This window comes from Phyllostomus discolor, chromosome 1, assembly GCF_004126475.2.
Source record: "Phyllostomus discolor isolate MPI-MPIP mPhyDis1 chromosome 1, mPhyDis1.pri.v3, whole genome shotgun sequence".
NCBI classification, from domain to species: domain Eukaryota; kingdom Metazoa; phylum Chordata; class Mammalia; order Chiroptera; family Phyllostomidae; genus Phyllostomus; species Phyllostomus discolor.
The window spans coordinates 25,880,414-25,999,195 of record NC_040903.2 but is presented as its reverse complement, the minus strand read 5'-3'; the positions used below and the strand labels follow the sequence as shown (position 1 = coordinate 25,999,195).

General features: G+C 37.1%; 2 protein-coding genes across 3 annotated transcripts in view; both read right to left on the bottom strand.

Moving 5' to 3' along the window:
* Positions 1-20,205: 20,205 nt before the first annotated feature.
* Positions 20,206-95,593, bottom strand: SLC30A9 (solute carrier family 30 member 9). 2 transcript variants are annotated; one of them, XM_028507030.2, is made up of 18 exons: positions 95,339-95,588; positions 85,857-86,024; positions 72,776-72,838; positions 70,114-70,213; positions 67,627-67,719; positions 67,155-67,237; positions 63,705-63,763; positions 59,795-59,862; positions 57,231-57,333; positions 52,224-52,279; positions 49,285-49,420; positions 42,501-42,540; positions 41,633-41,704; positions 40,881-40,988; positions 37,915-38,080; positions 32,469-32,598; positions 30,275-30,388; positions 20,206-22,927 (listed from the first exon to the last, which is right to left on the bottom strand). In XM_028507030.2, the coding sequence occupies exons 1-18, from the start codon at positions 95,448-95,450 to the stop codon at positions 22,883-22,885; spliced, it is 1,716 nt and encodes a 571-aa protein (XP_028362831.1). In that variant the 5' UTR covers positions 95,451-95,588; the 3' UTR covers positions 20,206-22,882. The 2 variants fall into 2 exon arrangements, with proteins under 2 accessions (XP_028362831.1, XP_028362832.1); XM_028507031.2 differs by having other exon boundaries at positions 20,213-22,927; positions 72,776-72,835; positions 95,339-95,593.
* Positions 95,594-106,931: 11,338 nt separating this feature from the next.
* The window catches only part of TMEM33 (transmembrane protein 33), a 21,506-nt gene continuing 9,655 nt past the window's right edge, over positions 106,932-118,782 (bottom strand). Inside the window, exons 7-8 of the mRNA XM_028505779.2 lie at positions 116,234-116,317; positions 106,932-112,382 (exon numbers count right to left, since the gene is read on the bottom strand). Coding sequence (XP_028361580.1) covers positions 112,253-112,382; positions 116,234-116,317 — 214 coding nt within the window. The 3' untranslated portion in view covers positions 106,932-112,252. The remainder of the gene's footprint in view (positions 112,383-116,233; positions 116,318-118,782) is intronic.

The window sequence follows — 118,782 nt, the reverse complement described above, 5'->3', positions numbered from 1 at the left end:
GAGCATGCCAAGGCCGTGAGGGCCTAGCTTGTGTTTCTTTGGAACGGGGCGCGCCAAAACCGAGAGATGGGTCCCGAAACTCTCCAGGTCACTGGCCCGCCTGACCCTGCCCACTTTAAGCATTGCCTTTCTGCCTCTCCTCTGGAACTTCATGTAGCAGCCTGACCCTGGGGCCAACTTGCCTTTACTCTATTTTCTATACTGAACATTCATGGGGGGTGTATTTTTATTTTTTTTTATTCATAGAGAAAATGAATAATTTTCTCTATGAATAATTTCTATTTGATTGTACTGTGTAGAGTTGATACCCACTCGAGATATGTTCATAAGACTATAAATGCATAGTGTAATATAGAATAGCAAGATTTTTTGTGAACAATTTATATAGAAGAGTAAGTTGTTTTTTAAGTGTTAGACACATTTCTTTTAGGAACTTAAAATGTTATAAGAGTTTTTTAAGCATTTACTATTTTTAATTATAAGAAACATTTGTTACTAGAGCTGATTGTTTCAGGTGTTCTGATTGAAGTATTGATTTATTACCTCATATACCTCTAGAATGGTGCGTGTCTATCAGAGATAAAGCTGCACAATAAATGTCAAGTCTTCTGTTTCGTGCTTTCACTGGCTTTGTTGCATCTTCCTCCAATTCTTTGAAGACAGTTTTCTTGGGGGGGGGGGGTTGTTTGTTTGTTTTTTGGAAAAGAAAACATTTTTCTCCTTGTCTCTGAATGCCAAGAAAATGGTATATGCTTAGTACCCAGTTAAAAGCCACTCATGTGTCAGGGACCTGGCCAGAAGTCATCCAAAAAATTCACTTCATCTAGTGGGTGAAAGGGACCACCAGCGATGACCCAGGAGCAGCATGAAATCCAAGATTCCCACCCCGCGTTTGGTGCAGGTCCTGCTGTGAAATGTGTGCTTCCTGCCCACGGTACCATGGATCAGGGAGGGGGACCCTGCAGCGCCACTCCTGCCCTTTAACGCTGAGCGAATGCTGGTTTACGGCTTCTGGACAGTGGACTGTGCGAGAGCCAAGTAGCTATGGCTCAGGTGGCATGATCATGGCTTCTCACTTTTCCTTAGTGTATAGAATATAAATCTGACCTACAAACCCTATAGAACAGCATCAAAGTATCATTTCACAAGTCAGACTTAAGTGAAAACTAAAACGAAATACGTTTCATTTGAGGGAAAATGAAGACATTTTATTTTTGCACTGGAAGATGCAGTGTTTTAACAGGGGGTTTGAATGAGAGCAAGCAGGAATTTAGTCCGAATAATCTGGGTTCAAATTGGGATCTCATGTTTTGTTTAAAACAGTAAAGGGATTAAGTGGCTTGGGTTTTTCAGTGTTTTGCAGCAGGACACTCAAGGTAAAGCTACAGTCCAAAAAGTATCAGGGCCCTGGCTGGTGTGGCTCACTTGGTTGGAGTATTATCCCATAAACTGAAAGGTCGCTGGTGCGATTCCTGGTCAGGGCATATGCCTAGGGCTTAGGTCCCCAATCAGGCCACGTGTGAGAGGCAACCAATAGATGTTTCTCTCCCTCCCTTCTCTAAAATCCTCAGGTGAGGGTTTTAAAGAAAAAGGTGTTAGGAATAAGCTCCACAAGGTTGCAGGGTACAAGAGCAATATACAAAAATCAGTTGTATTTCTGTGCACTAGCAAATCTGAAAATAAAATAATTTCATTTTCAGTAACATCAGAAAAATAATGAGGAATAAGTATTTCACAGTGTTCAGATCTAGCACTTGGACACTGAAAACTGTAACATGTCATTAGAAGAAATTTTACAATACCTAAAAATAATGGCAAGACACCCCATGATAATGGAGTGGAAAAAATAATATTGTTAAGATGGTGATACTCCCCAAATTGATCAACAGGTGTATTGCCGTTCCTATGCAAATCTCAGCTGGCTTCTCTATAGAAATTGGCAGGCTGATCCTAAAATTCACATGAAAATGCAAGGGACCCAGATGGCCAACAAAAATAAACCCTTACATTTGCAGTGAATGGATTTTTGACAAGGGCACCCAGACAACTCAATGGGGAAAGAATAGTCTTTTTTAACAAACGCTGCTGGGACAACAGGAAAGCCACATCCAAAAGAATGAACTTGGTCCCCTACCCCATACCATGCACAAAAATAACTCAAAATAGATTATAGACCTAAACGAAAGAGCTGGAATAATAAAACTAAAAAAAAAAGAGACCATCTTGATGATCTTGGATGAGGCAATGGTTTATTCAGTATGATGCCCAAAAGCACAGATGACAAAACAATAGGTAAGTTAGACATCTAAATGACAAACTTTCATGCTTCAAAGAACACCACAAAAATATAACCTGCAGAAGGAGAGAAAATATTTATAGGTCATGTATCTGATGAGAGACCTGAAGCCAGCATATAGACATCTTTTACAACTAGCCAATTAAAGGTCGGCAAGTAATCTGAATATACATTTTTCAAGGAAGATAATACAAATGGCCAATGAGCACATGAAAAGGTGCTCGACATCATTAGCCATCAGGGGAATGCAAATCAAACTGCAGTGAAGGACCACTTCACCAGGATGGCTGAGACAAAAAAGACCAGAGCAAATGCTGACTGCGACGTGGAGAGATCGGAACGTGCATACATTGCTGGTGGGAATGCAGACTAGTACCGTCAGTTTGAAAAACAGTTCGGCAGTTCCCTAAAATATGAAATACAGTGTTACCATGTGACCCAGCAATTCCAGTCAAGTATAGAACCAAGAGAACTGAAAACATGTACAGAAAAGCGTACACAAATGTGGCCCTGGCCGGGTTGCTCCAATGGTTAAAGAGCTGTCCTGTATCTGTCAAGGTTGAGGGTCCCATCCCCCATCAGGGCACACATGAGAATCGATCAATGAATGCATAAAAAACGTGGAACAACAAACCTCTCTCCTGCCCCTCTAAAAATCAATACATTTTTAAAAGTGTCCATTAGTTGATGAATGAATAAACAAAGTGTATATCCACACAAGAACATTTTATCTAGTTATAAAAAAGGATTGAAATACTGATACACACTACATGGATGAGCCATGAAAACATTATGCTAACTGAAAGCAACCAGACAAAAAAGGCCACCACATATTTCATGGTCCCATTTATATAAAGTATCGAGAATGGTCAAAAATAGGCCAGTTTTAGAGAATGCTGCTCAGTACACAGTTTACATAATTAAGGAACCAAATGTATTACAGTGTAATCCCCTTACAGTTGATTTCCCATTTCTGCAATATATTTACTGAGAGCCTGATATGCCTGGCACTGTATAAAGTACCATGTCCCAAGAACCAAAGTAATATAGACAATAGCTTGGTACCTATTTGAAGAAAAATAACAAAGACCTATTATAAGAAAATCCCAGCTTCCACTGAGGAACTTAGTCACCCCAAATAAAGTTGTGAAATTCAAAAAGCTGTATCAGGCGTAAAATGAGAGAAGGAAAGCACCACTGAGCCTGTCTCTGTCTCACCAAGGCACTTGAACTTGACCATCTCAGCCAACTCGCATGCCAGTTCAGGGAACGCATTATTCATGCATGATTTTGTGTACTCACAAATACTGGTTCAGTCTCCCCTCCCCACCCTGCCTTTTCCTTTTCTCCCCCTCCACTTAGCAGAGGCTCAGACCTCACAGACATTGTCAGTGGTACACAGCTGGTGTTTCAGCCATTCTGTCAGGAGCACAGTTGACACAAAGATGTGGGCCGGGTGGACTGAAACTACAAGCGGCAGGGTGCTGTCAGCCTGAAGGGGTGAGGTGACTGGCTGGTGGCACTGCAATTAGAGAGGAAATGTGATCTCTGTGCGAAGACAACAGACTCTGCGGGAGTCTGCAGGGAGGGAGCCAGGGGAATCAACACCCTGACCCCGCCCTCCTCCTCCCTGCTGTCTCCTCTGGTGCCCCACTCTAGCTGAGAGCCACCGGAAACCAGAGGGCAGGGGAACCCATTGATGCCCCTGCAGGTCAGCCTCCTAGGGCATGAGCAAGGTGCAGAAGGGATAAAGGGAAGCTATTAGACACAATTGGTAATGGAGATGAGTCAGGTAGTTCAAAGGTCTCTTTGGTTCCACCTCATTGAAATCTAGAGAGTTGACTTCTTTATATAAATGACTTCTTAATTCTTAATTTGAATAGCTAACACATTAAGTCTGTAGGTAAGTGCTTTATTATCATTACTGTATAGAATCTTACTATGTAAATTGTAATATTATCCCCTCTCTAAGGGTGAGTAAACTGATGCTTAGAGGCATGTTCCCAAAGTCACAGAGCTGGTGGTGGTGCAGCCAAGATGCCAATCCGGGTGGGCCAACAACTCCAAGTGAGAAGCCCGTGTTTTAACTCCAGTACAATGGATCTTCTAAGGTAGTATCTTGAAGACTTTCAAGATTGAGAAAAACATGCAACAATAAGACTGATAAAACAGTAACTACCGCCCTGGCTGGTGTAGCTCAGTGGATTGAGCGCTGGCCTGCGAATGAAAGGTTCGATGGTTCGATTCTCAGTCAGGGCACATCCTGGGTTGCAGGCCAGGTTCCCAGTAGGGGATGCGTGAGAGGCAACCACACATTGTTTCTCTCCCTCTCTCCCTCCCCCAAATAATAAAACAGTAACTACTTAACAAGACTAGCCAATGTATATATAATTCATCTCCCAATTTGGCCTAATTGCTGCTCAAAATTCTGGAAAAAATTCCTAGATCTGAACACTGGTGCAACCCTGGGTCTGGGTCCCCAGTGAGTCTTGGTTCTGACTCTGTCCCAACGCCCTCTGCCAACAGTCCTCACGGGTCCTGATTTGAAGAAATGTGCTTGCTTCTGAATGAATGTGGGCCCAGGCCAGGCATCATCATCCTGATATACCAAGGCTGCAGATTCTATCCTTGGCCAAGGCGCATACAAGAAGCAATCAATGGATGCATAAATAAGTGGAACAACAAATTCATGTTTTCTCTCTCTTTCTGAAATATCAATAGTTTTTTAAAAAATTAAAAATAACCCCTGGCTGGTGTAGCTCAGTGGATTGAGTGTGGGCTGTGAACCAAAGTGTAGCAGGTTCGATTCTCAGTCAGGGCACATGCCTCAGTTGCAGGCCATGTCCCCCAGCAACCGCACATTGATGTTTCTCTCTCTCTCTCTCTCTCTCTCTCTCTCTCTCTCTCTCTCTCTCTCCCTCCCTTCCCTCTCTAAAAATAAATAAATTTTAAAAAATTAAAAATAATAAAGTAGGATAAAATAGAATACATTGGTCATTGTACTTATCAATTGTCAAATTTTAATAAATTTGGTCAATTATTTTTTAAAGATTTTATTTATTTTTAGAGAGAGGGAAAGGGAGGGAGAAAGAAAGAGAGAGAAACATCAACGTGTGGTTGCCTTTCACGTAGCCCCTATTGGGGACCTGGCCTGCAACCCAGGCATGTGCCCTGATTGAGAATTGAACTGGCAACCCTCTGGTTCACAGGCTGGTGCTCAATCCACTGAGCCACATCAGCCAGGGCTATAAACATTTCTTTAATGAAGTATGTAATCCTGGTGAGAAGCATAAAGGAAGCCATTCCTTTGAAGTGTCACTAATAATTGGGAAGTTATGTATAGAAAGAATGTGCAAATCTTCTAATTCAGCAGGCAGTTGCCATCACTTATGGAAAAGTAAGGCCCAAAACATTCTAGTAACTTGCTCAACTTTACACAGCTATTTATTATTGGTGCCCTAATGAATATCAAAATAATTCAGTCCCCTAGAGCCATGAGGTTTGCACAACCACTTGTCCACATTTCTTATTGTTGTCTCCCTTTTTTCCTTGGTTGTCAGGAAACTCAACGTTAAGTTCTATCTCAATTAATGCTTCTATGTGCCATCACTTTCTGTTCTTGTCCTTGCATTTATCTTGGAAAGTTTCTTATAACAGTGCTTTATTATTATAAGCTGTCTTATTTCTACCCTGTAGCAGGTGACATATATTAAAATGCTTTCTGGAACATAAATGGTGTCCAAAAGGTAGCCTGATAAAGGCGGGATCATATGGTATTTGTCTTTCACTGCATGGCTTATTTCACTTAGCAAAATGCTTTCCAGTTGCATCCATGCTATTGCAAAGGGTAGGAGCTCCTTCTTTCTTTCTGCTGCATAGAATTCCATTGTGTAAATGTACCATAGTTTTTTGATCGACTCATTTACTGATGGGCATCTAGGTTGTTTCCAACACTTGGCTATTGTAAATTGTGCTGCTATGAACATTGGGGTGCATAGGTTCTTTTGGATTGATGTTTCAGGGTTCTTAGGATAGAATCCTAGCAGTGGAATTGCTAGGTCAAAAGGCGGATTCATGCCCTGGCTGGTGTAGCTCAGTGGATTAAGCATGGGCTGCGAACCAAAGTGTTGCAGGTTCGATTCCCAGCCAGGATACATGCCTGGGTTGCAGGCCATAACCCCCAGCAACCACACATCTCTCTTTCTATCTCCCTCCCTTCCCTCTCTAAGAATAAATAAATAAAATCTTAAAAAAAGAGGCAGATCCATTTTTAGTTTTCTGAGGAACCTAAACAAAACAAGCAAGCAAAATATAACCAAAGACACTGAAATAGGGAACAGAGTTCAGAGGGGAGAGGAGAGGGAATTTCAGGGGAATTTCAGGGGAAAAGGGGAAGGGTTTACAGGAACAAGTATAAAGGACACATGGATAGAAACTAGGGGCAGGTGGAAATGGGAGGGAGGAGGGGAAGGCTGGGTGGGTGGGTTGGGAGGGGAGTAAAAGATAGAAAATTGTACTGCAACAACAATTAAAATAAATTAGTTAATAATTTAATTAATTTAATTAATTAATAATTAATTAAAAAGGTAGCCTGAGAAAGAAGACACCTCCTCCACCCCTCTCTGCCACCTGCTCCCCGCTTCCCCACACCAACAAAAACATTTCAGGCTCTGTGTCCCAACTGACACATCTGGAGTCTGTCTTCACAACCCTGCTGTTGCTTCCCCTCCAGGGTTCTGTCCCTTCTTCGTCTACAAAGAGGATAAACATCTGATGGGTAAGGAAAAGTGTGGCTCTTGCCCAGAGGCAAGTACGTGAGATGACAGGGCACCTGGTCCCTTCCTGTCTGGGTGGGAGCCGTTGGGCAGAGCAACTCTGAACATGCATCCTTGTCTGACTGAGTTCAAAGGGGATGTAATTTGAGAGAAGTAATTATGGTTTTAAGTTACAGAGGTCTCTGTAACTTGTTACTGCAGCATAACTTAGTCTACATTGGTCATTCACTACAAGAGTGAGTCTTAACTCTTTTGGGTCAAGACCACTTATGGGCCAAGAATCTCATAAAAACTAGGGACTCTCTCCCTAGATGAACATGCACTTAGGATTTCCCAGGAAATGCCAAGGGCTTCTTGAATTTAGGGGTAAAGTCTATCCATGATCCCATATTAAGAACTCCTAACCTGGAAACTTATTCTGTGCTCTGACTCAGTTTTTCCCTGATGGTTTATTTCACACTTTGTTCCTTCTTATAGCATTGTTAGCTACACAGAAAGGCTTTGGAATAAAATACACTGCTTTAAAATGTTAAAATGAATTGCTTCAATTATTAATCTAGAAAGAGGGTATCAGAAAGACAAACAGATAAGCCTGTTCCGAAAATGAAAATTTCACTATTAAAAAGGCACTGTGCTACAGTCATTGAAAGGAAGCAGCTTTGCTCCCCCAAATACCCTCAACATTAATGCATATACTGCTCAAAATTAGGCCAAGACTTAATCCGGTGGGCCCTTCAATATTAACAACTTTATGGTGTACTAAAATAGTATGTATAAGGAAACGTGTAAGGACAACTATTCCATGCTAGAACAACCCTCCCCACTCTGTTAGCCCGACAAGCCTGCCCACGTATTTCACCAGCAGCACACCCTGCGGACCCAGCACCCACATGGCTCCCTGTGTGTGTCTACTCCCCCTCCCCGCCCCTCTGCTCTCATCAAAAAGGCACATGGAACTGAGTGCCTTTCTTCTGTGCAATGAGATCTGTTCTGTGAGCAGATGTTTCAATTGCCCAGGTACTACGTGCCTTGCTATGAAAATACTTGGGGAGAATATTGAAAATCTGGCCACTTTAATTTTACCTAGCACAGAGCCAGGCCCGTTGTACAAAGTGCCAAAATATTTTTAACGCGTTAGTGTGCTGTGCTCATGTGGACGTGTATACATACTGACTGACACAGCAACACCTTAAATGCCTGATGAGGTTTGTGGGAAAGGACGTAGGCTGTCCCCATGGGGATCAGAGAGACAAAGCCACAGGGCAGTGCCTCTGGTTGCTCCCACCGTCTCCTCCCACTCCCTGTGAGGAAAAGGGGAGCCAGGTGGGAAAACACTCCAGAATAACTGGTAGCTTCATTGTAGTTTGAAAAGTGAGAACTAATTTTAGTTATATAGGCATGCAGAAATTTAAACATTGATCATATGCACAACTAATGCAGACATAGGTTTAGTTCTTCGAATCATCCTCCACTTGCAAGTAGCCGGAATGGGTGCACACACGGTACTACAATACCCTGGCATATGTGGAATGTGCAGAACTGAGTGGGAATCCCAGCCCATCGTACTGGGTGGGTCATGTTGGCCCAGTTATTTAAAGCTTTCTGAGTCTCAGTTTTCTCATTTGTAAAATGATATTTACCTCTTCAAATTATTATAAGCATTGAAGCTGACACCTTGCTAATTTTTTTTATTTTTCTCATGTTTTCTATGTTCCTTCTTTACTGACTACTTTGGGTCAGCTGAGTATTTACTGATTCCATTGAATCTCCACTGTTGGCTCGTCAGCCCTTGGCATGCGTGCGTGCGTGTGTTTCAGAAGGTGCTCTGCCTTACAATGCAACAACACCCTGTGGCATGCCCCGGTCTGCCTGGAGATGACGCCCAGCTGCTCCGTGACCGGTGTGAGGGCCTACAAGGCACCTCCATCTCTCCCTTCCTATCCTTTGTGCTCTTGCTGTCATATATTTTAGTTCTACATTTTATGGGTTTTTAATTCAATTCCACTTTGGTCAAAGAACGTATTTGGTATGATTTAAATCTCTTAAACTCTAATGGCCCATGTTTTATGGCCAACCATATGGCCTTTATTGGTAAATATTCTGAGTGCCCTTCAAAAGAACGTGCCTTTCTGTTTGGGGGTGGGATGTACAGTCTGTGCGAATAGGTTGCTCTGTTGTTCACACCTTCTGTGTTCTTACTGATTTTTCAGCCGATGTCTATTGATTACTGTTCCATAGATTTATGTGTTTCTCCTTCCAGTTCTGTCAGTTTTTGCTTCATGTATTTTGAAGCTCTGTTTTTAGATACGTAAATACTTAGTATTGTTTTCACCTCTTGAAGAATTTGCTCCTTTACCATTAAGCAGTGGCCTTCTTCATCCCTGGTAATACTTTTTATTCTAAAATTTACTTCGATATTAATATATCGATTCCAGCTTTCCTTTGAGTTGGTATGGTGTAGCTCCCTCCATCCTATGATGCTTGACCTATGCAAATCTTGATAATCACAGGGGATTTCTTATAGGCATCCTGTAAGTTGGTTCTTGCTTTTTTATCTATTCTGACAGTCTCTTCCATGTAATTGCAGAATTTAGACCATTTTACACTCACTTTGATTAATAGAGTTTATTTTAAATCTACCATATTGCTATGGGTTTTCTAGTTGTCCCATCTCTTATTTCCTTTTTACTCTTTTTTGGGCACGTTTGGGGTTTTATATTTTTATGATTCCATTTGATGTCTTTTGTAGGCTTATTAGTTGTAGTAGTTCTTTTCTTTCTTTTTTCTTTTTCTTGTGGTTGCTTTATGGCTTAGAGTATATATCTCTCTAATTCATCACAATCTGCCTCAAGAAATATCATACCCCTGCAGATACAAGAACCTCATTACAGTTCACCATGTCTTGTCTGCTGGTACTTGGACTATTGTAGTCACACGTTTCGGTTCCACATTTAATATATACCCCATATACAATATATGATTATTTCCTTTAAACAGACAACCACCCATTAATATTAAAAACAAGAAAAACTTTTTCTATTTAATCACTTCCCTCAGCACTTTCCCTTCTCTGTGCCGGTCCCCATCCCATCTGTTTCATTGCCCTCCTGCCTGAGCGACTTGCTTTGACACCTCGCGCAGTAGTGGCCTCCTGGTGACCGATTCTTCCAGCTCAGTACGTCTGAAAAATTCTTTATTTCGCCTTCATTTTTGTAAGACATTTTCACTGAACATGAAGTTCTAGGTTGAGCATTTTCCTCCTTCAGCACATTAAAAATGCTGGTCCGCTTTCTTCTGGCTCACAGTGCTGATGTTCAGTTTCCTGTATTTCTTATCTAAGTATCTCTGTAACTGTGTGTTTCCCCCTGCTCTGGCTGCTTCAAGATTCTTTATCACTACTTTTTTCAAATCTGACTGCGATAGGCCTTGGTGTGGTGTTCCTTATACTTATTCTGCTCAGGTTTGTTGAACTTCTTGGATCTGTGGGTTTATCTTTTCATTCATATTTAGAAAAAATTTCAGTCCTTCCTTCAAATATATTTTCTATCCTCACTTCTTTTTTTAAAAAGATTTTATTTCTTTATTTTTAGAGAGGGGAAGGGAAGAAGAAAGGGAGAGAAGCATCGATTGGTTGCCTCTTGTACACTCCCTGACCAGGGATCTCACCTGCAACCCAGGCATGTGCCCTGACCAGGAACCAGTGACCTTTCACTTTGCTGGCGGACGCCCAACCAACTGAGCACACTGGTTGGGGCTCTGTCCTACTTCTTCCTCTTCCCCCACCGGCACTCCAATTATGTGTTTCGGGAAAGAGAAAAATGACTCCTCAAAGATCTCCACATCCTAACCCCTGGAATCTACAATAGATTACATGGCAAAGGGGACCTTAACACAGGGAGATTCTCCTGGATCATCTGGATGGGCCAGTGTAATCACAAGGGGACTTAAACATGAAAGAAGCACGAGAGAAAGTCAGAGTGATGCAGTGTGAGGACCTGACTCTCGGTGCTGGCTTTGAGGGTGGGTGGAGGTGGCCACGAGCCAAGAATGCAGGTGCCCTCTGGAAGCTGGAGGAGGATCCTTCCCTGGAGCCTCAGGAAGGAAACACAACCCTGACACAACTGTGTCACAACTCACAATCTTCAAAACTGTAAGGTAATACATGGGTTGTTTCGAGCCATAAATCTGTCATAATTTGTTGTCGCAGCCACAGCAAATGGACACTCACATGCGTTAGACTGCCTGATGTCGTCTCACAGGTCACACGGGCTCTCTGTTTCCACCTATGCATCACTTTGATAGTGTATGTTGCTTCAAATTCACTAATCTCGTCTTTTCCAGTGCCTAATCTGTCACTCCCATTGAATGCACTTTTCTTTTCAAATACGGTATTATTTCTTAAAGTTTCATCTTTTACAAATATATATGCAAATGCATATATACTCATATATATTCACTCACATCTGTCCTCAAAGTGGCTAAGAGAATAGACCTTAAAACTTCGCATCACAAGAAAAAAAAAGTGTAACTGTGCATGGTGACAGATGTTATTCAGACTTACTGTGGCGATCACTTTGCAGTACATGCAAATATTGATTCACTAAGCTGTCCACCTGAAACTATTATAATGTTGTTATGTCCATTATACCTCAACAAAGTAAGTTAATAACTTGTAAGAAAATGGAATCGCTTTAACCTGAAAACCCGGCCGAGCTTTGAGGGGTGGTCCTTGGCAGCAACTAGGCCCGCCTTCAGGATGCAGCCAGGCCCTGGGCCTCCGAGAAGTGATGGCGGTGACTAAGTGGCCACAGGAGGAACGTCTCAGGGCTGGGCAGAAAAGAAGTCCCGCGGATCGAACGAGGTGGGAACAGCTGTGACACGTATTTCTTTCCTTTTTGGAGCTCCAAACTTTTTCACATTTAGAATACACTGAGAAATTCTATATCAAATATACACTGCCCATAAAAACTGTAAATTGCTTCGATCTGAGTTTAACAGCCACCTCTCCTTTCATCTCTTACTAAATCATCTTAAGGCTACATCTGGAATTCAATAAGAAAAATTACAATAAAAATGGGTTTTAGAGTTTTCTCAGATTTATTTAATATTTCTACGGAGAATGGATAAATCACAATTCCAACTCCAGGAAGAAACAATACCTTGAAGCTACACTTATGAGGAAACTAGTTCAATATACCACAGGAGACACTATATATTCCATTTCAAAACAGGCATGAGACTCTGATCCATTGTGATTCTCCAGATCCAGCAGAAATGCAGCAGAATGGAATTCACTCAGTATTGAAGGCTATGGACAATCTCTATGAACACTCGGGGAAAGTGTTCTCAGGAATAAAAATGCTGGCTGAAATTCCTGTTAGAATAAGATTATGTTAGCCTGATTAGACATGGATACCAATCGAAAATCAATAGCCATACCATTGCACCCATTGTCCCTCTTGCCTAGTACACACTCCACCCATCTCTCTGTGCCTGGCCTCAAAGGGCACTCCCGGGAGGGGGTCTTCCTACCCACACTGCCTAGGTAGTTACGTGGTAATAAGAGTCTAGTGACGCAGGGTACTCAAAAGAATATTTATTGAGTGAATGTAATAATGAAAGTCTCAGTGTTTAAAATTTCTTTTTCAGTCTTCTCTGACACACATACTGTTTTTCCAGTGACCCACAGGGAGATCTGAGAGCGTTTCAAATTGAAGAAACAGAGTTGGGCACACCACCACCACCACGGTGAGTTCCAACAGAGCACACCCCTATTACTAGGGGTGGGAATTCCTGCGGCAGACTTTTGAAGTCTAATGATGACAACCTAAGCTGAAAAATATAACTTTAATTCAAGGAGTTTTACGCCTTAGTTTTATGACACTGTAATGTTTTCAGTGAATTCAAGAAGATGAAAAAAATGGTTCCTTTTTCATTACCTTTTTATTACAAAAGACAAGCTCATTGTAGGAAATATGTAAATAACAAGGGGGAAAATAAAAATTACCCACTTTTGAGCATTGTATATTTAGTGTATTTCCTTTCAGTCCTTTTTCTATGTACACAAAATTGAAATTATTTTGAATATAGTCATGCATCCTGTTCTTATTCTTCCCCAAAAAGTCTTAGCATTTTCTAAAATTAACAAAACTAATGGTTGCTTATAAAAACGTTTGTGGAGCACACAATAAAAACTAAAGGGCATCTCCCACCCAAAACCCAAACGCAGCAGTAACAACCTGAAGTGCCAGGTGTGTGTTCTTATTTTCTATTATAAGCATTTTGCCATATTATTAAATATTCTGCACACACTGCTTCCCAGACTCCATTATATTCAACCTTGTAAGTATGCCATATTTAACTATTTTCCTAAATTTTTTCATACTGAAGCAACTGTATTTCCTTAGATTGTATTCCTAGAAGGGGAATGACTAAGTCAAAAGGTAGGAACATTTTCCAGGTGTTGACACCCACGACAAAAGCGCCCACCACAAAGGTGGCACATCAGCACGCCTGCCTCACAAACTTGCTCTAGTCTTTCTGATCTCTGTACCCCCAGAGACCGGCATCATGCACGCCACACCCACTCATTCAACAGATAACCACTGCGTACCCATGTGTCAGATGCCATTCTAGTGGCTGCAAATCCAGCTCTAATGGATGTCCCACTCTAGCAGAGACAGGCAGAGAATAGACAAGAGTGAAATGACAGTATGCCAGGGAACAAATGCGATGGTCAAAAACAAAGCAGGGAAAAAGTAGGGAGAGGAGGGAGAGACAGGGAGGGTGTGCCATTTCACAAGGGGCAGTGAGGACAGGCCTCACTGGTAAGGTGGCATTTGAGTGGGTATTTCGAGAAGCATGCCGGGCAGGTATGTGGGGGGATGACTATTTCAGGCAGCGCAAAGGCCCCCTGATTTGAGCACATGCTTAGGGTGTAGGAAAAGCCGAAGTCCAGTCTGGCTGGAACAGTGAGGGAGAGAACAGCAGAAAACAGGGTCAGAGAGAGAGTGGGGAAACTGGGGAGGACTTGCAAGCCTTGTCGGGACTTTGTTCTTCTGTGTGAGAGGGAAGCCACGGGAGGGCTCTGAGAAAAGAAATGTCACAATCTGACATGTTTTCAAAACATGACAAGCTGCTGCGTTGAAATAGAATGTGTGGGCTAGGACTATGGAGGGAACCAGTTAAGAGGCTCTTTTGAAAATTCAAGTGAGATGTGATCATGGCCCACATTAAGATAATAATTGAGATGATAAAAAATGGATTCAAAATCTCTCTCAGTGGATCTTGGTCAGATGTTGAGTGTCTGCTATATAAGAAATGCAATAGAGTTAGGCATGAATCCAAGGTTTTGGGAAACTGAAATGATGAAAATACCATTTACTGAGAAGGAAAAAACTGCAAAAGATTTTTTGAAGGTGAAGAAATTCGGTGTTTTGCTTTCGGATGTGAGTTTGAGATATTAGTGTTCTACCAAATCTCAGTGGTGCTTACAGTACATTGGTTGTGGATTGGTTGCCTTTCTGGTGTGGGTCTTTCATTCAAGAATCTGGGCTGAAAAGCAGCCCCTACCTGGACCATACCATTCTCATGGAAGGGGGAAGACAGCTATGGCAAAATAGTGCAACAGCTCTTAAATATCTGTTCGGACATGGCGTGTGGCACTTAGGCTCACGTTGTATTGGCCAAAGCCTGTTGCATGACCAAGCCCAATGTCAATGGGAGGTACTGCAAATCATATAGCAATGGGATGAGTATTCAACAGGGATGTACAATATTCTTACACAAGGGCAGTGAATAACTGGGAACGACCATGTAATCCACCACATCAGCCAAGTGGAGAGGTCAAGTAAGCACCTGGATTTGAGTCTAGGGTTCCAGGCTCAGGTTTAAATAATGTGTTTTTAATTAATGGGATTGAACTGGTCAGTGAATGAGTGTAGACAGAGAAGAGACTAGCCCAGGTACCCTCCAATGCTTGCAGGTAAGAGAACTGAGCAGGAACTCACAAAAGACACTGAAAAGAAGTTGCTGGAGAGGTAGGTGGAGAACTCAGAGAGCGGAGTTCTGGAAGCCAAAGAATTCAGTGTCAAATGCTGCTAACAGGTCAAGTTAGATGAGAATTTAAGATTGACTGCTGTATTCGGTATGGAGGTCAAGGACAGGGTGAGTGGAGCGGGACTGACAAAAGCCTGATTGGAGTGGGCTTCTGAGAAAAATGGAAGGAGAGCTGCAAGGACAGACAACTCCTTTGAGTTTTGCTGTAAAGGGAAACATAAATGGGAAAGTACTTGAAGAGTTTTTTGTTTTTAGGGTTTCTGTGTATATGGATGTTTTAGCTTGTTTTTCTAAGGTGGGAGGAGTAACAGCATATTTATAAAAATCCAGGAATTTTGTGAAGACCTTACACATTGTCAAACTTAGTTAGGAAGCTCAAGTAAACCAGGAAAAGCAAACACAAATTAATTCTTTATGGGCATTGCTCAGAATACCTTCCATTAAATGAATTCATATTAGGATCCCAACATCTTCTGTACTTGAAATAGCCTGGCCATCACTGGCCCATAATTACCAACTGCTTTCTCTGATCCAGGCAGGCCTCAGTGATCCTAAGGAAGCCAGAGGTCACAGCCATGAGTAATTTCCTGTTTTGGTTCTTAGAGGAAGGGGTTATCTGGAGGAGATATATACCCCTGACCAACAGGAGTGATTCAGTTTATCTGGATGACAGTATTGCATTATCTTCCTTCTTCTTGATGGGTCGCACTGGCATCTAGTATTATACACACACATAATATATATACACATACTGTATATAATAGTCTGTCAAGAAAAAGTCCAGCCATTTTAAATGAGAATGGTTTGCACGACGTTGACGTAACCTGGCAGCCAAGCAGAGTGGGCTGGAATGTGCATGTGTGAACAATGATAACTTCATTGTACTAGTCAGTGGGGGCAGTAGATGCTGAGTGGGCATGTGTACTATGTAGCTGTTAACATTCAAAATGAGCAAGTAGAGCCACGAATCTGCATCAAATATTGCCTTAAGCTTGACCGTTCCTCTGTAGAAACTATTCAATTGATTAAGGCTTCCAGGGATGATGCAATGAATATAGCATAAATGAAAGTGTGGCACAAATGCTTCAAAGATGGTTGAGAATGTGTTGAAAGTGACCCGTGTTCTGGAAGGCCTGCAACAAGCGGCACACCTCAGAATGTTGAATGTGTACGGGTTGCAATCAACAAAGATTGGTGACTGACAGTGCCAGACTACAAGCAGAAGCTAATCTGGGGATCCCAAAACTACTGTATCTGAGATTTTGATGCAGGATCTCGGCATGAAGCGTGTTGTGGCAAAATCCGTCTGTGGCTCCTGCTGCCAGAGCAGAAGGAACATCATACTGCAGTTGCTAATGACTTGATTCAAACTGCTACCAGGGAACCAGATTTCCTCAAGAAGGTTGTAACCAGAGCTGTACTGTGAGTCTACAGCTATGATCTGGAAACAAGGGCCTAGTTGTACCAATGGAAGTCGTCTAGTTCTCCATGCCCAAAGAAGGTGTGGCAAAGTCACAGCAAGACCAAGACCATGGTAACTTTTTTTATTGGGAAGGTGTTGTCCATCATGAGTATGCCCCTTCATGCCAAACAATTAATAAGGAGTACTACTTCAATGTTCTTCAATGGTTGAGAGATGCAATACAATAAACAGCCACAGCTATGGGTAACTGGTGGTTGGCAGCTTCATCATGACAGTGTGCCCGCTCATGCATCATGTGTTGTACAGAGATTTTTGGCAAAATATCAAATCACCCAGGTGACTCAGCCTCCCTATAGCCCAGTTTGGCACTCTGTAACTTCTGGCTTTTCCCAAAACTAAAATCACCTTTGAAAGAGAAGAGATTTTATACCACTGATAAGATTCGGGGAAATACAATGGGGCAGCTGATGGCGATTCCAACAAAGGATTTGGCAGAGTGTTTTGAACAGCAGAAGAAACGCTGGGAGAACTGTGTGAGGTCCCAAGGTGCCTACTTTGAAGGGGACTGAGGCATCGTTGTTTCATACACAATGTTTCTTGTATCTTCTTCGATTAATGTCTCTATTTTTCACAGTACATGGCTGGATACTTTCTGGACAATAGTATATAGTAAGTGCTCAATAAATGTTGATAAGGGCTGTGTATCCATACAATAAGTATCACAGGAAAATGAAACTAATCCAAGTAATTCCTTAGAAATTCCAATAGTACTAATCACCCAACCCCTTAAAATCCTTCTAACCTCACCCTGATCTGCCACTGTTCCAGGAGCAAGCTAGTCCATCTCCTTTAAATGGGACTTAACAACAGAGGTAATAGCCTTCATGTTATAAAAGGATTTTTAAAAATTGTGATTTCCTCAAGTGCTTTTAAAAGTACCTACTTTAAAATATTTAATTTACACAACTTCCAGGACCTCACTTCTTACATGAAATGTGGTAAACCTGTGGCTCCTCCCTTTCTCACCACTGGGCCCACCAGTCCTCCAAGTTTCGTCATCATTAGATGACGTGGTGTCACACTGATTTAGCACATTTACATGGTGATTCACCACTTTGATGAAACACCATGTAAATTAGCATTAACCCTCATAATCTTATAATTAACCAGGGTAAGGATTTCTAATGGCTCAAGGACACTTTTAGGGTTGACTTGTTTCTTAACATTCAGAATGTTGACTGTGCACCTGAATGAGAGTTGAAGTTCATTTTTTTTTAATCCTCACCTGAGGATACATGCATTGATTTGAGAGAAACACTGATCGGTGGCCTCGCACACATGCCCCCACCAGGGATGGAACCTTTTGGTCCAGGATGACGCTCTAACCAACTAAGCCACCCAGCCAGGCAAGTTCAAACTATTTTGAAGATGAAAAACTTACTTGCTCTAAGTAACATTAGTTGGTAGCTTCAAGTTTTAGCTCAAGAGCTAATTATATATCCATACATTTCTAAGTACTGAGCTAGAATTTTAACCCTTGACTCCCAACAGCAAAAACTAGGCACTATTTTATTGTACACTATAAAGCTGTTCTCAAACACTAAAGAGAGATCAGGATACTTTATTCTACCGTATTAGTGCTATCCAAAAGAACTTCCTGTGATAGCTGAAATGTCCCATCTGCACTGTCCAACAGGGTAGCCACTAGCCAGCAACATGCAGCGACTGAGCACAGGAAAATGTGGCCAAAGCAACTGGGGAACAGAATTTAATGGTCTTTAATTAACTTAAATGTAAACTGCCCCACTGTCATATCCTCTTGATGTAAAAATCTTCAGTGAATACAAAACTCTGAAAATTGGCTGTGTACTTTTCAAATGGTAAGAAGATCCATTAAGGTCTATGTATTTCATTATCTGGCAGAACAAAAGAAGTATGTATTATAAACCTACATGTATGTATGTATGTATTTGTGTGCATCTATACATCAAATATCTATAAGAATACACCACAAGCTTGTAAATTAGTTGCCTCTGGGAAAAATAAATGGATGATACCTAGGGATCAAATGCAATTTTAAAATATTTTTTGAAATTTTGACTAATGCTAATTTCCACACCTTGTCCTAAACTTCTTTCCTGTATGGTTCAAGTCAATGACTGGCAGTTGAACTAAATATTGTCTTCTAGATACGTCTATAAGGTGGCCTGTAAGTAATGCTTGAAAATCAATCTCCAAATACCAGACAATTCCTTGCCTCCCATAAACGTCAACGTCCCGCTCCAGTCCCATCCTGACGTCTCCATTCCAAGCAGTCAAGCAGTCCAAGTGAGACCCGGCTAGCTGTTCTGACGACTGAAAATTAATTCATTTGCTTATTTTATAACAAAATGAATATTTTGTTTCCACTTTCTATACAGTGTTACCGCGCTTGGGCTCTTCTGCTCAGGAGAGTGACCTGCAGAACTAGACTGATCTCAAATCCTGACTCAGTTCCTTAACAGCTGAGTCTCCTCGGACAGGCTGCGTATCCAGTGTATCTCTGTTTCCTCATCTGCGAAACTGCGAATAATAACCCATATTTCACTGGCTCATACAAGGATTAGGTAGGTTTATATATGCAAAATGGTGGCTGGTACAACTAGCTCAAATTATCCTGCTGATAGCTATTATAATATAAACAGGTATGTTTTTACTTTAAAATCTATTTTAAACCTCTACAAGGTCTATGTATTCTGCTGTAGTTTATCAAAATGTAATAGTACCTACCATTAACGGACATAGCTTTTCAGATTTGTGCTGCAGCAAACACATGACATCCTAACAGCATGTAAGTAACAGTTCTCTTTATACTGAAAGCTGATTATAATGTGATTGAGTTGTTGTATATTGGTTTTGCAAAACCAGAAACTTACAAACTAGCAAGCATACTCAATGAGTAATAAATTCTGTTCAAAAACACAGGCATGATTTTTAAGGTAAAACGTATCAATCAGAGTTTAGTTCTTAACACATGAGGTAAAGAAGGATTTATATGTAAAAAGCATTTATTTATTAGGGGAAAAAAATCCCACACTAATAGTGAACTGCTCTTATTTGCATAAGACATTTATTAAGGAAAAAAGCATCCCGAGGGACCAGGACCATCTTATCTGCCAGCGAAATTGGACAACTGAAATACAATGTAACAGAAACAAAATTTTTCTTTTTCCATAAAACCAAATCTAGGAATGCTAGTAAACTTAAATGCAAATGTAAAGGCTGCAAGACCAATTTTCTATATAAATACCTTCCAAAGTTCCATTTTAGAGACAGGAACAAGGGATTTAGGAGAGACAATCTTTGAATCAACATTTTACCCTCAATTCTTTGCTTCACTGACTTCTGACAGTTTGGCAAATTAGGGGTCATCACATTTTTTTAAAAATGCCAAAGCTTGAGAAATATAATTTGAGATAGTACAAATTCCAAATGCCTGTGCAATTTTCTGTAGTTCCCAGCATTCTACTGCAAAAAGTTATCAGATTTAAGACTTAAGCCATTTCCTTTAGATGCTACAATTTTAGCAAAAAGCATTATCCAAATTATAGGATAATTAAGGTTGCACTGAAATAATATACCTCAAATTCAAGTCTTACACCATTTTGTTATTCTGGGTTATTTGGTGTATGTGTGGGATGATATATGAAGACATTAACTTTTAGGGGAAAAATTTCCAATCTGATCCTAGTTCAGTTTCCTTTATATATTCAGGAATCCTCCTCTTTGGAATTGGATACTGTTGGCCACCAACATGGTCCATTTAAAAACAGGTCTCCATCACTCACCTCCCTCCCTCCTTCCGCCACGGTCTAAACAATGTGCCACCTTGCCCTAGCGTCGGGCCTGATTAGAGACCCAGTCTCAGACGAAGCTGAACACAAGTGTCTCCACCCCTGGAAGTTCCTAGATTTCAGCTCGGTACAAAGAGGGGTCATGGGTGTTTGACAGCCCTCTTCTCTGCCTAACATTATTTTTGCAAATATTCTACTACAGAAGCTATTCTCCTTGAAAATACTGAGACTTATATGTTTAAATATTCAAATTATATGGATTTGGGCAAGTAAGAACTAATAATTTGAAAAAAATAAGAACCTCACACAAGATTTGAATCTCCTTTTTAAGGAGAGAAGTCCAAATTCCTTGGTTTTCAAATTCAAATTTGACTATTTTAAAAGGAAAAAAGGTCCAGAGATGTTATACACTTCCTGATTCCATAAAAGTATTCAAATTGCTTGATATGCTGTACTTCTTCATATCAAATTTTGATTAAACACATCGTAAAATATCAGTGGTGTTCTGCACTGAAAATAAGACAGAAACAGAAGCCTTCAATTATTATTTAAGAATAGGTATGACCTCAATCAAATCAGATTAGAAAAGTCATAAATATCAAGAATTGGCTTCATTTAGAGAGTCCTAAAAAATCTACCATTTGGAATAACTTCTGCACATGAACTTTAGATTTTTTTATATGAGTTAAATTACTCTTGTCTAGCAATGTGAAAATTTTCAGAGTAATTTTACCAAGAGGGGACTGGATATAATTTGGTACCTTCCTGTAAGGCAGCGGCATGGAATAACAAATGGCAGGTGGGGAAGGGGAGGGGAGGAAGAACATGAAGTGTAGAGGGAATTACAATGGGTAAAAAACAGTTTCAGAAAATAGTAGGAGTGAAGAATTTGAAACCATAGGAACAGAGAACCCAATTGTGTAGGTAGGTACATGTATACATATAAAATGATTTTGTATCTTAAAAAATAAAACTGGAATGTTATTTCACTTAAAATGTACAGCATGCAAAATGCTTTGCAATGGTAAAAAAATGTACCACAATGTAAATTTTCACAATTTTCCAGTAAATGACATTTCTGGATCAAAAAACCTCTTAATCAAAAACTTTAAAATTGCTTCCGCCACTACAATCTACTGTAATTCATACACTGTACTCTAAGTGAGCTTCAGAAACTGACCTTATATAAGGAGTCAGGTCCTTATGCCAAGCACTCCCTGATCCAGCAAAGAGATCACTCAGCCACCACTCTGGCACGGACAGTGCTCAGTGCTACCTGAACAATTTAAAGTGCGTATGAGTTGTTTTGATGAATGGAGACAGAGCTGTAGTTTTGCACTAAAATTTCAATTTCTGAATTTTGGTTTCTCACCTTGATACTTTATGTTTGCTAGAAAGCTATTTAAATAATACTATAGGCCTGTATTATGCTAAATGCCCATTTGTAACTGCAAAAAAACTCATGTTACAAACACACTACTGATTGTGATATCATACAAAATCATGGCCACAAGTTTCTGCGTAAGAGATTTACTTTACTCTTTCTCTTAAAGCAAGAAATATCCCACAGTTCAGGTTTACATAAGTAGTGCCTCTTTTTAAATAAATTAAAAATAAAATGCTGTCCTGTCTATAAAATTATAAATATTTCTAGTCCATTTTACAGAATGTCAAAATACTTATAAACACATTATGTCCTAGTAAATACATATGTCGACACTGAAGCCAGTTAAAAAAACAAAACAGAACAAAAAGCAGTCATTACACTAGCCCATAGAAAACCCAGGGTTATTTTACATCTTTTACCATTAGAAAAATTAAACCAAATAAGAAAAAAAAGAAAATGAAACATAAGAAAATTTACAAGTGGCACCTACGATGACCTTAACGAGTGTATTGAAAGGCCTTACTTTGATTCGGTAACTAAGCCAATTCTGGAATGAACATTTATGGATAACCAGGTTAGGAGATTGTTCCTCTTAGTGCTCAGGGCAAAATTACAAGGTATGTAGAAATAATTTCCACATTCCATGAAGACAGACAGACTGAAACGGAGTGACTAAAAACCACAAACCAAGATTTAGCCAGCATGTTCAAGATTGGCAGGTTTTGATGGGAGTGAAACCTTCCATGGAAACAAAATTAAAAAATTGAAATCCTATGGCTGCTGCTGATTTTTACCAGTGTGAAGAAAGGAAACATGATTGCAAGGTACAGTATACTCTGACAGGCCAAAATGAGAAATTATCATCTATTTAACGAAAATGTTTCCCTACTAAACCATAAAAACATGATTTCCAAACTGATTCAGTGTGTGCTGTGTCTCTCAGAAGAAGCAGTTTTAGTCCTGTGGACTGTTGAGTTGCCCTTTACACAAACTATTTCCTTCATCTTTAAAACAAATGGCTTCCGAATGGCGCCAACTCCTTCGGTGGGGGAGAGAAGGCTCGACAAACTGTTTCCAAGGCTTGTTCCGAAGTGATTCGCTCCATCACATCTATAGTATCTCCAAATCAACATGCCGAACTTCAGGATTTCGTTTCTGGAAGGAAAAATCACCACCACATTATCTGGAGCAAAATAGAATCTTCTGTTGTTTTTTATTATTATTATTATTATTCCTTTTGATTACTAAAGCTGTTGAAAACATTTGGGCAAACTATTTCACTGTTGTGTAATAGCAAGAGAAATTACGTAACAAAGAAAAAAAATAAAATCAATAGATGAATAAATCAAATACACTATAAATAATACAGCAAGTATCACCAACCTGGGTTTGTTCGTATGTTCATTAATGCAGTAATGGATTAAGAAACTATTATGTGCCAAGCACTGCAAAGCACTAAAAATATGCTCATTTGCAGTGAAAACAAAATCACTAAAACAATAACTAAAAAAATACATTGATATTCATTTATTTTTGTAACAATCCATATAGTCTTGGGCCAGGCATGTGCCAGAAAGTAGGGCTATGATTATTAAGTAAGACCCTGTTCCTGACCCTGAGGAACTGTTTAGCCAGGAATACAAATGTAGCAATAACCATATATGAGCTTAAGCACTATAGTTAATAATAGTAACTGTTAACATTTAATGAGCACTTACTCTTGTGTCAATTATTGTGCTAAAGGCCTCATGTACATATACTTTAAAATCTTTCCTAACAATTCAATTATTTCCATTTTACACACAGGAAAACTTAAGTTTGAAGAAATCATCTAACTGGTCCAAAGTCACACAGCTAGTAAGTGATGGAACCAGGGTAGATTCCAGATCTCAAGCTCCTATTACAATATACTAAATCCTAACTCTAGGAACAAAAGTGTGACACCTATTAACTTGTGCTCATGAGTTCCAGAAAGACTTCACTGAGGATATACTAAGTGAGGAATGAATGTGGTATTTTTACAAAATGATGAGGAGGGTCTAGACTCAGGGGTGTCCAACCTTTTGGCATCTCAGGGCCACTATGGAAAAAGAGTTGTCTTGGGCCACACATTAAATACATTGCAACACATATCACAAAAAATCTCATAAAGTTTTAAGTAAATTTATGATTTTGTGTTGGGCCACATTCATAGCCATACAGCCCGTGAGCCACAGGTTGGACACCCCTGGTAGATGGAAGAAACAGCATGAGCTAAGTCAGAGAACCTGGAAAGGCAGGCAGAAGCCAGGTCCACCAATTAGGATGCTAGCTTACGAACATCAATTCAGTAACAACAAAAATATCTTTGTTATATGCCTACCTTGTGCCAGGCACTTAAGCATACAACAATTAACGGGAAATAAGTAGTGCTTGTCTTTGATGAACTTATGTCTAGTGAGGAAATACAGGTTCAGCAAGCGGGCAATCACAGTAGTCTGCTGCTACAGAGCAAAGCACAGGCTTTGGCTTTCCCCCCATGGGTACATAAAGGAAGGAAACCTAACTCAATTTTGTGGGAATCAGAAGTGTGATAAAATGTAATATGATATTGTGAGAATGGAGGACAGAAGAAAGTGCATAAAATAACTAAATCTACATCTGTCAAAGACAAAATAATGTTTAACCCTGCAGAGGTCACGGTCAGAGAATTACAGCATAGGCTGAGTGTATCCTTGTGATACATTCATTACTAGCATGTAATGAAGTGCAAAAAAAATTTCTAAAAACACTGCAAATTTGCATTTATTATATTTATATAAGAAAACACACAATTTTATTTTCAGTTACAATCTAGAAAGTATTAAAGAAATATAAAAACAGAATAAAAACTTTTCAAATAACATAAACATGGACATTGCTAAAAAATACAACCAAAAATGCCTTTACTATTAATTAATTAGAATCTTCAATAGTTAGCTTTGTAAAATGTTTGTAACAGTCACTGAAAACAATACTGCTGTGCTTGAGGCATAAATACTTTTCACAACACTTGCAAAAATATTTTGATAGCCACTCGAGCAGCAGCCACTAAAGTTCTTCAAAATCTCTTTATCCAATTGATATATTTTTCCAGACATTTTCAATGGTAAATGAAAAAAAAAAATACAACACTGGCTTCAAAGTTTGCAAAAAAAAAAAAACAACAAAAAACCCCACTACACCAACACTTACTTTGGAGTTTGCTGTATCTCTCGGATACAATTTACTCTCGAATATCACACAACATTATAGAACATGTTATGACCAAACTAATGGCTTAAACGTTATGGCTTAACATTAGTCATGTACAAATGTGCAGCTTGTCATAACCTTGAACCTATACACCTGATATATGTAACAATATTTAGGAAAAGAGTTTGTTTGTGTGCCTCATCAGCTGTGACCTCCACAGGGTTAAATAAACAGTAGTAGTGTAAGACTTTCAGTAAAAATATTGCAGTAAATATTTTTAAAATGTGAAATGTATTAAAAATGATTATCTCTGAGAAATAGAATTAAGAACTGAGGAGGGTGAGGCAAGTGACACTCAAGCTTTTTGGTCCTGTTTGATTTTATAAACTTTGTGTATTATTTGATAAAAATAGACAAACAAATCATCAAGAAAAAAAAGAGATCCTCTCTAAGTGATTCTGATAACCAATCAGGATCAACAATTCCTAGCTTAAAAAGTATGCCAGGCACATCTGCATATTAGTCACCTTGAAGGAATTCAGCAGTGAACACAAAACCTCCAGCTGAGCCCCAGCCAGAGCACTGCACTGAGTGTGCCTGGGACTTTTCTTATACCGTGTGTTAGGTGCACCCAGGTGTGCTTTCTCCTGGACGCCAACGAAAGAGTGGCCAGGGACTGCCAAACATCGGGCACACTTTTCTTCTCACCGTTTTCTTTATCTTAAACCATTTCCTGCATCTAGAACTTCTAACTCAATATGGAATAAAAAAAGACTTCCTCAAGCAGAAATGAAATGAATCTTCTTTTCCTAGTTCATTCAACCCTTACCCATCCCACTATAACTTGAAAAAGTTTAGCTGTTCATGGAAAGTCTGAAATTATCCCATCTAAGAGCACTATGTGACAGATGTGTACTAATAAAAATCTCATCTCAAGATAAAGAAATCAAGTTAATTTACTTTGTTCTTTTAAAAATTGTTTTCAGAGAGAAAACTAATCAAATTTCTAAAATATAATGTGTCCAATACAAAGCAGACACACAAATAAAGGTTTGCTGAATGAATAAATGAATAAAAGAATAGAATTAATGTCCTAAAATTTTAATGTTTAGTGCCTAACAAGCTATCATGTACATAATAGGAATGGAATAAATATTTGTTAAACAGAGTTAAAAACCATTACCTGGTGTCCAACTTGTAATTTTCATTCACACATTCAACAAAAACGTACTGATCTATTATACCCCAAGCACTGTTCAATGCAAACTGGAACATTTTATTTTTAAATTTATTTGTTCATTCATCCATTCATTCATTTATTTGAGAGAGGGGAAGGGAGGGGAAAAGGGAGGAAGAGAAACACTGATGTGAGAGAGACATGCACCCTGACTGGGGACCGAACCCATGGCCCAGGCCACGAGCCCTGATCAGAAATCAAACCAGTGACCCCTTGCTTTGAGGGACAATGCCCAACCTATTGAGGGAACCACACTGGTCAGAGCTAATTAGAACATTTTATCCACCACAGATTTCGTTGCAACACTTCTATTATGGGGAGAGAAAAATCAAATTATATAATTTATGTTGCAATGCTGGAGTCTCAAGGTAAGAAAATGGTATAGGAGAATGCACTTAGAGAAGCAAAAGACAAAGTAAAGGGTAGAGTATTTAACTGGAACCTTACTTATTATGAATTTGCAAATGCTATGGCATTTTCCACTTCCAACAGAATTATTTCCTCCCAAACACAAAAAACTTCATGGAAGTATAGAAAATGGTGGATCAACAGATTGAAATATAGAGGTAGAACAAAAAAAATCTTTCAAGTTAAAAGCTCAAAGAGCTTCAAAATAAGAACAAGATATATTTCACAGTTATAATACGGGAGTTTATAAATTAGCTTCTATTATTTTTAACAACTTTACATGAAGTAAGCAAGTTACAGAGTTTAAGCTAAAAATACCACCTACTCTAATACTTGGATCAATGGCACTACTCAGTGGAGATTGCTATTCTGTTCAATTTTTGCACTGAGGGTGACCTTCCAAAGTCAATCAGTAATTGCTAAAATTTAAACTGAGAAGTCAACCATGTTTAGTTACTAAAAGGGAGGGAATATACCATTGTACAAAGTTTCTGTTTTCAAAGAAAATCGTCTTATTTTCATGAGAAGAAAGAAGAATTATATTCATGCATTCTCGGTTTATGTCTTAACTATGAAGAACTTTCTGTGAATTAATATAACTTATACTTTATTACCTTAGTCAGAGGTGTTTCTACCTGAAAATGTGGGTTCAACTTGGCTTCCTGGCTTGAAAGGCTTATATAATTCAAAAACACTTATGAGATAGTTCAAACAATTAATGATTAAAGAGCTCCTAATTAAAACACCAAGTTAGCAAGAAACAAGCTTATCTGGTTATCATAAGAGTGTATTTTAGAATGATCAACGTTGTATTTATTGTTAAATCTGGCTTCTGACTTACTGTTTCTATTAAAGAGTAAAGAAAAAATATTGAGTTTAAAGGTCATTATTTTCCTTAACAGGTAAATAAGAACAGATAGAACTGAAAAAGCAAAGTTCATTCATTCTCATGTCATCCTGCACAAAAATAATCACCTCACATTTCACTCAGAACAGTGGTTCTCAAAGTGTGCTCCAGGGATCACTGGAGTTTTGAGACCTTTTCTGGGAAGCTGCAATATCAAAACTATTTTCATAGTTTTGCCTAAGATGATATTTGCCCTTTTTTTTATTGTGCTGACATTCTCTCTGAAGGCATAACAGCAATGGTGGCTAAAACTGCCAGCACCTTCGCAAAATTCAAGGCAATGGTAACAAACTATGCCCGCGGTCATTTTGTTTCTTGACTGCCAGGCACTCACAGTATTTTTTTAAAAAGGTAATTTCCCTTTAAAATGTCCTTCATGAAGTAGTAAAAAGTACTGATTTACTAAACCTGAACTTGTGAGTGCACTTCTAACAATATTACATGACAAAATGGGATTTATGAAGCCCTCCTGCTTCATACTGAAGTCTGATGTCACAAGAAAAGCACCTCTGTGGCTGCTTGAGTTATGACCTGAATCAGATGGTTTTTTAAATCTAAACACCATTTTTACATAAAAGAATGACTAACAAATTATGGTTATTCAAATCTGGATATTTGGCAGGGAGATTCTAAAAAAAAGAAAATGAGCCTGTTATTTCAAAGTAAACCACTAAAAGTATTTGTTGCTAATGATAAAATGCAAGCTTTCGAGTCAAAATCAGAATGTTGGAAAACGCTTATCCACTGTAAGCCTGACAGCTTCTACTTTAAAATTTAACATTTGAAAGGTGTGCCTAGATTCAGTCAACCAATTATTTTTCCAAGTGATCAATGTATAATACTCCAGAGTCATGCATGGATAAAATATCCATTCAGAGACAAAGACAGGCCAACAGATTTTAATGTAATAGTATATAGCAGAGGATCATACCCAAAGGCAGGTCTGGCCTTTGCCCTTGGCTACTGGGAAGTGATCTCTAAGCCCTCGGGATGTCCCGCCTGAAAATTATGTCCTCATTGACTTCGGCCGCAGAGTATCTGCTCTGCCTCCAGAAGGCACTGAAGATGTCCAGGACAGCTGCTTAGACAGTCAACTATGAAACCCAATACAATCTCCTGACACCAGGCTTAGCAGAGCTTTCCTGATGGCAATATTCCCTGCAAACTGTCAAACACGGTTGCTGGGAAAGAAATTCTGTCCATGGCTCTCTGGGGACAGGGCAATGGAAGGTCAGTGCTGGAACTCAGACCTATATACCTCTTCCCTTGGCTAGTTTCAATCTCTCTATCTTTTCATTGTAATAAACCGCAACTGTGAATTTAATAGCATTTCTGAAGTGAGTTCTGAAATTCCTAGCGAATCATCTAACCTGAGAGTGCTCTTAGGAACCCCTTGAACTCTGAAGCTGTGTTAGAAACGAGGGTGCTCCTGTGGACTGTGCCCCCTAACTTCACAAACATATAAAAAGTTCACTGATCCGGTTTCAGATTCCACACTGCAACTAAGCTTCGGTGTCATATCGACAGAGGAGGCAGGTGTTAAGAGTACTCACAAAGGCTGCTCCCTTTCTGCACATCCTTCAACCAAAACAATATATGGGAACAGCCTGAATGCAGAATAAGATAGGGAATCTGGCTGTCTCACATTTTTGCCAAAATATAAAATAATACCACTGTTCTCATTATTTTTTCATTTTGGAAGGGTTTTTTTTGGTTGTTAAAACGTTATTTATATTAACACGTAATAGATACATTATATTTTTAAATATTTTTTACTTTTCAGTTTTAATTTATGATTTGATAAATAACTATAAATCGAATAAAAGCTCTTTGGGTCCTCAGTAATTTTTAAGAATCTAAAGGGTCCTAACACCAAAATATCTGAGAACTATTGATAAGAACTATTGAGAAGATTGAACTATGTACAATCTTCAAAAATAATGCCTGACATACCTTGTGAACTATAACATTAACAAAATCATCTTATTTGAAGTACTTCTATTAATCTGATCAGCTATCTAGATTCTAAAAGAGTAAGCAGAAATAAAAACGTTTCACCCTCAATTTTTGTTTTTGTTTTCTTCAGTTTTTTAAAGAACTAAAGAACATCAGCTGAAGAAAATGCATTGCCTTCAACGAGCTACATATGTTAAAGGTTATTTACGAGTTTTATTCACTGCAAACAGAACACCAATGTCAATAAATGATCGTTTGAGAGCACTGAGAGCTTTTTAAAACAGTCTGATCAAGTAATATTTCAGTAAAATAGCCAATAGGTTGTAATGACCTCCAACTGAAGAAAAACAAACAGAAAATATAAAATAACATCAGACAGACTAAAAAGCAGGGTGTATGTGTATGTTTACAGTCACATGCTACTTTTCCCCCAACTTTTTCAAAAGTTTAAAATTTCCCTTTTACCTCTCTCTAGAAACTATCTAATTCTTATTTAAAAACAAACAAAAATGTTTTGACTATTTTAGATACTAAGCAAGTTGATTAGAATAGTGATTGAAAGGACAGAAGTTGGAACTGAGCTACATAGGTTCAAATACCAATTCCCCTACTTTCTTGAAAATAGTCATCTAACTTCTCTAACCCACCATTTTCTCACCCAGAGCAACCAACACATCATGGGTTACTGAGAGAATATACACGTGATGCAATTAGCACAGGGTCTAACAGAGTAAGTGCTCAAAAAAATAGATATTATTACATCATAATGAATGTATCTTACTTTTAGTTCTCTCTCAAGTCTGTCTACTTCAGCTCCTAAAGTATCAATAATATTTTCTCCATGTTTAAGCATAAAGGTCTCTAGTTCTTCAGGAGTTTTCACTTCTTGAATTTCCTATAAAGAAAATGATAGTAGGAAAACAAAATAAAATTATTTTTAAATCACAGTAGTGCATTGATGATTTCCTTTAAAAATTATAACACCATTAAGTTTAATAAAAAATAAAACATTTTCAAGTCATAGGTAATAAACCACCTGCTTCTGAAAAACTTAAATTCAAGCCCTGGGAGTGTGGCTCAGTGAATGGAATGCCAGCTTGTGAACCAAAGAATACACATGCCTGGGCACATGCCTGGGTTCTGAACCAGGTCCCCAGTAGGAGTGCACAAGAGGCAACCACACATTGATGTTTCTCCCTCCCTTCCTGTCTCTGAGAATAAATAAATAAAATCTTTTAAAAAGCCCACAAAAATTTAAATCCAAGAAAAAAATTGAGTAAAATGCTACATTAAGGTAGCACTAGAAGTTAGTGGTAAAAGAACAGACTATTCAATAAATAGTGTCAGGGCAATTATTTTTCTATAAAGAAATAATGTTAAACCCCTACCTCAGATCATTAAACAAAAACAAACAATTCTAAGTGGATTAATAACCTAAGGGTAAAAAACACACCATAAAACTTAAAAGAAATATTTTTGTAATAATGGGATAAGGAAGGATTACTGAGGCAAGATTATAAAACGTAGAAAAAGAACACAAATTTGACATTAAAATTAAAAACCACATTAAATCTTCTGTACAACAAAGTAAAATGATAAATTACAAAATAGGAAATGACATTTGCATATACACAACTGAGGAAGGATGAGTATCATCATGCATGTTAAATATAGAATGTTTACAAATCTGTCAGATAATAGAAATGAACTAAACAAAGAAACAAGTAGAGGAAATCCCAAAGGTCAATAATTTCAATTATTAACCTTACTACTGACAGGGAAATATAAATTTAAAACAGGATAACATCTCACACCTATCATGATGAACATTTCAAAACTCTATCAATACAATCTAATAACAATGTGAAGCAATAGAAATTTGATACACTAATGGTAGGCATTAAAGGGACCCACTTTGGAGAAAAGCTTTGCGGTATCTAGAGAAGCTGGATCCAAAGGCCCAACTATTTTAAATCCAGCTATACCTTACCCTAAAGAAATTCTTGCACATGTAAGCAAGGAAACATTTATGCAAATGCCACTGTGGCACTGTTTCTAATACCTTAACATCAGAAACAATATAAATATCCACTAACTAGAGACTGGATAAATTGCAGATATTCATAAGACAAAATATTATATAGCAATTAAAATAAATTAACTAAAGGCCTATATATTAACATGGAAGAATCTTAGAAGCATGCCATTAAGGAAATTATAGAGGCAATCATATTGTATGTTACCATTTATATCAATTTTTAAACATCCAAAATGCTATTATATGTTATGCTAATAAAATATATTGAGAAATATAAAAACCTAAAAAGAAATATAAGTACTAAATTCATGACAATTCTTAGTTCTAGGGATGAAAGAGGGAGGATGGGACCTACAAGGAGAAAACAAGGACTTCAGCTGTTTTTGCAACTGTTTTTCTTTCTTCCTTTTTTTTTTTTTTTTTTTTAGATCATAAGCAAATACAGTATGGTAAAATGTTAAGATTTGACAAAGGCAAGTGGCAACCCCTGTACTGTTCATTATATTATCCTCTGTAAATTCTCTTTTAAACTATTAATAAAAAAAGCATGGATTCGGGAGGCACAGAGATCTAAATTCATATGTGACTCCATATTATGGCTCTGAAATTTTAGGCAAGTTACTTAATCTCACTCTGTCTCTACTCACTTATATATAAACATGAAAATATTATTTCTTTAGCTCACAGGGTTGTTGAAAGGAAATCAGATAACATATACAAAATGCCTGGCAAGCACTTTAATAATAAGTTTGCACTTCTATCTCCTCTAACCCACTCTACAGTAAGTAAAAGGGTCTCTGTCAAATTTTGAAGCTGTAAGAAGTTGAAAGCTAAAGTGATTTTATAAGCTATAAAAGACAAGTTTTATTTTACGTACTTAAAAAGTAATTTTTCTAACCATTGGCTTTATAAGAAAACAATAAATACATAAACTTACCTGTAGCATCTGGTCAAAATCTTGTTTTTCCAAATATGATCTTGTAACAACTCGTCCATCAAAATCTACTTCTGCCTTAAATCTTACTTTACCTAGTCCCAAATCTGTGGCTTTAACATCATGAATTGCCCTGCAATCAGTAACAATGGTTACAGATTTTTATGCATACACATATACATTTTAGTGGCACAAAGTCTAGAATTATTTTTTCCATCAGTGATGAAAGTGGGCTAGGATGACTTTCAGAGTGTTCACCATTAAGTGCTATACCTAGCATTTGCCAAACAAATGTCCACTTAGCTATTTTTATTTTTGTATAATGCCAAAGGTGTAAACTTAACACATACTGTCTTATGATATCTGTATACATATAAATTACAAAGTTAGTAGATTTTTAAAAATCAACTCTAGCCCTTACCATTGTGGCTCAGTTGGTTGGAGCGTCGTCCCATACACCAGAAGGTTGGGGGTTCAATTCCTGGTCAGGGCACATACCTAGGTTGTGGGTTTGATCCCCGGTCGGGGCACATATGGGAAGCAACCAATTGATGTTTCTCTCTCACACATCAATGTGTTTTTCCCTCTCTAAAATCAATAAACATTTAAAAAATAAATTCTAAATTACTTTTCTACAATCTGGTCATTTTATCTCATAATCCCTTTTATCTTTTTTTAATAGCTTATTTAAAAGTTTTCAAACAACGCTGTAAAGTACTCTATTAGAATAACAGCAATAACTACCTAATGAGATTGATGTGGGAAATAATGAGCCAACACATAAATAAAATGCCTAATACGTTACCAATTACACGACAGGCATTTACTGAATGGCTTTTACAAAGTATTGTAGGTAAGATGGCATCTTTACAGATGATGAGAGTCCCACAAGGGCATAAGTGACTTGCCCAAAGTAATTCAACTGGTCAACAGCAGAGTGAGGACTCACTTCCACATCTTCAGATAGTCCAACCCAATGGTTTTTCCTTTATACCATTTTGCCACCCAGAAAGGGAAGCTCAGGCATAATGCTTTTCATCCTTTCTGTCCTAACCCTCTAGAATCAATCTTCCCTAAAAAAACATTGATAAATTACTTTTTTTCTAGGATAACCACTCTAACATCTTTTCTTTACAAAATATAAAAGAGAATAAGAAAACACTGTAAATCCTAGGAACATAGCCTCTGGGAAAACAAGGCTATATGAGACTCAAGTACTCTTAAAACATCTGACTCTAATTTCTGAGTGATCTTTTTTTTTGAGAAAAGATTTTATTGCCCTGGCTAGAGTGGCTCAGTGGACTGAGTGCTGGCCTGAGAACTGAAGGGTCACCGGTTCAATTCCCAGTCAGGGCACATGTCTGGGTTGCAGGCCAGGTCCCCAGTAGGGGTCATGCAAGAGGCAACCACACATTGATGTTTCTGTCTCTCTCTTTTTCTCTCCCTTCCCCTCTCCAAAAATAAATAAAGTCTTTTAAAAAATATTTATTTGTTTGTTTGTTTGTTTGTTTGTTTCTAGACAGGGGAAGGGAGAGAGGACAGGGAGAGAAACATCAATATGTGGTTGTCTCCTGCATGCCCCCTACTGGGGACATGGTCCCACAACCCAGGCATGTGGGAATTGAACTGGCAAACCTTTGATTCGCAGGTGGGCACTCAATCCACTGAGCCACACCAGCCAGAGCTAATTTCTGAGACATCTCGAACAAGTTACTAAATACTGAGTCTGAAATTCTTTATCCAAATAAACAAACATATTTATTAACTATCTAGGGTGAAAATAAGAATAATTTAATACTTATAATGAGTCCAAGTTGAAATAAAACTTGTCCAGATTGGCAAGAGGCTATATAATTTATTCTTTTAAAAAAAGCATATCTACCTCAGTCCTCCCAAAATATTAATAAATTTGGTTATTTGGCTAATACTTGAATAGCAGCTAATGAGAATATCCTATATATAACTAGCTACAGATAGAAAACTGTGATAGGCAGCTTCTGTCATAGCTCCACGTGATCCCCACCTCCTGTTATTTAAAGCCCTTGTACACTCCTCTCTCCCTGAATGTGAGCTAGACATAGTGACTTGCTCCTAACCAACAGAACATGGTAAAGTGATGACATGTTGTGTCACAATAAAATGACTAATCTGTGACATTTATCTGGTTTACTCTCAATCTCTATTGCCTTCTCAGCTTGCTTATTTTGATTAAGTAAACTGCCATTGTTGGAGAGGACCATGTGGCAAAAAACAAAGCAACAAAATAAAACAACTGCCCTGACTGGTGTGGCCCAGTGGGTTGGGTGTAGTCCTACAAGCTGAAAGGCTGCTGGTTTGATTCCCAGTCAGGGCACATGCCTGGATTGCAGGCCAGATCCCTGGTTGGGGGCATGCAAGAGGCAACCAATCAATGTTTCTCTTGCACAATGATGTTTTTCTCCTTCTTTCTCCCCTTCCTCCTCTCCAGAAGTAAATAATTTTTTTTAATAAACATTGTTTTAAATCATGGCAACAACTGAGTAAGCTTAGAAGCAGATCCATCTCCAGAAGATGTCTCTAGTCCTAGCTAACACCTTGATGACATTCTGAGAAATCTGGACGTAGAGGACCCAGGTAAACCATGGCTGGATTCCTGGCCCACAGAAACTGTGAGATAATAAATGTTGTTTTAAGTCAGTGAGTTTTGGGGTAATTTGGCACAGAGCAAACATAACTAGTAAGCTCTAGAAAACAGTATAAACTTTCGGGATTACTAACATTTATTTTTTCCAACAATTTAATTTACAGGTCTTCACTCTTATAGAAAAATTCCAATTTGCCACAGTCAACTTTTCAATTTATAGCTCTTTTTTAAGACTTTAATTATAAACAATATATGCAAAATTATAAACACACAAGAACCTACCAACATAGTACCAAAATACATGAAGTGAAAACTGACAGAAATAAAAGGAGAAATAGGCAATTCAACAATAATAGCTGGAGACTTCAGAAGTCCTACTTTCAATAATGGACAGAACAATTAGGCAAGACTATCAACAGGAAAACAGAAGACTTAAACACCATAAACCAACCAACCTAACAGACATCTATGTAACAACAGCAAAATATACATTCTTCTCAAGTACACAAGGAGCACTATCCAAGATAGATCATATGCTAGGGCATAAAACAAACCAGTACATTTTAAAGGACAGAAATAATATGGAGTATGTTCTCTGACCACAATGGAATGAAGTAAGAAATCAGTAACAAAAAAACATCAGGGAAACTCACAAAAACATGGAAATTAACACAGTCCTAAAGAAGAAATCAAAAGTGAGATTACAAAATTATTTGAAATGAATGAAAATGACACATATACCAAAATTTATAGGATGCAGCAAAAGTAGAGCTTAGAGGGAAATTTTAATGTGAAAGCCTACATTAAAAAGAAAGATATCAAATCAAAAACTTAACCTACTATCTTAAGACACTGCAAAAAGAGCAAACTAAACCTAATCAGAAAAAATAATATAGATGACAATAAAAATTCATGAAATAAAGACTAGAAAAACAATGGAAAATGAATTCAACCAAAAAATTGTTCCTTGAAAACATCAACAAAATTCACAGACTCTCAGTTAGACCAACCAAGAATAATGAGAGAAGATTCAAATTACTAGAGTCAGAATTGAAAGAAGAGATATTACCCTCAGACCTAAAGAAGTACAAAGAACTACAAATACTATGTATAATGTATGCCAACCAATCAGATAACTTAGAAGTAATGGACACCAATCCAAAATAACCTATGCACCCCAATGTTCATAGCAGCACAATTTACAATAGCCAAGTGTTGGAAGCAACCTAGGTGCCCATCAGTAAATGAATGGATCAAAAAACTGTGGTACATTTACACAATGGAATTCTATGCAGCTGAAAGAAAGAAGGAGCTCCTATCCTTTGTGACAGCATGGATGGAACTGGAAAGCATTATGCTAAGCAAAATAAGCCAGGTGGTGAAAGACAAAAACCATATGATCTCACCTTTAATAGGAATCTAATCAACAAAACAAACAAACAAGCAAAATATAACTGAAGACAGTGAAATCGAGAACAGGCTGACAGTGACCAGAAGGGAGAGGGGAGGGAATTTCAGGGGTAAGGGGAGGAACAAGTATAAAGGACACATGGACAATAACAAGGGGCAGGGGAGTGGAAACTGGAGGAAGATGGGGAGGGCTGGGGGTGGGCTGGGATGGGGGTAAAAGGCAGAAAACTGTACTTGAACAGCAATTAAAATAAAAATTAAAGAAAAAAAAAAAGAAATGGACAAATTCCTAGAGTCTCAAAGTACCAAACTGACTCAAGAAGAAAAAGACAACCTGAACAGATATATAACACATAGAGACAGAATTAATAATAAAAAACTAATCACACAGAAAAGTCCATGCCCAGATGGCATTACTGCTGAATTCTACCAAACATTAAAAGGAGAAATACTTTGCTTTCTTTTCAAACTTTTCAAAAATATATGGAGCAGGGAACATTCCCCAACTTATTTTATAAGGTATTACTGTGATACCAAAATCAGACAAAGATATCACAAGGAAAAGATATTAACGTGGATAATTTTACCTTAAGTTATTAAGCCTAATACTTATTTTAAGAATGCTTAACTTATAATCTTGATTCAGCTAAGTAACTACTTTTCAAGATTAAACATATAGCGCTTAATCACTTAGTTGTTTCACTCATTCATATAGGCCATTCATTACTGATTTAACAAACATTTTAATTATAACAGAAAAAAATTCTTATTTTAAAGTTTAAAATATATTCATATGTAGCTAGTGAGATCAGGATTTTAAACAATTGTTCCTTCCACTTCACTCTGAAGCCACACTACTACTGAATGTCACTGAAAAAATACTATCAGAAGTCTATATGTCTTCTGATTCTTTCCTAAGTCTTCAGTTCTTTATTCTTATGTAATTTAGAAGATTATAAGGAAAAAATTTTTAAATAAGTTAAAATAATTTTATTTTCAAAGTGAATATAAATTAAATTTAATTTGCTAATCACTTTCCCATGAATAAAAATCTCCTTAAGTTTAATATATTCAATTTGTAACTATAATACAAATACAAGGCAAATATAAATATGAAGTTCCATCTAAATGGTTCCACATCAAGGAAGCAACTAGTTTGCTAACTTTTGCTCCCATTATATCATCTAACTGTTCCTAAATTCTAAAATTAAAGATATACAAATTTTAAAAGAAAACTTAAGGAGTTTCCTAAATGCTTTCACTTGCTTTCTTACAAGGCTACAATTCTGAAATGTAACAGATTAAAAGGTTCTGAGGGGTAGGAATCCAAAACCGCTTCTGGATGTATTTACAAACCAGCATATCTATTTCTTAATGATTTTGTAAACCCCAAAAGCATCTCTGGAATAAGCTGACCTTACTGATGGGTCGTTCTCCAGGAGTTCAGTAAGCCGCTGTACTTGTTCTGGCTGGATGGATCGGCCTAACAGTGCTTCTGTGTTAGTGTAGATGAGGAATGCTGAGACCGCACCTAATAAGGTGCCCACGCCTAAAGAACCGAGGCTGTCATACAGTGGATTGCCTGAATAAAGCACATAAGAAGTCAGTAAATTAACATTTTCTATTATTTCAATGAGTTTTAGTGAATAAAGAACCAGAATCAGTAAAAATTCATTCTGATTCCTTTAATCACTTTCTCCTAATTGTTTTAATACATACTACAAAATGGGAATGATACAACTTGCTTCATATTATATAGAAGTATTATGGTGTTTAATTATTTAAGATCTATTCTTGCATCTGTTCATTATGTGGGTGAGGATTCAGGGCATTTTCAGATTAAAGAATTCATGTACATATTAATAAGATAATAAAGAGCCCATCTGTGTTAGTGGTGTCAGTAGCACTTTTCCTACCCTCAGTTGACAAAATAATTGAGATCAAAACCTAAAAGAAATAACCATTTTTGTGTCTTATTTTTACCAAAGTTCTAGGAGAGAATTAATTAAGCAATACAAAAAATTATATGGGTCACTCCTTTATTTTCCAACCAAGGGGGTGATACATATGAGGGCAGACCCCCAAAACACCTGAATTTATGTAAAAAAGTTGTGTATTTATTCCTACAAGCTTAAACTCCAGTCACCTATTGAGAAACATCTATTGAGACATTTTTTCCACTGCTCTACAGTTTTTGAACTCCTCGATTCTGATGCCTTTTACTGCTTTTGACATATTTTGTTTCACTTCTTCCACTTCAGCAAATACTTTCCCTTTGAGGACTTGTTTCATCCAAGGAAACAAACAAACAAAAAAGTCATCTGGGGAGAAAATGGGTGAATAGAGAGGGTGGGGAACAAGGGCCATGCAGTTTTTGGTCAAAAGGTGTGAGCAGGCGAGCTTGTAAATCACCCATCATGAAATGGGCAAGTCTTTGAAGAGTCTTCAACAAAAATTCATGGAAGCCAAACACAACCTCTTACAACAATGCTAGCTGGTGCACTTGATACAAAACATCTGATATGGAGGGTTTCTAAAATACTCACCTAGCGGGGGAAGCCTGTACTACAAGGGGGGGCCTACCCTCCAGAAGGTAATTCTCAGGGTTTTTTGGGTCCCGATCATAGCTAATACTGTTCTCTATACAGAAAAGAAAGTTCTCTCATTGCATGTCATGGGTACTTTAGAGCAGTGGTTCTCCAAGTGTGGTCCCTTGATCAGCAGCATCAACATCACTTGAGAACTTAGTCGAAATGCAAATTCCAGGCCTCACCCCAGGTCTTCTGAATCAAAACCTCTGGAGGTGGGGTTTAGGATTCTGTGTTCCCAATCTTCAGGTGATTCTGATTCTAAAATTGTCTTCAATTGTTAGGGCTTAATTCTCTCCCAGAACCAATGAGAAGAACTGGTTTACTATCTATAAATGTGTAGTTTAATATTTATATAACTGAAATCAATAAATATTAAATTTTAAGTTGTTATAAATTTTATACACAAGGATTTTACAATTAGAGGCCATTTTACTTTAAAGATAAAATCTCAATATAAAATTTAAGTCTCTTTTGATAAAACATTTTATTAAAAATTAACTTCAATTCAGATACTAGTTTTACTAACATTTAGTCAAAAATATAACACTATAAAGTAAACTGATTTATCTGTACTAAAGTCTTAAAAGTGATACACTTATAAGTAAAATATAATCTATTAGGAGGCCTATAATTAGACTTCAAATCAAATACATGGCTCTTTAGAAATCTAAACCTAATTATTTTTATTTAAAAAATGTTTGTATAAATAACCCTACAGAAATCACTGGAAGGTTATTTTATTTATTTCTTGGCATGTTACGTAACGTAAATGAATTAATTTAACTAAATACAATTTAATTTATGTGAAGTACTCTTTAAACAAACATTTTATAACTTTGATTTGACTGGTTAACATTATTGTATAAAAGAAAATAACTTATTAAAAGTTGACTTATCAATCACACTTTTCTTAAGCCTAAAATTTTGCTAATAATTTATGTCCAAAAAAAGTCTAAAATGATAAAGTCAACCAGAAAAACAATCAAAACTTTAGAAATATCCTGGATCACAGTGAACATCAGAGAATGATTGTTTAGTCCTAAAATGTATATTCATACTTCAGAGTATTTTAAGAAACACTGCAGAACCATGAGAGCTCATCACCTTAAATTACTTGAAATATGGAAGAACAAATGGATAAGAATGGAAGAAGTTCCATTCCAAGAGAATTCCAATCTGAGACATTTGAGTCTTTGCATACTAAATGGTTCTCTTTTAGAAAATAAAAATAAAATGATTGTTTGTCTTCTGCTCCATCTCTATCGTACTGGCTTTCAAAACATTAGCTACCAAAATGAGAATGGAACCAACTTGAGTGTCAAGGAAACAGGAAATTTCGCAATAGCACTTACTATTGGTACTAACAGTGGAAAAGACAAATTAACAAGAGCTACAATATATATTTATTTAGAGCTTTAGGGTTTATTGAAGTTTTCTCTTGTATTTATCTTAATAAACCTGTGAAGTCACTAGGACAAATAACAATACTTCTAAAGGTAAAGAATAATTGCATAATTTATTAAGTCACAGTTTGGAAAGGTCTATAGCATTACATAAATGCTCTATTAACAGTTTTCTTTACTTCTTAGAGAAATTTCTAACTTAGAGAAATTTTACATTTCTACTAAACAAATGTTTTATGCAAAGAAGTTATTAGGTTAGGTTAGTATGAAATTAGCATCTAACAACCAACTGGTTTAAAATTACTCAATGATATAAAGAAAATTTCCACATATTAGAGACTTATGTAAGCAGTACAAATAAATCGTTGGTGATGTAAGAAATATTTACCTGTTATAGACGTAAGGCCCATACAAGCGGCTGCTATTGCCACTCCCAAGACTGCTGCAGTATCCTCCAATAATATAACATTTGTACTAGGATCACGACTTTGCATTACTTGATCATTGGTGGAGAGATAAGAAAGAAACGTTTTAAATCTTAATTTGATACTCTCAGGTAACATTTAAATAAGTGTCTATTTAAAATGAGCATACAGGCCCTGGCTGGTATGGCTCAATGAATTGAGTGCCAGCCTGTGAACTAAAGGGTCGCCAGTTCAATTCCCAGTCAGGGCACATGCCTGCGTTGTGGTCCAAATCCCCAGTAAGGGACATGTGAGAGGCAGCCACAAACTGATGTTTCTCTCTCTTTCTCCCTCCCTTCCCTTCTGTCTAAAAATACATAAATAAAATCTTTTAAAAAATTAAATGAACATATAAATTAAGGCAAAAAATACGTAAGATTCCTGATTTTAAGAACATTGCTCAACACAAAAATAATTTCTTGGTTTACATTTTGAAACTGCTTTCTCAAGTTATATAAACATATATAGAAATATTGTAGTTTACTTAAGTTAAATCCAAACATAAAGTATTCACATTCAAATTGCTTTACATTTCTTGTTTTAAAACATAAGTCACACATAGGAAAGACACAGAGATATATTTTGTACATATCTTTAAAGAATAAAGCAATAGTACTAGGCAATTTTAAGCAAATAAAAGAGATGAAATAATACACCTGGTTTCTAAAACACATACCATACTGGTAAAAGGACATTCCTTTGGCCTGAGCACTCCTTCGAAGTTCATTCACAGCAACAAGAAGTGTTGCTGAAAGAAAAGCATTCATATCAGCAAGGAAGAAACTTCATGCCTCTAAACTTTAAAGATGCCATCTCAAAAGATAAATACATATGCACAACACTTTAATGCCAGGGTTGAAAATAAGGTAAAGTTCTCCATTAACTAGTCATCATCAAGACTTCAATTAATCATCACAATATAACGAATCCCATAGTTCTAAACCATAATAATTTAAAAATCATTACCACAACAACAGCCTTAATTTATTGGACAGGTACTATGTAGCAGTCACGATAGCGATCACACTCACTTCTGATCCTCCCAACCTTTCTGAGGCAGGTGGTATTATCACCATTTTATAAACTCTCAAAGATTAGGGAAACTCTATGTACAGGAAGCGACAATGTTTCAGAGTAAACATACTGTGAGTAAAGCAGTGAACAAGGCGGTTTCATACATGACAGTAGCACTTCTCTGTCATGACACTGCTGTAGTTGAGGCTCTCAGAAGCTCCGAGATATTCGTATTGCAAAAAAGACAGCCTTTTCTGAGTAACATACTATACCTAAATGTTTAGAATTCAGTGTGTAGTTATATTTCTACACCCCATTTCAAATGTGCTAAGCTTTATGGTATGATACTCAAGAAAAAAATAGCTTTTCCCTTGCCCTCATCCATTACAGAATCAGCCACAGTACATCATACAAGGAATTTGCTCCCTGAAAGTAGACAAAGCTTAGATTCCTATTCCACATTTTTTTAAATGAACTGCTGGATATATATCACTAAATTAAGAATAAAGAGTGACTACAACAGTACGTACCTCCTTCAGACACCAATGATCCTGCTAAAATACAATATGCCTAGAAAATAAGTATTAAAATAAAGCATAAATTAGTATTTCTCTAAAAATCACAATCCTTCATGCATAAAGTTTGTAATGTTTAAAACAGAAACATGAATTTGAATCCAAGACAGATAAGGATCTTGATAGGAAACAGCTCAAATGAGGAGAGTAAGATAGATCATATCTTCATATGGGGAAACAGCCAAAAGCTTAAAAATTTGATGGTCATCTCATTGTTTAATACTTAGAAGAGTTATATATATTTTATATGTATACAGGGGTGGGCAAAGGTAGGTTTACAGTTGTGAGAACACAAAACAATTTATTCTTACATTATTTATTATTTTCTGTACAAATAAATATGAACTTAGTTTGTCCACTCCTGTATAAAATATAGTAACAGGTTACAAAGTACCTCACATTCCAAAATGAGGCACTATACTATTATATTACAGAATGTTACACCATGACCTAAGCTAAATTCATGATTTAAGAAATAAAAGATTTTACTAGTATAAAAAAATTTTCAAGTTCAAAATTAACACAAATATTTGAAATGTGGGGTTGTGAATACCAGATGTAGTACAATCCACTCCCATAGTCAAGCAACTTCTGAATTTGTCTGGATATCCAGGACAAAAAGAATCCTTTCTGAATCTTGACTCAAAAAAATAACTATAAAGAGTAGTAATTTTTTTTGTAACTCTACTTTCCTTGTAGTACCAAGACACTCTTGAATTAAACAAACATATCAAGAGTAACTTTAATCCAAGGTATATAGAAATAGTTAACCTAGCAACACAAACTTCTAAAGATTTTTAAATGAAATTGAAATCAATCATGTTGAATTTTTTTTAAAGATTTTTATTTATTTATTTTTAGAGAGGGAAGGGAAGGAGAAAGACGGGAGGGGGGGAGAGGGAGAGAGACACACACACACACACACACACACACACACATATCAATGTGCGGTTGCTGGGGGCCATGGCCTGCAACCTAGGCATGTGCCCTGACTGGGAATTGAACCTGCGATGCCTGGTTCGCAGCCTGCGCTCAATCCACCGAGCTACCCCAGTCAGGGCTTCATGTTGAATTTTTAACATTACCTTTCTGGACCCTTAGCCTTCCCTAAAATAGAGGTTTGAACTTTTCAAACCCTGTCTAAAACTTTCTCAATTCTGTTAAGGAGACAGATTTCCAAAGGCGATGTGACTGGCGCACGTACACCCATGACACCACAGTAAGAACTAGAATACAGGCTTTTCAGGTTCAACTCTGGGCTCTTTCCACTCAAACAGGCTGCTAATCTGACAACTAAACTTCCTAGTAATTCTTTTTAATCCTTCTGCCTTCCTTCAGAAAGGACTTAAGACCTGCTCATCACCCAATAAAAGTAGACAGCATATATCCACCAAGACTCCAAGATAATACCTAATAAATATAGTCTATGGTGTGCTGAATCTATTATTTATTAACAAAGAGTCATAGTCTGATGGAACTTCATTTAATTGCTAAGAGACAGAAAAGCTTCTAGAAGTTTTAAAACTTAAACACAATTGAAAATTTAATCAATCAGTCCCTTACTCCAGAGTCATCAACTTCTTTGCTTCTATAAAATAATGTTGTACAGGTTAGACGAACACTAAGATAATAAGATACCTATAATATGGCCAAACCTTTGAAGGATGGAGGAAATACCCTTTTTCATTTTAACTATATGAAATGTATCACGGTAAGAAACTAGTCAATAAAAGACTGTAGAAGCAGCCTAGTTTAATAGGCTTGTTATTATGTAGGTACACAGGTATAACAAGATGTTAAAATGAGATTCACTACAGTTGAGAACGTGGCAGGTTCCAAGTATCCCACATAACCAAAAAGAGGTACTATACCATCTGTTCAGGCCATGCACGGAAGGTGATCCGAGCCTGGTTTTACAGCCTGGTTTTACAACTCCTAGATCCATGCCACTAGCCCACATAAGCTGAACTGAGGTTAAGGAGGCTTCTGGAAACCGCCCTGCCTGGTTTCAGAAGTTGTAACCCCCTAAGGCTAAGGCTGAGTAAAAACACCTTGGGACCATAAGCCACTAAGGAGACAAATCTTATCTTCCCAGGAGGGGAGTAGCTTCTGCCCCCTTTACTTCACTCTGCTTGGCCCTGGCTAAATGACTGGTTAGCCAATGACGGGTAAGCTTCCTCAAGGGAGGGGAGACCTAAGACAGGCCTGGTTGCAAAGGGGCCATCAGGGAAGGACTTGGGGGGACTATAAAAAGGGGGTGATAGACCCTCACCTCTTGGCTTTGACATAGCCTGAGTCCTCATTCTGTCTGTAAGAAGTCACCTAATCTCTTGGCTGCCTTACTTCCCCTGAGTGACTTAAGCCTGAAACAATGCTAGAGGTGGGTGCGGCCCTGTGCTGGAACAGGCGGGTTCCCTGGGGCAATCAGGCCCAAGAAAGACTGCATAAAATCCCGTGAAACCTGCTTTGCTAAGAATACCCTCAAGTTAAATGATAAGGGTCCAAACATAAAATGACTTTGTTCCCCAAAGTTTTATGGCCCTTTGGCAGTCACTCTTATCTCTCTGATCCTAACTCAGAATAAGCCCTTATAGTTCTTAGAATGTTATCTATTCCTTAGAATGTTTTCTCAATCATTACTGCCTAACAATGATTGAGCTTTACATATACACCCTGTATTCCTATGCAAATTAAACCCAATAAAAGCCCATTGAGGAACAGGCTTAAGGCCCTTCTCCTTTGACAGGTCAGCCACCTACCCTCCCCAAGCAGATTATGTCTTGGTAGGACTTATTCTCATCCACAGTGGATTGGGCAAGAGGGGCGGGGCATGGTGGCGTTCTGCAGGCGGAGTCCCCCCCACAGGAGGCCAAAGTGAAGACTGCTTTGGAAAAAACTGCTGAGCTGCTGAGATTGCTAAGAAAGCTGGATGTATGTCCCTAGAGGTTACAGACCACAGTGAACTGTGTCTACAGCACACCTGAAAAATAAATGTATAGGCAAGTCTACTAACTGATAGTAGCTGTATAATAAATGTCTGGGTTTGGGGCAAAAACTGCACTCTCACAAAGAATGTGCTAAAGGTGTATGTTTTAACACAGAGGACCAGACATGGAATTGAGTGGGGGTCCTGACACGAACTGTCCAAAAGCTTCTTGTCAAATGCAAAGCAATCTCAGCAGAAATAGTCCAGAAACACACCCTGAGACATAGAAGCTGACAGGGTGTGCTACATGACCAACCTGTGTTTGTCAAGGGAGCTATGGTATAGTCAGAGTGGCCAAGCAAGGGAATGTCCATGCTGTGCCCATGACAGAAAAAAAAAAAAAAAACAACAACAAAACAAAACACAACAGCTTTAAATCTCTACAAAGGCCAGAGAAAACCAATGCAAAATGACATTGATGCCATTAAAGTAGTAATTTCTCATCTCCTGTCCCTACTTCCAATGCTGCCAGAGGCAACCTAGGAAGTAGGAGACAAGGGTAGAGGCCCTGGGTCGTACATAAGGTGACCACGCTCCTGTCCTCCCATCCCTCCAGTGTAGGCTTCTTACCAGAACTAGGGAAATGAGAAGCTTTAACTTCATACACAATTTAAACATATGACTATTAGACAGGACTGGATATTTTAATTACAGGTAGGATATTATTCTTGGGACAAAGAGTGAATAGAAATCTTCTTGTCCTTCCACAGAAACTAAAAGTATTAATGGAAATGCTCAATATTTTAACCAAGGAAACAGCGCTTAATAATTGTACCTACAGAGATGTTCATACCTGACATCACTGAATCACATGAATTTAGAAATGTTCATGTTTTAAAAAACATTAACTACAGATATACAACCCTATAAAACACAGTCAAAAAGTTACATGAGTCCCATTCCTTAACATCAACATGACAAAAGTATTCTAATATAAGCATGACTTCATAACACTTCAAAACTGAACAGGGAGAATTTCTGGTGAAGATGGGAGGCACAGGTAAACACACTTCACATCCCTGCCCAACCACAAAAAGAATTACAACTAGACCTCAAAACAAGTAACACCCAGAACCACTGAAAACCATACAGAAAATCGAGCTGTGTGGAAGTCTGACAACCAAGAATTTAAAGAAGCCACATTCATCCAGATGGGTAACTTTTCTACAACAGGCCACACAACTAACACAGTGAGTCAAAGGGGCTGTACCTAATACATAGAAACAAACACAGGGAGGCTGCCAAACTGAAGAGAAAAAGAAATATGGCCCAAATAAAAGAAGAGAACAAAACTCTGGAAAAAGAACTAAATGAAATAGAGATAACCAACCTATCAGATGCAGAGTTCAAAATACTAGTGATTAAGATGCTCAGAGAGCTCACCGAGTACAGCAAAAACATAAAAAAGACCAAGGAGAAGTGAAGGTTACACTAAATGAAACAAACAAAAATCTTTAGGGAACCAACAGCGAAGGGGAGGAAGCCAGGATTCAAATGAACAATTTGGAACAAAAGGAAGAAATAAGCATTTAACCAGAACAAGAAGAAAAAATAATTAAAAAAAAAAAAACAACGCAACAGGATAGTGTAAGGAATGTCTGGGAAATCTCCAAAGGTACCAACACCCACATCATAGGGATGTGTGAAGAAGAAGAGGAAGAGGAAGAAATTGAAAACTTATTTGAAAACACAATGCAAGAAAACTTCACTAATTTGGCAAAGGAAATCAACACACCAGTCCAGGAAGCACAGAGTCACCAGTCCAGGAAGCACAGAGTCCCAAACAAGTTGGACCCAAAGAGGTCCACACCAAGACACATCATAATTAAAGTGCCAAAGGTTAAAGATAAAGAATCTTAAAAGTAGCAAGAGAAAAGCAGAGAGTTACCTACAAAGGAGTTCCCATAAGACTATCAGCTGATTTCTCAAAAGAAACTTTGCAGGTTGAGAAGCGACTGGCAAGAAGTATTCAAAGTGATGAAAAGCAAGGACCTACATCCAAGATTACTCTATCCAGCAAAGCTATCATTTAGAATGTAAGGGCAGATAAAGTGCTTTCCAGAGAAGGTAAAGCTAAAGGAGTTCATCATGACCAAGCCCTTATTATATGAAATGTTAAAGGGAACTATTTAAGAAAAATTAGATCAAAACTATGAACATTAAAATGACAACAAATTCATAACTATCAACAACTGAATCTAAAAAAACAAACTGAGCAAACAAGCGGACTAGGAACAGAATTACAGGCACGGAGATCATCTGCAGGGCTATCAGCTGGGAGGGGGAAGGGGGAGAATGGGGATAAAGATGTAGGGATTGGGAAGTACAAAATTGAAAATTTCAGATATTCCATGCAGCAATATTTTCCAGCAATATTTCCTAGAGCAATATTCCTAGAGGAATATTTCTTGCTCTAGGGGACATGCAGCAATATGTCCCCTAGAGCAAGGGACATAAAGGAAAGAATAAACAAATAGGATCTCATCAAAATCAAAAGCTTCTGCATGGCTAAAGAAAACAGCATTAAAATGAAAATAGAACCAACCATATGGGAAAACATATTTGCCAATGATACCTCAGACAAGGGTTTGCTATCCCAAATATATCAAGAACTCACATGACTTCACTCTAAGAAGACAAGCACCCAGTTAAAAAATGGGCAAAGGACCTGAACAAACAATTCTCCAATGAGGACATCCAGAGGGTCCAGAGACATATGAAAAGATCTTCAGCATCACTAGCCAGCAGAAAGATGCAAATTAAAACCACAATGATATACCACTTTACACCAGTCAGAATGGCTATCATAAACAAATCAAGAAACAACAAATGCTGGCGAGGTTGTGGAGAAAAGGGAATCCTACTGCACTGGTGGTAGGAATGCAGACTGGTGCAACCAGTATGGAAAACGGTATGGAATTTCCTTAGAAAACTAAAAATCGAACTGCCTTTTGACCCAGTAATTCCATTGCTGGAATTATACCCTAAGAATCCTGAAACACCAATCCAAAAGAACCTATGCACCCCAATGTTCATAGCAGCACAATTTACAATAGCCAAGTGCTGGAAGCAACCTAAGTGTCCATCAGTAAATGAGTGGATCAAAAAACTATGGTACATTTACATGATGGAATACTACACAGCAGAAAGAACGAAGAAGCTCCTACACTTTGCGAAAACATGGTTGGATCTGGAGAGCACTGCGCTAAGTCAAATGAACCAGGCAGTGAAAGACAAATACCATATGAACTCACCTGTAAGTGGAACCTAATCAACAAGACAAGCAAGCAAAATATAACCAGAAACTGTGAAATTAAGAACAAACTGACAGTAACCAGAGGAAAGGTAAGCAGGGATAATGGGGGAAGAAGGGGGAAGGAATTTCAGGAGCATGTATAAAGGACTAATGAACAAGCCAAAAGGGGGTAGGATCGAGAGTGGGAGGTGGGGATGGCTGGCATTGGGGGGAGTGATGGGGGGAAAATGGAGACAACTGTACTTGAACAACAATAAAAAAATAAAAGAAGTACAAATTGGTAGGTACAAAACAGACAGGGGGATGTTAAGAATAATAGTATAGGAAATAGAGAAGCCAAAGAATATGCACTACTCATGGACATGAACTAAGGGGAGGGACTGCTGGAGGGAATGGGGGTACCTGGTGGAGGGGGACAGAGGGGGGGAAATTGGGACAACTGTAATAGCAAAATCAATAAAATATATTTTTTAAAAAACTGAGCAGAGGGAGATTACCCAGAGAAGGGATTCCATTGGTTGAGGATTAAGCAATCCCATAATTCCATGGTACCAAGATAATCCTGCACCCAGCATGAAAATACCAACTCCACTAATAAGTGAAGCAATATAGCGCATGTTTGAAAATCCATACCTGGAAAATAAAAACGATAATATAATTTGTAAGAAATACAAATGGTTTCCTTTCAAAATATATGTTTACTAGGTCAATAAAAAAGAAAAGAAAAACTTCTTACAATATTAAGATGCTATAGTTTTATATTTAAGTAAAGTTTAAGTACCAAACACAATCTAATCAGAAAATAACATATAAAGTGGAAAAACTCCAAGATCTTTGAAAACATATAAATTGAGTGAATATGACTTAATACAGGTATTTGCTAATTTCTTTACCAATTAGTCTATTTTGATTTAGTAGAACAACTTTACTTTTATGTACTACAAATGCTGGTAAAATTAATCTTTTAAAAAATGCATTCAGATGTTTAATGAACAGAATAATATTTAAATTTCCTTGTAATGCAATTTTTAATTGAGTTATTGTAATGATTTACACTATGTATAATTTGATGCTGGATTCTTGTTGCTGGTTATATATAATAGTTTAGCACACAGCAACTGACTACTATTATTAGGACTAAGAGCTTCAGTTTTCTGGGTGTTTTTATGAGAATTTTTAAAACCTCAATTATTTTTCAAGCATCTTTGTTCTCTATGTACATTCTTTTGTATTTCTGTATGTACCGATTAAATACTGAGCATTAAGTTAAAAATAGGACACCCTCTAAAAGGAAAACAATCATTCACTGATAAAAATATTTCCTAGGAAATTTATTCCCAAACCCATATCTATGGCACCCTTTTGGTGGATGAAAATTTAAACAAGAATCCTTATTAAAAACTGATTTTTAAATTCTTTTTGTAAATATATAATTCTGACATAGGGAACTCTTAGTTTATAGATGTGATAGTGTTTTACAAGCTTGCTTTAGAAAAACTTATTTTCTTCTAAAAGTTTCCCTCACCGAAGTAATATAGGAGATGGAGATACATATACATATACATATACATATACATATGCATATGCATATATGCACATATACAAGGTCTGTCTGGAAAAAGTCCAGTCATTGTTAATATAACAAGAATGGTTTGCACAACACTGATGCAACCTGGCAGCCAAGGAGAGTGGACTGGAATGTGCACGTGGAAACAATGACAACTTCACTGTACTAGTCAGTGGGGGTGGTAGACACCCTTGAATGAGCATGTGTACTGTGTGGCTGTCACATTCAAAATGACTGAGTGAGTAAAGCAACAAATCTGCATCAAATTTTGAGTTAAGCTTAAATAGTGCTCTATGGAAACTATCTGGATGATTCAGAAGCCTGCAGCTATGAGCAACTGAACTGGTGACTGGCAGCTTCATCATGACAATGCACCCACTCATGCATCACATCTTGTGCAGAGTTTTCTGGCAAAACATCAAATCACCTAGATGACTCAGCCCCTCTACAGCCCAGATTTGGCACCCTGGAACTTCAGGCTTTTCCCAAAACTCAAATCACCTTTGAAAGGGGAAAGATTTCAGACTGTTGGTGAGATTCAGGAAAATATGACAGGGCCACTGATGGTGACTGGGTACCTACTCTGAAGGGGACCGAAGCATCACTGTTCTATGTACAATGTTCCTTGTATCTTGTATCTTCTTCAATAAATGTCTCTATTTTTCATATTACATAGCTAGATACCTTCTGGACAGACCTCGTGTGTGTGTGTGTGTGTGTGTGTGTGTGTGTGTCTATGTGTGTGTGTGTTAAAGTAAATGAAGATATAAATTAAACAGCATAACTTTCATTATGTATTTTCAGTAAATTTGTAGGTTCTTATTGAAATTAAAAAAAAAAAAAATTTTAACTCAGTAAATCTGCACTGTCCAAAATAAATCACTAGCCACCTAAGGCTATTAAAACTGAAATTAATTACAATTCAGTTAAAATTTTAAGTGTAGTTCGTCAATTACACTAGCCACATTTCAAGTGCTCAACAGCCACATGTGCCCAGTGACTATTATATTAAACAGATTTTTGTAAAAAATTCTACTGAGCAGCACTAAAGTTATTGAAAATACCTTGAGAAGAAATCTTTACAACCTAAAATTTTAAATTTTTGCCCTGTTTTTAAAATTTTGGTGTATGATTTTTACCAGAGGAAATATAATATTAAAAATGTTATTATTTACAACAGCAGTGTATTGTTTTCAAGTAAATAAAGGCATTTATTATAAAGCATAGAGGCAGACTCCTTTACGGAAATAAAAGTACACTTCTTACTTAAGGTTGATCAAATTCTACTACTGAAGCAAAGTTTTAAAAATGATATATACAGAATTCAAAAGTTTAGCTGGCTATGTTAGAAGTAACAACAATAACAACAAAATCTCTGTATCAAATGACTGGTAGGATTCAAAATAATATATTCTAAGAAGCATACTCATTTTATAATAAATAATTTGAAATATTAACAGAATGCGATTTCCAAATCACAGCAGGAGACTTAAAATAGATTAAGTATGGATTTACTAGAAGTGAATGCTAAGATTTTAGATTGAGTGGCCTATTAATCCAAATATGAAATGTATGTTTCCCTTGACCAAATAAAAAAGATAAAAATATGTGCTGTTTTTAATTATCAAATATGAAAAAAAAACCCAAGATCTAAGCCAGTTACAAAGCATACAAACAATTTAAATTCCTTTTCAAATTATATCTGGTTTACTTAGAGCAGTGAGTCCTACATTTCAGATGCTTTAGTAGAAGAAATAACCAAATCTTTAACACAAACTACAGATAAACAGCAGGTTTCTAAAATTCAGTTGCTTTGATTTTAATGACTTGTTACCAAAACAAACAAAAACATAAAGGCAATTTCCTTACGGATGAGTAGGATCTGGTGTCTGAACAGACTTACTGATGCCCAATGCTAGTAAACCCTACGAAGAAAGAAAAAGGTAAATAAATAATCATTAGCAAGATGGGAAGTATAATGTGGTAAAGCCAATCAGGAGGATGCAATCTGTAAATGACAAAGAAACACTATATACACAATGTCCAAGAGCCCAGTAATTCTGGTTTCCTAATACTTAATGCTCCCCCTTCTGTGATCATCCTTCCCTTTTATGGTTTTCCTCAAACTATCATGCAACTGCTTAAATGCTGTCTCAGAATACTTTTCTGGTTATTTTGTGTGTATGGCCTGCTTACAGAAGACAGAGCAAGGACTGTGTCCTTCTAAACACTCAATACATGTCAAACTCAAGTGTGCAATAAGTTCATATAAAATAATACTTAATACTTTACTTAACTCTATTGCTATTCAATCTGTTATAAAAATTAATTTGTTCTTCTAGTTACAAAATCAACACATGCTCATTGTGAAGAAATTCAAAGAGTAGAGAGGAAACCATTTAAGAGTCTGGAGTATGTTTCAGACTGCCTTTATGTACAACTGTATATAATTTTTAATATGGTTTTGCATATCAAGACAATACCAGATTTCAGAGAGGGGTGTGTGTGCATTTTTTAAAAATATGATCATAATCTATATAACGTCTTTTTTTACTTTATTTTATGGACAATTTCCAATGTACAGATGGATGTCTAAAACAAAAAAAAAAAAAACCCCAAACCAACAGATCAATTCAATAAACCCAGTTCATCCATCACTCAGCTTTAACAATTACAAACACAGGACCATATCTGTTTTATCTACTCTGTACCTACTTCCCTATGAATACTCTGAAGTAAATTCCAAGCATCACACCATTTAATTTTTAAAGAGCTCTGATGAATGCTTAAAAAAACCTAAGTCTTTTAGAAAATATAGTCACAAGACCATTATCATACTTTTAAAACTCAATGCTAAGTTCTCAATATTAACAAAAATCTACATATTATACTAATCACATTTTCACCTATGAAAATTTTAAATTTTGAGCTAAAATTCACATACAACAAATGTACAAATCCTGAATATACAGCTGAGTTTGAAAAATCCACACACCTGAAACATGTATCTCTATAAAGACACAGAACCTTTTCACCACCTCAAAAATGTTCTTTTGTGCCTCTCTTCAGCAAGTCCTCCCCATACCAGACAGAAGATAAAGATACATTCATGTATCTTTATTTGTGAAGTGCCTGTTCAAATACAGAGCCTCTTATAGAAATTGAGTTGTCTTTTTAATACCGAGTTGCAGAAGTTCTTTATTTATCCTGGATACCGAAGATCCTTTCTCAGATTACTACATGCTTTGTAAATATTTCCTCCCAATATGTGGTTTGCCTATTTATTTTCTTAAGAATGTCTTTTAATAAGGAAAAGTTTTCAAATTTATATTGTTTCACTTGTAATATTTTTTCTTTTATGGTTTTGTTTCTGTGTCCTGCTGTAAAAATCTCTGTTTACCCAAAGATCTGGGAAATATTCTAAGTTTTCTTTAGAATTTTAATAGTTTTTGCTGTTATGTTTGAGCCTACGACCTACCTCAAATTTGTATACGGTCTGAGGAGGGGGTCAAGATACTTTTAATTTTTTCCATAAAGCTATCTAACTTTTTCAGCATCATTTGTTGAAGAGAGTTTCCTTTCTTCATTGAATTGCTTTGATGCCTTTGTCAAAAATCAACTGGTCATGGAACTGTGATTCTGTTGCCGCATCCTCTATTTAGTCACACTGGCCTGCAAATCCCTGGGCCAGTATCTCCCTGTTTTAATCACTGTAGTTTTATAGTAAGTTTTGAAGTTTTCCAAATTGCTTTTGTTTTCAAGATTGTTTTGAATATTCTGAACTCTTCGCATTTCCATATCAATTTTAGAATATATTCAGCTTCTCAATTTCCATCACAAAAAGTCTGCTGTGATAATTGGAGTTGTATTAAATCTATAGGTCAATTTAGGGAGCTCTGTCATATTAACATCATGTGATCCAATTCATGAACATGGTATATCTCTCCATTTCTATAGGTTTTCTTTAATTTCTCCCAGACACATGTCAAGTTTTCAGTATAAAAGACTTACACATCTTTCATTAAATTTACTCCTAAGTATTTAATATTATTTAATGTTAGAGGAAATAGAATGTATTTAAAATTTCATTCTCCATTTGTTTGCTGAGTGTAGAAATTCAAGTGATTTTTGCATATCAGCCTTCTATACCTATTGATTTCGAATGTTAAACTAACCTTATATTTCTAGAATACTCACTTTATTATGATTATTATCATTTTTATATGTTGCTAGATTCAATTTGATTATATTTTAAGGATTTTCACATCTATGCCCTTGAGGGATAGTGGTCTATATTCTTCTTTCTTGTAATGTCTCTGGAAGGTTTTGGTATCAGGGTTATGCTGGCCTTATTAGGGGAGTTGAAAAGTATTTCCTTCTTCTCTATATTTGAAAGTCTATATTACTGGTATGATTCTTTGCTTAAATGTTTGAGTTATTTTCTTGATACTATCTCACAGGTCACTGAGGCTCCTTTCATTTTTTTTCAGTCTTTTTTCCTTAGTATGACTGTTTTTACTGCTATGTATTTAAGGGCACCACTCATTTTTTCCACAGTGTCTAATCTGCTATTAACTCTATACAGTGAGTTTTTCAAATCAGATATATTTTCAGCTCTAAAATCTTCATTTAGTGCTTTTTTATATCTTCCATTTCTCTTGTCAATATATTCATGTTTTCCTTTCTTCTTTTTTTAAAAGATTTTATTTATTTATTTTTAGAGAGAGGAGAAGGGAAGTAGAAAGAGAGGGAAAAAAATGAATGTGTGGTTACCTCTCATGCGCCCCCTACTGGGGACCTGGCCCACAACCCAGGCATATGCCCTGACTGGGAATTGAACCAGTGACCCTTTGGTTCGCAGGCCAGCACTCAATCCATTGAGCCACACCAGCCAGGGCCATGTTTTCCTTCCAACACATGAACATAAGAGCCATTTAACATGCTTGGCTACTACTAATTCTATCATATATCAATTGAGCCTGTTTCTACTGACTGATTTTTCTTCTGGTTATAAATCAAATTTTCTGCTTCTTGGTTAATTATTACACTGTGAATGTTATACTGAGTGTATGAATTCTGTTGTCTTCCTTCTAGAGTGTGGGGCTCTGTTCTAGCAGGTAATTTAAGTTACAGCTTAATCCTTTAGAGCTTTTATCCTCTGTGGAACTCTGCCTTGCAATTTCTAGCCTCCTCACACTCTAAATTCTTTCTGCCTTCTCAACTTAATGAGACTTATATCTCCCACTTTGCTCCACTATTACACATGTGCCTCCTAGCAACAAGCCAGAGATCATAAAGTTCAACTCATTTGTTTCTCTTCTCTTAGGGATCACGGTGTTGTTCTGCTATTGTCAAGTTTTAAAACATTGTTTCATATAGTTTATCTAGTTTTTTAGTTGTTTACAGGAAAAGACTAAGTTCAGTCTCCATTAGTTCATTATGGCTAGAAACAGAAGTTCTTTATATAATGCTTTACAATTTGATTTTTTCTTACTCAAATTATCATGTTATTATTTCAGGTCAGTACATAGCTTATATCTATACATTCATTTAAACCCATGAATAGTACTTTAGAGTATGGACACTACAAAACTACCTTCAATGTTTTCATAATAACTAAGAATGAAATTAATAATCTAGACATATCTCTTTATCCATGTGTCCAGATATTTTTGCATTTCAATTTTCTTAAGTTCAAATAAGCTTGCAACAAAACAGATATAGTGCGTTATGTCTCTCTCTCCAACCCTTCTCCCCTCCCCAAGTATTTTATAATTGACTGGGAAAATATATTGATAGTAGTTATTAAGTATTTACTGTACAAAAATTTAATTCAAAGAAGAGATTTGTTAGTATGAACAACAAATGTCTGACTTCTTTCCTTACTTTTGCAAACCATTTGAGAGTCAGTTACATGGGTTCTTGGATTTAATTTTTATCTGAGATTGCTCTCCCTACTCCCTATAATTTTATTATACTTAACTATGTCTTAAATATTCTTATTGAACCTGCCTGTTGTCTTTTATTTTCAGTTCTCCCAAATTCATATTTACATTAACAGAAGTATAAATAAATGAATACTGAGAAGGCATTCTATTAATATACTACATGCTTTACAAGTGTGAAATAAGAACACAAGCAGAAATTTTTATCCTGTTTTTAAAAAAGGCTTAGGTTTTGAGCATGGGCTGTGAACCAAAGTGTCGCAGGTTCAATTCCCAGCCAGGGTACATGCTTGGGTTGCAGGCCATAACCCCCAGCAACCACACATTGATGTTTTTTTCTCTCTCTCTCTCTCCCTCTCCCTTCCCTCTCTAAAAGTGAATAAATTAAAAAAAATCTTAAAATAAAAAAAAGGCTTAGGTTTAGGCTTAGGTTTATAATATTTAAATTTTGAATCAAAGAAGGTATTTTAATTTTATAAAAATCTTTCTTCATTTGCAAATTCAGGAAAGGAATTCAAAATACCAGTCTAATGTGAAATTTTAATTCACCAACCATATGAGACTAATTTACATCATTATTCAAAAAACTGAAATTCACCAGCACATACAGTCATAAGAACTTGTATTTAGAGACCAAATTTCCACTTAATGTAAGAATTTCCTCTACAAAAACTTCTGCCCAAACACTTAGTGACTGATAATCTCATACGTACTTCATATTGTACTGTTGGAAGTTCTGAAAGCCTAATATCCTACTTTAAAATACCATGATCATATTTCTATGAACTTCATCATTCAAAAGCCAAACAATTTTCTTTTTCTTCCACATGCCAACTATAGGAATTAGTCAGTTTTTAAACAGGCTAACTTTTAGATTAAAGCAGTAAAAAATTATTTTAAAATTAGTAAGAAAAAAGCTTTTACCTCTCACCTGATTACATGTATCAGATAAAGAATGTATAGCTTCAGAGAACATACTTGCTGAACCCGTATAAATCCACGCAAGAAATTTAAAGAAGCAATTTAATCCATTGCTAGGAGAGAAAGAGAAAACAATTTAGCATTGGTTTAAATAAAAATTTTCACCCAAAGCTTATTTAATTGACCATATATACCTCTACACTAGATTGTGTTCAAAGTAAACTAAAAAGAATGTACATCCTTCAAGAACTTATCTTTTAGGTAATAAGAGTACAAATTTAAAAGTTGTAGAGTATGGTATCATTAAATACTCAAATGAAGAGGTATGATGTGTGTAAGCAAAATTAAGTGCATTTTGAGAACTGATGAGAAAAGAAGATGTTCTACATTTGAACAAAGTAAAATTAGAAAGAAAATTATGTGTTTTAGGTAGGTAAAAGAAGATGTGCACTCAATATGGTCCAGTAGACCAGTGTCAAAGGCAAAACTTCGGTGAAGGGCTATTAAATAGGTGAAGGCAAATCTAGACCAAGCAGTCTCTGGGTCATACTAGACCACAGATGCTAAAATAAAGTATGATAAGCTCTGAGCCAGCCAGCTGCTCAGATTCCAGCAGCAATGATTAGCATGAGTTATCTGAGGCACTACACTAACCATTTACCATGATCTATTATAACTCTATCATACAAATATCAACATCCTCATTTTCTAAATGAGGAAACTGCACATCCCCTTCCTCCATTTATTCCCTCTCCTCCATTTCAAACAATGTCCTGGAAGAATCATATCTGCTCCTGCTTTTCAGTTTTCCTCACTGTGTCCAGTCTTCAATGCACTAAATAATGGCTTCTGTCTCCAATACCACCAACTACTTCTTGCTATAAAGTTCCTGGAAACATTTTAGTATTTTTCTTAATCTCACAGAAGCATATGCCACTATTTTCTTTTTTAAGATTTTGTTTATTTATTTTTAGAGAGGGGAAGGGTGGGAGAAAGAGAGGGAGAGAAACATCAATGTGTAGTTGCCTCTCACATGCCCCCTTACTGGGGACTTGGCCCGCAACCAAGACATGTGCCCTGACTGGGAATCAAACCAGCGACCCTTTGGTTTGCAGCCCGTGCTTAATCCATTGAGCCACACCAGTCAGCGCTGCCACTATTTTCTTAAATCACTATCTTCCTTAGCTTCCATGAACCTCCTGGTTTTCTTCCTACCTTGCTCCTTATTCTTCTTCAGTAGGCTCTTTTTCTTCCACTCATTTCTTAAATGTTAGCCCTCATCAAGGATTTTTCCTGAGAGTTTTTCTTCCTCACACTATACACATTCTCCCGTGGCTTTAATTATCATCTATACACTAATAACTCTCAACTCTAAATCTCTAATCCAAATCTCCTTCCCGAGCTTCAGATCATTATACATTAACGATAATTATTAAGTGCATATTATGTACCAGGTGCTATGCTGCACAGTTAAAGTATATTACATACATTCCTCTGATGAAGAAAACTTTAACTGCTAACCCCGTTTTACTGACAAAATTAATTCTGTTGACCAACTTCATTTGGGTGTCCTATAAAAACTTAAACTCAGAACCGACCTCCACATTTCTTTTGCTTCCACCCTGACCCTCTTTCTCTCTGTGACGGTGCAGTATCTATCTAATTGTCCAAAACTGTAGGCAACATCCTTTTCCATCCATCCTAAATACTTTCTGAACTTCACCAGGTCTCCCTATCCCTACTACCACTCCCTTAGTTTAGCGCATCACCATCTCTTATCTGTACTATTAAAAACGACTTCTTCTAGTTTAGTGCCCTTCCAATTCTTGAAGATAATGTTGTATTTCCTGAATCCGTCACAATTCCTGACGCATGTAATATATATATTTTCAAAATAAAAGAACCAATTAATTATAGAATTAATGTTTTTCAACATTTTTATATAGATTATTCAACAAAATGGACAAAAGATAAAACAATAGGAATCAAGAGGACAGAAGACAAAAGATGGCAAAAATATCAACTATGTTTTACACCAAGTGGGAGAAAAATAAGAGTGTAGATACTATTCAGTAGTTATAATCCAGGTTGATTGAATTACTCAAAAAATAACCTTGGCTATCTCAACATTTTAAAAAAGACTTCTATCAACGTCAATGAAAATAAGAAAGAATTTTCAGACAGCAAGAGGAAAACTGTTCTCAGATCTTACTTAACCACATCAAAAATACACACAGTACAATGTGGGGTGGTGAACACACAATATAATATGCAAATGATCTATTATAGAATTGTACACCAAAAAAAAAAAGAATTGTACACCTGAAACCTACCTAATTTTATTAACTAATGTTGCCTCAATAAATTCAATAAAAAAGAAAAACATATACACAGCACAAACATGGCTATCTATGTGGACTCTTTCCCATCAATTTACTAACAAAGACATTCAACTTCCTAAAATAATATAAACCTCTAACTCTGTTAGATGCCAACTAATAAATTTATACATTCAAGAATATATACATAAAATAATATATTCCTATTTTAAAGGGCTTATTTTTTAGCACTTACATGCAAATGGCAACCATCACCACTTTTCCTGGACCCTTAAGAAAAACCGATGACAATCTGGAACGTGGCTATAAAAGAAAAACAATTTAAAAATCTCCACAATTTCTAGTTTATAAGTGACTCTGATCTTGAGAGTCACTTATAAATATCACACCAGAAAATATCTCCTCTATCAATACCTATAAACAACTAGGTTTACTTATTTAATTGTTTCTCCAGGATTTCCTCTATAAAAAGTGGGAAGATGGAAATTCAAAGTACATCAGGGTCCTTTTCCAAAACCTTAATTGTTTATTGTTTCCTTGGAATTGAATTCCTGCCTACTTCCAGAAACAATCGGAGTTGGTTATATAAAAATTAAGAATGAAGTCATACGAGTATATTGAATAAAAGCTGACTCTAAATTTTTTCCATTTCTTGAACATTTTAATTTTTAAATAGTGGAACAGCCAATGTTTGCTGCTCTAATTTAACTTCTGACTGCTGAATGAAAACCAAAGACCTCAAGTGATAATGTGTTTAATTCCAACAGATTAAAACGAAAGGAAATAAAGTAAGTAGAAAAACATATTCAGGGAAAATATTTTTGAGTTAAATGTTCTTTTGCTGCTCCTTGGTTAGATACTTTCTGTGTTTTTTCTTCTCTTCGTTCCTTTCCCTGGAACGCTACATCTTCCACTGCGATCTATCCCCGTGTTATCCATCCTTTTCCATGTCTGGCCAAGCGTCACCTTGGTATACAAAGCCTTCCTTGGTCCCCCACTGAGAATAAATACTCCCTCTGCTACACACTTATGTTGCACTTTACATTTCTATTAAGACATTTCACATAGTCTGCCTTGTATCATTTATTCAAGAAATATTTATTGTGCAACTATTATATGCCTGGCACAGTTCCAGATGCTGGGACATGACAGTAAACAAACAGAGTCCCTGCCTTCACAGACCTCAGACTAGTACAGAAAGATAAAGAATAAATCCATAAAGAAATACATAATATCAGACAGTGGTAAGTATAATAAAGAAAATAAAACAGAACTGAGGAATAACGTGGAGAGTGGGAACTGTATGGTGGAAAGGGTTATTTTAGCTAGAGCAGTCAGGGGAAAAAGCTCAATGATAAGGAGACAACCATGAGAAAAATCTGGAAGAATGTTTCAGGCATAATATAGAGCACATTCAAAAACTCTGAAACATAGAAAAGTTTGGTATGTAAAGAGGACAAAAAAATACCTCTAAAAACACAAAAAATAGACTAGTGTGACTAAAGCACAGACAGCAAAGAAAATGGTAGGAATTGAGGCCAGAGAAGGAGGCAGGGGTCATATTTCACAGGATTTGTAGACTATGGTAAGGAGTGTAAATCTTACTCTAATGGCAAAAAGAAAGCACTGGATGATTTTAAGCAGAACCTTGACATAGTCTGATTTACATTTGAAGAAGATACAGTGTATGATGTAGAGAATGAATTATGGGGGCAAAAGCAAAGGCAGAGAGGTCAATCAGGAAGGCAGTCCAGGTAAGAGGTGGTGATGACTAGAGTTTCAATAACGTACACGGTGAGAGGCAGTCATACTCGGTATCTGTTTTGGAGAAAATGCCAATGAAACTTGCTAATGAATTTCTTTTTAATATTATTATTTTTTTATCCTCACCCAAAGACATTTTCCCTGCTTTTAGAGAGAGAAGGAGGGAGAGAGAGAAAAATATCGACATAAGACAGAAGCATTGATTGATTGCCTCCCGCTCATGCCCAGACTAGGTACTGTATGCAACTGGACTGGGGCCGAAACCCACAACCACAGTATATACCCTGATAGAGAACTGAACCCACAACCTTTTGGTTATGGGGCAACACTCCAACCAACTGAGCCATACCGACCAGGGCAGACTTGCTATTGGATTTAAACATAAAAGGGCCTATAATGAATCTTTAACATTTAAAGGGTGAGATTAAAAAAAGCAGGGTCTTTCGCAAATACAACAGGGGAGGAGGGAGAATTAACAGAGGAAAACCAGGAGAAAGACTGTCTTATGCTTCTAGAGATCAAGGTGTTCTGAGAAAGGAATATACTGGTGGCACTCAAACATTCCTTCCTTATTTCTTTGATTTTGCCCCCTCACCCCTGATAATGTTGGCCTTTTGCATGTAACCATCGTCTCCTCACCAGGGGCCTCTGGAGATTGACTAAGTTTAGTAAGGTAGGTAAACTGGTAAGTCTGGGAGAGAACGCTGGGGATGCCTTTAGCTCCTTCCTCTATTTGGAGATTTCGTACACATTTTCTGTCCTTCCATGGCTCTGTATCTGGGCACGAGGGATAGAGCTGGCTACAAATTACCGGGTAAGTCTAAATAAGAAGTCTTGATAATCTAATGCACTGATCTGGAACTCTGAGAAACGGTGGGGAAAACAAATAAGGAGTGAAATTTTAGGTTGTTAGTGGGGTCGGGCCAAACTTTTACTGAGTTTATTCTTAGTAAGGCACCATGGCTTATGGCAGTTTTGTCCCCTGGCAAGCAGGCCACAATGGCTGAGTAAGTAGACACAGCCCTCACTGAAGCTGCTGGCTCACAGAAGTCTCTGCCACTAAAGAGAGTCCATGCCTTCAGTGCAGCACTGGGGTGCCATAAACACAGGGCTCAAAGTGGAAATAAAAATTAAGAAGTTCTGAATATAATGAATGAGGAGGAAAAGCATTTCATCATTGATAAGTTCTAAATGTTACAGTCATGCGTATAACTCAGAAGAAAGAAAACAATTTGCTGTTAGCTTTTCTCCAGGTAGGACATTCACTTCTTGATAGGAGATACTTCCCAGCTAAGTTGAAATGCAAGTTGACTCTGCCATGAATACCTGGCATCTTGGTGGTGTTGGTGACTTTGGTAAGAGCCATTTCAGTGTAGTGGAAGGGATGAAAGTCCAGTTGAAAAGGATCCAGGAGAGAATAAGAGGTAGGATAGTAAAAGTAAATTTCTATACTGGTCCCAGTATTAATTTCCTTCTACTTGGAAGGAAAGTAGCAGAGTATTCTGGCACCCATGTAGATAAGTTAATAAATTTGGTGATATAAAGTGAGGTACTTTTATCATATTACATCTATTTTTTCAATGAAATATGAAGCAAGGTCATCAGCTGAAGTGCAAAGAGGGAAGGCCCAGGCTGGGTAGCTCAGTTGGCTGGAGTGTCATCCCAACATGCCAAGTTTGAGAGTTCAATCCCAAGTCTGGGTACATGCAAGAGTCAAACAATGAATGCATAAATAAGTGGAACAACAAATTAATGTTTCTCTCTCTCTTCCTGTTCCCTTCCCCCCTTTAAAACCAATTTTTAAAAAAGAGTAAAGAATAAGGCTATAGGAAGTTTGAAAAGAGAGGAAAATATTCAATAGCTATCTCAGAGTGGGAAAGTGAATATACTATGGAAATTTAGAAAGACTGTCAAATAATATTGAGTGTCCACTGATTTTGTACACTCATATAATAAAGAAAGAATAATCAAAAGAGCTGTGTCATTTTATCCTGCAGGGTTTGAACTTCTGGAGTATAAGCAGAGAACTGGCACTTTAAATGTTTAACCAGGGTTATGAGTAGGAAATGGGATAAAGAAAATTAAAGGTGGATATGAGAGAGCTAAATCTTGCTAAAAACCTGAGAAAGCGCAGTCTTCTCCCTCACCTATATCTGTATACTCACAGTTTACAACACAGTCCTAAATTTAAAGAGAACTGATCTCCCAATTTTTTTAAATTTCAAAAATCAGACAGAAGCAAATAGACTGTAATTCAGTAAATTACAACATGACCAAGAAAATCTTAAATTAGGATCAGACATGCTGGTATTTCACAATGCACTGACACTAGAATTTCACTATATAACACGTGCATGACATTATCAGAAAGATATCCTTACCTTGGTATTTCCCAGGAAGTCTTTATATTCTTTTAATATTTTTTGGTTTCTAAATAGCCCTACAAGAAAAGAATTACAAAATATATTTAGATCATACATAGTTATCAATCATATTTTAGATTAACACAATTATTCTCTTTAAGACTATGTTACATATGCTTCATTTGCTACCAGCAAAAATTATCAGAAATCTAAATTTGTAATCCAATTAAAAAAGGACTTGAATAGACCTTTTTCCAAAGATAATATACAAATGGCCAACAGGCAAATGAAAAGATGTTCATTATGACTAATCATTAGAGAAATGCAAATCAAAACCACAATGAAATATCACCTCACACCCATCAGAATGGTTACTATTTGGCAGGAGGGAGGAGGGAAGGAGGGAGGGAGAAAGGAAGGAAGGCAGAAAGTAAGGAAGGAAAAAAGAAAGGGAAGAGGAGACAGGAGAGGAGAGAGGGGAGAGGAGAGGAGAGAAAGAGAGAGGAAGGAAGGAAGGAAGGATGGGCAGGAGGGAGGAAGGAGAAAGAAGTGGAGAAGGGAGAGAGGACAGGAGAGAGGAGAGGAGAGAGAAGAGGGGAGAGGAGAGGAGGGGAGGGGAGGGGAGGGAAAAGAGAAAAGAGCAAGTGTTAGTAAGGATGTGGAGAAACTGGAAACCTTATGTATGCTGGTGGGATTATAAAATGGTGCAAATGCAATGGAAAGCAATATAGAGGCTCCTCAAAAAAGTAAAAACAGCCCTGGCTGGTGTAGCTCAGTGATTGAGCACTGGCCTGTGAACCAAAGGGTCACCAGTTCGATTCCCAGTCAGGGCACATGCCTGGGTTGTAGGCCAGGTCGCCCATGGGGGGCACATGAGAGGCAACCGCACATAGATGTTTCTCTCTCTGTTTCTCTCCCTTCCCCTCTGTTAAAAAATAAAATAAATTAAAAATCTAAAAAAAAAACAACCACAAAAATCTAGCAATCCCACTGTGGAGATAATGTGTGTGTGTGTGTGTGTGTGTGTGTGTGTGTGTGTATAAAAATTACAGCAAGGTATTTCCTTACCTATATTCCTAGCAGCACTATTCACAATAGCCGGAAAATAAAAGCAAACAAAATGTCCACGGATGAACAGACATTTTTGTGCTATATACATACAAAGCAATATTACTCAGACTTAAAAAGGAAATCCCTTCACATGGATGAACCTTAAGGACATTATGCTATGTGAAATAACTCAGTCAAAAATACAAATGCTGTATGCTTCCATTTATATGAGGCATCTACAAGAATCAAATTCATAGAAACAGTAGAACACTGGGGCTGTCAGGGGCTAGGTGTAGAGGAATAGGGGAGTTCTTGTTTAACAAGTATAGTTTGTTTTGTAATATGAAAAATTTCTGGGAAAAAACTTTGTGGAGGTCTGTTTTATAATAATGTGAATACACATAACACTTCTGAGCTGTTCTGGGCTTCTGGGACATCTCCAAACACACCAACATCCAAATCATAGGGGTACCACAAGGAGAAGAGGAAGAGCAAGAAACTGAAAAGTTATTTGAAAAAAATAACAAAAGAAAACTTCCCTTTTTGGTGAAAGAAATAGACATACAAGTCCAGAAAGCACAGAGAGTCCCAAACAAGTTGGACCCTCAAATCAAGGACAGAACATATGTTTGGTATGTCTTATTTATGAAAGGGGGGTGGTATGCTACTTTATTATATCGTGTATATAATGTATGTATGTATGTTTGCTATTTTATATTTTTTTAATGAAAAGAATAATCCCCAGACTAACTTTTTAAGTGGTTACATATCTAGACAAAGGAAACATGGTGCAGGGGACAAGGATGGGAATTAAATTTCTCTGAAGTATTTTGTCTTGTAAAACGTGACTTTGGAATCATGTAAATGTTTTATATCTATCAATACTTGATTTATTCACACAGAGAGAAATTTCAACAGTTATCGCTAGGAAGAATGATGAGACAATATTGAACAAAAAGACTTTTAACTTTATATTTTTGCATCTTTTTAAAAATCACAAGTATGTATTACTTTTGTCATTAATACATATATGTGTAAATCAAAAATTATCTGAAACCTATTTTGTATATTTTTTAATTAATTTATTTTTATAGAGAGGGGAAGGAAGAGGGAAACATCGATGTGAGACAGAAACATCGTTCAGTTGCCTCTCACACATGCCCCATCTGAGGACCAAATCAGCAACCCGGGCATATACTCCCCGACTGGGAATTGAACCGGCAACTTTTCACTTCGAGGGATGTGGCCCAACCAACTAAGCTATACTGGTCGAGGCCATATTTCATATTATATTAATCCAAATTCTATAAAGGTGGCTTTGTTACTACAACAATGAATTGTTAAATTCCCTGAAAATCTATATTCATCTAAATCTCAAGCACCAAGCAATTTCTAGTTCACAGATGTTTGATAAATATCTGAGTTAATTAAAGTAGAAATGTAGTAGCTGAATTAATAGGCTTTTCCATAAAAAAGCACTATCCTATCACTTTTAGAATAAGTAAAATCTTCAAATCAGACCATCATTTTATTTTTATTTTTTTAACATTTTTAAAAAGACTTTATTTTTTTTTTTTAGAGAAAGAGGAAGGGAAGGAGAAAAAGAAGGAGAGAAACATCAATGTGTGGCTGCCTTCTATGAGGCCCCCACTTGGGATGTGGCCCACAACCTAGGCATGTGCCCTGACTGGTAGGTATCAAACCTGCAACCCTTTGGTTTGCAGGCCCACACTCAATCCACTGAGCTACACCAGCCAGGGCTTATTTTTATTTTTTTAAAGATTGTATTTATTCATTTTTAGAGGGAGGAGAAGGGAGGGAGAGAGGGAGAGAAACATCATTGTGTGGTTGCCTGTTGCATGCCTCCTGCTGGGGACCTGACCCACAACCCAGGCATGTGACCTGAATGGGAATCGAACTGGTGACCCTTTGGTTCACAGGCAGGCATTCAATCCACTAAGCCACACCAGCCAAGGCCAGACCATTGTTTTAATATTCATGTCTTATAGAAACCACAGACTAACTTCAGTTCCTCTCATCATCTCTAAAGAGCTAAAGAGGATAAAACAAACAGATTATTATTTTTATAAAGTAATTGTATCCCAAAATGGATACTGCTATATGCTACAAACAAAAGAGCCAAAGCCAAATGTATGCAACCACCAGGGAGTGCATAATTACAGGCACTATTCTTACCTATGAGTTATAGGTACACCCCATTTTATTGAACTTCTCTTTACTGCACTTCACAAATGTGTATTTTTAGAAGTTGAAGGCAACCCTCCCCACAGCAAAAAGATTATGGTTTGCTTCACTGTGATACTCGCTTTACTGTGGTGGTCTGGAACTGACCCCGTAGTATCTCTAGAGTACGCCTGTCCTTTCCAATTAACTTAGCTTTAAACTTAATATACTCACTTTCTCTGTATTCTATTTCTGCTTCCTTACGCAGTTTTTTCTCTCTGGCAAGGGCTTCGCGGCTTCCCCAAACTTCCAAAGATCTGTTTATGAAGACATGGCCCACAACAATGAACAATTTTAATGACTCTACTGTATCATATTTAAATCTAGATAAGGCATATAACTATTATAGAATCTTACAACAAAGCATAAGATCCTTTAGAAAAACTTTTCTAAACTAATAAAACTTAAAAAAGTTTTCTAAAATAAATTTATTTTAAACAAAATAGTAAATTCAACAGTAAATTTTCTTACAAATTAGGACATTTTTAGTTAAAGTAGTACATACTGGTAAATCCCAGATAAATTTGCCAATATGAAAATATTCTACTTAAAAAATATGCCATTTAAAAATCTCTGGGTCTGAAATGTGTTTTTATTAATTTCAAATTGAGCTTGTATTTTTATTCTAAAGGAACTGTGTCCTTACTTTGCCTCCACATCGGACCTCAAGTATACAGTAAAGGACTCAGTATCTTCATGAGGACTTCGTCGTCTGATTTTTCGAAGTTGCTCTAGATCACTGAAGAAAGAGACATGTTGAATTTATTCACAGTGTTCATACAGTTTATGTATTAAAGGATTATTACGAACAGAGAAAAGCTACTACACTGATCCTCATCTTAAAAGATCATAGATCTGTAGAGCACTTAAAGATCAGTTTATAAAGATTGTATTTTATACACAAAAACTTGTCTATGGACAGTGAAAAAAATTATTCTTGATGTTCAATACAGATACATACATAATATGTGGAGATTAAGTTCCTTCCTAAGTGCTTGCATTTCTCCTGCTATAGACAAACCACTGCAATGGCTGATGTATTACTGTATTTTTAAAAATGTGAAAACTAGTAAAAAACATGGATTAGAATATCATCCCTCTACTTAAGAGTTTAAATATAAAATGTATAGCCCTTTGTTTATAGCCAGATTAAGTATTAATATCAAAGTTACAAAGATAATATTTCAATTCCATGCTATTTAATCATTTTTCCTTTCTTTTAAATTAGGAAAAGTTTATATATTCATCAAGTCACAACTAAACAGTAATTCTATATTTGATGATTGGTGTTCCTAAGAAAATCTTGTAATGGCAATTCAAAGACCTATAAGTTAAAATGTGGTAACTATGGAATATTATTAAGTTCTAAATTAAACCTGGAATTTAAAAAAATCAACAATCAACTACCACATGTAAGTAAAACAGTTTGGATCAGCTACTAAAAAGATTATTCTAGTTTCCTCTCTGCCACTGGTTCACTAAATGAGCTGAATCATCACCAACATCTTTACTATTTTTCCTAGCCTATAATGTGAAGATAGCAATACGTAACTTGCTTAATTTGCAAAATTTTTGTGAGAACTAAATGAAATACTCTATGTGAAACAGAATATAGTTTCACATCAATGTTATCATTGATTATTGTTTTACTAGTTAGTTAAGTTATAAAACTAATTGTAGTATTCTTTATTTCTTGATAATATACCATAGAGAATGACCATCAGGGAGAGGGAAAAATTGGGTAGATCACATCTGATATCTCTAAAAAACCAAGAAATCTTCCACACAAATATGACTTTTCTAGGTAAACACATAAAGGGAAATTTTTAAAATATATGACAAATATCATCTCAATAAATCTCTCTGATTACAAGAAAATTCATAACAAAAAGATACAAGAGGTAAAAATAATTTACAAGGGGGGACCCAAAAAACCCAGAATTTATTTATAAAAAAATTGTGTATTTATTCTTACACGTCTAAACTACCATCACCTTCAAAGTACTCTCCATTTGATACAATACACCTATTGAGACTTCTCTACCCCTCAAAACAGTTTTTGAACTCCTTGATTTTGATGCCTTTAAGGCTTCTGTCATTATTTGTTTCACCTCTTTCACAGCAGCTAAACATTTCCCTTTGAGGACTTCTTTCCACAGGGTGAGACTGGGTGAATAGGTGAATAGGCAGGGTGGGGCATGGGGATGGGGGTGGAGTCATGCTGTGTGTTTGGTCAAAAACTGCTGAACACTCAGTGTGTGGTGTGGGCAGATGTGCTTGTAAGTCGCCCATCATGAAATGGGCAAACCATTGAGAGTCTTGAAAAAAAATTCACTGAAGCTGAACGAAGCCTCTCACAATGCCAGCTGGTACACTGACACAGATGGGTTCCCAGCACACTCACCTAGTGTGGGAAGCCTGTACTGCAAGGGGCCCAGCCTCCAGAAGACAATTCTGGGGGTTTTGGGGGGTCCCTTCACTCGTATACTCAACAGAAACCACACATGGAATATAAATATAAATGTACTAATTAAGAACCACTCAATTCTGCTAGCCAAAAAAACACAAAACTTTCAAAAGTCAAGCATAAAAATATACAAATAATCTTATTATTGATAATTCTGACACAAGTGAACATACCAATAAAACCTTTAACATCTTGTATGACACACAGGGTTTGAAAACTTGCCTTTCTGAAGGTAAGAAGCCCAGAAAGACAAATTGCTCATGCTGGAGCAGAATTCAATCTAGTAAGCAAATAATTTTAACATTTTTTAAAATAAATAAAAATATTTAATTTAGGAAGAAGCCACAGGGAAGTTTCCACATGAGTGGTAGCAGGTAGCACATTCTAAGAAATAAATAGTTATTTAAGATTAGAGATCAAACTACCACTTTTTAAAAAGTATGCCCTGACCAGTGCGGCTCAACTGGCTGGGTGGTGCCCCACAAAGCCAGGGGTCATGGATGTGGCTCCGGGTCAGGGCACACGCCTGGCTCTGTTTGGTCCCTGGTCAGGGCACGTGCGAGAGACAACCAACTGATGTCTCTCTCTCATATAGATGTTTCTCTCCCTCTTTTTCCCTCTATCTAAAAAAGAAAATCTTAAAAAAACAAAACAAAAAAAACATACCTGGCTTTAAGGCAGAACTCATTTATTGCTCTGACTCCAGTGATGAAATTATTCTGAGTGTACTTTGGTCCATACTCCCTCTTCTTAAGGACTGCTTTGACTAAAACCAAAAAATATAGGAAAACAAAAAACATGCACAAAAGTCATATTTAAAGACAAACAAACATACACTGAGGCTTTGCTAATGAATTCCATAAAATATCAATCTGTTTCCTGATGCACTAAATGGCATCAGAAAAAAAACGGTTCTCCAAGTGCAGAACAGAATGGAATGACACTTGTAGTCATTGAGCTTTTATCTCCACAGCTCATCTGTAACTGATGCCAAAATGCCAACCCTTTGTCTGAAGGACATCTTGTATAGGCAACACTGGTCAGTTTACAACAAATCATTTAGGATCAAAGTGGAAGTCAATTTAAGTTTCAGTTAAAAATTATAGGCTAGTTCAGTGTTTTTGGTAAAAGGCGATGGATTTACACAATCTGAAGAGAAACCAGAGTATTGGGTCAGTGTTTTCAAAACTGGAGTAAAAACATTTTACCGTATTAAATGGAAAAAAATGTAATCAAAGAGTACTGCATGAAGTTAAAAATAAGTACTTTTTGTGAAAGCTTTTGTTTCAGGTACATAATAATAATCTATATAAAAACTAACTTATTAAACAGTGTTTCTTAAGTGAGGTGCAGACAAAAAAGTATGAAAGCCACTGGACTGCTTCACATAATGCAAAAAGCTGAAGTAAACAAAAGAAACATTTTCATCAGTTAAAAAATTATAGGAAGTTTATTACAGACTACAGGTAAAATACTACCTTCTATTAAATTATTTACCTATTATCAAATATCAAACTGTTCAAAAAAAAAGATAAGAGACATCAATAATAAAATGCCAATTTGGCATCAACCACCATCTGTGAATTAAAAATTACACTCAATATTGGTCTATATTCATAAATCATATTATAAAGTGAGACTTTTGGTCATATGATATAGATAAATAACATAAGCAGATTACTGAAGAGCAAGAGCAAAATAACCGAATAAACTCACATTCTGTTACAAAGTGACACCTAGTCACTTCACATTCTATTCTCATATCTATTCATAATTTTCTGTTCCACTTGCAAGTTCAAAGAGCAACTTAAGACTAAAATTATCTGTAATTGCAATAGATAAAAAGACTCTCAACACACGAACTTTTAAAATCAAATGCACAAATAACACCTAAGAAGAACATTTCAAAAATCAAGTTTAGGCCCTGGCTGGCATAGCTCAGTGGATTGAGTGCGGGCTGTGAACCAAAGTGTCGCAGGTTCAATTCCCAGTCAGGGCACATGTCTGGGTTGCAGGCCATGGCCCCCAGCAACCGCACACTGATGTTTCTCTCTCTCCCCCTCCCTTCCCTCTCCAAAAGTAAATAAAATCTAAATAAATAAATAAATAAATAAATAAATAAATAAAAATAGCACAATATTAAAAAAAATCAAGTTCAATATAAAAATCAGAACCTTATTTGAGCCCTGGCTGGGTGGCTCAGGTGGTTGGAGCATCTTTCTGTATACCAAAAAGGTTGAGGGTTCAATTCCCAATCAGGGTACATATCTAGGTTGCAGGTTCGATCCCCAGTTGGGGTGCATATGGGAGTCAACCAATTGATGTTTCTTTCTGTCTCCCTCTCCTTTCCTCTCTAAAAATCAATGAAAACATACCCTCAAGGGTAAGGATTTAAAAAAAAAAAAAACACCTTATTTGAAAAGAACAGTACATAAAAATGTTCAGATTTCTTTTTACATAAGTTCAAGTCTCTGACCTGCCTACTTCAAAATCCAGATTAGCTCCTCTGGAGTAGAGAAGGAAATTACATCTCCCTTTTAAAAGATTAGGGTTTTTTTTAATTACTTTTTAAATATTTCTTCAAAGTAGCTAGAAATCCCTGTTGGCCTGTGCCTGGCCCAGATTATTAATAATAATGTCTGCTATCACATTAATTATTCTTCGTTGTGACAGCACAAGGTATTACCTGCAAAATTACCCTACAAAAGAAGTTCCACTTTTAGCACCATATTATAGAGAAAAAAACTATGGCTCAGAGAAGTCAAGTGAACTGCCCAACACCATACAGTTGGTACATGCGGGGGCCACAAATTAAATCCTGCTTTGCCTGACTCCGAAGCCATAGCGCTCCTAATCACACAGTTACGGCCTCCGTGAAACATGCTGCCTTGGATCAGGGGCCACAGCTCAGTGGGAGCCGTAGCATGTTATAAAGAACAGAGCTGCAGACTCCTTACACACAATTACTCCTAAAAAAGAAAGTCAGACAAGGATGTCCAAACTCTATCTAGATTTGAAAAAGTTGTAGCTGAAAGGTTTTGACCTCTGGTTCTTTAATCACATTACTTTTGTAAAATGATAAAGTAATTAATGTTTTTTCTTTGCCATTACTCCGTTCCTTGGGCTTTTTTTGGGGGGGTGGGGGACAATTACCACAAAATTTGTATCCAAAATGCAAAGTTAACTTCAGAAGAAAATCAGCTTATAAATAGGAGAATAAAGCCTTATGGTCAGTAACCCTAACCCTCATAAAAAGCACTATATAAACTAACTTTATATATTTAATTTTAAAACACAATTATAAAAAAATAGAATAAAATATATTTACCTCTTACTTGGAGAGGTTCTTGCTTAATCAGTGGAGCTTTGAGTTCTGCACCTATATTTTCTGCTGTAAAGTTTATTTAAAAATTTACATTAATCAATGGCTTTCATACAAATCTATAAACTTAATTATTAACTAACAATCTGGCAATGTGTAAAAATGGTAATATACCATAGATGAGTTGGATTTATCCTAGGAATGTTAAAAGCAGTTAAACATTAGAAAAACTACTGATTCCTGTCATTAACAGATTAAAGGAGAAAAACTATAGAAGCATTTCAGGAGCTAAAGAAAAAGCATTTAATAAAATTCAACACCCATGCAAGTTTCAAATCCTTTCAGAAATTAGGACAGAAAGGAATTTCTTTAATGGGTAAAACAAACCTAAACATTGTATTCAATGGTGAAACTTTAGATCATTCCTTTAAAATAAGGACCAAAACAAGGACAGACACACTGTTGATTCCTCTACTTAAAACTGTTCTAGAGGTGCTATTCAATGAAGAATAACCCTTAAGAATTACTGAAAGTAGTGTACAGCTCCCCCCAGTAAGTAAATAAGTAAAAGGAAGTTGAAATCTACATTAAAATTTGGAAGTTGAAATTGGTTGTTTCCATCAACCAATTTCAGGTAGATGATGACTTTAAAGTCACAACATTTACATGCCTAACAGACAACAATATTGCCTATTTTTGTCATAGAGTCAGATTGTTTAATAAGATATACATAATACAAGGAAAAATGGACAAATTCTGTTAAATTAAAATCCATTAACATCTGTTCATCAAAAAATCCCATTAAAAAATAGGAAAAAAGAAAAGCCTCCAACTGGGAGAATATATTTCCAACAACTAGAATCAACTAAGGATAAGTATCAAGAATATTTAAGAATTCCTTCAGATAAAAGACAAACAACCCACTAGAAAAGGGCTGAGGACCATAACTTGCATAGAAAAGGAAATACAAATAGCCAGTGAACATATGAAGAGATGATTGCCTCATTATTAATAGAATCCAAATGAAACCATGAGATACCATTTTACAATCTTCAGATTAGGAAAGTGGAAAAGTATGACAATACACTCATACGCTGCTCATGGAAACATGAACAGACACAATGTAAAAAAAAAAACACCCCAGTAAACAAGTTGGCATTATCTAACATAGTTGAACACAAGCATAATTTATGACCTAGCAATCTACTTCTAGGTCAGTATACTGGGTTGGCCAAAAGGTTCATTTGGTTTTTTCCATTTAGACGCCTCTAGTAGTGCTTAGTTGTCTTTAACTTCATTCAAAACAATTTTGCTAGAGTGTATTGCGACAGCTGTCATATCAGCAGCATGCATTTTAAAAAAACATCAAAACTGGTGAATTTTTGTATAGCCATTTTATTATTGAAGATGGAAGAAAATATACAACATTTTCAGCACATTATGCTTTATTATTTCAAGAAAGGTAAAAATGCAACTGAAACACAAAAAAGATTTGTGTGGTGTATGAGAAGGTGCTGTGACTGATTGAACATGTCAAAAGTGGTTTGCAAAGTTTCATGCTGGAGATTTCTCGCTGGATCATTGGGTACACCAGTTGAGGTTGATAGCAATTGAGTCATTAACTGAGAAAAATCAACATTATACCATACAGGAGATAGCCAACATACTCAAAATATCCAAATCAATAGTTATTGGTGAAAATGAAAAAATGAATCTTCTATTCTATGGAAAAAACCATACCGACTTTTTAGCCAACCCAATACTTAGCTTACAGGACCTTGCCTGAGGGCACAAGAAGAGAGGTATGTGAACGTACAGAACAGCATTATGTTGTTTTAAACTGTAAACAACCTGAATGCCCATAAGCAAGATAATAAACTAACCATGTTCTATTATATAACACTTCACACAGCAGTGAATAATAATAAACGAAATGACTATCTCTCTTTAAGCCCTTACTGTGTACCAAGCACTAGGCTAAGTACTTTCCATGTACCAACTCATTTCATTCACACAGCCCTAAAATATACATGCTATAATTATCCCCATGAAAATTAATGAATTAGACACATATACTATTAGGATAAACCTTAGCAACAAAATTTAATGAAAAAAGTAAATCACAAAAGAATACCTACTATAAGCTATTACAATAAAAGTATAAACAAAAGCTAAATTAACAATTAGGGATATATATATAAATGACTAAATCTGTTCCTTTTTTTTTAATCAAGCGACAAACACAAAATTCAGGATAGTCAGACTGGATACATAGGGTGAGGGAGAATATTATTAAGAATGTAAAGTTCTGGACTTCTGGCCAAGATGGAGGCGTAGGTAGACACACTGTGCCTCCTCGCACAACCAAAATAAGGACAACAAAAATTTAGAAACAAAAAAACAACCAGATCTGACAGAAAACTGAACTGTATGGCAGTCCTACAACCAAGGAGTTCAAGAAGAAACATTCATCCAGACCGGTAGGAGGGGTGGAGTCGGGCAGCTGGGTGGAGAGGGCTCTCGGCAAAGCTGTGGCTGGTGGACCCAGGGCGTGCAAGGTGGAAGCGGGGGGACCCCAGCAAGGCGGCAGGTTGTGAAGGGGCTTGGTGCACAAGGTGGCCGGCAGGCCAGACAGTTCCACATTCACACGCAGATAAACCAGGCAAAACTGGGGAGCGAGACAGACCGCGCAACCCAGGGTTCCAGCTCAGGGAAATAAAGCGATTGAAAACACCTGTGGGGGGCTGAGTTCCAGGTGAGATTCCCAGCCTCACAGGAGAGTTCGTTGGAGAGACCCACAGGGTCCTAGGATGTACACAAACCCACCCACCCGGGAATCAGCACCAGAAGGACCCAGTTTGCTTGTGGGTAGTGGGGGAAGTGACTGAAATCCGGCAGAGAGAGGAGCAAGCTTCACTGTTCCCTCTTGGACCCCTCCCCCACATATAGCGTCACAACCCAGCTACTGGGTTGCCCTGCCCTGGTGAACACCTAAGGCTCCGCCCCTCACTACATAACAGGTGTGTCAAGACAAAAAAAAAATGGCCCAAACGAAAGAATAGATCAAAGCCCCAGAAATAATACAACTAAGTGACAAAGAGATCACCAGCCTATCAGATGCACAGTTCAAAATACTGGTAATCAGGATGCTCACAGAATTGGTTGAATTTGGTCACAAATTAGATGAAAAACATGAAGGCTACGCTAAGTGAAATAAAGGAAAATGTACAGGGAACCAGTAGTAATATAGGAAGGAAACAGGGACTCAAATCAATGGAGTGGACCAGAAGGAAGAAAGAAACAACAAAACAGAAAAGAAGGAACAAACAAGAATTCAACATGATGAGGAGAGGCTTAGGACTCTCCAGGACATCTTTAAACATTCCAACATCCGAATTATAGGGGTACCAGAAGAAGAGGAAAAACAAGTGGAAAAGTTATTTGAACAAATAATAAAGGAGAACTTCCCCAATCTGCAAAGGAAATAGACTTCTAGGAAGTCCAGGAAGCTCAGGGAGTCCCAAAGAAGTTGGAACCAAGGAGAAACACACCAAGGCACACCATAATTACATTACCCAATATTAAAATTAAGGAGAGAATCCTAGGAGCAGCAAGAAATAAGGAGACAGTTACCTACAAAGGAGTTCCCATCAGACTGTCAGGTGATTTCTCAAAGGAGACCTTGCAGGCAAGAAGGGGCTGGAAAGAAGTATTCCAAGTCATGAAAGGCAAGGACCTACATCCAAGATTGCTCTATCCAGCAAAGCTTTCATTTAGAATGGAAGGGCAGATAAAGTGCTTCTCAGATAAAGTCAAGTTAAAGGAGTTCATCATCACCAAGCCCTTATTATATGAAATGTTAAAGGGACTTATCTAAGAAAAAGAAGATAAAAAAACATGTACAGTAAAATGACAGCAAACTCACAATTATTAACAACCACACCTAAAACAAAACCAAAAACAAACTAAGCAAACAACTAGAACAGGAACAGAACCACAGAAATGGAGATCACATGGAGGGTTAGCAACAGGGGAGTGGGAGGAGGAGAGAGGGGGAAAAGGTACAGAGAATAAGTAGCATAGATGGTGGGTAGAAAAAAGACAGCAGGAGGGCAGGAATAGTATGGGAAATGTAGAAGCTAAAGAACTTATATGTATGACACATGGACATGAACTATAGGGGGGAATGTGGGTGGGAGAGGGTGTGCAGGGTGGAGGGGAGTGAAGGAGGGAAAATGGGATAACTGTAATAGCACAATCAATAAAACAATATTTAAAAAAAAAGAATGTAAGGTTTTGAAGAAACCCAAAACATTAATTGGAAGAACAAGAGCACTTCTCTGTTCACTGCAGCATTATTTACAATCACCAAGGTATAAAAGCAGCCCAAGTGACTCTCAGTAGATGAGTGAATAAAACAATTGTGGGACATTTACACAATGGAATACTACTTGGCCATAAAAAAGAAAGTTTTACCCTTTGCAACAGCATGGATAGACCTGGAGAACATTATGCTAAGAGAAAGAAATGAAAAAAAGAAAAGTTCTTAGGTTGAGTGGTAAATGCCCAAGTGTCAATTTTATTATGTTTTCTAACTTGTATAAATACTACATATATTCTTTTATAAGTATCAAATATTTTATAGTAAAAATCTCAGCTTTAAAACATTTTCCCTTAAATTTCTATCCTCATTTGATAACAAAATAGTATTCTCAGTTTATTAATTATAGCTAACATTTACTAAGCATTTGTCACATGCTACATACCACACTATACGCTTCGTGTGTATTTAGTCCTTACAAAACTGCTGAGGTAAGTACTATTATCTTTACCTTACAGCTGAAGAAACTGAGGCACAGAGAAATTTTATAACTTCCCCCAAAGTCACAGAACTGTTTTAAATATGGAGTTACTGAAGAATTGAAACTCAAGTCATTTTGACTAGTCTATGTCTAAACCACTGTTGTTTACTGCCTCAATGTTTAAAATAATATTTAATTTATGAGTAGACGCTTGTGTGATTTCCATGGGGGCAAAGTTTAGAAGTGAATACTAGATTAGCAAAATGGAGACCCCCTCGTAACCTTTTGGTAACAGCAGTTTCAGAAGGAGAGTAAGGATGGAGGCAACAAGTTGAAGTGAGAACGTGAGATGATGAAGTAAAAGTACTGGCACTCTCTGCAGGAGCTGGCATGAAGAATGGAATCCAGGAGAGATTGACAGTACTTTATATAGAAATGGGAATGATGAAGCGAAGGGAGAAATTGCTGGTGTAGGAGATTAAGAGAGTAAAATCACAAGAGCAAAGTCTTTGAACAGATGAAATAGTAGAAGATCCAGAACACAGATTTCAGAAAATATGTAGAAACAGAAATAAACTGTTTCCACCTTTTTAGAGTAGGAATGTATTTAAACATATGCAACAACATGAAATCTGACTGACTTGGTGGTGCTTTTGGACTCTGCCATCTTATTGTCTGTTTTCAGTTTACCAGTCTTTTTTCTTTGCTTTTATTTTTATTTTGCTTTTCCCGCTGCCTGCTAGACTGATCAAGTTTTCTACATCCTCCTCTCACCCCATCCCATATGCTGGTTTGGAATCCGCAATATTCTATTTTTACTGTTTTAATGATTCCACTTAAAAAAATTTAACATGCATGCTTCCCTCTTAATCTCTCTTAACCATCTGTACAGTTATTCAGTGTCCCTACATTCTTCTAGAACAATAACTACATCTTTAACCACTGAAAACTTCTACCTTACTACTCTTGACTAAAACTTCAACATTAAATATAAAAAAAGTTTATTATTTTTATTATCTATAGTTAATTTTACCAATACATTTTATCCATTTCTTACTCTTCATTGTCTCTTATATCCCAACCCTTCTGTCCCTCTGGATTTACTCTGCCTCTTACAGAAATACATACTTTGCCTTGGCCTTTGTGCCTCAGTTGGTTGGGCATCATCCCGCACAGTGAAAGGTCGCCAGTTCGATGGCTGGTCAGGGCACGTGCCTGGGTTGCAGCCCTGGTCCCCAGTTGGGGCGAGTGCCAGAGGCAACTGATCGACGTTTCTCTCTCACATCGATGTTTCTCTCCCTCTTTCTCCCTCCCTTCCCCTCTCTCTAAAAAAATAAATGAACAAAATCTTTGAAAAAAAAAAGGAAAATATATACTTTACATGCTAGTTGGGGAGAGGTTAGGTGGTGGAGGGACTGAGTAAAAAGGAAAAAAGACTCATGGACATGGACAACAGTGTGGTGACTGCTGGGGTAGGGGCGTATAAGGGGACTGAAGGTAATGTTAAAATATACAATAAAGATTAAATTTTTTAAAAAGTAGTTTTTTAAAAAAATGTAGGTGGGTTAGTAATCAATAACATTCTCTTTACATATGTGAAAATGCTTTTACCATACACTCTAGAATGATGATTTAGACCAGTGTAAAATTCTAGGGTAACATTTACTTTTTCCTTTACTCTTTCATGGATATTACTCCAAATCACCCCTCCCTTTGTTTTCTGCATACTGTTTCAGATACAGTGTCTACTTCAAAAGGGCAACAACTGGACTGACAACATTCTGACTTTTCTCCTTGGAAGCTTTTAAGTTGGGTGTTTAAATTTGTGGACTCCTTTGCACTTATACTGCTTAATACTCAAAGTATACTTTTCATCTGAAGATCCCTGTTTTTCTCAAATTCTGAAAAATCTTCATCCATTATCTCTTTAATTACTTCTCTATCATTTCTCTATTCTCTCTGTCTCTGAAATGCCTATTAAATATAAGCTAGAGCTTCATGCCTCTTAAATGCTTTTCATTTTTTTGAGAATCTTTTTGTTTTCCTTCATGCATTCAGGATGAATTTCAATTTATGAATTCTCTACTTGACTATGACTATTAAATTTTTATTTTTGTGACTATATTTTCATTTCTAAGATTTGTAGTTGGCCCTTTTCCAGATTTGTTCTAGTTTCATATCTGCTTACTTATTTAAAAAAAATACGAGTACTTCATTTATTCTTTTGAGGAAATGTAATTCACTTTAAAGCAATTCAGGCTGTTATTTTAATATCATCTGGAGTTAACTCATATTTGATAGTTGATTTTTTAAACTTTCTTAATACATTAGACTTCTTCATGTATTTTTTATTCTTATTTTTTACTGAAGTATAATTGACATACAACTATAAATTTAAGGGGCATAATTATTGACTTGATACATTTATATATTGCAATATGATCCTTCCTGTGTTGATAAGCTTTGGAATTTGCAACGTTATTTTGAATAGGCTATATCCTTTCACTCTCCTCCTCATGCTGCAGTGCTCAGAACACAATCCGATCCTTCTATCCTGAACCAGATCTCGCAGGGGCAGTTTGAAATTCCTATCCCTCAATCCAGTCTCCAAGCCAGCAAAGGGCAGGTTTCAGTTCCAGTTTGTCCTCTGTACTCCCTCCCCTAGAGCCTCCTTCAAGACATAGCCTCAGGTAACGAATGGAAGAGGCTATTTTCAGCCTCCTGTAGCGGGTGGGTGCTTAAGTTCAAACAGTGAGTCTGACTCCTGTACCAGGCTATGAACCTAGCACTTGCAAATCTCTCACCCCAAATAAGTCAAACTGCTGGCTGACAGTGTCTACTTACTGATCCAGAGTCAGGCACTTTTTGTTCCATTTCTTGGACATAGCATGTTTCTGAGTCCTGCTGTTTTTTCAGTTTTCTCTTTTTATACTTTACCTATCACTCCAATGAGTGAGAACTGAAACAGGTACCTTGAAGCATCTATTCATCACAGTGCTACCTTGCTTAGAATTTCTGATTTATCTTCTTTCAAGGCTTTGATGGCTAAATTAAATGTTAATAGACTAGGCACTAACAAAGGCAAAACTCCCTTTGAAAGCAAAAAATCTTTTATGTAACTTTTTGTGTATTTCTTCATTATTTTTCAGTGAAAGCCACTGATTAAATGACTTAACATAGTATATTACGTTTTGAAAACTAAAACATGTACAGAAAATCCCAAAAGGCTTTTTTTAACTATTCACAAAATCCTAAGTAGGTTATAATGGCATATTGACAAAGATAGGTTTAAAAGCACTCACCTATTTAAATTACCATAGCTTGTAACATTTGGCATTGAACAGTTAAATGATTATTACAATTTTAGCACTGTCTACCAACACAGCATGCAAATTCTAAAGCATCTTTATAGAACTTATATATATTTCTTAAAATTCTGCTTTGGAGAACAGAGAGTATGGTAGAGAAAAGGGAAAGGAAAGGGGTGGTAGAATAGTAAGCTTCCAACCCTCACCGAGTGTCTGAACAACTGCCATCTACCATCGAAAACATCTACCATCTACCATCTGAACATCTACCATCGAAAATTTCAGACAGCCCTCCTTCCCACAATGATCAAACTCATTCAACCACACAGAGAAAATGAGCTGCTCTAAGACTGATGTCTCTGGACACTCTTCTCACTACAAACTGTCCAGCTATTACTAATCATATAGCGTTAAGAATCACAAATAAGAAAGGTTAGCAAATGGCTCAAACGTATGGATGAATACCTATTTTGCACACTGCCATCTTAATAAACTTAAATGTATCACTGGAGTAGAATTTTTATGGTTTCAATAAGTAACCAGACAGTTTATCCATGAGTATCTCTAGACATTTTAAGTTCAAGTCCTGGCTGTTTGCCACACATCTGCTGCCATTAGCAAGATTAAAACTAATTTTACTAAAATTTTAAACATCTGAATGCTCCTTAAAAACTTAAGGATTCCTTAGCAAATCTCTGCCTCTTAATGAGCTGTTCCTGACTTTATCATGCAATTTGAATTATTCAAAAGTCAATCTCAAACCCTTAAATATACCAATTATTGTTCAATCAAGCAATTACTTGTTCTTTATCTGATGGCTAACAAGCCTAACCTGGCCTAAACTAATTCTGAAAAACTGAGCCCAAAATAAAATTTTCATAAACAATGTATTTTTTCTTTTATTAGGATTGTTTATTTTTTATTGTTGTTCAAGTACAGTTATCTCCATTTTCAACCCACCACACCCCCTGCCCCACGCATCCCCACCCCCCACCCTCAATCCTACCCTCTTTGGCTTTGTCCATGTGTCCTTTATACATGTTCCCTGATAGCCCCAATGTATTTCTAATATAAGAAAATAAACCAACATTTTTATTCCAGTCAGCATAGAAAAAAGAAACCTAGTCATGGACTTCAACTTCAAGAATTCTGTATAGAGGAACCAACGTTAAGTACTTTTTGCCTGAGTCTATGTTCAACTCAAAAGAGCATTATAACATATTCTGCCCTTGATTCTATTTTTTCATCACTTGTTTCTCCTCCCATTTTGATGATCTAATAAATATGCTTATTTCTAGAGCTTAGGGACTCACTATACGCTCAATTCTTTCATCCTTTAATACCAAAATTCTTAATTAATACCCCAGCAGTTCTCTATCACCAAAAGAAAAAGGAAAGAAATTGGCTAAAATTGCAGAGTAAGTCCAAAGGGAAGATGAGACTTAGGGAAAACAAAGAAAAACAGCCATCATAAACATGAATATAGGTTTCTCAATGAATCTAAAACCTTACCCTGTGAAACCAACTAAAGAAAAAAAGATAGCTTTGAAATGTTTATTATTCTCCAAACACTTTCTCCTCCTGACACTGTGCTGTCCTTGGATTTTCTCCTACCTCTTTAGGCTGTTCCTCCTAAAGTATTCTTTGCAGGCTCCTCTTTTTCCATCTGTCCTTACTGACTGGGGGTTTTGTACTAAAGATTTTATCTGTCTCCAAACTTTAAACACTCCCTGCACTGTCTCAAACATACCCATGCCTTCAGTTACCACCTGGGTATAGCTAACATCTCCTAAACCTACATCTCCAGGTTAGTATTCTACACATTCATTCATTTACAAGTATTTATTAAACTGCTATGTGCAAACCACTGCTCCACTCACTGAGGTTCCTTCTGTCATTGGACTTTCAAACAAGTGGAAGATAAAGTAAATAAATATTGAAAACACCAGCCCTGGTTGGTGTGACTCAGTGGATTGAGCACAGGCCTGCAAACCAAAGGGTCTTTGGTTCGGTTCCCAGTCAGGGCACATGCCTGGGTTTCAGGCCAGGGAAGGTAGGAGAGGCAACTACATATTGATGTTTCTGTCCCTTAAAAAAAAAAAAGAAAATACCAGTCAGTACTAAGTACAATCTACACAGAGAATTAAAGTTAGGATAGTATTTATGACTGACTGGTGGCTACTTTAGATTGATTATGAGAATGACTAAAGAGCTAACATTTCAACTTAATGTAATGACCAGCAGGGGTCGTATGTGCAGAAGTACACCTTGGAAAGAGAAAGCAACCAGGCAGAGCAAAGGCCCTATAAATGAGAACAAACTTGGTATTTTCTAAGAACCAAAAGCAGATTGGTTTGGTTGAAACATAATGAGCAAGTAAGAGAGTGAAAGCAGGGAGCCCAGAGAGAAGGTTACTGCAGGAACCCAGCCGAGAGATGCCGATGCCTCACAGTGGGGCGGTGCAGGCACAGTTTGTAGTGTTGCACCGAGCTTTACTGCCCTTCATGGACAATGTCTTCACCCATACAAGGCAAGACCTTCCATTAACAAAAAGATTACAATTTGCTGAGGGATCAGAGAGTGCTTAATTTTTTTTAGCAATAAAAAAAAAATTTTTAAATTAAGGTGTGCACATGTTTTTAGACATAATACCACTGCCCACTAAATAGACTACATATAGTGTACCCAACCCATATCTTTTATATGTACTGGGAAACCAAAAGATTTGTGAGACTCACTTTATTGCAGTTATTTGCTTTATTGTGGTGGCCTGAATTGAACCCACAATATTCCTGAGGTTTACCTGAAGTATATCCAGCTGCCTACTAGTCATCTGTTAAAATGTCCCAGAGGTACCTACAATTTAGATATCCAAACCAGAATCATGTTCTCCAAGTCCTCTGCCTGGCTTTGGTATTCCTAATTCTAGAAACAAATGAAAGCATTACACATTTGCCCCATCCAGTAAGCGGGCATTAACCTCTACTTGACCAGCTCCTTCATTCCCCCAAATTCAATCACCAAGTTCTACTATTCAGGTCCTAAATCTCTTGAGTTCTTCTATTCCTTTAAAAAAATCATTGTCATTAGCTTGGTCTGGACCCTCATTTGTATTACCGCGTCCTTTGCAATCAGTTTTCCAGTCTGCAACTAGTTATCTCTCTAAAATCTTAAATCTGATCAAGTATTTCCTCAACCTAAAATACTCTAATAGATTTCCATTGCCTACAAAGTCCAAACTCCTGAACAAAACCCTCATCTAATTACTGTTTACCTCTTGAGTTTCATCCCTTGGACTTTTGAATTCAAAACTACCAAACTCACCACCAGGTCCTCCACTCAATCGTTCAATCACACTGTATTACTTGCAAGTTTGCCTTCTTTCTCCACCATTCATCCCTCCGATACCTACTTTTCCTTCAGGTCCCTATTTAACTACCATTTCTTAGTGGAAACCTTTCCTAACAACCCAAGAGTCAAGGGCCCCTCTCAAACGCTCCTGCGGCACACAGCATTTCCCCTACCACAGCCCTTAACTCTACAGTATTTTATATCTGTTTGCTTAATTTTCTGTTTTAGCAATAAAGAGACCATAAACTCCGAGAGTCATTCTCTTGCTGCCATATAAATACTACTCGATAAATACTTCTTGAATAAAACAACAAATACATGAATAAAGGACTTCTTTTTAATGCTGCAGAGCAAACTAGACCCCCTGGATAAAATCTTTTCAAAGGCACTAGCAAAAAATGTTCTGAAGAGGGCAAAATGAAGGAGAAGCTGGACCTCTACAGAGTAAGTGAGCAGACCAAAGCCAGCTTTTTTTGTGGGGGGCAGGGAGGGATGATTTCTGTAGAAGCTTATACTCTGAGCTTCTACACAACTGCAAGGCTGCAAGGGGCATGGGAGACCAGAGAATAAGACTAGTTCTGCTCGAGATGAAGACACTAAAAAAAAAAGTGTCTGCTAACAGAAGACACTCGGGAGAAAAGCCACCTACACGGTGTAACTGTGATTAGGAACAGGACACACAGAGGCAAGCAGCAGGGAAGCATGCCTGCCTTCACTCTCCGCTTACACAGTCGGGGAAACTCCTCTGAGAGTCCTAAGAACACATCAGCCCCCACACCAGTCTGCAGTCTGAATTCATGCTACCAATGCGATCTAAAAAATGTAAAGCAGAGAATTTAATGTGGTCCCAAGCTGTATTTCCAGCAGCTAACAGGCAAAAACAAACTCTCTATGCAGGACCACATCTTCAATCCGGAGAGACATAAAAGTGTTCCAAGATATAAAACTGCATAGAAAATGAACAAATCTTGGTTAAAAAAAAAAACACAAATAAGGCATCATGAATGAGAGCAAGAAACAGAGAAAAAGAGAGGATAATATGGTGCAAACCAAAAGATTTCAGATAGCATAATTTTCAGTCAGTATATAACACAGCCATGTTTAATATGGCTAAGTAATAAAAGAGATGTTTGAAAATATAAGCAAGGAACATGAGACCAACCAAGTAAGGTGAAAAACACCTTCTAGAAAATAAAAATATAATAATTGAAATTAGAAGCCCAACACATGTATCAATCATCAGATTAGAGGTAACTAAAGAGGTAATTAGTGAACTAGGCAGAACTAAAGAAATAATCCAGAATTCAGGCCAAAACAGAAATATAAAAATGACAGAAATAGAAATATAAAATTCAGTAACAGAAAATAGGACAGGTTCACACACAAGGAAAATAAAGCAAGATGTAACATATTTATAATTAAGAGTTCCAAAAGTAGATGAGAGAAAAATGGAAAGAGATTACATTTGAAAGGATAGTGGCATAGAATTATAGAATTCCAAAACTATAGAAAAATAGCAATAAAATAGTTTTACAGGTAAGTTCAATCAAACATTCAAGAAACAAATATTCTTACACAAACTACTCCAATACACAGAGAAATTGATTTTAAAAGATGTATACATACCTGCTTCATCCAATGATGGTACTTTTTCCACTCTGTGAGCTTCTGATCCCTGCCCTTCTTTCTGAACATTTGTCGAGTACAGCTTTACTAGACTCAGTGTACAAAAGTACGGGTGACTACAGGGAACCATGTTTGAGAAGCTTCCAAAAGTCACTAAATTCCGCCATTCTAAAAGAAAAAAATTATTTTAATTACAAAGTCACCAGGATTTTGATACCCAATAAAATATGCCTACTGTGATTAGAAGGAGAATGGTTTTACAGAACAACAGTAAAACTTTCATGGTGCAATGTAGGAGACCATTCTGTGTGGCATGAGCCCAGCTCCCACTTGGAGGTGCACAGGACCTACACACACGGATAGGTTCTCCCGTGGGGAATCAGGCCTGCAATGTGCCTAGGCCACTTTGAGTCTTGCTCTTGCTAAAAAAACTCCTTCACGCTGAATTGAGGACATTTACTGCAAAGTAACTTCCCAAAATCCATGCTAGACCTTCTAAGGATGACTGTAACCGGTTCAGCCACTTTTGCCTTTTCATTTGCAAATATCCCTCTTCTGTGATGTGATTAGCAGCATTGGCTCCTTTGTATTCTGTAAAAGGTAACACCTAAAGGGAACCTGTGCATAGTAAATGAGGACCATCATGTAATATGCCAAGAGACCCAATAAAGGCTGGTCACAGCAAGGGCCAAGGCTTTCGCTCCCCTTGAGAGAAAAGCCATGCTGTCCCTTTTCCTCTACCAGACTCGGTAGTCCATGTGAATGTCTCATTTCATCCATAATGACATGGACACCATGGGCCCACGTCTGCATCAGTGCAAGACACCCAAACATACAATGCCAAACCACCCTCTACGCTGGAGGTGTCTCACTGACCCCTAGGAATACAGGGATTACATTGTGCACAGAAAAAATAAAGGATATATTTTAAAATTTCATATTATTCTGCTGTTCTGAAAGGTGTCTGGCATATAACAGATACTCTATTTTGTATGCTGGTTACATGGCAAAAAAAAAATTGGCATAATGTACTTCTCTTGAGGTGGAATGAGGTCAGGAGGGCTTCCTGCTCAAAATTATGTTGTGCTCTCTTTCTGCTGGCTGGAGATTTATTCCTTGCATTTCACGATTAGTAAGTGGACTATATTAATCAGTCCTTCATACTGTCACTTATTTTTAAAAATCAGATAAATATATCAACATTTGGTGAAATGTTGGCAAAATTCTCAGTACATGGGAATTTTAATTGAGGGAAGAACAGGGTATTAACCATGAAGCACTTTGGCAGCCACCTCTGGGCTGGCTGTGGACTTTACAGGGCTGACATACAGGAGACACACACATGTTCCACACCTGCCACAAAGTGGTGGAAAAGCAAATCTGTCCATCTCTACTCTCATGTAACCCCTCCTTCTTTTATTTTTATATGAGTACATAGAATTCTTTTTTAAGAGATTTTATTTATTTATTTTTAGAGAGAGGGGAAGTGAAGGAGAAAGGGAAACATCAATGTGTGGTTGCTTCTTCCACCACCTCTACTGGGGACCCGGCCAGCAACCCAGACATGTGCCCTGACTGGGAATTGAACTGGTGACCCTTTGGTTCACAGGCCCAAGCTCAATCCACTGAGCTACACCAGCCAAGGCTAGAATTCTTTACAAAAGAGCTCAAACATACCTGTCTAGATATAATTTATGTATTTTTTTAAGTTGTAGGTGTATTAATGAAATTATATCATTAGATAGTTGTTTTTCCAAGAGTGGTAGGATAAGCATCCAAGAGTTAAAACTTTTCTAAATGTTTAATAATGACCTTACAAAAACATTAGTTCATGTATGTGCATGTGCAGATATATGCCTTCTGAAGTGAAAAAGTAAATTTTTTCTTAATGGCTCAGTGAATTCATCACAAACATAAGTTACTGTGTATGCTGAAGATGATTAGAAAAGCATGAGGGGCACAGGCAGCACAACTATTGGCTCAAGTTTCAGGCTTGGGAATTATTTGCTTTAAAAACTTCCTGATACCAACTTACTCTTTCATTTATTAAAATATACAGGCTACTAGCAAAATTAACTTGTGAAGCAAAGGCTAAAGCAAGTTCTGCCAAGAAACCACCCTCCAGGAAAGCATCTTCACGAAAGGCCACTGGTTTGTCAGCCCTACTCTACATACCTTTTGTGATTATTACATCACAAAGACAATCTGCCACATCTTTTTTTGCCCATTGATGAAATGCTTTCATAGAGATTGCACTAAAATATTTAAAGAGGGATTACTCCCCAGTCTAAAAATCCTTCCTCAAGAAATAACAATGTTTCCATGACTTGATCCTAGAGTTTTTTTCTCCTTACATTTTAAAATGTTTTATTACAGAAAATTTCAAATGTACAATAAACAAATGCCCACAAACCTATTGCCCACCTTCAACAAGTATCAACTCATACTCAACCTGGTCTCATCTCTACTTACAGCACTATCTCCTCACCTCCATATTAATTTGATGCAAATCTCAGACATAAAATAATTTTACTCATAAACATTTCAGTATATATTCTAGAAACAATAGCATTTTTAAATAGGCACACCATCATCACAAGTAAAAAATAATAATAAACAATTCTTTAATATCAATGTCCAGTTGTTGTATTATAATTTTTTTGTGTGTAAACAGATCCCAGTAAGGTCCACACACTGTGATTGCCTGAGATGTCTTTGAAGTCTCTTTTAGCTACAGCAGCATGTCTTTTTCTAAGAGTAAGTTTTTATATATTGAAGAGACCAAGTTATTTGTCCTAAATTTTTGTCCTGGTAGTTTTCTAGTCTGAATTTTGCTGATTTAATTACCTGGTGTCATTTATCCTGTTCTTCCAAATGTTCTATAAATCAATGGATTTAAAGGCTTTATCCAAATTCTGGTTCTTTTTATGAAGACAACACTATTTGTTAGGAGGTAATGAGTTTTCATCGGGAACCACATAATACTTGTGATAGTGTATGCTGTTGTTCAATGCCTAGAACCATTTATTCATTAGAACCATATCACCGTTATAAAATGGTGATATTTTACCACTTCTTCATTATTAGTCAGAATGCTTCTACAAAGACAGCATTCCCTGCATTTATTCGTTTATCCAGCAGTACAGTCCATATAGGAAAATCAGGATAAATGCTTAATAGCTTCCTTTCATTTCCTAGTTCTCAAAATAACAAGTTCATTTCCTACCATCCTGCAGTAGTGACACATTAATTTGTGTGTGGGGGTTGTTATGACTTCATAGATTTAAGCATTATTTTATATATTTCAATCCATTTCAGTCATTATCTTGATTAATGCTCAAGTGTTCCCATTTTTGGCTAATATTCTCTTCACATTGACTCCTGCTTTCATTTGCCACTACCCTAATATCTTTGACAGTTTCCTTGTTGTTTTGAAAAGTCCTTAATTTTTAACTTCAGGAGAATTTCAGGTGTCAGCAACTTTAAAGCACACATTTGGCATTAAAACAAAATCGAAAATTGCACAGAACTTACATTTTGTATTCTAAAAGATACACAAGACCACAACTGAGTCAATAAAGCGAATATAATACCAAACACAAAGCAGTAGAAACATAAACACGTGTTTATGTAGTAACAATAACTGGAAACAAATAGGACCAGAGTCAAATGTGTCCCCTAAGTCTCTCAGAGGTCAATCTCATTACTTACGGTAGTTTTTTCCCCAAAATGTCTAAAGTACTGACATATTAAAAACTAACTCATTGTTACTAAATCACTTATTTTTAAAGAGGTTAGTAACTGTGACTTTAAAATACACAATAAGCAGAGTAGCAAAGGAGAAGCTTGCTAAGCCCATAAAATATGCTATATAATATAGAATGCATAAACTCTTCTTCACCGTATTATTTATCACAGCAAAAACTGAAAACAACTTAAACGTTCCCCAATAGAATGACTAAGTTACATATAACTCAGGGTACACATCTGACTCGGGTCCTGTTTGTTTTTAGTTATTGTGCTACCGAAGCAACATACACAGTAGAGAACTGTCAGTGTACCTGGAAGAAAAAGTGTTTATGTTACTTGTTGTCACAGTCTGAAAAAGGCCAAGTTTCCTCTAAAGGCAAGGGCAAATGGTACATGACAAACGACACTAAGGCTCTATTTTGGGTTGATAGTAGCAGTGGTTATTAGGTTTTACATATATATTTTTATTGTGTATTCATTAAAAACTTTTAATTACATGTAAAGCACTCATTATAATGATTTTACAGAAGACAAAATAATACATATGAATTCACCTATAAATGTGACTGGTAAAGTATCTGGATTCTATATAACTTTTTCTTTAGACCTTACACTTTTCTGTATTTTCAAAATAAAAGCCTAAACGTTAAAAACAAAAAGTATTCGCATTGCTAAATTACTTTAATATTATTACTGCTAATATTAACACACTAGCCCTGGCTGGTGTAGCTCAGTGGATTGAGCATGGGCCTGAGAACCAAAGGGTTGCCAGTTTGATTCCCAGTCAGGGAACATGCCTGGGTTGTGGGCCAGGACCCCAGTTGGGGACAGGTGAAAGGCAACCACAGATTGATGTTTCTCTCCCTCTCTCCTTCCCTTCCGCTCTCTCTCTCTAAATAAATAAATTAATTAAAAAAAATGTTAACACACTATTTCTAGTTTATTTTTATGCTTCCAGCTAGGCAAAAATGCAGGAAATTCCTTTTGTGCATAACCATCTAGCAAGCAAAAGTGTGATCTAGACAGGGTAGCTCAAACTAAAAGACTATTGCTGATATGATTTTTCTCCAGAACAGAGTAAAAGAATCCTGCCCACCCCGCTTCCAAGTAAAGAATATGAGATGCTGGCAACGTCCTGCACTGCCTCTTGGCATACATCTCCACCGCCTTGTTTAATTCTTGTTAATATTTGCTTTAAAATAACAGCAACAACAGAAAAGGTGAAGTCTCAGGCCAGCATTTCTAATGAAACAGCCCTTGCTGGCCACTTTCTAGCCCAGTACCCAGCATATTTCTGGTACAGTACCTGTGTTGGCTCATCCCTAGTGTCTGCCCAGTAACGGTGGAAGCAGTGTCTGTCTGGTTCGGCACTACACCACCAGCACCAGTGCCTCTTCACTAAATGATCCTCACAAAAGCCCCATGAGTCACACACTAAGAATACCCTTATTCTACAGTTATAAGTTCTGTCATTAACTTCAACTACACAGAATCACACTGTGAGTTTGCCAAAATGATCTTTTGTAATTGTCAATGTTCCTATCAGTTTTTAAGGTAGGAAGTGTGGGAGACCAAAGTTAAATTGTTAAAATTCCCACTCTACTTTTCTTATGGTCCTAAATATGAACACAGTACAGACCGATATAAAATACAAAGGTTTAATTTCTTTGTTTTTATTTAAAAACTATACTTTCATGAGTCTCACATTTAAAGCAAAAGCATGTAATTGTTAATTGAATATGTAGTACTTAAAGGAGCATACTCTGACCTCAAATTTTTGTCAAGTGACGCAAGGCATAATAAATACGTAAAATAAAATAAGTAAGTACTCTATGTAAAACCAAAGAAACTTTAAAAGGATATACAAGGGAGGGCCAAAAAAATGAAATTTATTCATATAAAATTGTATATTTTGTTTATGTTTAACATAAACATGTAAAATGTTCATGTTAAAAAAGTTTAAACTTCAGTCACCTTCAAAGTACTCTCCATTTGACACAATACCCCTATCGAGACGTTTTTTCCACTGCTCAAAACTGCATTTGAACTCATCCATTTTGATGCCTTTTAGTGAGTGCCCCTGCAGTTTTTTGTTTCACCTCTTCCACATCACCAAAACCTTTCCCTTTCAGGGCTTTTTTCCATCCTGGGGAAACAAAAAAAGTTGCTAATAGGGAGGGTGGGGCACCAGGGCAGAGGGAGATCTCGGTCATGCCTTTTTTGGTCAAAAACTGCTAAGAATGCAGCCTCTCACAACAACACCAGTTGGTAAGCTGATCCACGAGTTCCTTGAACATTCACCTAGTGGGGGAAGCCTGTGCAAGGGGCCATCCTCCATAAGATGATTCTGGTTTTGGGGGGGGTCTCCCCTCTATTTACTATAGAAACTAAGTAACATTTTTATTACTTAAAACAGCAGCCCCAACCTCTTTGGTACCAGGGACCCGTTTCAAGGAGACAATTTTTCCACAGACAGGAAGGGAGGACAGGATATAGGAGGCAGAGCTCAGGGGGTATGCAAGTGCAGCTTCCCTCACTGGCCTGCCACTCACCTCCTGCTATGCAGCCCAGTTCCTAACAGGCCATGGACCAGTACTGGTCCGCAGCCCAGGAATTGGGGACCCCTGATTTAAAAATATATGTTTAGTCATCACTACATGCCAAGGTTGTAGGTTCGATCCCCAAGGTTGTAGTTTAAAAGAATAAACTAATATGCATAAATAAGTGGAACAACAAACTTCCTCTAAAAATCAATAAATTAAAATTTAAAAAATAAAAGTATATGTTTATTGTAGATCATCTGAAAAACACATAAAGTTAAAAAAATTTTTAACAGCTCTGGCCCAGTAGCTCAGTTGGTTAGAGCACTGTCCTGATACACCAAGCTTGCAGGTTGGATCCCCAGTCAAGGTATATATAAGAATCAACCAATGAATGCGTAAATAAGTGCAAAAGGAAATTGATGTTTCTCTCTAAAATCAATTTAAAAAATGTAAATTTTTTCTAAAGAAATTCAGTTAATATCACAATATATATTCTTACTAATTTTTTTCTAGTTTTACCTAATACAGTCAAGAGCAGCTTCCCATGTTGCTCAATATTCTAAATTATTATTTTAAAACAGAGTTGCATGTATCATGAGCCCATATTAAATGTACCATAATACGGGTGGATCCCTTTAAATAGAATCTCTGAGTCAGAAGGTACAAACATTTAAAGTTATTTTTACACAAAGAATAATTGACCTCTAAAACACTGTTCACCTCTGTCCCAATCAGCAGTGAGAGAGTCCCTGCTTTTGTGCAACATCCACACGAGGCATCACTATGAAAACCTTAGCCAGTCCAGCCAGGCAATGAGTAGGAAATTCTCAAACTAACCTTTCTGTGTTTATTAGTGAGTATAAAACAATTTTGCATTTTTATCAGCCACGTGAACTTTATGAAGTTCTTGCTCATTTCGTTTGCCCACTGTTCCACTGGAATGTACACGGGTTTGTAAAAACTATTTATAAATTAGGGATACTAACTCTATAACCGCACTGTCCAGCAGTAGTCACTGTTATTTGAGCACCTGCAATGTGGCTACTCTGAACTTAGATGTGCTTTAAGTGTAAAATATACAGTGGACTTCAAAAATTTAGTACGAAAAATATAAAACATCTCAATAATTTTAATACTGATTACATGTTGAAATACTTTAAATATACTGGATAAAATATATATTAAAATTAGTTTCATCTGTTTCCATTTTTAAAACTACAGCTGTCAAGATAAGGGAAAATTACATACACTGCTCACACATTTCTGTGGACAATGCTGCTCTGGAACACTGTTTTCCTTTTCATCTTTAAATATTTTCAGTGTTAGTCTGACAAACAGGCATTTCTCATGGCAAGTATGCAAATGAAGCAGTTGCTTCCCTCAGGGTTTCCTCCTCTTCATTCTTCCTAAGATTTTCCCAGCCCCTTACTCTCTCACACAGGAATTTTAGAAACATAAACTAAACTGCATTTCTTGATAAACAAAAGCATGTTTTTAGAAATTTTCCCCAAAAGTTCTTCAAATAGTCTTTCCTTCTTACATGCATCCAACTTTAACAGTAGTTTTTCTAAATGATTTTCAAATTTTACCATAATTATGACAGCTCTTTAAAAAACAGTGTTAGTATTACTGAAACTAAATTTTCACAAACAAGGTTATTTTTAAAACCTACTAGGTGTTCTTTAGTGTGAAAACATATTTTAATTTTTGGTAATAAACATTACAAAGAACTCTGCAGAGTCATTCTGATGAGATTGGTAATTATTATCTATGGTTCACAGATGGATGAGACAAAGAGCATGTAATTTTCAACATGACAGCTACAGAAAATAGGGATTACAAACTAAACCCTTTCAACTCCTTTTAGCCAACTCTTTGCACTTTAGCCTAAATTCAACAGCCACTACACCGAATTTAACTGTAAAATGCAGAAACTGCTTGGTCACTAGAAAGAAGCCTTTACCTGGGTATTTTGGAATGAATATAACCAAATGATTAATTTTGTGCATAAGAGAACCAGGTACATTGCCAATATGAAGAACTCAACAATTATACTTTCCCATCACCACCAAAAAGCGCCAAGAACATTTCTAAAATTTTAAGACCCACTTTTTACATTTATTGCAAGTAAAAAATAGAAATATATTCTTATTTGCACAGCATAAGCATTACCATAGCTTTTATCATAAACTTGAATGACTTGACTACAACTTCCAACTTCTATTGCAAGGTCATAAAAATGCTACAAGTTTTTCAAACAGGAATTTTGGGGGGAATGTCTCTGTAAATACTCTCTGCATCCCCATGAACCTGAGGGATTAGATTAGGGGTGGGTTTGGTTCAAACTTCTCCCTCATTGTTCCTTTCACTGTCCGAAGTGTCAAGCTCTGTCATGCCAATGGATGGCACAAACGGAGGTAAGCCTGATTAAAACTTCGAAGTTCAATGCTATTTTGGAAACTATGGGACAATATAAGTCAGAAAAAGAAAAATGCTTAAGTAGATGGATAGAAAATCTCATCAATCATCTTTTTTCTGGGCTACAGTTCCAATATAGACACTTTTGCATCAAAAAGACTGCTCAACGAAACCGAAGAGTTTTGTTTTTCAGCCCCAAAGTGGGCTCGTTCAATGACTGTGGGATGGTCAAACCCTCATACTTCAGAATGACTCGTAAATGTTGAAGAGCAACACGCCGCCCGTTGCTCCTTTTAGAAAACTTAAGAAAGCGAGTTGGGACTCCGAGAAAGATGCAGGGCAAGAAAATCTGCTCGTTTGCAAGTCCTCAATGAAGGTGAGTCTGAGCCCCAAAGACCCCAGAACTTTGTGGAGCCCACTCCTTTCCACTGCCTAGGGTGTGTGTGGCTGGGGTTGGGGTGTCACCGTCGGACACCGCCGTGCACACGTGGAAAGTGGTCGGCTTCCCGGTGGTAAGCCGGCCGCGGGCTGCCCACAAGTTTCTGCGGAACCTGTGCTAATATCAGATGCGAAACCAGAGTAGGGAAGGCCTGCCAGGAGCCCCCCAGGCTGGCCGGGCCAAAATGCAAAGGCGGAGACCCGAAAGGGATAGGGGCTGGGTCTGGGCAAGGGCTAGCGGGATACTGGCCGGGGCGATGCGCAGAGCGACCGGCTGGGCCCGGCGCTCCAGTCCGGGTTCCGCGGAGGCAGCGGTCGGGGCCGGACACTCACCCTGCCGCTCGCTGGAGCCGCGGGCCGCCGCCCTGCAGCGCAGACGGAGCCGGCACACGGAGGACCAGCCCCATCTGTGGGCCGCAGCGGCGGCGGCCAAGCCCGGTAGCATCCTGGCGGGGCGAAGGCCTCTACTGGTTCTCTGCCTCCTGCCTCCGCGCCGCCGCCGGCACCAACTGACTCCATAGACCGGGAACCGGCGAGCAGCGACGCCTGCGCCGCCGCGGGCGGCCTCAGTAACCCGGAAGTGGGCAACACAGCGTTATCTACCGGCGCCCGCCGCGGAGGCAGCGGAAGTGACGCGGGTGAATCGGCAGGCTCTGAGTTCGTGGGACTGGACCCGCGGCGTGGGTAAGGCGTGGCTGCAATTGAATATTGGCGTGTATTCTTTGCCTTCCTTCGCACCTGCACTTTTCCCTCTTCCTTTGAAATAGCCATGTAAACTGTTTTCCACTTAACAGCCAAGAAAGCCTTGAGAGAATTCACAGCCTTTGGAGCTTTTGCGTGTTTTTTTTCCCCCTCTCTGGGCTTGAAACCTAGGCCTTGTGTTGGAAGTGGGATGAAAGTTGGAAAGGAAGTAATAGGGGACTCAAGAGTTAGAAAATTTTAGTTTAAGATAAGAAGTTATAAGCCTAGTAAGTAATGTATATGTTAAAGCTTTTGTTTCAGAAACTACAGATAAGGTCCATCTTGGCTCCTGGGAAAACAGCGGACTTCCTGGGGCACTGCTAAAGATTACCTCCTGGGGACAAGGAGCAGCATCTGGGCCTTTGTGTTCCAGGGAGAGACAGACCTACCCCTGGGAAGAACTGCCTGCCCAGGACAGGAATGTTGCAGTTTCTTTCTCTTAATCCGCCCTGAACTTCAAAACCCCTCACTGCACCTTCTTTATTCCCTGCTCTGAAAACCTTGGCCTGGAAAGAAAAGACAAGATGGTTTGTTACGGTATGAACCCACCACCTTCTCAGATCTTCGGCCATCTGAATAAAGCGCCCCAAAAGATTCAATCACTGTCATTGCTTATTGGGTTTGGTAGTGACAGGCAGCCAGAATGCCATTGTCTTTCTGGTTTGAGAAGGACGCTGGTCTTCTGATTTTCTCAATGGAGCCTTCCCATATAAGCCCAAATGGAGGTCAATGCGTCTTCAGTACTTTTCTAACCTTTACCAAGGTACACTGTCCTTCACATCTAGTGCATCATTGTGTATCTAGTACTGTTAAGACAGGTACCCACTGTGGAATCAGCTCCTTGTCCTACTAACCTCTGAACTTAAGATTTTCATAAATACAGTAGAACAAGGCTTATGAATTCAAGATTTGTCTGCATAATCAGAGATGTGCAGGCATTGAAACAAATCAGTCTGGTCCTAGAGAGAAAGAGACCAGAACAATATCTGTCTCAGCTTTAACTGTATCTCTGACATGCTCATTCAGGCCTTAGCTTAAACTCAAGAGAGGCCTTTCTTGACCAGCCTTTGCTGAAGTAAGCCTGGTTATATTCTTCCTTGTTGCCCCATATACATTTCTTCAAGATGTTTATAAAATTATTTTATTTTCTATCCCAAAATAGAAAATAAAATATCACAATCCTAGCATCTTTTGTACATTGCTATTTCCCAGGAGCCCAAACAATGTCTGGCGCAAATAAATCGATTGGAGTGCAGGGTAGTTTGTTTTAATCTGAGTCATTTGACTGTATCACTACGTAATAACTACTTCAAGGGGAAATAAATTGGCATGTTCCTAATTTTAAGAGATTAACACTTTTTTATGCTAAGTATAACCAGATTAATAAAGTCATGGTGATTAAATTACTGCAAAATTGGTAAACAGATTAACTTCCTAAGACAAACAATTTAAACATTAAGTGGTTAAATATTTAAAAATGCTGTCCCACCACCATCTGCTCTTCTCTGTCAGTATCTCCCATACTCACTTCCTCACTCTACTGGTGGAGCTGATCTCACCCACACCTGCCAGGTCAGGGTCAGGCAAACCCAGCCATAGACTGGGCACCAGTCTATGCACTGTGCTTGGCACCATGTCCAGGTCCCATTGAATGGGCTGCCTGGGCAGCCACAGCGTGGCCCACTGCTCCTCCAGGTATGCTTGGAGAAGGGACACTTTTGCTTCTGGAGAGGGCCTTTTCTGTCTGACCCTCCAGGGACCAAACCTGCAACCCTGACCTGGCATGTACCCTGACCAGGAATTGAACCTGCTGGTCAGGGCCAAAATATCATTTGTTTCATTAATAGTTAATAGCTTTTGTGTTTTGTTCAGGAAATTTGTGCCTAATCCATGGTACTTGTGAAGTGTTGGGGTGTCTTGAAGAAGAGGGGACTGATATCTCCACCCCAGTCTGGATGTTTGCTTAGCCACCAAGCTTGCTGAACTGTCTCAATGCTATGAATTTGGAGGAATTTTGAGCATTCTGCCGGAGAAGGTACAGGGACCAGAATTCCTGTGATATACAGACTTTGGATCCTGTCTGATCCTACAGACCTCAGAGCTGGAATCACAGAGTAAATGAGAGTGAGGACTGTAGACTTCTCATGCAACACCATAGCATGCGGCCAGAGGTACGCATGTATCAAATAAATGTAGTTCACCACTGCCAAATGGCAGTCAGCTGACAGATGCTGCAAATCTCGCAGGGAGCTACATAGAGGACTCCTTGGGATTGAGTTTCTCAGTGGGGCCTGTTGAGATCCCCATATATCCTCACTGACAATGAGCTAGATAAAGCACAATGACCTACAGAAAGGGGAAACTTACCACACACAGGCACTTCAAGTATTGCCTGTTTTCTCTCTTTCTTGAATTTTGACCCACCCATCAGAAGAACAAGTACGTTTTCCTCTTAAATGACTTGACCTACGTTCCTAAAAGGCTATCTCCGCCCTTCAGATCCTTTCCCTCTTCTACAAAGCTGCATGCTGTTTGCTCAGCATTGCACTCAGTTTCCTCATCCACTTCTCCCCTTTTCCACAGGTACCCTCACAGTTCTGCCCCCGTAGCCCTCCACCTTCCCGCCCAGCTCCAGGTCCCATGTTCCCCAGCCTAACACGTCGTGCTGCCTTGGCAGCAGTGGTTCTCAACCAGTGGCAACTCTTGGCAATGTCTGGAGACAGTCTGATTCTCACAAATGGAAACTACTGGCATCTAGTGGGCAGAGGCCAAAGATGCTGTCAAATATCCCCCAACGCACAGGGTAGCCTGTTATAACAAAGAATTATACCCTCAAAATGTCAGAAAAGAAACCTTGCTTCCCTTAGAGGCACCATTCAGAAGTACCTATTAGGCAATGTCCACCAGTTTCTATTAAATATATGTGTATGTGTACATTACGTATTTCTTAAATTCCTTGTGCATCTTGGTACTGACAGTTTTTCCCACCCACCAGTTCTGTCCAGGTCTTCCCCACTTCAGCATCACTGATGGGGATCAGGGAGCACGGAATAGAGGGTAATATTCCTCCTCTTGCCTCAAATATCTATGCAAGTGGGAAAGGAAGGTAAAAAGATAAACAGGCCTAGATTCTTGCTCTATTTTATTCTCAGCCTTTTGCAAACCTATCTTCCAAATATTTCAACAGCATGGACATCTTCATTAGCACTTCACTGTCCCCACCACTTTTACTGTACCTCCTCCTGACACCTCTGACAGTCCTTTTCTTGTCGTTGGGTAGCTTGGTGGAAATATTTTGGTCAGGCATATAGATATATGAGATTTCTGTAAAATTTTACACCAATTATTTGCTCTTTAAAATATTCATGCCTTCTTAGCCTGTTTTTTAAAAATATAGGTTGAATTGAATAGATTCTGGTATTAACTTTGGCTATGCTATATTCACTTCTGGATACAAGCAGCTACAGAGAAATTGAAATAGGAAGAAGAGAATTCCATCCCTGCTCTGTTTCATGGTTAAGAAGGAGCCAAGCTCGGAGAAGGGAAGCCAAAGCATGGTTTGTAACAGGCCGAAAAAATGCCCTTGAATGCTGAGGCCTGAAGAGTGCCCGTGAAATAGTAAACTAGCTTGACTGTGGCTTTAGTTTATTTATAATAACGAATAAATCAATTGAAGAATTTCACATTTTCTTTGTATTTAAACAGAAGTAGACCATTAAGAGTCATGAGACTTTCCAAGGATTGGGGTAATTACTAAACCCACATGGCCATAACAAATGAATTGCAATCAAAGGCCAGAGTGCAAAAAAATGATTATTCATTAACTTGCACTGTAGCATCTGCTAAATGTTATTTCAGCAACTGAATTATGCAACAATGACAGTGAATTCTAAACTTAAATATCTAATAATTTAGCAGTCATTCCTGTTCCATACTTGCAAAAAAAGAAAAAGAAGAAAGTTGTTGAAAAAGTGGTTGAATGATGTCAAGACTAGTTATGGAACCTAATACACCATTTGAACTGGGCAGCACACCCACTGACCTAACTGTTGAATACAATGGTTTTTGTGGTAACAACTGAGAAGCTCTGAGACAGCCCAGTATTTTACAACCTTGCTGTTTTTTTTTTATGATACCATTATCATAATGGGTTAATACTCTTACTCCTTTTACATAAGTAAAGAAAGCATCAAATTGTTTAGTCACTCCACCCCCCCAGCCAAGAATTACAAGACCATGATGGATTTTTTTGGCTATTTATGAGGATGTCAAAAGAGAAAATATGCAACTGATAAAGCTTAGAACCAAGATCAGGAATGAAGACATAAATCTGAAAGCAGATAGTCTAACACTTGCTATTGAAAACAAATTCTGGATTAAACACCAAATTTTTAAATTCAGGTCTCCACATCTGGATTTTTTTTTAAATGATAGAACTCAATTCCAATGAAGGACATTTATATTTTGTGGCTGCTCAGCACACTTCGAATGTACTTCAAATATCTGGGGAATTTCCAATCTTGTGGATTTACCTCCCCAAGGTAGATGTTTGGAATTTGCTTTCCCAGGCTCCTTTGCAGCTAGGGCCCACAGGTGAGATAGAAGCTCGAAGCAACCATCGGAAAGGCTTCAAATTGAAAGAAAAAAATGGGAAGGTCAAGGCATCTCATGGGATACATTTTGGCAAGGGAGGAGATATAAGGCAAAGATACTTCCAGTTTTCAGAGGTAATGGGGCAGAAGTCCAGGAGGGTGTCCCAACAATAGTGATGACTATCTCCAATGGAAACTGCATCCTTCCACACCCGATTCTCCCCTCCTGGATTTTGTTAACTACCCAATATCCTTTTTTAAAAAATCCTTTTCTGTTTAACTGACTATAGTGGATTTTGTTCAAGTAATCTGTGTGCATTCATTAAATATCTACTATGTTTTTGTAACTGGCTTTTAACAATGAAAACACAGAAAGTGATTCTTGCCCTAATGAAGCTTATACTCCAGTAGGGGAGACAGATGATAAAAGAAATAAATAAATGGTAGTTCTATGTGTTATATGATAAGCACTATCAGAGAATGATAAGTATTATTGACAAACATAAAGCTGGGAAGGAGAGGAGAAATGCTCCAATTGGTTCTGCTACTGAGAGTGGGCAGGTTTCAGAATTTGAGTGTCCATGAGGTTGAGGGGCAGTCCTCATAAAATAGACCCCCAGATAAAATATCTGATGCAATTAGATCTTTCCTCACGACACTGATACTTTTTCTACTTCTCTAACTTAGGTAATATCATTTTAAAAACACACTTCTATTTAAAAAAAAAAAAACAAAAAAACACCCTTCTATTAATGTAGCCTCTAGAATTCAGCATTCTAGAAAATGGAAGGGAATGGCAGGGAAGAAAATCCCATCCCATCATACATTCATTAGTGATTTTGATCCTATATCACTCTATTTTTCAGAAAAGGGGAGAGACGTGAAGAGTGATTAAATGCATTATTACCCACCATCACAGATCTGTACGAAGTAGTTACTACTGAAACCTGGGTTCTGACCCTTATTCTATACTCTTACCATTATATCACAATATGCTGTAATCTCCAAAATGTAAACTTTGACAATTAACAAGTTAGCGATGGCCAGGCAACTCAGTTGATCAGAGCTTTGTCCCAATACACCAAGGTTGTGGATTCCATCCCCAGTCAGGGCACATGTAAGAATCAACCAATAAATGCATAAATGAGTGGAGCAACAAATCAATATTTTCCTAAAATCTATTTTTAAAAATTACAAAATTATTATAAAATAAAAACATTACAGTACCTGTGTAGGGGAGAAAATGGGATGTGGCCATCACTATAAACATTATTACTAAACAGTACCTGGAAAATAATTAGTTCTTTTCTGACTCTTTGGGAGATAAGTGGGAAATTATGATAACTACTCAATTTATTCAATAAAGTACTCCACCGAATTGTTCTAAATTACAGATGATGACAGCCAAAATGTTTTGAGCCCTTTTATCTGAAGCACTGTGTGTTAAAACTTGGCTCATTTTATTGTGTAACGTTTGGATGTTAGCCCCACTTTACAGGAGAAACAGGTCTTGCAGACTTCGGAACCCTAGAGCCTGGCCAAGCTTCACTGCCTTCCTGGGATGATGGTCTTACTTCCTCTCCTTCCAAGGCGTCTCACTTACGATAAGAATCAAGTCATTCCCAATTTTTAACATTCCCTAAAGACAGAATTGTCATTCTGGGCCTCATTCTCTGCACATTACAGATAAATTTAGTTTTGAGCATTTTATAGGATATTTTTGCATCCTTTTTATGCATTCATTTGGAAAAGTCTACAAAGAGCATGTGCTGGAGGGGACTTTTAATCAGTGACTGATTTTGAAGATGTACTTCTGGAAAGACCTCTTCCAGTTCCAGAAGCTGATCTGAGTTTACTCAGTAACAGCACTTTTGCTTTCTGTTCCTGGAATTTACTTGAAAGTAAAAAAATAAAATCTGTCAACACAAGGTTGTGTACTTTACTGAGGAGAAAGAAGCAGGAAAAAAATCCTCTTAACAGGTCCAAAGTTTCTTTTTTGTCCAGAAAGGTGTTGACATAAAACACGGCAATTAAAGTTTTAACCAACACAACAGATTCATCAAGTAGGATCTTGAGGGAAGTTCTTTAAATTTCAAGAATCCCAGAATCTCCTAAGGTAAAATGAGAAGAGTAATATAAAATGTAGTTATTTGTTTATACACACCTCTATAGTGTACAAATATGTTCACCTTGAAAAATCTTCAACATAATTCTCTGCTGGCCACATTCTACGAATGAAGAAATTGAGGCTGAGTGAAACAGTGTACAGGCTGGAAGGACCATCTGTGGACTTCCTGACATTATCCTGATGTATGTGTTTGTAACTCCTTGACTGTGTTTTGACATTTGAGCTGGTATATCAGTTGAATCCATCAGCAGAAAGGAAAACAAACACAGGCTAAATTAAAAAAAAAAAGAATGTGGTGAAACATTTATTTACTTTTCCCATGAAATCTGTATCAGATCTCAGAGTCCACCTCAGTCAGACATCAGTCCCCTTTCTCTCTTGGCTCCTCTTCTACCACCTGTCCACCCTCTCTCTACCCTTTCTCCGCAGTCTTTTCCTGTCCTCTGTTTCCCATTAGGTTCCCTCCTCTATCTTGATGGGCAATAAAGGATTATTCAGGTCCCGTCTATCTTTGGAGAAAACTTGGGGCCATTTTGAGTCTTCAGAATAAAACTCTACCAAACAAACCTTTCTTAGAATGCTGACTGGTTCTCAAAGCTCAAAGGCTAACTTTGAACTGATTGTTTCTGTTGGTATGGCCAACTAGACACACCCCAAATAATCTTTTAGCTAAAATAAACCTAAAAATCTGTTATACAGTCAACATACATGCACACATCTTAAAAGCAACTCAAAGAAGGCAAAATGTAAAGAATTTTCAGGATGTGTGTAGGCACACAAGTAATCTATTCTCGCTACTAGTAAACTTGGGGTGGGGGAGGGACACCCAAGGAGGGGACTCTAATAGGAGGCGTTCACATAACCACTGCATTTGAAGTCTAATGAGAGAGCCAGGTAGAGAGAAGAAAAATTTCCCCTAAGAAGTCATAACCACAAGCCAGTATTCATAACATTGTGCTCCAAATTTATACTTCTTATAAAGAAAAAAATCTAGAGCTAAAAATTTAAAGTGGTCGCAGTTTGGTACTGCCCCACGGCACCTGGCAGAAGCAAATATAAATCCTTTTAACTTCAAACACTCTTAAGCATGCGTCTTGAAATTTCTGAAGTTTAATGAAAAAATATAGGGTAGCAAGTGTGTATAAATCCCAAAATGCTGGAGGGGGAGAAATGGGATGGGAAAACTCCAATCAAGACAAAACCCAAGCAAAGATTATACAGAAATGACATGGATGTCTGTGAGTGATAATGTATTAATGCAAGGAAAGAATTTGAGTATTTGGTATAAATGGTTATGCAATACTTTTTTTTTCTCCTGGCATGGTAGTTAGATCCATTTATAAGAAAACCATTACTGATAACCAAAAAATGTTCACTTATAGGAGAAGAGTATTTCCTGTCATCCTTGCTCAAATCTTTTTAAGACAAGTAAATTTCTAGGATCATCTTCTGTTAACAGCAAATATATGGAGGCATCTCCTAAGTATTGAATCATTTATTCTACACACTTTAAAAAAGAACAAGCCAATTGTGTGCATACCCATTATGCTGGCATCGCCCGAACATCGGCAGCTGCTGTTTCCTAAGACTGCCACTTCAACTGTAAAAGGCATCCTCCACAAGCAGTTTGAGTGACGGTTGTACTCTGTAATGATTTCCTTCGTAAATCATCAGTCGGGAATTCCCACGGACTCCTCTGTGGAATTGTGGTTTCCCAGTCTTAAAATAGACACAAGGCTAGCTACTTGTCTCATAAATATAATGTAGAAAATTATTAGCTTACTTAGGCATCTTGAAAACCAATACTAATGATAATGGTCTGAAAACTTATAACATTAAAAGGTTAATATCAATAAGCCCTTTTTAACCTTGATTAGGTGTTTGATGTAAAAACCAACTGGAAATAAAATCAAGAGTCAAGTAATGTTTCTCTCCTCCCCCACCCCTATGGTTTCTTATTCCATGCCAAATGAGAGCCACTAGAATTATTTTTCAGAAAACTTGCCACCAGGGGGCAGTTTGCTTATAATTAAAAAGATTCCAGTATCTTAAAGTTTGAGAATCTGGTAACAGTATATAGAAAATAGATGAAGACTTTATAAACCTGTTTCAAGGTTATTTGTACATTTTAATGTCAAAGCATTAAAAGATACTGATATTATTTCAAGCGTATTAGTACTGTATTAATATGTATATAGTTTCTGCCTCCACAACCCTTTTTAGAGCAAGTACAATGAGCATAACAACCAGTTGTAATAAGCCTTACATAGCCTTTGACTTTACCACAATATTAAAAGGCAAAGAAAAAATACCCTGTGGTAGGTTTTAATTATTAGGGTAAATGTTTAATTACTACTCACTTTGAAAAATATCTTCTTCCCAGAAATATATCCATAACTAAAAATATTAAAGGCCCCAAATTATTTATCTGAAAGTAGTTCCAATATTTTTATAAGAAGTGTTCTTTTATTTTGAAATTAAGGACTGTCCTCAGAAAAGGGAAATATAAAGTTCACATAATCAAAGTAAGCCCAATAGTACAGTTAGTCCAAAAAGGAAGTTTAGCTTTTAGATAAAGGGGCAAAGTGTGATTTCTAAGCATTTCAAAAGATGAACTATATGCTTTGGATATTACTAAATTGAACTACAAAACATGAACCTGATAATTCAGTGTCAAGGACCATTACTCCAGATTGGAGAAACCCATTTATACAACTGTATCTTTTGTAAATTAAAACAAAACAAGACATAGCCACATTATTCTGGATCACTGCCAAGTTTCACCTCTGTCTTCAGGGTTTTGGGTTTGTCACTTAAATGACATGGCCTAGTACTCTTGGAACTCTAGGTAATAATGGTTGTAGAGTTCCAAATTTGAAGAATTTAAAAAATACTACAAACTACTGGGTGTTTTTTAACGAATATACATTTGAAAGTAAAATTGGGAATACATTGACCTAAGTCTCACTATTGGTAAATATTTGCAAAGCAATTTAGTGAAAACAATGGTTCTAATGTCCAATCTCTTTCTTAATTTAGTGTCAGCCCCAAATTACTCATCCTTCTTTGGCTAACAGCACTCCCTTCCTTTGAACAACCTGCCCCCACCATCTGGTGCGACCGCCCAAGTCCCACATTTCCATGGTTTCAAGGAAAACTCATTAGATACACTTTTCCCTTTAGTGGAGAAGAGGATGGGCATGGCAAAATCTCCCTTTCTACCATTTTGCCAAGAGGATGGTGGTCTCCAGCCTTCTGTGAGAGCAGAAATAGGAGACAAGTCTTCCTTCCACTGAAAAATACTAGAATTTCCCCCCTCTTCATTTAATGCTTGTTATAAAATTGTGCACCCCTTTTTCTTATCAGGGGACCATTCTTAATCACTTCTAGTCATCCGGCCTAAAAGAGTTGTTATTTTTTAAATATTAATCTCAAAGAAGATTCGTATCTGAGACACATAATGAAAATTCTACTAAGTGATGCAAAATAATGTGAAACTACTCAACCCAGAAGGGAAAGTGAACACAGGTGAGGGTAAGGCAGGGTTGGAGGACTGGTAAGGCTGGGTGATGACAGGAAGTTTTCATTATACCATTCTATTTTTATGTATGTTCAAAACTCACCATGATAAATTTTAAAAAGCACTTTGTTGACAAATCACCTGCTTAGACTGACAACTCCCAAGGATCTCAGCTGACCACTTCTTTGAGGAGTCTGTTTGGCTAGCCGTGAGGAATGAGATGACCCTTCCCTTCCCCAAGTACAGAATTTTTATAAAACAGCTCCATGTATTCCCACACACTAAAGAGCACATGAATCAACAATGTATTAAGTCCCTAAGACTCTACACCTTTAAATCTTTGGAAAATCCACTTTATCTTTTTTTCCCCTTATGTGGATAACTCATCTACTAATTCAATGTTTACTCAATTGTCAGAATTGTCTTTATACAGCTGATTTTCCATAATGCCTCTCAGATTATAATCTCTAAATGGACAAGGATTTGCTGAACTTGCTTGTGCTGTGTTTGGCTTAGCACCAACTGTTAAAAATTGCCCCATAAAATAAGTATCTGCCAACTCTACACAGCTGGAAGGAAAATATATTCCTCTGTGTTGTCCTGTGTTGACTGACTTCTTTGGATATACTGTATGTTGTGAATCATTTGAGAGTTAAGTGACTCATACACTAGAGGCTATAAATCTCACTAAGCGAAAAAGGACACCAGGAAGCAGGCGAGCAGTTGAGATCCACTCTTTTTTTTTTTCAGTCTCACCTTAGACCAGTATTTTTTTCCTGTTTCGTATTAGATCACTAAATTATACCATTTTCTATTGCTTGTGATGAACTGAGGACAAGGGAAGTGTTCAAAATCCCCTTATCTTAACAATAAGGCAATGAAGTGCAATGGAAAGCTGCATTCTAACTATCAATGTTTTCTGCAACATAACATTTTCAAATCTGCTTAAATCCACAGAGTTTTTTATTACACAATTTGATTTTTACATCAATAAAATCTTAGCTATAACAATACAGATGAAAGAACAACAATTTAATTTGTACTGAAATAAATATTAGGTATACAAAGCACATACAGTGAAAGAGGGGCACAATAAATTACAAGTGGAGACATTATTTTGGTCAATTACCAAAGAAAGCCCTTGACACGTCCAATTTCACACCATCAGATTTATCATTCTTGCTGATTTAAGCAGAACACAAAACAAATATGGATCCCAGGGCTTACTTTCACAGGTACCAGCACAGATAATTTACTACAGTGATCCAATTTGGAAATCAGGAGGGACCCGTAAATCGCTGCATAAAAGAAAGAGCAAATGAGGTCCTTTTTCCTTAGTGTCAGCAGGCTATGATTATTATGTTTATTAGATTTTCTTGAAAGGACTTCACATTTTCTCAAATATTGAGGAGAAATATATTTCCCCTCTGAGCCTTACATTAGCATTTATGTGCTTTGGTCTTGAATACAGGGGAATGATGAATTTTTCAATTTATTTTATAAATTTATACAGTCTGGATGGTATTGGCCTGAAGAGTGTAACTCCCCAACCTGTACAATATTAGATATTAAAAATGGATTCAAGAGAAGTTACTAAGAAATGCTGACATACTGTATATACAAATTTTTTAGTTCAATATATCCCATTATATAGAGCACCAGAATAATGCATTTATAAATCAAGCAGTTTTTTTATGACTCTAATCCTTGCGACCCTTGTACATGTGTTCCACTATAACACATCACAGATGTCACCTGCCCAAGACTTTGCCCATTTGGTCTCAACTGATGTAAGCAAAAATGTATGTCAAAAGCAATTTTTTATTTTAAGGTAAAAAAAAAGTCAAAGTTTGGAATTAAACTGTCATGACCCAAGAGAGAAGAAAAAAGGTTTAAAAAGACTGAGCACATCAAAAAAGTAGCTTCAGAAGGCTACGAAGGAAAAAGTGAAATGATTTTGGGGCCTTTTTCTCCTGGAATACGGCCTGAATTTTAGAGTCCAGCAAAGATATCCATCAATAATATCTTACTATCACTTTCTAAGAAAAAGAACCTGCACTAGATTTTAAAAAATACTGTACTTTATGCTCTTCTCACACCAACTGAAAGTCAAGGCAGGTCAGTCTTCCTGTTTGCTCTGCACAAAAGGTTCTAGAAAGGCTGTCCTCGAGTTGGTCTCTCACGCAGGAACGTGTTCCTTTTAAGAGTCCACTTGGATGTCGCCTTGGAAGACAAACACGTCCTAGAATAAGTACTACTACCAGGAAGCCTCCCTCAATTCTTTATTGAAGTTATTGGGGTGACACTGGTTAATAAAATGCTGTAAGTTTCAGGTGTAGAATTCTACAATACATCATCTGTATACTATATTTGCATGCTCACAACTCCAAGTCAAGTCACCTCCCCAAATTTTAGTTACTCCTTTCTTAATCCCAGATCCCGTAACAACTTTCTGCCCAGAATATTGTAAGAGGACTGCTCATTAAAACAACCCCTGGAAATAACTCCCGGGTATATAAGCATATGCTTTGGGTATACTCTCTGTTGAGCTACACTATCATAAAGCCTCTGCAGAACTCTAATCCTAGAGAAATTCCAATGAGGTATTAAGAGAAACTAGTTGTCTCTGCAACTCAAACTGAATTTACAAATCTAGGTACCATTCCTAATATCCAAAAATTTCAATATGCATTTTTATTTCTATAAAAGTTTAAATTTTAAGAGGTCAAGCTGCTTACACCCTCTAGTACCTACAAAATGACCATGAAAAAAATTTTAAGTACCATTTTTCTACACACCTGAAAAAAGAATAATTTTATAATTGATTTTGTTTGAGTGATGTAGAAACGTACAATAAGAAGAAAAAGAGATGATGATCTTAATAATGCCTCTCACAATTGTGGCCTATTTTACTGTTTACCTAGAAAGCTGATATTAACAGGATACATTTTCCAGCTTTTGAGCATTTCAATATTTTAATTATGTACTCAGAATAAATGCTTGCCAAATACTTGCTGAATATTGAGTAATTACATATTTTAAAAGGTCATGGAATTAAGATCCTTAGTTTTATGGCTGACTCAGATCTTTTAGTGGCTTTTAACCTTCCCACATGGCAGGGGAAACTGGGCGGGGGGGGGGGGGGGCACTTGAGGAAAGAGTGCCACCTACTGATCACAAACATACCTACCTGTCTGTGGTTACTTTCTCCCCTGAGGTTTTTGTGACAGAATAGGTAGCAAAACTAGTTGAGATCTGGGTAACAGCTTTGAGGCTAGCAGATCCTAAGGGGGTTTGGGCAGGGAAGAAGCTTTAGAATAATTATATTAACCAAATTAAATTCCTTAGCATTAGATAAGTATCTTGATCACAGTCTCTCAAAATTAATTTCATTCATTCTGATCTCAAACTTTCAAAAAACTACGTTAGTTCTACTTGTCTTATTACATATATAATCATTTTCTCTCCCAGGATGAATAATACTTATGTCCTAAGCCTACAAACCTAATCTGAATGTGTGATCCTGACTTTTAGGAAGAAAGGAAGTATTCTGATAGCACTGTATTTTAGTTCTACAATAGATCTCATAAATCTTTTGTAACTTCTGGTTTAAGAGTAACATGCCTTGATTTTCCCTGTAAGGGAGATACCTAAATATCTTAAAAAAAAAAAAAAAAAAAATTAAAGGCAAGCTTTCATTCTTGCTTACTTCCAGGACCATCTATCTACCTTGGCAAATTTTATCCCAAGTAAATTTACTAGTAAGTACGAACTGTTATTTAAGAAATTTCTTTTTGGAATGATGTTCAAGTTTCAATTCATGAGGAATCAAGTGCAGAAATGGAATATACACTCACTACTAGATAAAGGAAGTTTTGTATGAGGCTCCCCTGCCCAAGAAAGTGTAGTATCTAAAAATGGGAGAAGGACTGCATTTGCTGAAGGATTAGATATTCTGGATGTTAGTCATTTTTTAAATCTGTTTAAATAAGTCCAGCTATGCTGCTAATTTTTTCCTACTACATTCACTCTATATACTGCTATTGTATTTCCTTAATTTTAACTGATAGGTATACAAGCTACACTAGAATTTGGGATGCCGTATCAGCTGGTTGTACGTATTCGTATCACAGAGTCTGTGACTACAAGTTCATGCAAACTAAACATCTAATAATGTTCAAATTGTAAAATGTACTTTTCCATGAGTGTAGGAATATTTCATTTATAAATCAAGCCTTCCTTTAAAGAACAGCCAAACATGACCATGTCAGGAATATAATCCTGTTTTTGATAAAAAAACCTCGACTTTTAAAGCGCAGTGTTTTAAATTGTGAAAATCCAAATGTTAAAGCCAACATGAATTCTTTTCCTTATGAATTTTTTTTAGCCAACAGTAATTTTCAAAGTAAAAGAGAAAAACTCAAAATACAAGCACATTTACAGGTCATTAAAAGTAAATAATAAATAATCACAGTAAAACAGAGCACACAAAAAGAATATTAACAAGTGTAAAAACTGGTGAAATCTGAATAGGTCTGTACTTTAGTTAGCAATATTGTTCCAGGATTAATTTCTTAGTCACCTCTATAAATCTAAAATTATCTCAAGATTTAAAAATCTGTAAAAACAAAAACAAAAAAACTAGTAACTTAAAAATGTGCCTTCACTGCCAAAATTTCGATATAATTCAAGGCTTAAATTTTAAAAAATATCTTTAGATATCAATAGTATACTGTTTACTTAACATTATAGCCACTTATTACTCTAGAAAATTTAGTTCTTAAAATCATCAGATTACATATATAGTGACAATGAGGCTAGCCACGCACACACACACACACACACACACACACACACAATCAACTATTATGAGGCTGCTTCTCTAAGTTAGTAGAAAAATGTTACAAAAGAGTTGGTTATGGTTGAGCTATCAAGTAGATATCACATTTCTACAGATTGAAAGTTGAACAAAAAGAAAACTGATCTTACTAATAAGTTACCAATGAATGTATTTGAGAAATCCAAATTACATGCAGAAAGAAGAGAACTGGTTACAAAAACCGTTACATTACTCTGTACTAGAATTTTTGCAATATTTTAAACATTTCTAATCATGCAACAATAAAGGTCAAAATAAACTTTTTAGAGCTGATAGCTCAGTAAACAGGATTTAACATATCATACAACCCAAATCACAGCTGCATAATACATCCAGTTCCCCCAAATTTGTCCATCATGAAATATGAAATGTATGCTCTTTCCCCCAAACTCCTCTTCAGGGACCATTCCCAATCAATTACCTTAGCTATAAACCTTCCCATTTAACCTTTAAATCAGATTTGATGGGTAAAGAATGTACAGGATAATCTTCATTATTATTTCAGAAGAGATACTAAGTATAGTCATATAACCAATCTTCAGTTACATCCCTTTCAAAGGTACCTGAACTGCTACAACTCTTATGAAAAGTCAAGCATAAGAGACTGAGAAAAACGGCAGTCAAGAATTTGATCTAGGTAATTCTATGAACTATAGTAACACTAATAACCTATGTGTCCACATTATAAAAGAATGATTTCCTAAAGCTGTATGACTACTGCTTTCTGATATAAATGGTTAGGGGACCCCAAATATTTACCTCATTGGCTAATAAGCTTACAGTTGAGCCTTTAAAAGAAAAATTCAAATCTACAGAAGTATTAATGGAAATAAAATTTTGAACTCCTCTTATAACAGCACATCCAAAATTAATCTGTACTAACAAAGCAGCACAAAATCAATTTAATAACAATTTGAAATAAAATACAGTGGAAAATGTGGCTTAATCAACCAAAATTCATAAATGGCAAAATACTGTCTCAAAATATACTGAATTCACATATGTAAATGTTACCATAAAGAATTAATGCCAGATATAAATAAATTCAGGTTACCAATTAGGCTGAAACAAATTTTAGAGCTATTGTTACAAGAGAAATAAACATACATGATAAAGGCACAGCAGCATCTAAAAAAAATTTGATACATTTATTACAAAATACAAACTTCCTCAACCATTAACAACACAACACAGTAGAATTTTCTTAGAAACTTTTTTTATAAACGCTTGATTTAACATGCCAGGAAAATGTTATTGTTCCATTAAGATGAAGATGAATTTATGTAAATTGGAGTGAGGTCAGTTTCACACCTGGAATCAACAATCCCTAGCAGAAGTATCAGCTGCTACTAATGCTTATTTATATTTAACTTAGCTGGATATTACGCTACGCAACTGTTGGTGCCAATCTGCTTATAAATGCGATGCTCTGGAGACAAAGTCTTCTCACAAACAGTGGGCAAGAAGGTTTCATTATTATATGTTCGACAATAATCCTCAATTCATTAAACAAGGTCCTGCAAGATAAAATAGTTTTCTTTCACAAACACATGGAAAAAAAAAAGCAAAATACAAAGCAAATGCTGATGAAGAGATTTCCCACAGCCATTAAAGAGTCTGAAGAAGTAAAAAAATAACTAGAATGAACTGCCAACAGTTTTCCCCGGAAAACGCAAAATAAAATTCTTACATCAACACCTATCTTTTTGGGGAGAAAAGTTCATTTAAACAAAAGCATTCAATAAATGGCTACCTCTGAGGGCTGAGGTTAGGGATGATTTATAGCTTTACAGTAGAATCACGTCGTTTTCACATTTAACTTAGGCAAATTCAACTACTAGTTCTACAAAAGAGGGCAAGGCAGTGAAAGTTACATAACGTGGGTAATCCCACATACTATTTCCGTAAATGAACATACTGCCTCTTACAGCTTTCATTTATAAAACAGGAATACGTACCTCACAGAGTCACAGCGAGGTTTCAGTGAGAGAACACAGAACATGCTCAGTGGATGTTACTGCCCACCTGGATCATTCCACTGAGCAAACGGTCACTTGCTTGCCTTCAGACTAAAGCCCCCAGAACCTGGCTCCCATCAGATTTCTGCTTCTCCCTGTCACTCTCTGCCATGACCCCCACGTTTCAGTCACGTTGCATGCTTGCAGACTCTGACTTTGCCTTAACTGTGCTCGTTGCCTACAAAGTACTCTTTACTACATACTGTAAACATTACATGTAAATTGTATAAGCTAGCAGACATAATACCATGTGTACCATAATTTATAAGTGATTTGAAGGATCAAAAACGTTAATTTTTGACTATTCACAACTCTTGCTCTATCTTTCTATATTCTCCGTGTTATTTTTATGGTTAGGAAAAAGTAATAATCTGCTGTTTCAAAAAAAAAAGTAAGAATGTAAGATGCTCTCACACAAAGACAGGAAGAAAATTTGGAAATATTCATATTTATCCCAAAGCCTGCCTTTCTTGCACCTCCTCTCTTTGTGACAGCCCTATTATTGCTCACAACTCTTCTGTTCCCAGGCTTGAAACCTGGAGGTCATCTTTGTCTCATTCTCCTTCCCCAGACCCTGAGTTCCTGCCCTCCTAAATCTCTCTCTCACTGACCTCCTCCTCCTCCTCCTCTACCAGTGAGTGAGTTCAGGCTCTGGACGACTCTAACGGTCTCCACTGGTCTACCTTTTTCTCCTCTTGGTGAGCCTGTAATCCATCATCTGGAATGACGTCTAAATCAGACTTCATCACATTCTTAACCCCTCCACATTTGAAACTTCCAGTGTTCTTCCTACTTTGAAGTAAAATCCAAACTTTCATGGTCTGCTCCTACCTTTCTTGGCACAGATCTTTATTATTTTCCTGTGTACTTCTCCTCAGCTCAGGCAACACGCACTACTGCTATACTAAGCATGTTTAGGCACCCATTTACCAGGACGCAGACTCCGAGAGACTCGGCTTGTGCCGCCACCTCCTCGGTGTATTTTCATCCCTGCCCCCCCCCCCCCCCCCCGTTCTCTGTACTTGCACAGCAGCACCCTCCTCATCATGTTGCCTTACACAGCTGTCTAATTCACTTAGCTTTAAACTGCTAGGAAGCAGGTATTTCAACAGTACAAAAACATGTTATCACCCACACAATCATGTCTTCTGAATAAAGAAATCAAATGAACAAAGCTAGAAGGCACATGAAAAATACTCTAGTCAAATCCCCTCAGGTTCCAGATGTGGCTGAAAGAGGCTGGCCCAAAGTCACATGGCTAGTTCCTTTATTCTTGGCTCTATCCCTGACATAAGCTAGACAAAGTCACAGAGTTACTTTGTTTGGAGAAGCACTGACAACAGAACTTTCAGCAATGACCAAAAAGCCATCAGCCATACGTGGTGTTTGAGCACTTGAAATGTGGTTAGTATAATTCAAAAACTGAGTTTTAAATTTCATGAATTTTAATTTAAATGGTCAAATGTGGCCAGTGGCTACCATATTAGACAGCACAACTCTGGACAATCTACACGAGACATCTGTAAGTACTGATACCATTAACTTGAGAATAAATATCATGATAGGTAAAAATGGTACAAATGGCCATTAGACTGTCTCAAAACCCTTAACAAAGTGTAGTATTGAAATTGTGGCTTCACAGCCCATGTACCAATACCTACAGGCTCAAATATTTTCCATTACCTTTTTACAGTTTTGGTTAAAATGTGCACTTATGTGAGAACTTTGAGGATGTTTATTAGTATACACTTGTGTTATCCTGATCTATTGCTATCCTTTCCTTTTTCTTTCACTGGACACTTCTCAATTTCTATTTGTCCTGATCTTATTTAAGGGTATGTGGAAAAATTTGAGTGGAGAAGAGGGCATAAAGAAGCAGATAAAAACAAATCTGCTGATGAAAAATGGATGGCAAGGAACCAGAAAATGTCTGAAATGAGTACATGGACCAGAAAGAAAAAAGGCAAAAACTTATGGAATCAGTAAAATGGAAGGTTTATTTGCAAATAGGGACTAGTTAATAACCTATGACTAATGTGAGTAAACTCTATTTTAGGAAATATTTGTAAAGACGTTGTCTAAGAAAGAGTAAAAATTCTCAAAGAAGAATCAATATCACAGAAAAAGGAAAATAAACTATTAAGAACCTAATAAAATCTAAGCACCTTTTAAACCATTACTTCATTTCTCCCTGTTTTCTCCTCTACCAATGAAGAAATTAAAATGTAAATAACTTGTCTGAAGTCACAAACCTGGCACATACCTGGCCAGCATTCCAATTTAGTTCTTTTTTACTTTGCATATGAAAATACAACAGAGATCATACTAATGGACTCACTGGATTTCTGGCTGAATTCTGCTACATGCTCAACTTGTTTTAAACTCGAAAACAAAAACATTAACAATGCTTATCTGAATAACACATTTAAAAGGCTATTAAAAACAGCTATTCATTTCAGCTTTACTCTATAACTTTTGAGATAAGCATAATAATTTAAGCCTCCATTCCTGAACACTATAGTAAGTCACTAAAATAATTTTCTTTAGTTTTCCACTCCAAATATTCTGCACAAGGCTATCTGAAGATTATGATGATCACATCAAAGCCATTGTTCCTATATTCTAAAAGATAAATTCCATACCTCCTACTGTGAAACTCGGAACATTTTATGATACGGCTCCAAGACACCATTTTAATCATTACTCCACCACCTGCCATTCAAAATCTCCGTTAGCCACCAAACAGGCCTGCTCCATGCCCCTTACACGTGGCCTGTCCCTCCCCACCTCCCAACCTGCGCTCCTACTTGTCATCGCACCTAGAACGCTTTTACCCACTCTCACCACCTACTCGAAGACTTTATTCCTTCCAGAACAAATTAAAATCTCTCTTTTGTAAGGCTTCCCCAGGCTCTTCTAGCTCAATGATGTCTCCCTCCTGTGGACTACAGTACTGATAGGATAAGTAAATACACGACAATTAACGGTAGTCATAAACTGACTTGTGAATACTGTATCCTCAACCACCATTTCCCTCTTTATTATTTGACATGTATTTTGTTTCTTCAACTACGAAAATTCCTTAAGACTTGTGGGACTTGTCTTACCCATCTTTAAATTCCTTAAGCTTTAGCACTCTTTTTGAGGTGGTCAAGATAACTCCAGTCTCAGTTTTTGAAAGAAATACACCTTCTCATGCACTCTAGATAGTTCTAAGGCCTAGAACTTAAATGTACAAAAACATTGCTTGCTTCTAAATTCTAACATAAAAGCTAAACCACGTAAAAGTTACAAGTACTGCACTTCACAATACTCTTAACAACACAGATATGAACTTATCACCAGCTTACCGACAATATGGATTTCTTCGAGAGGAGTATCGGAGAGTAAGAAATCTATAGTATATAAAAGGCTGGAGCAAACTTCCTTGACCACTAAAATAAACAAATACAAAAGTAATAAATATACATTATCAATTCATATACAAACTCTCAAAACTTAAAGGTAATTTAACTGGAGAATATGTCTTTATTCATCAAATGGTCATCATAGATTACTATCATAGATTACTACTACCTATCATCTAAATCCAAGTTACTGTCAAAAAGGAAATAGAAAAACGTATATATGATCAGTAGAGTAAAATGTTAGTTTAAATTTGTATGAACATGTATTCATGCATATATTACTTTTAAAAATTTTAATAGCTACTAAATAAATCAGATATATAAATGTTATATATGCTTCCGTATAGGAGACCATTCTGTGTGGCGTGGGCTCAGCTCCCACTTGGAGATGCACAGGACCCACGCTCATGGATAGGTTCTCCCATTGGTAATCAGGCCTGCAATGTACCTAGGCCACTTTGAGACTTGCTTTTGCTAAAACTCCCTTGCCCTGAATTGAGGCACAAGCACTTACTGTAACTTTCCTAAAGTCTGTGCTAAACCTCCCCAGTATGGAGTGTAACCAGTTCAACCACTTTTCCCTTTGCAAATATCCTTCTTTTGTGATGTGATTAGAGGCATCCTCCCCTTTGTTTTCTGTAAAAGGTAACCACCTAAAGCAAATCTGTGCATAGTAAATGAGGACCATCACATAATGTGTGGAGAAACCCAATAAAGGCCTGTCACGGCAAGGGTCAAGGCTTTTTCTCTTCTTTAGAGAGAAGCCATACTGTCCCCTTTCCCCCACAGGACTCGGTAGTCCGTGTGACTTTCTCATGCCGCACCCACAATGTGGCGAACCCCACAAGCCAGGGTCCGCATCACTTCCATAATTTCTAACAATTGATAATCAGGTTTTAAAACTTTGTAACATGTTAAAATAAAAAACCATTCATTTATATATAACAAAAAACACGAATAAAATCATAAAGGCTCACTTATAAATTTTCATACCTTATTCTAATTATTTTTCTTAGTTAAAAAGTACAATAACAATACCCCAAGAGTCATATATGTTTATGAAATTTTAAGTCTGGAATTCTTTCCTAGGAAAAACTACCTGAATTAAAATGTCTACTGAAATAACTACAAATAAAACGCAGCAACAACATGGACAGTGAGGTAGCAGGAGTAAATAAATATTATGTTTAGTTGATGAACTTAGCATGCAAGTACTTAAAATCCTGATTATGAAACTATACAACAACTTTGAAGAAAGCAGGAAACTGTACACACTACTATTTTTTGTGTGAGAAAGTACATTAAGATGTGAAATATTTGTTTTTTAGGTTAATTTTTTAGCCTCTTCTTCTAAATTGTGGTGTTACCTTCATAATAAAAGTAATTTACACAATTACAAATTTATCACTAATTTTTCTCAATCCTGTGACGAATCTTTAACTTTTTAAAATGAAAAAATCATATACTTACTATAGAAAATATAGATAGGAAAGAACATTCAACGAAGAACAAATTTCTCATCATCCAAGTCAGCTCCTTCCTCAAAGTTACAGCACCATATCCATCCCTCCAGAAATTTATACACACAAGCATACTAATAACTAACACTGATATAGCGCGGACTTTACAATTCGCTGAATCCATTTAACAACTTTGGAAAGTGGTTATTATCATTCCCATTTTATTTTTTAAAGACTTTATTTCTCTTTAGCCCTGGCTGGTGTGGCTCAGTGGATTGAGCGTGGGCCTGCAAACCAAAGGGTTGCCAGTCCCATTCCCAGTCAGGGCACATGCCTGGGTTGCAGGAGGATCCCCAGTAGGGGGCACACAAAAGGCAATGACACATTGATGTTTCTCTCCCTCTGTCCTTCCCATCCTCTCTCTCTAAAGAAAAATAAAATCTTAAAAAAAATGATTTTATTTCTTTTTAGAGAGAGGGGAAGGGAGAGAGAAAGAGGGAGAGAAAGACCAACTGGTTGCCCCTCACATGCACCCAACCAGGAAATGATCCCGCAACCCAGGTAGGTGCCCTGGCCGGGCACTGAACCAGTGACCTTTTGGTCTGTGGGATAATATCCAACCCACAGAACTACACCAGTCAGGGCTCATTCCCATCTAAATATAAAGAAACTAAGGCAGATAGAAACATATATATATATATATATATATATATAATATATATATGCCTTGAAACACATAAACACTCCCCAAAACATAAATGCAGAACACCCCAGAGTTGTTAATAAACTTTTAAACTTATTCTATCTTGGAGATCATCCCCTACCACAACAGATAAATTTCCCTCACTCTTTTTACAGCTTCAAGTATCCTATCTTATGCATGTACTATTATGTAACAAGCTCTCTACTGATCAATCTAAAGCTATGGTGGTCATTATTTTATGTCTTTGCAGCATATGTGCATGTATGTGTAAGGTAAACTCATGTTTTATGTTCCTTTTAAAACTCATACAGAGCTTTAAACATTACTGC

Excerpts from the sequence above, each read along its gene's own strand:
- SLC30A9 (XM_028507030.2), bottom strand. The coding sequence starts at position 95,450 with ATGCTACCGGGCTTGGCCGCCGCCGCTGCGGCCCACAGATGGGGCTGG. Across the intron at positions 67,238-67,626 it reads AGGTCCGATGTGGAGGCAAA|ATCTTTGGAAGTTTGGGGAA; the intron begins GTAAGGACACAG and ends CTTCATAAACAG. Across the intron at positions 59,863-63,704 it reads ACTTCCTGGGAAATACCAAG|CCACGTTCCAGATTGTCATC; the intron begins GTAAGGATATCT and ends TTTCTTTTATAG.